Below are 101,156 nucleotides of genomic sequence, written 5' to 3' on the forward strand. Positions count from 1 at the left end.
TTCAGCTCTTTTTGTTTGTTTTTTAAATTGTAAGCCCTCCAGGGACAGAAAATTACCTATTGTACCTAAAAATATGACACTCCTGCAAGCCTGAAGCTATTACAGTAGTGTATATTCATGTATATTATTAGGTATTATCCTGCTCCTGGAGGATACTCAAATTACAAAAAAAAAATAAAAAAAATCACAAAACAGCTGAAGTGGGATTTGAACCTGGGTCCAAGTGAAAAACTACAATTCCACAAACTCAGGGGGACCAAATAATCAACTCTCCCACAAACCCCTGTATAATTTACAAACTTTTCTGTCCAAAGGATTGCTCTAGACACATTCAGCTCACAATTGACTGGGTTTGTTTTAAAGGAGGAAAAAGCCTGAGACTCTAGCTTGCTGCTAGCAAGTTAGCATGTGGACAAGCAATACACATAAAAAAAACCTCCTCCTAACCAAACACCTTAAATATGAGCAAATTTAATTGTGCTTTACCAAATGCAACTACTGTTATCTAAATTTTGTACATGCAAACACTGTGATTACACATACTGTGAACTATTCAAATATCCTTCAATTACAGAGCTCTAATGAAAACTCATTCAAATGTTCCAATAGTGTGCTTCTGTGAACATTCAATCCTTCGAAAATGCAAGCTCAATGTTCATTTGCTTACAGCATTATTCACATCAAAAGCTTTTGTACTTATCTTGCAGCTCTATAATAAGGTAGACGACATTCTGAAGGGTATGGAGAGAACATGAGGCAGGATCTAGTGAAGCTTGAAGGATGATCTGGCATTTGGCAACTAAGATTTAATGCTAAAAAAATGCAGGGTTATGCACTTGGGCTACAAAAATCCAGGAAAACAATAGGAGGTGAAGTACTTGTATGTGCGGAAGAAGAGCAGGACTTTTGGAGTGATTATGTTTGATGATCGCAGATTGGCAAAACAGGTAGAAAAGGCCATAGTCAAAGCCAGGAGGATGCTTGGGTGGATAAGGAGAGGAATGGCCAGTAGGAAAAGGGAGGTGATAATGCCGTTGTATAAGTGTCTAGTGAAGCCCCATTTGGAATAATAGTGTGCGCAATTTTGGAGACCCCACCTTCAAAAAGATATAAATAGGATGGAGTCAATCCAGAGGGCTGCTACAAAATTGGTTAGTGGTCTCTATCATAAATCGTATGGGGACAGACAGAGCCCTTAATATGCCATGAATGTCTGGAGGAAAGATGGGAGAGAGGGGATATGATAGAGATGTATAAATATCTCTGTGACGTTAATGTACAGGACGCAAGTCTTTTTCAAATGAATGAAAACTCCAGAAGGAGAGGGCATAGGATGAAGCTAAGAGGTAATAGGCTCAGGAGTAATGTAAGAAAATATTTACAGAAAGGGTGGTATGGAATAGTCTCCCGATGGAGGTGATGGAAATGAAGACTGTATCTGAATTCAAGATAGCATGGGACAGGCATGTGGGATCTCTTAGGGAGAGGAGGAGATAGCGGATGTTGTGGATGGACAGACTAGATGGGCCATTCAGCCTTTATCTACCATCATGTTTCTATGTTTATAACATGGAACAATCAATTACATCCTGCAGTTGGGTTTTCAGATTCTCCTAATGAATATGTGTGCACTGCCTCCATTGTATTCAAATACATCATATGCATATTCATTTGGAAATCCTGAAAGCCCAACTAGTTTGCAAATCTTGAAGACCAATATTGAGCATCCCTGCCAAAGCTACCAGGGTTAATAGCAAAACCTTAATGTGGTTTATTAAACAACAGTCTAAGGTCTACGGATGTCATCAATAAACTCTATAGTAACTGCCAAAAAGTCTTCATTGGCTTCTTGTATTTCTCTGCCCAAAAGCAAATGAAAGTAAGGAAACATATAGTGTCTACTGGTAGTAGTAAATTGTATTCCAAAATATGCTTATAAATATTTCCACTTCTGAAATTCATGGGGCAAAATCAAAAATACCATGGTCGACCTTTTTCCAATATTCTAGAGTGGTCTAGTAACCCTATGCAAAAGGCTAGATGGAAAACCATAACTTCCAAGTAAAATGCTATGTTCAAATCAGAGGGAAATAAATCATTTGAAATAAACACATTGTGCACAGATCTACAATTAAAACTTTTATTTAATTTTTTTTGCCATAGAAAGCTAAGAACTACTACCTCAAGTATCAGTTAATGAAAAGTAGAACTTAAAAAAGGTATACTAGAGAAAAGACTGTACAAATATATACATTACAGTATTGTAAAAATGAACAAAGTCCAACATGATATTGATAGAACAGTTTAGAGAGTGCAGAGCTGAAATTTTCATTCATGAATACAGCTTGTCCACTTTTTGTGCCTTGCCATAACCTCTTAACACAGTGGCAAAAATAAATAAGAAGCCAGTAAGTGCAGTTAGCACTGATCTAGTGATGTACACTAGAAAACTGTGCTAGGAATTCCCATCGTTTCAATGCTATGGGAAAAAATGGAACCCACCATTACATTTTGACAAATGACCTTTACTAAAGACACTTCCCAATACAAATGTTCTTCATGCTTCAAATAAAGTTGTGTGACCCTGGTTGGCTATAGAAAGTTCCATTATTTTAAAACTGCATCTTTATTTGCATAATTTCACTTGAGTTTAAATAATTCATAAAAACTGACCTGTCATATCAAAGATATGATAATGGAAAAATCAACTATAAACATACCCTCTCCAGCTTGGTGCACCAGCAAAAGAATATAAAAGCATAAAAGACTCAGAACTATCGAACAATTAGAAGCATTGTTTCCCACCCAATTACCTCACCATACAGTAAATACAGGATGTTGGGGGTCTGCCTGCCACAGTTTCTAATCCTTGAGAATTAACACTTAAGAAAAAAATTCCAAAGACCCCCATAAGCACCAATTTACCTCTTTAGTACACATATAGTAAATCTGAAGGCTCTACACTTTCTCTAGGCTGCACCATAAAATCAAACATCAAACACTATTATAGATATTTATCTATAATTTTCTTTTTATTTTAAAAGATAGCTGGTGAAACAACACTTCTCTGTACTCTTCCGAGCATGACTGCTTGAAATTTAACCATAAAATATACAAAAAGAAAAATTAACAGTGCACCCTGCTTTGAAACAGCAATTTTAATACTAGTGCTTTTGAATGAAAAAACTAAAAATAGCTCATTGGTTTCCAAAAAAAATCCAAGTTTCTGTTTCTTGGACAGGCAAGGACTGGCAATGTTGCCCCAAAGACTGAATACTGCTTATGGTTAAGTACCATATGTCGCACAATTGCAATACCTAGTGACCATTTTCAGGGTGCACGTATACCAGCTTCTAGAAAGAGCCAAGTTGTGTGGCTCCTGGCCCAAGGACTATTGTAGCAATGTTGCACAGGGTTTCTAAAATGAGGGGGAAGTTCAATGTAAATTTCAGTGGAGACCCACAGCACTGTTACCCATTACAGGCAAGATTCAACTGAGCTACAGCCCCCCAAAAGCCAAAGAAAACAATATACTATAATTCTAAGGTGATACTATACACCAAAATGCCTAACCACTTAAAGGAGGCACATTTTAAATATTTACTGATTTGCCAACCCATTTCTCTATAAAGAGTGCTTTGCTTAGAAAGCCAAATACAGTACTCCACAATTCCTTTCCTCAACAGTAAGTAACTTCAAAAGCAAACTGACCAGATTTTAGAGAAGAGAGAACCGCAAAACTGTAAAGCAATTAGTCTCTTGGGGGGGGGGGGGGGGAAACACTTATTACCATAGAAAGTCATTGTACAGACAAGCAAGGGAGGGAAGAGAATAGGGCTTGCCTATGTCTGGATTAGACAGTAAAGATGGGCATGAGGCAGTGAGAAGCTGGATTCCATGGACCGATTGTTTCATTTTGGCCCAATAAACTATACCAATGTAGGTAAGCAAGCCAATGCCACAAAAAAGCACTACAGTAGCTATCTACTAATTTCTGATAAGTTCTGTGTGCACTACCAGCTCAGTTTTTCTGGGAATCATGAATATATGGTAATATTTTAGGCTGAAGCTTCTCCAATCCAAAACCAGATAAATGCTCATCCTTTATTTTACAACAGAAAAGTTTTAAACATTCCAGGTAACTAGCACTATGCAATATAATCCCCTTTCCATCTAAAGAAAAAAAAAAAAAAAAGCATTTACACTTTGTCCTATACTGTTTACAAACTGCAACAAGTTCACTGTATTAGGAATGCTAAGACTATGTAAATTTGACATGCTTAAATTAAAAATCAACATTGTTTTTTCCAAGTTGGGAATTTTTCTTGTCATCACTACATTACTTTTTCTGACTTTTTATCTTTTTGCAATTTTTTTCACAAGTGCCTAATGTACCAATTACAAAGGAAAGAGACAATATTCCTTGCCATAAAACTGAAAACATTCTGCCCGTATGTTATAAAATGCCAACATCTATAATATTTCATTAAAAAAAAGTTTAATCCTCCCAGCTATATCCTTTACCACTGAAACAATTCATCAATACTGATATATGTCAAGTCCTCTTACCAGCTGTTCAAAAATGCAGTAGTCTCACATATGGAAACATGGATTTACAGTACTTAGACAGAACATAATTTAAAAAGCACCATCTGCAGCCTTTACCCATTTTATGTGCCTAATTAATATGTATTACAATTGTAAGCAAATTAGGTCACATCACTCTTTACTCCAGTACATTGATATAGCCTGACATTATTCTTTATGGTTTTAAATAAAACACTGCATAACCCTATTTCATTCGTTTCCCATGCAGTTACTGATCATACATTTCTTTACTTATTTGCATACTGCAAAAGACTACAACCCAATGGTCCAGCCACTTAATAGTTTCATCTTATCAAGCTGCCAAACAAAACTAGCTTCCCACTGGTTCAGTAACAGTTCATTTCCTCCTATGACAGATTTGTCACTAGAGAGGAGCAGTCTTCCAGAAGCTAGCCCAAAAGTAATTCTGTCAGACACAATGAACTTTTTATTTTGGACCCTTACAGTAACCTTCTTCCAACTACTCTAATCGCTCTTAAGATGTAGTCAGATATACAGCATCATTTTTGTGGCCAACTTTAAACCATGCAATGTTCAAAAAGACTGCACTTCAAAGGCTGTAATCTCATTGCTAAACAATGTCTTAGAAATTCAGCAGTAAAGTGCTAACATATAAAAGGAAAACAAAAGTTTACATGATAGCAGACCTTTTCATGTATATAGGAAATACCTGATTATTTGTTGTGAAAGATATTGTCTTTCCAATTTACTTTTTTAAATAATTTTAAAATGGATGAACTGGAGGCTAACTACGTTGCCAGTTCTTTAGACATTTGCTTTCATCACACATTCAAGTAAATGTTTAGATGAGTTTAATCTACCTGTCAGCTGCAACTACATATAATCTACCCAAATCCTAGCCTTGGTAGACATTAACATGTTTTCAGTTTAAGGATTTTATTTATAAAATTCATTAGTTCCGTCTTTACTATGCTGGAGCTAACACAGCTCAGTAAGACTCTGGTATTACAAACTCAAATTCATTACTGCCTTCTGAAACATTTGGCTTAAATAATGTTTGATTTCCCTGCTGAATGAAGATGTCATCCCAAGTCATTTGCTTAGGTTGAGGTACAGGGCCTGTTCCTTCAACAGGTGTCTCATTCTTGTTGTTGTCAACATGATAGACAATTCCGTCCTCATTTATAATTGGGATACTGGTAGAAGGATCTGTGATATATGCATACTGCCTGATCTGCAAAGACCTGCATGGATGCAAGCGGTAAAGCTTAGAGTCTCCAGAAGGATCCTGACTATGGACAGACCTAATATGTGAAGCCATAACTTGATAGTTGATGAACGTTTTGCCACATGTCAAGCACTGATAGCGTCGCTCCCCTGTATGGTGAATTTCATGCTTTGTGCGGTACTCAGCAAGAGGAAAAACTTTGTCACAATAATGACAAGGATATTTCTTCTCCCAGGAATGAACATTAAAATGTCTCCGTAAACTTGTCAGACACACGTAAGATCGCTTACATACAATGCAAATATAATAGACTTTCCCATCCACTATGAGTTCATAGTGGTCATCATGTTTTAGTTTCATCCTTTTGTTTAGGGAACCTTCACCAGATGTTTGTGGGAAACCACTATTCAGCCTTGATTCCCCTTCTTCAGGATCATCTTTGACAGGAATTACGATATCATATGTGTCTTCACCAATGTTGGCATACACTTTGCAACCAGTCGATAACCCTTCTATCTCCGAAGCTGTATCCAATGTTATAATTTTCTTCCCATCCATAATGTGCTGAGACCCCAAACCTGTCATGGAATCTCTATTACCTCCAGGAACCACATCACAGACTTTCAGTTTGAATGCTCCAGGTTTGGAAGACGATTGCTGTCTAAAGGTAACCACATGTTTTTTCTGAAATCCTGATCCACTGAAAGCTGCTACTGCCCCTGTAGCAGGCTGGTCTGTTATTGAGCCCATCACTAAATTTGCACTAGAAGCACAACTACGATCACTGTTAATCTCAGATTTGGGTAAAATCATAGAATTAGATGGCAGCTGCTTTTGTACCAGTAGATTAACTGTAGGTTGCTTCTGGTGTGAAGAATTGATGATAGGGGAAGTAAGATGAGAAGAAGGGTTGAGATGATGTGGATTTAACACAATCGTATTGAGAGCCAGCAGCTTTTGTGTTGGGCCAAGTGATTCACCACTGGGTTGCAACTGATTTGGACCTGACAAGTTATTGATTGATGCAGTAACCTTTTGAGATGACATAACAGGTTTGAGTGGTAGATGACTTGGAGGATTTGCATTTGGAACAAACTGAGTTGGAGCAGGAGACCTACTGTTGTTGCTATTTGTCTTTTGGTCCAACACACTTGGAGCACCTGGAATAGGCTGGTGCTGTGTCGTTTCAGCACTACGTGATGGACGTTCTTTTGGAGGCACCAGCTCAGAGCAAAAAATTACATCATCATCATCATCATCATCTGAGACATCCTCCCTTGAGTCAGCAGCTTTTTTAGATGTAGAAAGTTTGTCAGCATATAAAGAAAAGGCTTCACTTACGACAGGCATCGCACCAGGTGCATCTTCTTGATTCTGCCCAGTTTTTGCAGATTGATTTGTGGGAGACTGTATTTCAGAATCTTTTTGATCAGAGCTAGGTGGCGATTCTTCTGGACTGCCATCTTTGCCTCCATCTGAAATGGTTTTCACCTGCGACAGAGGGATGCCCAGATCTGCTATAAACTTAACTCCCAATGATTGCCCAGATTTGATCAACTCTTCTAGCGAATCAGATCTAATTCGTACTATTTTAGAACTGTAAATGTAATTGAGTATTTCTGCAAAGATTTCTGCTCGTACAAAATTCAGTTCAAACACTTGCCCAGCCACAGAGAACAGCTGATGAAAGTATGTGCTGGAAGCAGATAGAATATTTCTGTGGGCTCGAAACTTTCTGTCCTCCACAATAATGGTTACATCGCAGAAAAGGCCATGGATACGCTGTTCATTCAAAGATTTTAAGAGAGTCCCAGAATACTGAGTATCTGTTGCCGAAATCAACTTTTTGCTCTCCATACCTAAAAGAGGGGAAAAAAGGATAAATCATTACATATATACTATATGCCAATCACATTAAACATTACCATAAATCTTCCTACAAAATAAGCCTGTCATCTTGGGTATTTTTTATGAATTTCTGGATGAGATTTTCAAACTATTTATTTGGATTTAATTCACAGCTTCAGAAACAGAATTGTCAAAGTGGTCAGATGGCTCTTGCATCCAGCAACTACTTTTGCTACCTCAACTTAACAGCTTCTGCATTTGCTGTGAGAGGGGAGTTTAAATCTATGATTGACAGTCTACAGGATCTGTTAGTGGAAAGGAATTTGGATCCTCTGAATCACTATCTGTCCCCTCAGCAGAACTGAGATATCGAGGCTGATTGCTTAGACCTCTGGCCTGGTAGATTTTTACAGGACTCTCCAGATGAGATTCTGCTTTAGCCGACACTTTGTGACAATGGTTCTACAAAGAGGAAGCTATCCTTCATTAGAAATATAGCTCATCTCCCATTTGAAACCAGTTCTAACGATGCTGCTACTTCTTTGTTATGGGCCTACAGCTAGACTGCCAGTGTTGGGTAAAATGGTGGCGACAGTAGTGTCTTCTCAGCTATAGGACTATCTATGAGGTGGTAGATAGTCTCGGTTTTGTTCTGGGTATAGACTGAAAACTATAAAAATGCCTTAGTTTAATATATTAAATTTAGGGGTCCTTTTATCAAGCTGCGGTAGGGATTTAACGTGCGTTAAACCGCCTGCCGCGCTAGCCGCCAACGCCTGCATTGAGCAGGTGTTAGTTTTTTAGCCGGCAGTGGGAGTTAGCGGGTGATGAAATGTCCATCGCGCTAACCCCACTTGATAAAAGGACCCCTTAATTATGGGTAAGAAGAATCTGACTATACTTAAGCAACTTGATTTATTTGATTTGATCAACCACACTCTGCTATGGAAAGGTAATACTTTGGGAGTAACAGGGATGATGTTAAAATGGATCATAGAATTTCTGGTCAAATGGAGTACAAGGTGAACTGGTGGAGAGGAATTTTCTGAAGCATGAAAACCAGGTTGTGATGCCCCACAAGATTTACCCCTTTCCCTTATTTTGTCTAATGTTTTGTTTTTTTTCTAAATACTCTCAGTAGAAAGTTGAGAGCTTTGAATAGCTCATATTATATTTATGCTGATAATATTGTATTAGTGATTTAAAAAAAAAGATTTTATTGTAAATATCAGTGTACAGAATCCAACATAGGACATCAGAAAGACAACATAAGAAGTGAGAAGCAATAATATCAATATAGAATCAACAAAACAACCCATCTCCCCCCCCCCAAGATCCCAAAGTAACACCCAAATAGAAGTGAAGGCTCTCGGTACCCCAACTACAAAACAAACATTATTAACAGCACAAAAATATCAGACAGCCCGCTCCCATAGTCCTCCCCACGCCAGGCATCTATCCCACACCTTATGATAGGCTCCTAATGAGTGATACCTAATGGCAGTCAACTTGGACATAAGGTGTAAATAATCCAACTTGTATTGAACTCTGCATATCCGGTATAAGGTAGCATTTCCAGTTAGCTGCAAGTACCAGTTGCACAACCAAAAACAAATGCAGCACAAACTGATGATCTGCCTTCACAAACCCAGGGACTGGAGCATTAAGAAAACAATATTCAAATAGTGTTTATATAGAATATGAACCAGGAGTTTCCCCACTTCTTGCCAATACATTTGTATGACAGGACAAGACCACCATATGTGTCTAGTCTTTGGAATCAGCTTCCTAGTGAGATTCGGTTAGAGATGACTTTTAAAGCTTTTAAAACCCTTTTCGGGTTGAATCCAGGGAATTAATCTGCAAAAACAGCAATGTAAAATGATATTTCTATTTAAGACAGGTCTTTTCTCTTTTTAATGGCGTTCCTTTCTTTTAAATATATTATATTGTAAACCGTCATGAACAGTTTATATTTAACAAATATAAACATATGGTAGAAGTCACCCCGCTGTCCACAGTTACACCAAGAGGTCAGATCCCGTTCCATATATCCGATATAGTTTGGATGGGGTATAATACCAGCGATAATACATCTTACACCCGTTCTCAATGTAAGAAGAGGATATTGTAGTCTTAAATAAGAACTTATACAGCATCTCCCAATACGACTGGGGAAGGGTAACCCCTAAATCCCTCTCCAATTGCACCCTGTAGGGGTCAGAAGGGGCCGCTAGAACCAATAAGGCTTGATAGAGTTGAGAGATGCCCCCCTTTCCCGTGCCAGCATGTAAGACTCTTTCCAATTTCATTTCCCCCAAAGCTTAGGTCCCAGAAGGCCTTATATAAAAATGGAGTTGCATATAATAATAAGAATCACTGCTAAGTAAACCAAACTCCTCTGACAGCTGATCAAAAGGCTACATCCGGAAATCAGTCCACAATTGGCCCAAAGTATAGAGAGGCTGGCATAAACCCATTGATACCTAAAGGGCTACTAGCCCCCAGGAAGAAATTCCGGAGTCAGGCAAATGGGTGTTTGAGTGAAATACACACAGTCTGGAAGCATCTGCCTCGCACCTCATACCAAGAATGCATGGTAAGTTTTAGGAAAGGGTTGGTATGACGGAGATAACTTCTCAAAATATTTATTGGTGTGCAGGGAAGTTTCCATAAAGATATGCTAGGTAGAAACTTCTGAGCAATCTGTATCCACTGGTGGTCTAAATAGGTAAACCAGGCCACAATTTCTTGTGATCAAATGCTTGGTAATAAAGCTGAAAATTGGGAACCCCACCATACCCACCTGGAGCGCAGCTTGACATAAAACGGAATATTTAACTCTCGGAGACCATTTACACCAGATAAAGGCAAAGACCCTCCAGTTGAGTAGATGAAAAAAAACTCCCGCAAGAGAAATTGGCAGAGCCAGAAGAAGGTATATAGTAACTTGAGAAGGCACATCATTTTAATTGCAGCTATCCGGTCACTCCAGCTTAAGATGTATGATTTGGTGTATCAGCAAACTGCTCAATATAGACTCCAAGAGACCCCAGTTCATTGTATATAAGGAACTGAAAATAAGCAAATTCCTTATATGACTCTATCTTAACTGGAACTCCTGTGACCTTAAGATTTTGGATGTAACTTTTGTTTGGCATCAACTATCAAAATCACATAAGGACAGGCAGTGAAAAAGGTCCCTGCATCTTTGCATTATATCCATCAAATTAGGACCCGATAGACCCTTATGTCGTTGAAGATGTACAAGTGATTAATCTTGTTCAGTTTGAGTACGGTAACATAGCCTACTAGGGGCTCTCGTTTAAGATTGTCATCTCAATTGCAATCTTTCCAAAACAAAAACAAACTGGTTTTGCATTACATAGCTTATATTCCACATACACCTGTTTGACACAAACAACTAGAGGAATATGGGAACAGAATTCCCAATACATACTTCAAATCACAATAATAACTTGCTTACTTGTTGCCTAATTGAATCCAGAAATAAGTGTCTTCAATTTCTTTCTAAAATCCAAATAATCAGTCTCACATCTAATGGACAGTGAAAAGAGATTAGATTCTTAACTTGATAATATGAGGGGAAATCAAAAAGTAAAGGCAAAATACATTTAATGGCTTTAATAGAAGTAACTGTAATTGAACATATCACTTTTCTATACAGTCCTATGCAAGATGATGCATTTGTTGTATCGTTAACCTAGCTTCTGCATTACTGCAGAATAGTTTTTCAGCTACTCCCAAAGCCAGTTGAGCACCATTTCCTTTACTTCATAATGCTTTGTCTTTTGCTGTACAGGTCACAGTGATGCACCCATTTGTCGTCACCAGTGACAATTCTCTCCAGAATACTCGTGTCTTCATACTGTCTCAGGAACTGCTTGTGCAGATCAATAAGCTATTTGGGAACCCATCGTGACCAGACTTTCCTGTATCCCAAGTCATCATGCATTATGGCAAATACAGATCCATAGCTGATATCCAAATTTGCAGCCAACTGAGACACCATTACCAGTCAGTCTTCTCTAATCAAGGCATCCGCCCTGTCAATGTGTTCTTGTGATGCTATTGAGCGACTAGAACAACCTTCATCGATTACACCTGTTCTTCCTGCTTTAAACCTTTTGTTGATTCTTGGTGATATGTCCATACTGAGTCAATATCAGACAGTGAATTTCCACAGGTTTCACTCCCTCTTCCCAAAGAAAGCAATTGAGCAATCTTGCAATCGAGCATCCATATTTCTGACCTCGTGGCTGCCAAAAGACTAAAGGCTGGACACTGCACTGTGCTTGGACAAACTATCCAAAAGGCAATGTATGAGTACATATGTTGCATTTCGCTAGCTCTGTTAGAGTTATTGCGTAATTTAACAATTGCCTTTAATTCTGATTCGCCCTCGTATCTTTTCCAGTAGATATGGATGGTATATATCATTCCTTTCGCTGCTACCTGTTTTTGACTACTATTGGCATGCCGTTCACTTTTCATTAGCTCTGATTTTGTCTAGTAACTGTTTTGCCAACCTGGTTATCACTCATATACTGGTTCCATATTACTGTATGACATATCGCTCTGTTCTTTTTTCTGAATGCCTTTTCTTTTGTATTTTGTTCCAAAACTTAATAAAATGATTGAACTGGAAAAAAAAAAAAAAAGATATGGATGGTATGCTGAACCATAGGGTAATCCATCTGTGCTCGCGTGTATATTGCAAAAGATATTGATCACAGCTTTTCAACTTCTTCTCCAAGGTCTTTGCTGCCCCTTCAGTTCATACCAAAGAAGGTGAAAGCACTACAGAAGGAAGAGGGGTACGGGGAATTACCCAAAACCAGGTGCCTGATCTGCTCAGATGAATTTAAAACAATCATTGAAGAAACAGTAATGTAGTTAAAACATTAACAAACCTCTGAGAGGAACAATGAATCCAAGAAAATACAAGTTAACCAAGAAACAAAACAGCCTGAACATTTATGGAGCTTAACTATCCTTTCCTTGTAATACTATATACAGTCTCTTACTAATCTGATAGGTTGACTGACAGTACAATCTTAGCTATGGGGATGATCATTAAGCTTGAGTCAGAAAGCAGGCGCATCAGGTAAACTGCTGGTTGGGGGTTTCAGCGTTCCATTCCTGTCTACTGGAAAAGATATTATCAAGGTAAGAGTCTAATCTCTTTGTCCAGTGCAATAGGGATGGTATACTGAACCACAGAGAGGTATCTAAGCACCCAAAACTCTAGGGTGGGATAGTTGAGCCTGCTAATAGTACTGAGGACCTGTAATGCTATGACTTGTCCTTCGAGTCACTACTGAGGGACCGTCACAGTCCAGAATAGCCTCTGCTCATCCAGAGTCACCTGCGCACTGGTCCAACTCCCTAGCAGACCTAATGTACAGTTCTGCTTTTTGCATAAGCCTGCCAGTGGATATTAATGAACTCCGGGGTGAAGGTCTGATTGGACAACTATCCTCGCCCCTGGGCCAGGGAGCAACCTCCAGGAAGGCTGCCATAGAACCCAACACCTAAAGGTAATGCCAAGCAGTAGGAATTCTAAGGTGCTCAGTAAACATCTTATGTCACCTTAATAAATGTTTTCAATAATTTTATAGTCTGTTTAATAGACCTCAGAACCACCACTCCTCCGTCCCACCGAAGTGTAATCATGGGGAAATGCAAGTGGTGCACTCCTCACCGGTCTATTTAATTTAAATTTTATATCATTCCTCCAATTCTTATGCTTAAATTTACTTATCTTAGTAATGGCGAACTATCAGTTCTCACGGTAGACTGGTGGTAAGATCCGACATTTTTCACAATTGTTTCTTCAGGGGTCTGTCAAATGCTGCCGCCATCCAACTCTAATCAATCTTTGTTTGTAACGGTGGTATGCTTTAGCCTGCGCCACATGTCCTGGCACCATTAAAAATACTTTCCACATGAAATTCTAGGGAGAAGCCTTATGCAGGGAAGATAAACCCTGCAGAACCTCCAAAAGGGCTTTCATGTGTTCCACAGATTCCACGCAGCGGCACTTCATACCACTGCAAAATTCAGGCTCCTGACGGGACTTTCTACCTATTTCTCAGACCCACAGCAGTTCCTCAACCCTGCAGGGTATGGATGGGGATCAGCTCGAGTCTCCCACCCCTCCCTTGCGTCCTGTGGCACACAATACATGGACGACTCACATGAAATGGTGTCAACACAGTCTGAGGAGTCCATTCCTGTCACTTTTTGTAAAAATCGAGGGGTTGTGAGGCAGTTAGAGGCTTCAGAATAAAAAGATCATTTAAAATCCAAGATGGCTGCTAACAGAAAAATCACACCAAAAACGGCCCGTGGAGACTTTTCTGAAAATTATAAAACGCTGAAATAGGGTTTTTTTCCCCTGCAGCTGGAAAGGACTATCTGCCTCAGAAACTTCAAATAACAACTCCACATCAGGAAATTTTTGTGCTGCCAGTCAGACTAACCTCATACGAGACCTCCATTCCCAAGGATCCTTGAAGCACAATGGGGGGGGGGGGGATACACAGCTGGCTCCCTCATACCCCGAGGGTTCTTACCTCAGGACGCCAGAGTCTGCAATTAAACCTCTAAAAAATTCTGAAGGCAAGCTGGCTCCCAGGGGAATTGACCCCGAGCACTGAAACAGCACACAGCAGGCTGGCTCCACAAGTCCACCCTTGAAGATTTACCCTGCAAACTGCAGTCTGGCTCCACAGAACCTGCATCCTTTCCCAGGTAAAGAATCCTCAAATATGGGGTTTGTTATGAGGCACCAAAGCCTCATAACAAACTTAAAACAAGGAAAATTAAGCAGAGATGATCAGAAATACCTCTGCACAGTTCGTTAGCAGAAGGAAAAACTGAAGGGGGCACTCCACTCCACTGGCAATGTGAAAGGTGCTGAAAGTTGTAACACGCTTCTGCAAAAGCAGGTTCGCAGGAATGGATTGATCACTTACCATATGGATTCCTGAGTGGATGTAGCAGAAGTATGATTAATGTAATTCATTTTGGGCCTTCCTATGAAGGTCTTGAAACCATTTCAATCAGCTCAGAATTCCATGGCAAGGATAATTATAGGATGTAGTATGTTGAAGCATATCATGCCTAGCATCTGTAACTTACATTAGTTACCAATTAAGCATCAGAGTTATTTTAAAATGTTAGTGATGGTTTTTAGGGCTAAGCAGGGATGTACTACTGTACAGTCTGCACAACTGTTTGAACGTTATGGTCATTTGTTACAATCTTTTCAATAGAACCTAATGGATTGTCCAACAGTGAAGAAGATCTGATAGAAAAAATAATCAGATGAGTACATTCTTATGGCTGGCATTTAATTTAGAATGTGCTTCCCCTAGGGATAAAGATGACGTAAGAGTTTTTAACTTTTTGGAAAAGGTTGAAGATTTATCTGTTTTCAGGGTTTTTAGAGATCCAGATGGGTGAAGCATTTTATGTTTTCTCTTTTATTGTTTTATTTGTTGGGCCTTACTTAGCACGGAAAGATTAGGGAAATTATAAATGAAAACATGAAATTAAATGAAAAAGATGAAAAAAGTTTAGAGTCTACAGTATGTTGCTTTGTATTTCAATAAGTATCCAGAACAAATGAAAAAGGAAAAATGAGGGAATAAAAGTAACTATGAAAAATGGAACCAAAGGTGAAACAAAGGCCAAGCGTACAAAATTTACAACAGAATGATACATAGGGCTCCTTTTACTAAGGTGTGCTAGCGTTTTTAACTACACGGCTAGAACTAACGCCAGCTCAATGCTGGCGTTAGCGTCTAGTGCACACGGCATTGTAGTGCGCGCTATTCCGCGCGTTAAAGCCCTAATGCAGCTTAGTAAAAGGAGCCCATAATGCACACAGAACCATTCAGAAAAAAAAGAGACAAGAAAGGATTAAAAGAGCCTTAAAAAAAGAAAAGCAAACAAGAAAAAACTTGTACTAACGACCCCCATTACAATTTCAGATTGTGAAGGGAAACCCCACTCATTTTCTGGGTATTCCAATCCAATCCAATGTTTAGTTTTATATACTGATTCATCCCTCGAAAAGGGCTTGACTTGGTTTACAAATTTTCATAGATCAAGTAAAGAATGAAAGATGATTTCTATTCGAAACCATTACCGTATTTTCACGTAGATAACGCGCACCCGTGTAAAACGCGCACACGGGTATAGCGCGCGGAAAACACAAAATTATGTACAGAAATTTTTGTATACCGCGCACACCCGTATACCGCGCATGCTGCCCGACTCTCCAGTCGCCCGCCCCAACTCTCCTCTCCCCCTTGAAGTCCTGAAAGCCTGATGCCCCCCCCCCGACGTCCGATTCATCCCCCCCCCCCGCAGGACCGCTCGCACGCACCCCCACCCTGAAGGACCGCTCGCACCCCCACAGCCTCCCGACCCCCCCCATCATGTAGAAGCTCCTACCGGTGTCCTGCTGCTTCCCCTCTTGCCCCGCCGACTCCCCGACACGATCGGGGCAAGAGGGAGCTCAAGCCCTCTTGCCCCCCCGACTCCCCGACACGATCGGGGCAAAAGGGCTTGAGCTCCCTCTTGCCCCGATCGTGTCGGGGAGTCGGGGAGTTGGCGGTCCTTCGGGGTGGGGGTGCGAGCGGTCCTGCGGGGGATGAATCGGACGTCGGGGGGGAACTATGTAAAAAAAAAATTTGTACAACGCGCTCACGCGTATACCGCGCAAGGGTATGCATGGTTTGTAAAAACACGTATAACGCGCGCGTTATATGCGTGAAAATACGGTAGTTTGAAACAGATGAATCTATTGAAGATTTCTGAAATTAGTGAGTTAACATTTTCTGAAAGATTGGTAATTGGGAAAGTAATCTAACCTCAGAAGGAAGCCCATTCCAAATTTTTGAAAATGAGAAGGAAAAAGATTGGCAAAAATTGGATATAGTTTTAATTATCTTCACAGTAGGAAAGCCAAGCTTGTATTTCTGGATACTTCTGGAGTTAGATGGTGTGCAGGAATTAATAGAAACAGGAACTAAAGGGGAAAAAAATCCCATACAAAATTTTAAACATCAAGCTAGCACATTTAAACTGAATTCTCCAGTAGACAGGAAGCCAATGAAGTGCTTTAAATAAAGGGATAACATTCCAAACAGGTGATCCTTGCCTGAAATTCCAAAAGTGACGATTAAGCTACTACTGCCTATCTGCATCCATTCTGTATGCACAGCTGCAAAGCAGGCAGGTAGTTTCCGACGCCCCACTAGGGGGTGGGATGAGCTGATAACTTCGCAACTGCTACCACAAAATGGATGCTCCAAGAGGCCACAGAAGTTTCATGTTCAAGACTATGATGCAGTTCACTGGACTCTCTAAAATGTACTAGCTGAACAGCAGCCTTTTTCTTTATTTTGCTAGAATAAGAGGACTCCAGTAAGACCTGGACATTGTAGTGGTTAATGTTCTACCTAATTATATAAGCTTGTTTGTGTAAAAATAAATATTTTGCACTTAAAATACATTCTTGAATACCCCATCTTAATGTCAAAAAGTATTAAAAACCCTGTGGGCAAAGATGGGCACATCACTTACCAACTTCAAAGGAAAGTTGTTCCCTCTCTGTATTCTGATTTAACATTTCAAAGAGATACACAGCAAAAAATAATGCTCATCCTGTATAAATTTAAAACAATATTACCATTAGATGATTAATAGCATCAGCAAATCTATTAAAATTAGCTTAAATATCTGGAAAAAGTAGAAATTTACTGCATACTAGCAATGAGCAGAAGAGTGCACACTATTTGTATATAGTGTGCACTTTTTTCCAATGGTTCATGCATATATACTGGTTTGTACTAATGCTGCCCGATTCAGGAAAAAAATTTCGATTCAATTCAGCCTATTGAAGGAAAAATTATGTTCTTACCTGTTAATTTTCTTTCCTTTAGACGCAGCAGATGAATCCAGAGATCAATGGGATAGCACACATCTACCAGCAGACAGAGATAGAGAAACTGATTAACAGGTGGTCCTATTGGCTGGCACTCCTGTATCTTCAGTATAGCTCCTTGCCCAAGCATCCATAACCATCAATAGGCAAAGCATGTAAAAAACTTATTTCCCATAACAAATCTCAAAAGGCAAAAATACAGAATACAACCATCAATAATAACAAACTTCGAAAGTTGCAAAAGAAAAAAACGACAGACAATATCCAGAAAGGGTGGGGCTCTGGATTCATCTGCTGCATTTAAAGGAAAGAAAATTAACAGATAAGAACATAATTTTTCCTTCCTTAGCAACAGCAGCAGATGAATCCAGAGACCAATGGGATGTAGCAAAGCAATCCTCAATCTGGGTGGGAAGCAAATGCCGCCTCCACAACAACCAAAGCACTAAACGAATCCACCGCATGTGCCCCCACATCCAACCAGTAATACCGAGATAAAGCATTCTCGGAAGACCAAGTAGTCGCGAGACAAAACTCTTCCAAGGAAAAAACCTCTGGACCGAGTGCAAGAAGTAGCCATCGCTCTGGTGGAATGGTCATGAAGTTCTTTCGCCAACCGCTTCCCTGCCATCAAGCAAGCGTAAATGATGTCCTCCTGGACCCATCGAGCGATGGAGGCTTTGGCGCCGCCATACGTTTGAGGCGTGCCTTGAAGAATACAAAAAGGTGATCTAAACAATTAAAAGTCGTTAGAAACCTAGCTTGCGGAGAACGCTACGCACTTTCAAAAACTGCAGTGAATAAAAAGGCACGTCTCCCCATTTCTCCTCCCAGGAAGAAGGAAGGAAAAGTGAGAGTGTCATAAAAGAAAGGATGACACCCCTTTAGAAAGAAATTGTGGTACCATCCGAACTGACACCCCAGATTTTGTAAATCAGAAATAGGAATCCCCGCCAAACAAGGCCTGCAACTCAGAAAAACGCTGAGCTGAAGCCATGGCCACAAAAAACCCCGTGTTCAACGGCACAGCCCTTTAGAGTCTCAAAAGACAAGGATGAAATCAAGCCTTCGGTAAACTGCGAAGAAGTACTTTAAGACTGTACTCTGGACAGGGCTTTCTAAGAGGTGTACGAATATACCGTACTCCGTTTAGGAACTGAACTACATGAAGCTGAGAAGTAAGCGAAGAACAATATACCTAGCCCTTGTAACAAGCTAAGAATGGCACTTGAAGCTGAAGGGAATTGAACGCTAAGCCCTTGGCAATAAACTTGTACCACAAAAAGAACTCTGGAAGGGTGCAAATGTTGAGAAGTACCCAAGAAAGGAAAATCCTCCAAAAGGAAGCAGAAGCTACAGGTGAAGACGTCTGTATCACCGCAATAAGAGAAGAAACAACCTGCTTCGCATAACCCTTACATGTCAGCCATGACTTTTCAAAAGCTAGGTTGTAATATCAAAGTAGTACGAATATCCATGTTGATTGGACCCTAGGTGAGTAAATCCAGAGATACCAGGAAACTCAACAGCCCAGCTGTCGAAAGACTCATCAGATCCGCATAGCAAGGATGACGCAGCCAATCCAGAGATTCTACAAATACTGTGCCCTGAAAGCGAGCTTGAGATGGCAAATCCAAGCCATCATCAGTCAGGGGAAAACACTGAAAAAAGAGAAACCAGAGGCGAGAAAGAAGCCACACTGCTACCCCCTCTGACTCCCACTCCCTGTGCCTGCCGAAGAAGCTAGGAAGCTTAGAATTTCAAGACGAGGCCATGAGGTCTAGTTCCAAGAGATCTCACTGCCATAAAAAGAGCTGGAACGCCTGACCCAAAATTCTCAATATCCAGGATATAGAAGATTTCACTATTACTAATATTTACACTTTCTAGAGCATATACAGCGCTGTACACTGTAATATACAATAAATGGGCCATGCTCAGATTTCATGGAGAAAGTCTATCCAAACTCTTTTCCTGACCCATAAAATGATCTGCCAACAGAAGAGGAAGATGAGGGTCCACCCATTGAAGTAGAACCACAACTTTACCTGCCAACTGAGTACATCACCTACTGCCCAGGCTGTAGAGAAATACCCCCATCATAATACTGACTGAAAAGACCTTAAGCATCATTCCGGAAGAATGGTCTGAAGCTCCAGAAACGGTAGCCTGACCATGCTCCAGAGTAGAAGAATGAACAAATACTGAGTCGCCTCTTAAGACCAGATTCCTGGAGCTGAGGATGGAAGGCACCGAGCCCCACAACCTGACAGCCCAGGATGTTTGGTGACCATGAGCTAGTCCAGCAAAGACCGAGGCATGCCTTTGAAAAGAGAAATCTCGCTGAGCCACCAAATCATACAGAGCGATGCTTGAGGAGCCTACCAAATAATTGGAACCCTGAGATACCGGGAACCACCGGAATAAAAGCGACTGCTGTAGCGTTATAATGGGAAAGCAAGCCGAAGTTCCCAGTGGAGTCAGCAACATGGATCCTAGAACCTGTACAGAATCCCATACTCTGGGTCATGGTGACCAAAGAAGAATGCAAACCTGAGACTGTGACCCATTGCCCTAGTCTCTAGGAAGAAACACATTTCTCTCCTATATGAATAAAAACATCTCTCCGATATGCTTATAAATAGTACAGGAGAAAAGAGCGCTGTGCAAATTCGAAGATTCACGTCCAAAGAACTGAGGAAAAGAAACCACCCTTTTCGTGTCAGTTAAATGGCCCGACTGGAAGACGTCCGAATCAAGCAGTCAATCAAGAAGAAAGTAGGTGAATCGCCTGGTAGAGCCAAAACGGTACCACTGCCCACATTTTCTAAAATGTTCGTGAAGCCTTTGGTAGGCGAAATAAAAACCGAAAGTGCTGCTCCAAGAGAGGCAAGTAAACCTGGTGCTGATTCAGAGTCCATAGTGAAAATGTAAATATTCTCCCAGTTTTTCAGCAGAAATGTGTAATCCTGAGAAACTAATTCAGCAGAATTGGATCCAGCCTGCCCAATGCCCCCGTCTTGGGCACCATGTAGTAAGTGGAACAACGTCCCTTAGTTCCTGAAGAACTTCAAGAACTGTCCTGAGGACCAGTAACACTTAGGGAAACATAAAACATAGAGACTCCAAGAACAAACTGGAAACCTGAGGAGGATGCAAAGTTGCAAGCATCCTGAAAAATGTTCACAGCCCCCTGACTTGACATTATAGCGTGTTCCCCCCTCATGAGAAAGCCCGAAGAGTCATTGGAAGAAGTCAAGATCCCCTCAGAATGAAGTGCAGAAGGTCAGGGAACGGCAGGATGAGAACTATAGGATCTATAAGAAGAAAGACACTCTCCTAGGAAAAATCAAGTTTTGCAATGTAAGAGGAGTATACTGGAACCATGAAAACAGTACTAACTCCATGCAACGTGAGCGAAATATGTATGTCCTTTACAGTGAAAATGTACTAGACGCAATCAAGATGCTGCCATCTACCGCCCCGTGGAAAACAACAGCATCCTAACAGGTATCAGACAAAGCTCACATCGCTAATGAGAGCTTCAGGCATGAGGCTAACAGCCACATAGCACGTGCTCCTCCGTGGGTTTGACAGAATAGGTAACTGGCTCTTGGTTAGAAGGAGCTGTACAGCCCTTCCTATCTGGTTAGGGGATCCGTCTAGCATGTGTCATGATAAAATGGCAACAGGAGAAACCAGCGTGATAAGCATGGAAATCTGAAGTCCAGGCCCCCTCAGAAATAGAGAAAGAGAGCCCTGGCCGCAGTAAGATGCCCAAACTTGGAAACTGTTTGTACTAACTTTAGGCATATATATTCTATGCCACTACAAGATACATGCAGCGCAACACAGAGGCCCAAATAATAAGGACAGTTACCAACAGACAAAGGCTCAATCTGCAGGGACCCCAAAAGAGACAATGAGATACCCGTGTGAAATACTATCTTACTGCTTATCTTACTGTGCCGTGATTTGCCGTATGTCGACGCAGTCTGGAGACAAACCGAGACTGGGTGACCTAGCACAGGTCAGAGTCTCTCTGGTAATCCCCTTGAGTGCTAACCCCAGAGTCCGATTAAACTAGCAGCTTCCTTCAAGTGAATACAGCAGGAACACAGACATAGACATATAAATCTACCCAAGCTGGTCCCAGAGCTGGTGAAACACGAACAACTTGTCTGAACCAGAAAGGAGAGAAGCTGCAGCATACCCTGACCAAAGTCAGCTGGAAATAAACTACCGGAATGCTGCAGCTCTCCCGCCATTGCTGGAGACCCAAGTGCGCGCCTGATTCTCGCCGACATGTGGCTGCTGCATCAATGCTCCTAGAAACATAGTCGGATTCAAGCCCTGCGAAATTTACCCTGCATAGAAAGAAAATCAGACTCGGGGAATAACTAGAAGAATGGTGCGGTACTTCCCACAACGCCGGAAAAAACATGTCCCATCTCATACTCGCTGCTATAAACCGGCACCTGCACAATCAGCTGCATACCAACGAAAGAGAGCCTCGGAATACACAGGACTACTACTGCTGCACTGAAACCGAACGAGGAGAACAAGTGCGTGTATAAAATCTCACTGCTACTGCCGGGCTGTAACCAACAAGGAAACCAAGCGCATGCGTGCAAAGGGCGGGAAAGTCCCGGCTCCCTCAACGGATTTCTAGTCATAAAACTTAGCCTCAATAAAATATCCATTCCTTAAATGTACGTTGACCGAACCCACAGTACTAAGACTTCCAAACAGAGCCTAAAGTTCAAACAACAGTAAAAAAACACATACATACTCACAAGCTTGTTGTTAGGGCCGGTTGAAGCCAGTAAGAGCTGGTTGTGCAGCACTAATAGGGCAGAATGTAGCAACTGTGGTCTCTTTTTTTTTTTTTTTTTAAACAGAGAAGGGAAAGAAGAAAAAAAATTGAGACCCAGACAGACCCTCTAGCAATGGAGGGAGGGTGAGGCAGGGACCTGGGAGGGCCCAGGTGTAACCCCTAAAGCCGGCACTGTTCAGCCGGACACCCCTGTCTCACTGAAGAGAAACCTCAACAGGAGAAATAGAAGGCAGTCTCACTGAAGAGAAACCTCAACAGGAGAAAATAATTTTCCAGTCACAGCCAGAATTCAGGAGCTAGTTGAATAGCGACCATCACCTGCTGGGAGATAGAGCATATTGAAGATACAGGAGGAGTGCCAGCTAATAGGACCACCTGTTAATCAGTTTCTCTATCTCCGCCTGCTGGTAGATGTATGCTATCCCATTGGTCTCTGGATTCATCTGCTGCTGTTGCTAAGGAATTGGTTTTTCGATTCGATTTTTCTGCCCAATTGGGTGTTTTTTTCTTCAAACATCCTGGTGGGTTTATTTTATAGCCTCTTCACCCCCTTTGCCTTCTCTTAATCACACTGGTGCTGTGGTGTAAACAGAATAAACAAAAAGACTTTTCCTCTCTCTGTTAAATCCTAGCTCACGTTTGCGATCTAACACCAGCTCTGGCAGGATACACATTTCAAATATGACATATTGTAATCACAAAACAGAAAATAAAATTAGTTTTTCTACCTTTTGTTGTCTGGTCAATATTCAAATCTTGTTGGTCCCAGGCTCTGGTTGTCTTCTGATAACTTGCTTGCCAGAGTCTCCTTCTTTCTCCGTGCTAACCATCTATCTGCCATCTCTGTCCTCCCCTTCCTTCCCACAGAGGTCTAGCATCTTTCCTTTTTTTTCATCTCCCTCCAGATCCACCTTTTCTTAACTACCCTTTCATCCAGCATCTTTCCCTCCTTCCCCACCACCCCAGGGTCCACCATCTCTCCCTTCCTTTTCCCAACTACCCTCCTATCCAGTATCTCTATCCCCCCTCCACACCATCCCTTGTGTCCAACTTCTCTCCCTTTCTGTTCCTTCCCTCCCTAAATCCTATTGTCCATCATCCCTCTTCTTCTCCTCTATTTTCAGACCCATTATTTCTTTCCTCCCCCCAAAGTCCGGCATATGCACGCATCTTTGAACCCCCCCTTCCCTCCCTCCCTCCCTCCATGTACTTCTACACCAGGGCCCCCCTCTCCTGGTCTGTGCCCCCCCCTGAAGGCCTGCACCCCACCCCTAAGTGTCTTCTCTCTGCTGCGTTCCCGCCCCTCCTCTGACATCAGAGAAGGGGCGGGACCACAGCAGAGAGAAGAGAGCTCCGAAGCCGTACGGCAGCTTGCAAAGATTGCTAGCGCCAGCTGTCAGCCTAGCTATCGCTACCATTCAGCATTTTTAGTTGGCATTACTTATGCAGCGAAGCCTATGGGAAATTATATCAATCTGACTCTGGCATGGGAATGCAGATAGACCCTGAGGGCAGGAAGACGGTTTTAAGTATCCCTGATATGTTTTAAGTAGCCCTGATTGATATGTTTTAAGTATCCCTGATAGCCCTGATTGAATCATGACTAGCTAAAAGGTGTTAATGTCTGATTAAGAGGGTGCTTAGGATCTTATTGCAGGCTGCTGAAATTAGGAAAATTGATTCCGGGAGGCAAATGGGGAAGACGGACAGCACAGCAGCGGGAAGCCAGCGGGTAAGCCACTTTCCGACTGATCCTCCCCACTCGCCCTCTAAAGCAGGAGCGGCAGGCCAGCAAGAGGCAGCGCTGCCGCTTCAGGGGGCAGGGTCAGTCAACGAATTGGGAGGCAAATTTTTTTGTCCTGGTAAATCGATTCGATTCACCTGAAGTGAATCGGTGAATCGATTTGAGTCGTGAATCGGGCAGCACTAGTTTGTACATGCACATATTACTGAGAAAAAAAACACACTCTTTTAAAAAGTGTGCGGTGTGGGCTCCTTTTACTTAGGTGCACTAATGGATTTAGCATCTGCTAAATGCTAAGAAGCCCATAAGAATAAAATGGACTGCATGGCACTTCAGCATGCACTAAATCCAACAGCACACCTTAGTAAAAGGAACTCTATGTTTGCACAGTAGGGTTGTCAAGAAAAAAACTAAAGTTGGAAAAACAGTGCAAATTGAAGTTTTTCCCATGAATTTGATTGTGCTTGATCAGAAAATATTTTTTTTAAGCCCATCCTGGGGTCGCTCAAAGCCACTGACTACATAAAACTCAATTTTTGTTTAATGGAGCAAATTTTTTGGTTATTATAGCTATAACTTTTGTTTTCACACTCAGCAATGATACATTGATAAAAGACATTATGCAAAAAAAATCTAGCAGCATTTTATTAAATGGGCCTTCAATATTTGCATTTTATTATGGAAAACAGAAATTTAACATACTTCACTAACAACTAAACAAGTACACTTTGGCGTTGTCATCTACCAATGGCATTCCAAATACTCACAATTATTCAATGTCGTCTTGAGATAGTCAGGATAAAACTTACTTTGCTGTTCAACTCCGTGCAACAAGGTCTCGCACTGTACTCAGCAGCTGAATAGTTGGTTTAAAAGTGTTTTTCAGCTGTGCAGTGTTTTTTGTTTGTTTGTTTTAGAGACATTTTTTTGACTGTGCAGTGTACATTTTGCCTTTTCTATTTTAAAGTTTTCTTACTGTGCAGTAATCATTTAGCCTTTTCTGGTTTTAAAAGTAGTTAGCTGGGCATTGATCATTCTGCCTCTTGTTTTTAAGCAGTTTTTAGCTATGCAGTGATCCTTTTGTTTTCTCTGGCTTTTAAGTACATTTTTTAGCTGTGTAGTGACCCATGCACATTTTATTATCATAGTAATAGATTATTCTTCATTCTGATTGAGACAGTAGGCAAATGGAGAAATAACTGAGAGGGTGGGGTTCCAGAATGGCACACCCAATATCTACTAGAAAAGATATTAGCAAGGTAAGAACCTAATCTCTTTTTCTAGTGCAATAGGTGTGTCATTCTGGAGAGTAGGGATGTATAAAAGCGGTCCCAGAAATCTAGGGCAGGACCTCTGTGCCTGATCATAGCAATGAAGACCAAAGACAAGTGTCCTTCCGTGCTGCCACGTCTACTCTTTAGAACGTGAACTTGTGCAGAGTGGACCAGGTCACTGCCCTACAAATCTCTCTGGGTGCAATCGCCCCAGTTTCTGCCCACGAAGAGGCTACGTTCCTTATGGAATGTGCTTTCAAGGAGACTGGTGATTGCTTGCCACAAACAATATATGTTGATGAGATGGCCATCTGTATCCATCTTGAAATGGTAGCTTTAGATGTCAGCCTACTTCATCTAGCTTGACTGGTGAGCACAAATAGATGATCTGACAGTCAGAACTCATTAGTAACCTCTAGATAACATAGGAAGACTCACCTCATATATGGCTTTCTCAGAATCCGGTCCTTTTTCTTGGACCCTGTGGTCTGGAACGCTGGTAATCTTATCTCAACTGACAAGAAACACCAAAATGACAGAACTGTGTGGAAGGACACTCCCACCTCTGTGATCCTGAGGAAGGGCTCCCTGCATGACAAGGCCTGCAGCTCCAAGACTTATCTCACTGACATAATGGCCATGAGGAAATCAGCCTTGATGGTAAGATCCAACAAGGATGCTTCCTGAATAGGTTCATACAGAGCCTGAGGCCTTGCAATACCACATTAAGGTTCCACAACAGAAACGGTTGTTTTATTGGTAGTCTGAACCTCAGTGCCACCTTTATGAATCTGGATATGTCTGAATGCGAAACCAGAGAAGCGAATGACACAGGGATAAATCTGTTCCTGTCCCTGCACGATCTCAATATCCCTGTGAGTTCTGCCCTCTCCCATTTCTGCAAGCTCTGCCTTAACCTCACAAGCCTCGAACACTTATAATTTTAAAGTGTTCGAGGCTTGTGCAAAAGAGGACAAAGCTTGGGGGGCAGGGACAAAACTCTCAGGGGCAGGAACAAATCTGACCCTGTATCATTCTCTGAAGCATAAGAGGCCCACCACTTGGACCCTGAGAGATGCCATCGTTAGGCCTTTGTCGAGAGCTACTTGGAGGAAAGCTAGCACCACCAAGATCGGAGCATTAAATGGCTCCACCTGCTTCTTCATGTACCAGTGTTGAGATGTCTCCCATGCCTTAGCATAAGCGGAGACCATCATAGGCTTCTTGGCTCTGAAGCGAGTAGCAACGATTACCTCTGAGTATTCTTTGCACTCTAATGCTGCACGCTCAAGTTCCATGTCATAAGACCAAAGCAATTCAGATCTTCTATGACCACTGGGCTTTGAGAAAGAAGATCGGACTGCACCTTCAGTTGAGACACTTGTCCCTCTGAAGATGCATTAGGTCCACATACCATGGCCTGTGTGGCCAATCCGGTGCTACGAGGACCACTTTCCCTGGGAGATTTACTATTCTGAAAAGTATTTGCTCTATCATTGGCCATGGAGAAAACAAGTACAAGAGTTCACTCTTTGGCCATGGTTGGACTAAGGTGTCTAGGCCTTCGCTTCTGGGATCGATCTTCAATTGAAGAATCAGTCCACCTTCTTGTTCCTTGCCATAGCCATCAGTTCAAAAGATGGCCGACCCAATCGAAGAATGATGGACTGGAACAGTGCTGCAGATAACGTCCACTCTCCTGGGTCTAAGGTCTGCCTGCTGAGGTAATCGGCCTAGACATTGTTCACTCCAGCTATATATGCAGCAGAGTTCGCCTGTAGGTGCAGCTCTGCCCACCGGAACAATATGTGGGCTTCCTGGCTCAGCTGCGCTCTTGGTGTCTCCCTGGCAACCGCTGTAGCCACCGCTGTAGCATTGTCTGAGAAGGAATAAAACCGGGGAAACAAAACCACAAACTCAAATATGCAAGAAACACAGTGGAATTGTCCTAATCAGAATGATGTGCACAAATAAAGTGTCCTTCAACTCATCTGATAATTCAAATGTCTTTATTCATCCAATATCTTAATAATCATTGAGTCATTGGATGAATTATTGAGATATTGGACTTTATTTGTGCACATCATTCTGATTAGGACAATTCCACTGTGTTTCTTGCATTGTCTGAGAAAACTCGGACCATCTACTCTTACAGACTCCTCTCCAGCTTCTGTAACACCAGACGAATGGCTCAAAGTTCCAGTCTGTTGATGGACCACTTTCTCCGAGAAGACATCCACCGCCCCTGTACTGGGCGTCTGTTACAATGGCCTCCTCAGCTGAACAAGCTGGCATCTATTGTGAGAATCACCCACAGTTATCCTGAGAAGCATGCCCTGCAATAATGAATGTGGATGGAGCCAACAACCCATACTGCAGTGTGATTCTGATTCCACGGGCAAGTTGTGTGAAAGGAATCCATTTGTGGAGACCACCAAGATAGCAGCATGTTCTGGAGAGGGTGCATGTGAGCCTTTGCCCAAGGGACATCTAAAGTGACCGCCATAGAGCCCAGCCACACAGACAGAGCTGGCTTGGCCATCAGTCCAGTTATCTGCATGCAAAGCTTCTGGAAAATAAACCTGGCTTTCTGCTATGTTGAATAGTACTCCCAGGTATTGGGACAGAACCAGTTGGCTTTTTCAAAAATTCACTATCAGCCCAGGCACTGTAAGAGCTGGACCACTTGAGCCACTGCTTGTTCTCCTTCCGAGAATGACGTAGCCCTGATCAGCCAGTAGTCTAGGTATGGGTGCCCTGCAGAGATGCACTGCTATCAACATAAGAATTGTCATAATGGGACAGACCGAAGGTCCATCAAGCCCAGTATCCTGTTTCCAATAGTGGTCAACCCAGGTCACAAGTACCTGGCAAGATCCCAAGGAATAAAACAGATTTTATGATGCTTATACAGTGGTGCCTCGCATAACGGACGCCTCGCACAGCGAACGCTGCGCACAACGAACTTTATGTCTTGATTCGTACAACGAACTTCGTTTCACACAACGAAGTCGCCCGAGCTGCATCCTTCCGCGCAGGCACTGCGCTTAACTGCCCTCTCTCCGCCTGGCTCCCTCTTGCCCCCCCCCCGACTCCCCGACACGATCGGGGCAAGAGGGAGCCCAAGCCCTCTTGCCCCCCCGACTCCCCGACACGATCGGGGCAAGAGGGAGCTCAAGCCCTCTTGCCCCCCCGACTCCCCGACACGATCGGGGCAAGAGGGAGCTCAAGCCCTCTTGCCCCCCCCGACTCCCCGACACGATCGGGGCAAGAGGGAGCCCAAGCCCTCTTGCCCCCCCGACTCCCCGACCCGATCGGGCCAGGAGGGAGCCCAAGTCCTCCTGGCCACGGCGACCCCCTAACCCCACCCTGCACTACATTACGGGCAGGAGGGATCCCAGGAACCAATTAAGTTCGTTGTGTGAGGCACCACTGTACTAGGAATAAGCAATGGATTTCCCCAAGCCATCTCAATAGTGGCCTATGGACTTCTCTTTTAGGAAATTAGCTAAAACTTTTAAAAACCCTGCTAAGCTGATTCCACCACATTCTCCGGCAATGGATTCCAGAGTTTAATTACACGTTGAGTAAAGAAATTCCAACTCTGGTTTGTTTTAAATCTACTACTTAGTAGCTTCATCATATGTCCAAGTGAGGGACGCTGTTGCCAACCCAAAGGGGAACGTCAAGAACTGATGTCTCTCCAGCACAGGGATTATCAGGAAATCTCATGGAAATATGGGAATGTGTAGGTAGGCTTCCATCAAGCCTAGGGAAGCCAGAAATTTCCCCGGCAGTAGAAACATAGAATATGACGGCAGAAAAGGGACACCGGCCCAACATGTCTGCCCACTTTAAGGACCCTCCCCCCTAAGCACTTCCTCGAAGTGAATCCACATGCTTATCCCATTTTTTCTTAAAATCGAGCATGTTGCTTGCCTCGATTACCTGAAGTGGAAGATCATTCCAACAATCAACCACCCTTATATGCTAATAGATCTCAGGCATATTCATTGGGGAAAACCCAACTGGATTACGGCCCTCGAGGAGGGACTTGACACCCCTGGTCTAGGCCCTGTAAATCTCTGTCTTGAACCCTGATAGGATCTCTGAAATGAGGCTCCACTCAAGTACCAATGAAAGTGCCTAGAATTACAAAACTTACAGCACCCAGAATCTCTAGAGCAGGGGTGTCCAACCTTTTGGCTTTCCTGGGCCACATTGGCCAAAAAATTTTTCTGGGGCCACGCAAATGCTGCAGCAAGACAGAGGAGGGAGCCGGCAAGACAGTAAACACCCGGGGGCAGCAGAGGAAAACACTGCATCGCCCTCGACTGGGGCCGCACAAAATACTTCACGGGGCTGCATAGGGCCCTCAGGCCGCAGGTTGGACACCCCTGCTCTAGAGGTTCTCGGTCTACTGTCAGGCAGAGCCTTTGGCCAACGATCTGCCACACTAGTCATCAGATCATCCAGACCCTTTCCAAATAACATCTGTCCTTTGAAAGGGAGTCTGCTGAGAGTAGCATTGGAGGTGGAATTCCCCATCCATTACCAGATCCAGAGCATTCTGCAGGCTGAAATCAAATAAGCTGAGACTTTGCTTGTGACTCTGATGTCACAGAGAGCATAAAACACCCCTACCAGCAAAAGCTGGAGCAAAGGCTTGTTCTCTGCCAGGGTTAGCCCACGCATCTTGGTATGAGAAGAACATTGCTGCAGCTGCTTTGATCACTAAGGGCAAAACTTTGAACTGTCCTTTTAGGACCATCTACTCTGATCCTGCTTATCCTTCACGCCTCCCTCACTTGGTAAACATGTGTGTTTGGTTACCCGAGAAACTAAGGAATCCACCTTAGGCTGGATGAACATCCGTTTACACTCCTGTGCCATAGGATACTGCCTAGTCATTGTTTTGGCTACTTTTAGAGAACCCTCAGGAGCATACCAGTGCTCTGTGACTAAAACACTCATATCAGGATGCCAGGGAAAAGACGTGGTTAAGAGCTCGCACTCCACTCAGGATAGAACACTGAGTGGAAGGGGCCTCCTGGGAGTCTAGCTGTAACTCCTGAAGGGAGTCAGTAATAGTCTCTAAAAGCACTGAAAACTTGAACAGCCAGTGTACTGTAGGATCTTCTCCTTAGTCAAGGAGCCCCACTGCTTCCTGTATACTCATCCTTGCAGAGCAAGGACCTTGATGCGCCCTGGGAGCCCAAGTCACCTTGCACGACCCCTGGCTCGCCACTAGACCTCCTATAAGGATCCCTGCTATCTAAATAGGCTCTCCACATCAAATAAACAAATTCAGGAGAAAAAGTCTCTATAGGCAGCTCTGAGTCCTCTTTAGGTAACTCCACTTTACATCCTTGGGCTTCGTGGTTTCCCCGCTCTTATGCTTACGTACGTCACTGGTCGGGGTTCTGACAGGGATTTTCTCCCAGGAAACAGGTGCTCCCATAGATTCCTCAGCCCTACAGACTAAAGAGGAGGTTAAGCCCAATGCTCTCACCTCCCCTTCACATGCCATGTGGCACACATGGTACAAGGGCACTCCTCTGGCATCCATCTAGTGCAAATCTGGCATGAATTAGGGGTAAATGAGCCTGAGGTCTACATCCCTTCCAGTTTTGAGGCAAAACGAAGTGATATGAATGATCTGGAGAACTCTGGAAAAAAAACCTGGGAAATCTAGGACGGCTTCTACAGCAGCGTTTTAGCGCAAAAAAAGGCTCAAACACACTTTTTTTAAAAACCACCAACTCTGAAAACAGGATTTTAGAGATAGGGGACCCTATACTGTAGGATGTGGCAAAATCCTCCAAATATAGGTTTTTAAGAAACCCCCATCCTCTCCCCCCCAATTTTGCCCGTAGAATTAGTCACTGTGCCATGTGCTCTGAAGGTACTGCAGCCTGCCTCTTGGCTGAATCTGAGAGCGGAGACTTTGCATCAATCAGCTAGTCCTCCAGGCTGCCAGTCAGACCGATTTTCAACCCCGCAGAACTGCATGCCTAAAGGGGGAAGTCAAAATCACAGCCAGCACCCTGAAGAGCCCTCTGCAGATGCCTGCCTGCGTTCAAGCCCCTGCAAATCAGTAGATGAGCTAAGTAACTAGGGATACAGATCCCAAGCTCCACAAAGTTTTCAGCAGGCTAGCCAAACAGGTCCCCAAGGTATTAATTAACCTGCCGGCTGCAAGCAAAGAAACACTGAAAATAATAAAGAAATATACAGAGCAGATCAGAAAGACACCTTCCAGCTCGCTTGCAGAAAGTAAAAACTGAAGGGAGCAGCTGAGCCCTCTGGAGAAGGAAGTGGAGTTGAAAATCAGAAGTGGATTCTTTCTGCACAGCACGAAGAAATAAGAAGAATAGCCTACTGTCCAGAATGACACCTACTGCACTAGAAAGGGGATTCTATGAGTGCTGGAACATTTACTTCTACCACAGCTTTGTAAAAGCCAGCATTTGTGTTTATAGCAAAAATAAACAAATACAAATAATGCTGCTACATCTAGGTTCATGTGAGAAAACCCTGTCACACTTTTCTCAGAACAACTGCTGGACAACAGTTTAATTACAAAACAGAGATGACAAAAGAAAAAATAAAAAAAACCATCTAACCCTTCTGGTTCCATCCTGTACTCCTGGTAGAATTCTACACGACTGTGCAATGCAGAATTTCCGCAGAATTAAAGAGTCACGCAGAATCTCGTGTCAGTTTCTTTGGGTCAGGGTATCAGTCGCAATTCCCACACGCTGCTGCCACTAATCCAGAAGTCTCTTCACGACAGAGGGAAGGCTTCCAGGTAAGTGGTAGGCAGCGCTCAAGAATCGCTGCCAATAATGTAACCCGAAGAAGCAAGCCTTAGAATAAGTGGAGGGGAGGAAGAAAAGATGCAGGCACGGTGAGGGGAGGCATGAGAAGGAGGACAGATACTGGCACAGTTGGAGGAGAGAGACATATGCATGGTAAGGGGAGAGGATGAAATTGCACATGATAATGGAGGGGAGGAAAGGAGAGATGGTGCATGGAGGGGGATAGAGGTTTGACCCAAGGCACAAGGGAGGGAGAGAGAGGTGTTGGACATGGGGGGGGGGGGGGGTGAGAAGGAGAGAGATACACAGGAAGTGGAAGGGGAGAAGGAGGAAAATGCTGGATCCAGGAGCATAATGGAGTGATGGAGAGATGTCTGGCAATGGGAGTGAGGAAAGCGAGTGGGAGAAATGCAGGACCATGGGGGACGAGTACAGGAAAGAGAGATGTCAGGATACGAGGGTGGGAAGGGACGGAAGAGAGAGCAGATGTTGGACTATAAGGGTGGAGGAAGAAAGAAGCCTGAGGGGGAGGAGAGGCTGGCAAGAAAATGGATGAGAGGATAAAGATAACAGAGGCTAGAAATAGGGTAATGAGGGTACATTGAAGATGAAAGGGAATGAAGGGCTGAGAAAGAAATGAGATGGAGAATGGGAGAGAAGATGGAAATTTTATAAGTAGTTGAAAAGTGAAAAAGAGGAGAAGGGTAAGAGGTAGAAAGGAGCTAAAAAGGGATTATCAATGTGTCAAGAGTCAGGTGTAGTGAGGAGAAAAGAAATACATAGCAACTACTTGAAGAAGAATTAGCAGACGCCAGGAAAGCAGAAAAAATAAATTAGAACCAACATGATGGAAAAATAAAACATCCAGACAACAAAAGTAGAAGAAAAACATTTTATTTTAAATGTAATATGGATATTAGCAAAAATAGTTTAAATTTTGGCACAGAATTTTGAAATATTTTTGTGCAGAATTCCACCAGGAGTAACCCTGATATTCCTACCCAGACTGATATGGATATATTCCAGCACCAACTACAAATTACCACTCTACCAGATTTGTTTTTCTCCTCTGCTCCTCCACCTGAGTTCATTCATATCAGACACCCTTTCCCTCCCAATCACAAGGCCTCATGATAACGCAAAACAGACATCAGAATGGTTATCACCTTAACATCTAGTCTCCTAGGTCTTGTGGACAGTCCCTTGAAAAGATATTTACTGTACATATCCTGCCAGACTATAAAAGTGCCAGTATGATCTGTAGACATTACAGTATTTGCAGCCAACCAGATTAAGTTCTGTAGGCTACATGCACTTCTACTATAACTTCTAGTACTTCTAGTACCTTCTAGTACTTCTTTATCATTCATTCTGGAAGTACAAATCAATTGAGTACAACTTGTTTTGCATGTGCCTTTAGGATATGCTTCTACTATGTAATTTATTTTTTTTTTTAAACAAGGAGGGATTCCCAGTGATTATCCTGTGTCTCCTCTTGAAGTCTGTCACTCTTGTAAGTCCCAACAGTTCTGAGATGCTGTTAACAAATGTACCCTCCTCAAAAACTAATATCCTGAACCCTTTGTTCAAAAGTTAATTTCCACTGAAAACGTGTACATCTAGTGTGTACCAACGCTGTGCATCATTCTTCGAAAACACTGCCTAGGCCTTAGGATGTCAGATCCCTTCGGCATCATAAATGCAGGCTGTGCTGCTGGAGGGGGGAAAGAAGAGGAAACGGTTGCACAGGGCTCGAGAGTCCAACTGCCTAAGCTCATAACAAGGGAAACTGAAGCGCTCGCTTAAAAATAGACGGACGGGAGGGAGGGTCATTTCCACCCAGAGGCTAAAAATCGAATCGGATCGGATCGTTCCGCTGGGTGAACAGTGCAGATTAACAGAGGCCGCTTTACCCGCTCCCCCTCCCGAGACTGTAGGCTGGGAGGGGGAGGGGGGGGAAACCCAGCCGGTACCGATAGACCACCGGCCCCCCCGGGTGGGACTTCCAGCAGAGCTGATGGGGGAGGTTGTGGGATTCACGGGGCGCCTCCAGGGAACCGAAAGCGCAGCGCTCCGCAAACAATAACAACAGAAATGCCGCTCCACCCCGACCCCCCTCCGCCGCGCGCGACCCCCCTCCCCTCCCCCTGGGGCCTCCCTGCGACTGGGGCCTACACGCCACGGCGAAGCCTGCGCCGGCAGCTGTTAAACAATGCCCGACCGCCGCCTCCTCCTCCTCCCCCACCCCACGCCTCAGGCCCAAGCAGCAGCTCGCCGTTGACGGGACAGGGAGCTCGAGGTGGCAACGGTGGGGGAGGGGGGGAAGGAGGAGGCCCGGCACCCAGGAAGCACAAAGGAAAAGGCAGACGGGAGAAAAGGGGGAGGGAGCCGGCCCTCGCCGGCGCAACGCGCTTCCTGGTTCATTTCAGGCGACCGACTGGGCCCTACCGGGACTCAAGAGCGTAGAGCCCGCCGGCCCCTCGCAGTAAGGGGGGGGGGAGAGGCGCTTTACCTTCTTTTCCTGAGCTCCCCCCACTCTCCGCCTCGCCTTGGTTTCCGCAGACAACGAGAAGCTAAAGCCAGCGCCGCCTCCTCCTCCTCTGCCTGGCGTCGCGCAAGCTCCCGGCAGGGGGCGCAATGCCGGGTCCCTCCGGCGAGGCGAGGCGCTCTCCTGGCGCATGCGCGGCGAGCCCTTCACCCCCCCCTCCCCCCCAGTGTCCTACCGGGTTCACTTATCTTCGCCTTTGGGCGTGCTCTAAGCTGGATGCGCGCGTCGTTTCTGCATCAGCTTTATAGAACTAGCACCAAAAAACATAAGTGCCCTCTTTTCATTTTTGACTAGGTTTCAAGGGACAGAACCTTCTTCCTCAGCACTGCTTCTGTAAGACTCAGCAGCTTTGCATGCTCAACAACCCCATCTATGGGCTGATGCAGAGAATCATGTTTGTTTATGTATTTATTTTTTAAAGTACTACTTATATTCTGTAGTATCCAGGAACATAAGAGTTGCCGTACTGGAACAGATCGAAGGTCCATCAAACCCAGTATCCTGTTTCCAACAGCAGCCAACCCGTATTCAACTAGGGCTCCTTTTACAAAGGCGCGTTAGGGCCTTAACACGCGGAATAGCGCATGCTAGCCGCTACCACCTCCTCTTGAGCAGGCAGTAGTTTTTCAGGTAGCGTTAATCCGGTGCGTGCGCTAAAAATGCTAGCACACCTTTGTTAAAGGAGCCCTCAAAGGTACGTTAGGGCCTTAACGCACAGAATAGCGCGCGCTAAAATGCCGCTACCGCCTCCTCTTGAGCAGATGGTAGTTTTTCGGGTAGCACGCGCTAATCCGGTGCGTGCGCTAAAAACGCTAGCGCACCTTTGTAAAAGGAGCCCTAAATGTTTCAGGGACCTTTGTACAGGTAAAGGACAGACTTTTTCTTCAAAGAAAATGTAACAACTTGAAAATTATAACAGAAGGCTTAATTTGAGCATATTGAATTTTCCTAAATCTACATTGATGACTCCTATTGATATGTTTAAAAAATATTTGATTGAAAATTTGAAGTTTACTACAGTCTATTCTGACAATCAATAGGATACTAATAAAAAAAAAAATCTGAAATTTCACCTGAAGAAAATCAGTCTGATAGATCACAACAAATGGACTTAAATAACAACAGGTATCTTGGAAAATTCTCAAGAAGAAATTGAGTATCGTGCTATGATGTTAATTTCTTTTTTATATTTGAACAATATCTTAACACCGTAATGCAAACGTTTTTTCGTCATTCTCAAAATCCATTTTTTGGCCAGCGAATACGGATTTTCCCTGATGTGACTAAGTCTACCCAAGATCGTAGAAAGCTATTCCTGGCCATGAGGGAAGAAGTGAAAAATTTGGGAGCTTCATTCATACTAAAAGCTCCTTTTACTAAGATGTGCTAGCGTTTTTAGTGCGCTAAAGATTAGTGCGGACAAACCACGCGCTAAATGAAAAATACTAATGTAAGCTCTATGGAGGTGTTAGCGTTTAGTGCGTGCGGCATTGTAGCGCGCGCTAAAACCACTAGCGCACCTTAGTAAAAGGAGTCCTAAGTTATCCCTGTAAATGTCAGATGAGATACACTGGGATTAAATATGGCTTTTTTGCCCCAGAGCAACTCCGAAGTTTTCTGGACACTAAGAAAATAATTTAAGATTTAGGGCTGCCTTAAGAGGTTTTAGGTTGAGTATGTAACATATAAAGCCTTTACTACTCTACTATGGCCCTCTTCTATCAAACTGCGCTAGCAGTTTTTAGCACAGTGAGTCGCGCCGAATGGCCCGCGCTGCTCCTGACACTCGTAGAGTTCCTATGAATGTCAGAAGCAGCGCCGCTCACCGCGCTAAAAACTGCTAGCGCAGTTTGATAGAAAATGGGACCTCCTTGTCTCTTTCTATATTGTTTCTCAAGTTGATGTTGAGGACTAAGTAAGAGTTTAAAAAATGATGTTTAATTATAATTATAAAGTGAATAATTCCAAAGTATTAAGTACCAAACACTTTGTTACTTAAGTTATAATTTGTCTTCTGTAAATTTGATTTTTCCATATGCTCTGAATTACTGTTACAAGTGGATTTTTGTTTAAAAGCATAAATTAAAAATGTAAAAAAGCAGCCAACCCAGGTCACTTGTGTCCTAAGCGGAGAACAAAATCACACACATAATCATCACTCTAATATGGTTAAAAACACATTTTTAAGCTCTATATACCTATATCTTATAAAATTATTATTTTTAGATCCCTTAACCTTTTATGGATCTCTTAATTTCTGTAGCTCTCAAAGAAGTTTTGTTACATTGGAAAACTACTTAAAAACCTAAGCCGTCTCTCACTAAGCTGATTACTTTGGTGGCCCACCGTAATCACACCGAAAACCATTGAGAATGGGCTTCAGTGCCATTACTGTGCGGCTTTATAAAAAGGGGTGGGGGTGGGGGTTAATGTCCATTTTTGGTGGCATTCAGGTTTACAGATCCATAAAGTTGAACCGTCAATAGCAGCCAAAACAGAAACATTATTGCAGAAAGCTAAAATTTGGGCTAATTTGGAACAATAGAGCTACTTTATTATAACTATAGTCAAACTACAAAGAAGAAGTGGTCTGCAAGTTTGAAGTGAAGCTGAGTTGGAGGCAATTTGCTACTAGGGTTTTCCGAGGCAGTTCTTTTCTTGATGAATATGAATTGTGTATTGTAAACCGCTTAGATCCTTTTAGGCTGTTATGCGGTATATCCGGGCTTTGCCCCATTGTCTGGTCTGACATCAATAGTCTGAGCACTGTTTAAATGTTGTGATCACGCATAAAGTTTTCTGAGCGTGTGGCCACTTCTTTGTAGTTTGACTATAGCAGTATGTTTTGAAGTTGGCTTTTATCACTTTTGGTGATTTCCCTGTTTTTGTGGGTATACTTTATAACTATGCCTTACCCACTGTTTCATGACTTCTTTGACTGCACTGTGAAGCTTTTTCTAAACTGAAATTGGTAAATTTAATTAAGAGTATGTTAATTTATGCCTCTGTTTAGGTAGTGTGATTTGTTTTGCCTTGTATTATTTGCAGTGAAACATTTAGAGCTCCTTTTACAAAGGTGCATTAGGGCCTTAACGCGCGGAATAGCATTGAGCTGGCGTTACTCTAGAAGCATACCGCGCGGTTTGGCGCGTGGTAATTTTGTGTGTGCGCTAAAAACGCTAGCGCTGCTTAGTAAAAGGAGCCCTTAAATTCAATAAAATATTATGAATATGTCCAATATAGTTAAAAATTTATAACATGGCTTCTAACACAAGGGTCCCCATAAAAACTAGCCACAGGATGCTGTAATCAATGAACATAAAAATTCCTGTCACATTAAAATCACAAAATAGAAAAAAACCTCCCAAACCCCAAGACTCGAAAATGGTTAGGGGAAAGAGACAAAGGCCAACTAAAACTAAACAAAATAATAATAATAACCAAAGTTAATAAATATTAATGGAAGCAGTAGAGCCCTCAGTCACACAGCCACCGCTGGAAAATCCAGAGTGTAGCTGTCGCGGGGTTACACCCAGAAGAGTGTTAACTGCGGAACATCCCTGGGCCATTTTCTACCTCGCTTTTCAAGCTGTGTCGGACAAATTGAGAGACCCAGCGCAGTCAAGTTCCTGAAGAAGGGGGTGTGCACCCCCAAAACGGAGTCCCGTAGGACGAAGTCAACATTTGCGGACTGCTCACACACGGAGAAGCTAAGTTCTTCCAGTTTGTGTTTTTGCTTGGTGTGATTTGGACACTCTCTTTTTCCTTTTGGCCCCATGTTTGGGGGATAGAGACAAATTTCAACTTAACTTTAAGAAGGTGTGTGTTTTTTATTATTTTTCACACGCATTGCACTTTTGTGTTGCACTAGTTAATCACTTCTCACGCGGAGAGAGCCCAGGGATGTTCCGCAGTTAACACTCTTCTGGGTGTAACCCCGCGACAGCTACATTCTGGATTTTCCAGCGGTGGCTGTGTGACTGAGGGCTCTCCTGCTTCCATTAATATTTATTAACTTTGGTTATTATTATTATTTTGTTTAGTTTTAGTTGGCCTTTGTCTCTTTCCCCTAACCATTTTCGAGTCTTGGGGTTTGGGAGGTTTTTTTCTATTTTGTGATTTTTCAACCTCCATTGCTGTAGGGTTCATTTTTTGTTCTTTGAGACATTAAAATCACAGCATAATCCATAGCTCTTTGTGAACTGTTACCCTTCCTGTCAGAGCGTGCATGAACTAACTGGAAAGGTGATATTAAAAAAAAAAAAAAAAAGCCGTTGGCATCCTCTTCAATCCCCCTCCCTCCGTAAATCCTTCATTCCAGTGCAAAAGGAACATGAGTCTTGATAAGTGGATTACTTCCCTTCACCCGCAAGGATTGCAGCAGACATCATCCACATTTTTCAACTCTGTCTCCTTGTGCCACTGGGCAATGCCTCAGCTCCTCAGTTTTTCCTTTTGCAAGCCAGTTGAGAAAGTGTCTTCATCTGCTCTGCATCTGATTTATTATTTTCAGGTTTTTAGACCTTACTGTATTAGTGTTCTGAAGACAGTGTTACTAAAGAGTATTTTTTTTTTGTTATACATCCTCTGAGTCATCAATTTTAGTGGATACATGTAAGATTTTTATGGACTCCTGATGCACTCTTTATCCGAAACATGGTCTGTGTCAAGTTCATGTCTTTGTTCCACCACTGTTTATGCATTATATCTCATTAAAGTGTTTTTCATCAGCTTGCTGATTTGGTCGTCTCTGGGGTTTTGTTTTGTTTTTTGTTTCCTCGGTATTTGGCGCAAAGGTTGTTCTACGTTTTGCAATTTGAGCTGCTAACAGTATTCTACCCCCAAAGAACATGAAGATCAGTGGTGACTTAAATAGCAATTGGGAACATTTCAGAGTAGAGTTTGAAGACTGCTCTGTAGCAACAGGCTTACTTATGTGAGAAACTAGCTGAAGTGCAGGCTGCTATGCTGTGAATGGTGATGAATATCAAAGTTATCTTGGATGCATTAGAAGTCTATGTAAACCCACCAAAAATATTAAATATGAAGCATACATATGTGGCAGCTACTAACAAGAGAAAGAGAAATCCAATTACAAGGTATATCAAATGCTATAAATCCAATCCAATTTTGTCACATTTGAGAGAGAAAGCAATGACATGCGAGTATGGCTCACTGAAATATGAACTTATTTTCTAGAAAATAGTTTGTGGCATTGCCGAGTGTACGCATCACTGTTTCTTAAAAGAATGTGATGACTGAATAAAGTACTGCAGAACTCACTGGCATTGAATATTGGGAACTCGGTCCACATGAAACCATTGCATGGAGGTCGTACCATGTTCATGTCTAGCGCACATTGAAGGAACTTTTGCCACAATAAAGTGGACCTGCTAGCTTCACAAATATAGTACACACAGAGTTCAGCAGAAAGGTCAAGAATGCCTTCCTGCTCCAGTACACTTCCCAAGCATAGAGAGCTCAGCAGCTGCAAGAGCAGTGATGAAAATCCCAAGCCAGTGAGCACACCTGTCAGAAGTATAGTATCAAGTATGCTTGCCACGTTAGACAACAACCTACCGATGCCAGAGAAGGATCAGCAACTGCATGCACAGAAATGCTCTGTCTATACTCACAGTGGCTGGGATACTCAAAACCACCTCAGAGACTTGAGCTGAAGGACATTTAATATAGGAGGAAGTTGTGCATAGTTTAAAAAAGGGGACATTTTTGTTAACAAGTATTAGAAGTAAAAATATTTTTTCAAAAGAAAAACTAGGTAAGAATACAGAATGTACTTACAAATAGAATAAAAACTATAATAAATTATTTTCCTGAAAGAAAATTCCTTAAAAGTAGAATGAATATTTTCAGTTATGTATGCATCTTCCCACCTGAGCTGGCACACTCTTAGCAATAGCTAACAAGGATCCCAAGCCCTGTGAGCTGAGGATGATGCTGAAAATGCTGATCTTCAGCTCTGTGGTCTGCTGTGTCTCCCTGAGACTGCTGACGCCAGTAACCACACATGATCAGTTTTCAGCACATGCACAAAAACTAAGTAGGAACAGTGTCAGTGGAGGTCAGGGAGCCAGCACTGTGCGTTAAGTGATCACATGACAAGGATTTGAAAGGCTTATTCCCCCCTCCTAAACAGTCCAACTGAACTGAATTGCTCGATTCTCCTTCCTCCTTTCCTGGTTACTGTGCTTAAGTGATCACATGACAAGGTGATTTAAAAAGAAACACATCACTGTCCTAATTCATTCTCTTCCTGGTAGCTGGTCTTGGAGGTGGCATTGGGCTACTGCTCTCACCCTCTTGCAGATTTCAACCCTTCATTCCACGTCAGTCTCACCGCTTCTCTTCCTTTGAAGTCCACTCTGTCTTTTTGTACCTCTGCCCCTCCTTATATTTGTCATTTACCAACCCCCTGATAAGTCCCTCTCTTCATTCCTGACTTTGACTCCTGGCTTTCCCTTTTTCTTGAACATCCAACTCCCTCCCTCATCCTTGGTGATTTCACCATTCATGCTAACAACCACTCTGACTCTTATGTTTCTAGGCTTCTAGCCTTAACACCTTCATTTGATCTTCAGCTGTGCTCCACCACCAGAATGACCACTGCCTTGGTCTTTTCTTCTCCAACTGCTCTATCACAAATTTCTCCACAGCAGTTCTTCCCCTCTCTGACCTCTGATAACGTTCACAATCCAAGGACCAAACCCTGAGGAATTCCTCAGAGGAAAGAATAGCTACTGGAAGTCAAGGAGGTGGTAGAAACAATCAACGATCTGTCAGACAGTCAACGGCTGAATCAGTGATTTGGAGACTTGTTGACTTCAGTGATTTGGATGGGGTGCCCTCAGTGTTTCAGTCAAGTAGCAGAAGGAGTAGTTTTTCCTTGTTGAAGGAGAGGAAAACTTGATCTTTAGCAGTGCAGAAATTGATTTGTAGGCTATTTTTTACTTTTTAGCATTGGAAAGCTTCAGATGTTTAGGTGCATTTTGCTTAAGCGTAGCACCTATTGGGGGAGATCCATCCATCCGTCTTGTCTGTATAAACACAGATGTGTAGGGCAAGAATGTAAAACTTGTGGCCCAGTCAATGTAATCCAATAAGTCATAACTAGAGTTGCGCAATTTCTCCCGTAATCCATCGGTGCCGAGCAGTCGCCTATGTAAGCCAGTCGAAAACAACGATACAACGTACGAGTATAGACTGTTGCTTATTCTTATTAAGTACTATGATGCGGACGCCTTTGGTACCCGAGACAAGTTCGCGTCTCTAGTCATAACACACCATTTTAATACTAGCAGTGAATCAGACAATAATAATACCTACCACACCATTAGTCTTGTATTGACTTGCTTGGTCTGTCTAACAGGAAATATTTCACCTTTGGAGTACAATAAAAATATGAGTATAGGTTTATTTACGTTACACTTATTAATTTGTGCAAGTATTCTGTGTCTGGTAAGTTAATATTTCAGAAAAGATATTGATTTTTATTGAAATGTTTTATTTTTTTTATGTTAACGGTTACTCATTTATTTCAGTTCTTTGTATTCCGTATGTCTTTATCGAAACCAAATGGTAGTAAAACTAAACAAAAAATTGCTGATGAACATCGAAATTTTCAAGAAAAGTGGGAATTGGAGTATTTTTGCTGTGAAGTAAAAGATAAAATAATTTGCTTGATACGTAATAATGCTATTAGTGTGCCAAAGTTATATAACATTAAACGGCATTATGAACAGCATAAATCAAAATATGACCATTACGAAGGATTAATGAGACAAGAAAAGTTGAAAGAGTTCAAGTTGGGACTGAAAAAACAACAGTTCATGTTTACTAAAGTATCACATGAAAGTTAAACGGTGGTGCATGCAAGCTACGCCTTGTCAGAGTTGATAGCTAAACACTTGAAACCTTTTACCAAAGGTGATTTCATCAAGGAATGTCTAATTAAAGCTTCAGAAATTGTTTGTCCTGAAAGTGTGAAGGTTTTTCAAACAATCTCTTTGTCTCGAAATGCAGTTGCAGAATTACTGATTTGGCCGGATCAAAGCAAAATCATCTAGTTTTGAAGCTTTTTCCATTGCTTGTGACAAGAGTACAGACATTGGGGGCATAGCTTAATTAGCTGTGTTTCTTTGTGCTTGCGACACGAATTTCAACATTTTTGAGGAATTATTGGAACTACAGTAGTATCGATGTGTGGCACTATCACGGGAGAATTTATATTTAATTGTGTTTATGAACTTCTGCAAAAATACAATTTACCTCTGTCAAAACTAACTTCTGTAGCTAAAGATGGAGTTCCTTCAATGGCCAGAAAAAACAACAGTTTTGTGGCATTACTGCAAAAAAAACCAACAAACAACCCAAAGTGAAACTTGTGACAGATCCAAGATTCATCATACGCATTGCATTATACATCAAGAAGTATTATGCATAAAGGTAATAAACATGGGAAATGTGTTGACATTTGTCAAAACAATTATCAATTTCATAAGATCTCAAGGCTTAAATCAGTGACAATTCTCTGCTTTCTTAAGTGAATTAGAAAGCAAATATTCCAGTTTATCCTACTTTTCCGAGGTACATTGGCTATCCTGCACTAAGGTCCTTAAACAATTCTGGGACTTGAAAGAAGAAATATGTTTTTAATAGCTAAAAAGAAAGACATAAGGTTGTTTTCTGATCCAGTATGATTGCAAGATTTATGCTTCATAGTTAATAAAACAAAACACTTAGGGCTCCTTTTAATAAGGTGCGCTAGCGTTTTTAGCACACGCACAAAATTACCGCGCGGTATGCTTCTAGAATAACGCCAGCTCAATGCCAGCGTTAAGGTCTAGCGCACGAGGCAATTTAGCGTGCACTATTCCACGTGTTAAGGCCCTAACGCACCTTATTAAAAGGAGCCCTTAAATGATTTAAATTTAAAACTGCAAGGAAAAGATCAGATTATTACGACATGTGTGATCAAGTTAAAGTATTCCAATGTAAGCTAGTTCTTTGGGGAAAGAAGTTGAAAAATGAAGATTTAACTCACTTTCTGACATGCAACATAAACAAATCAAGTTTAGGTGAAATTGCATCGTATCAAAAATACGCATAAAAATTTTAAGCTTTAGAACTGAGTTTGAAACAAGATTTGCAGATTTTAAGTCTTTGGAAGACAAGTTTTCTTTGTTTTCTTCGATTTTCTCAATAAATATAGAATCAGTAACTAATCATATGCAAATGGAAGTAATTGAGACCCAGTGCAATTCAAATTTGAAGACTAAATGAAGTGAAGTTGGCCTGCTTGAATTTTACAAATATTTGCCCACCAGGTTTGAAAATACTCGAAAATTTGCATATGAAATTATTCCCATATTTGGAAGTACTTATTGGTGTGAACAGTTATTTACACTTATGAAAGGAAATAAACCTCCTATCAGATCCAGAATTACCGACATTCACCTTCAGTCAGTTTTAAAAGAAATCACTGCGGACAAGATTTCCTCCGAAATAGGAAAAACAGTAGCAGAGTAATAATAATAATAATAATTTTATTTCTTATATACCGCTTTACCATAAGTTCAAAGCGGTTTACAACAAGATACATACAATGAAAGTATGAGAAGTTTACAACAAGATACATACAAAGAGGGTATGAGATGCAAGGGGAAAGAAAAAGTACTTTCTGGGATACAAATTACAAATGGAATAGAACCAAGTTGGTTTGAATCAAAGGAAGTAACTAGTCAGAGATTGGGGTGCAGGGGGAACAATTTGGGTGGAATACAATTGCAAATGGGAAGAGCATGATTTAATCTAAAATCAAGAGAAATGGGGATTGGGATGGATAGCTGAGGGGGATTGGACAAGAATTGGGATTAGAATTTGTTAAAGAGACGGGTCTTCAGTGATTTTCTGAAGTCAGCATATGAAGTGGCCTCGTGTATGGGCTTTACGAGCCATGTGTTCAGTTTGGCTGCCTGGAATGATAACATTCTGTCAAGAAACTTCTTGTAATGACATGATTTCAGGGATGGGTAAGTAAAGAGATTTATTCTGCGAGAGCTCTTATTAGGAGCTGTTGAGGATGAATTGAGAGGCGAGGTAAGTTGGTAGCATCTCAAAGACAGCTTTGTAGCTGATGCAGGCAAACTTGAAGAGTATTCTGGATTCCACCGGCAACCAGTGGAGTATCTGGAAGTATGGGGTGACATGTTCCCATTTTTTTAAACCAAAGATGAGCCGGATCGCAGTGTTCTGAATTAATCTCAGCTTGTTAAGTGTCTTCATATAATGTTGCAGTAATCCAGCGTACTCAAGATGGATGATTGTACAAGTAATCGAAAGGATGATTCATCAAAGTATTTTTTAATGGTGCAGAGCTTCCATAGGACTGATATACTTTATTTGAACATTAGATCTGTATGCTTTTCCAGGGTTAGGTGTTTGTCAAGGGTAACTCCTAGTATTTTTATAGTTTGATCGATTTCGACTTCTAGGCCATTCACGTGGATCATGTTATCTTTTATCTTTTCATTTGGAGATGCCAGAAAAAATTTAGTTTTTTCTGTGTTCAGTTTTAGTTTGAAGGCCGTCATCCAAAACTCTATTTGCTTTAGGGTGTTGGTTAGGAGATTAATAAAGTCTGACGACAGACAGGTTAGTGGTAGTACTACAGTAATGTCGTCAGCGTAAGATGCCAAGTGTCAGGAAGAAAACATTAATTTTATTGTTGCTCTTGTTCTATTTTTACACTTTTCGAAATAAACCTGTTTCTATGAAAAATGACATTTTGCGGTCCACATAAACTTAAACCTTGTTTATTTGGCCTGTGTCAGCCTTTGAATTTGACATACTTGGTATAGGGCTTTACTCCACTCCCAAGAATAGGGCAGAGGTGCAGCTGAGAAGAGGTTCCACCAGCAAGGACTCTAGAAAAGAGGCTCCTGACCACTTAAATTGCACTCAGCTGGACAGTCTTCAATATTGAAGATGCTAAGAGGGCCAATTGTTGAGAGGAAGATTTTAATACACCTCTCCAGTCCTGCTGTATTCTACCCTGCCTAGTCCACCTCAGCCTTGCTTACTCTGCCTCCACCTCTTGACTCACCTGTCCCACAGTAACTTATCTTACATTAGTGACAACAGGGATGGATGAGAACTACTGAGAACCATTTTGCTTGGAAACTCCTCCCACAACCTAGCCTCTCTATCTGTCACATTCCTTGTCTTAGACTTTCCCCAATCCCTCAAAGTTTTGTTTCCCTGTGAACTCTTCTTCCTCAACCACACTGGTGCACCTTATCCAAATGTGGAGTTGCCAGGGTTTTGATTCAAACAAGACATTTGAGTTGGTACTATTGGATATGTCAACAACCTTTGATGCAGTAAATACATTATTTACAGCCGTTAGAAGGAATCAGCCGTTAGGAATCTTAGGTGCTGTATTTAGTTGGTTTGAGTATTTTTTTTTATTTTTTTTAGCAAGCACATTGAACAAGCTAAAGATATTAAGAAATGTTGTTCTTTATTTCTATAGCTTTAAAACTTATCATTAATGGAAAGATAATTCCCATTTATCATTACACATGTGGTGGAACTAGTGACCTGGATTGGCCACCATGAGAACTGGCTACTGGGTTTGATGGACCATTGGTCTGACCTAGCAAGGCTATTCTTATGTTCTTCTGATATTGATGTACAAAAAATAGGAACTTATAACTCTCAAAATTAGTCAAGAATCAGGAAATGGAAGTCTCTAGGCAGTTTCTTTCATAATTCAAAAACAATTTCCTTTATTCAATTTTTTTTGTGCCTTATTACATACAAGAATGTATACATAGTAACATACATAGTAAATGACAGCAGATAAATAGTGGTCCATCCAGTCTGCCCAACCATACAAGCTCCATAATAAATAATACATTTCTTGTTCTCCTTATGTTCATGTTTATGAATCTTTTGTATTGTAACAATTTAAAATTTCAATAAATATTTGAAAAATTTTAAAAAACATTGTTGGGGTTTTTTTTTTTTTGGGGGGGGGTTACATGCGATTCAACATTTACATGATATTTTATAGCATTAAATACTTACAGTTTCAAACTTTGTTTCTAAACTGCTAAAAAAACAAAACAAACAGATGACGGCCAAGCGATGCAGGACTTGTGAGCACCACTTATGAGAACAAAACAGCCTTCTTTTCCCTCCTTTATTTACCCTTAAAATAGCTTTTTTTTTTTCCAAAGTTGCTTTTCCTTTCCCAGATGTTCCATCCAACTAAGAACCCCTCGAGCTATTAATCGTGATGATAGTGAAATCGGGGGGGGGGGGGGGAAGGGGGAGTAGGTTTTTCACTATACCACGTTGAACATATTTCACGCACGCGGTTCCCAGAACTAAACTACTGTATTCGCTTTAAGGAGCAGCTTCCGGTTACGACCGGAAGCAGTTACACGCCCAACCCGGATGCCTTTCCGGAAGTTGTGCGATTTCCCGAAAGGAACGCAAAACAGAAGCGGCAGCTCCGAGACAGAGCGGCGCCCGCGCGAGCTGCGTTTGTTATTTTCACGGTAGGGCACATGCCCCCCATTCAGTGCTCCCAGAGCCAAAGCGTCGAGGCAGCGGGTGGCAGGAAGCGACGCCATGGGAGCGAGAGCAGCAGCAGCAGCAGCAGCTGTAGCGACGACGGTTCCCGCAGCCCCCTGCACCGGAGCAGCAAAGCAGCAGAGAAGCGGCTGAAGAGCAACCGAGACAGAGCACGCCACAGTCCCTGCAGGTTCCGGGAGCGCTCGCAGCCCCGGCCTCACCACGCTAAGCAATGGGCAGAGTACTACGAGAAGGAGCAGGAGGAGCTGTTGCGCCAGCGCCAGGAGGCCTTCATCGCACGGTGAGGCTCTTTACTTTATCTGCTGCTGACCGAGGCCTTACCTCGCTTAATTCGGGCCAAAACCGAAAAACTTGCCTTATATAGCTTTCTTTTTCGTGGGGAAATTAAAACCGCATCTCTCTGTCTTGCGGAGGGGCAAAGCATGGGTTGAATCAGCCTTTCTTAGGGGAGACGTGACTAACGTGACAACCCCCCCCCCCCCTTCACGAAAAAAAAAAAAAGGGATACACATGTGGTATCTCTAGGAGGGGTAAAATCAAGGGGGTGGGTCATTAGAGTGGGCAGACTTGATGGGCTATGGCCCTTTTCTGCCGTCATCTTCTATGTTTCTATGTCTTTCTTTTCAGGGTCAGGTTCTCACACACTCTCCCTGGGCAATGGCAATCTGGCCCATTTCCTGTCGCATCCTCCCTTTCTTGCAATTCTGATTCGCTCAAGATATACGTTCAGAAACCAGGACTGCCTAAAAATTGCCTCCCAGGACCCTGGAAGTCCCTTTGTATCTTTGCAGACACCAGAACACCTTTCAGAAAAGTCCGAGAGCTCTGTGGAAGGTGGTCCTCATTATGCATGTAATCTGAAAATAGTTTCAATAATGTTGGTTGTAGTAGATTGGGAAGCCAAACAAAAAAAAAAGAAAGAGGGAGAGAGGCTAACAGGTGGGTAAGAGGATAGTGACTTGATTCTATGCAGAGTTCAGGGCTAGCCTTTGAAAAAGGTACTGGGGGGAGGGGGAGGCTGTATTCTGTTGGTATGTTGGTTCAATTTTGGCTGTTTCTTGGGTTTTACTTTCTTTTTCTTCCCTTTCAGTGTTGTGTGCTTTAGACTTATCTTTGTTGATGTTTTAATATAGTCAGTATATCCTACAGTCAAATAGTAAGATACTGTGAAATGATACCTCGTATACAACATTCAGTATCCAAATGAAAACTTAAACTCTTTTTTCTTCTTTTTTTAGGGCTTCAGATATGCCAATGGTTAGCCAAATGTTTTTTTTTATGGCTACCAATATACTTGTGGCCATGGCTTCCTCACTAGCCCCATCTTTATTTTCCTTAAACTTTAAAGTGCTATGTGCTCTATTTATAACATCCTTTATAAAAGTTGTCAGCTTTAAACTTTTAGCCTTAAAAACTTATCTTTTGTTTCTTAATGTTATTCTCTTGTTCACATCGGAAAGGGACCTGTCATATTTCGACATGTTTTGCCCGTAGGCTGTTTCAAGAAAAGTCCCCCCTTCTGTACTTTTATCTGCACCATCCCGACCTGTGTAATGTTTTTAGCATCAAGATCTAATATAGTCAGGACACAGCAGACTTATCAAGTAGGTTCCCAGCATTCAGAGAATAGAAAAAACAAGTTTTTGTGTGTCTTCACAATGACTCGCTTCCAAGTTTTTGCAACAGTACACTTGAATACTGTTTGTTTTGGTAAAATCGTCACAGTGATTGTGTTTCATAACTGCAGGATAGCACTTACCTTTTGAGGACCATAGTGTTCAACCTCTGACAGAGGCATGCATGCCAAAACAAAGCCCAGGTCTTGTAATAAACATTTACTTATTATCTCTACCCTTGAGGCCCTTGGCGTTTTTTATTTTACTCTCTTAACAATATGAAATATGAAACATTAATCATTAGACATAGACAAACTGAAAGGGGGCATCAGATTGATAGAATAAACAGAATGTTTTTATAAGAGCATAACATGTACCATGCAGGAATAAACCAAAAGGCCATTAAGCTCAGCATCCTGTTATCCAGTGGCTGATCCTGGATAACAGGATCCTGGCAGGATCCCAGAAAGATTCATTCCTTGTTACTCATAACTAGGGATAAGTGGAGGATGTGATCAAAGCATGTTTTATAGACTATATCCCCTCTATCATCTCTTCTACCTATTTTAGCCTTTCTTTATAGGGAAACTGTTCCAGTTCCTTTATTATTTTTGTTGACCCTCTCTGTCTTTTCAAGTTCTATAATGGGGGCAATTGTATAACTCTTTGCCAAGATTTAGGCATCACAGTTGGGTGTACTTAGTACCATTGGTGTTCTATAATGGCACTAAGCATCACAAAGCTGCTGTAGAATATTAGCACAAAACCACATTATTGTGCCAAAATTTAGGACACATACACTTACAGCATTTTGATCACTGTTGTAAGTTGGCATCTTGAAATAAAATATTTTGTAAGTTGTGTGTGTTCGACTTATGCCCCCACCCATACGTATGCGTACATCTGGTAGCGCTATAGAAATAATTCATAGTAGTACCTTGAATTGTTTAGCAAGGAAGAAGAAGGAGCAGCTCCTGAGGCAAAAACTCTTCAGGATCTGTAACTAGAAAGTTAAGGTGATGCTGGGAAAAAATTGTTCCCCTCTCCCTGATGTTGGTGACTGAGTTTTTCTTCCTTGTCCTCAAGTTCTGAAAAGTGAACAAAGTTGAGTGACTACAACAAAGGATTAGAGTTGGCAGTGGAAAATCCATGGGGCAGGTGTAGCAGCTGGAGGAATGTTGGGGTAATTCCATGTTGAAACAGGCCTTAGGGCTCCCTGACAGAAATCTCAGGAATAGCTCCATCACCATTGTTCAATTCAGATTTAATTCTGGCAGTGCAAAAAACACTTGTCTCATTATTGCAGCAGTGATGTGTATCAGGCACTGGTGGCAGGAGGTTTTGACTGGTTCATGAAGTCAGTAGCCCAGCTTTAAATCTACTACAGATCATCAGTACTAGAAAGGAATCCTGAAAGAAGGAAAAGGTGGTGACCATAGAAAGAGTAGGAAAACTAGTAGGAAGATGAATCCCCTGTCCTTGGGTCCTTCAGGAAAGATGGAGCAATCCATCCTCATTTCCCAAGTATCCAAAACAGAGCCTAGCTTGGCAGAGGACCCTGTTTTTGCTGGGGGTGCTCCGACACCCTAGGGCACAGAACCATACTTTGCTCTTTAATATAGACTTGCCTGTAATCTTCTGGATATGACTAGAATCTGATCCTTTTGTAATCCGCCTAGAACCGCAAGGTATTGGTGGAATAAAAGAAACTAATGTAATATGGTATTATCCTTCCTTCAAAGACAGTTTCCAGTTTTCATATGAAATTTGAAGATCTCACTAGCAGCATTTAGAAATTTGCAAACTTTCATAGACAAAACAGAAAGGTGCAGAGCAGCCACTTATACATCACTGCATTTTTTTCATGGATTACAGTATTATAGGTTGAGTTACAGAGAAGACAGCATTCAGTGTAGAAGTCCTAAGAGCCACACCAATCTCTTCCCACCCTACCTGAAGGAAACTTAAGTATGCCCTACTTATCTGGACTAGTTTGACAAGGATGGAGAATAAGGTGAAGTTATACATACCTGATGATTTTCTTCCCTTTAGTCTTGCCAGACCAGTCCAGAGCCCATCTAGGGAGATGGGACAGGGTGGAAGAGAACAGGTGAGAGAGACAAGAATCCAAAGAGGAAGTTGATACCTCTTCCCTGGAGGTTATCTGTTAAGTGGAGGAAGTATGGGCCTAAGAGAGTAACCAGAGCAAAAAAAAAGAGGCAAGGAGGGTTGTGGGCACAACACTCTTCTATAGCTTTAGTATAAATATTCTTCTGGTTTTCCTGCTGCACCAGCCCTAATCTAGATGCCAGGCAGATTCACTTTGTCCATCTGTTGACAGAAGGCATATGACCTCCTTCCTTGTCTGGACTAGATTAACAAGACCTTCTTTGTGCATTGCTTGCACTTGTCCACATTAAATTTACTTAGACTGTGGGATATTCATGTTAATTTTGGAGGGCTTTCTGCCCTGACCTCATGTGCTTGGTTGTGTGAATGCTATTACAGGGTGCTTTTGAGGGGCTATTATACTCAACATCAATTGTATCGGAGTGGGGGGATAGATACAGATACTTGTGTAAAATGTGAGCAAACTAGTGGTATGTTAGAGCACACTTTTTGGCAATGCCCTGGCATTAGGCAATACTGGAACCTTATTGTGGGTTTTCTGCGTAGAATCACACATGTGCCTATTGAGAGCACGGTCTCCCAGCTGGTCTTGAATGTCCCATGAGCCTTTGGGACTTTGCCCGCAGCAAAAACTCTGCTCTGTCATAAGCTGTGCTTGGTAGCAAGAAAGTGTATTCTGCAGTATTGGACATCCTATTGGCATTGGAGCAACCTGATATATTGACTGGCCAGCTGGGAGGCCAAGAATGCTTGTGGGAAATATAAGCGGAGGAAACTTTATTTAAAAATCTGGGGGCCCTATTTGGCGCAATTGCATCATAGTAATTTGCTCAATGAGTTATAATGGGATTTGTGGGTATTCTAGGGATCCTTACTTTTTAGCTTGCCACCTTTGGGGGTTAGTTGGAGCTGTATAGAGGGGTTGAATCTGGAGAAGGAGGAAACTGAGAGGTGGAAGATGGGGCAGGAAGGACTTTTTGTGGCACTGTTCTGGTTACTAGATGTTGTTCTTCCATATAGTTGTGTACCCCAGAACTAATATGGTGCACAGGAGGGGAGTAGGGTTATGCTTTTGTAAAACATTTTGAATGACAAAGGTTGATTTGTTTGTAATGTTATTGTGGTTCTGTGAGTTGTCAATAAAAACCATTTAAACATAAATTTATTTGGGCTGTTTAGACACTCAGTCCCCCAATCTCGAAAGATCCTCCTGCACAATCCATTCATGTTTCAATAACTAAATAATTTTTGTGTCATCTTTACGTTTGATAACCTCATTCATCTTTTCCAGATCACTTATGAATATTAGAAGGGTAGACAGATATTTTAAAGACTTTGGTGTAAGCCAAAAAACATTTAGAGGCAGGGTATCGATTTATTTTTTTTTTTCTTTGAACTACCTTGCAATTTATTACAATTAAAATTTATTAGACTTGATATACCGCCTATCAAATAAAGGTCCAGGTAGTTTACAATAAAAAAAAATGAATCGGAAGAGATCTTAATTCCAAATAGGAAAGCTCACATATACAAATTAACATGTCCAGAAATCTCAGCAGGAGTCCATTTGACACTTCAGAAGCTGTTTGGAACATTAAATTACTTTTAGTTGTTTGTTTTTTTATATATATATTTTTGTCTTCCATAATCTCCCCTCCAAATTCTCAACTTCTGTGCAGTTCTGGAGCAGGCCTGGGTCACGGGAGCATTAGCTCCTCTGGACCAAGGCCACAGCAGTAACAGTGGCCCTTTCCTAACCTGCGTTGTTGACAGGTACCAGTCTTTATACTATCAGAATATTTTAACCTGATAAAGTAATACTTGACTTCCTTTGTTAATAGAGTTGTGTTGGAAGAACAAGGAATGCTAGAACAAAATTAGAGTTGGCCATAATGAAAGTGGAATGTGATAGCTGGAGAGTAAGAAATTGAGCAGTCATAAAGGTGTGCTTTGCTTTACAGGAGACTGCATGAGAGGGAAAGGATTGGCGAACTTGGAGCTCCAGAAGTGTGGGGTCTTTCACCAAAGGTTCCTGATCCTGAGTAAGTAAGAGCTGTAAATGGGAAATACTTATGACTTTTTCAAACATGAATCCAATCTATAATTGGCGAACAATCTAGATCCCTCGGGGGGAATGTCTGAACTAAGGAAAAGTGCAAAATAATTACAAAAGTTTTTGAATAATAAAGGACATCAATATGAGCCCTTAGCGTGCAAGCGAGGGATTATGGGCTCGGGCAGTAACTCGTAGATGACCAGCACCAGACATAAGTCTAAATGAGAACTGCCCCATACATCATTTAGTCCTATTTAATATAATCAATCTAATCAAAATCCCATATAAATCCATTAATTTTATTTTTTCTCCCAGTGCAAATGTTTGACTTGGATTTATATGGGATTTTGATTAGATTGATTATATTAAATAGGACTAAATGATGTATAGGGCAGTTCTCATTTAGACTTATGTCTGGTGCTGGTCATCTGTGAGTCCTGAGCCCATAATCCCTATCTTGCACGCTAAGGGCTCATATTGATGTCCTTCATTATTCAAAGAACTTTTGTAATTATTTTGCACTTTTCCTTAGTTCAAACATTCCCCCCAAGGGATCTAGATTGTTCGCCAATTATAGATTGGATTCTAGATTGGACATTATTGGCTACAACATTGTCCAAAGGGTTGTATATTTTTTTGCTTTTTTCAAACATGGTCATATTGTGCCAGGTTTGGTAAATAGCATTCAGAATTAGGTACTGGGAAAAATCCATGCCAAGCGCTATTTTATAAAGGGTGCTCTGGGCTGAGTGCCCCTATAGAAAAGCACTTAGTGTGGCATCCCATGCCTAACTTTCAGCATAAGGATTTATGCCTCTTGAAATTTGGTGTAAATCCTGCTTTGCAAGTTTGCCACATAGCCAGGGTATTCTATAACATTGTGCTGAAATTTGTGGACAACCTATATAGAATCTGGGAGATTATGTCTTGTAGTTCTGTGTTTCTCCTTGTATAATCCTTGTAATTTGTGTCATGCAGTTCAGATGAACATACTCCAGCAGAGGACGACAAGTCAAGGAAAAGCAGTGACTCGGACTCTAGTTCAGAAGGTATTTGTTTGCTTTTTGGTCTGGCGGTTTTCTCTTCCCAAAGTTGTCTTCCAGCTTAATTAGATGTGATATTTCTCTGAGAGTGTGGTATCATGAGCCTTCATTTGTGACTACCCTAGGATTTTCCTCTGATTTATTTCACCCTCCCAGCTCTGCCCAGGCATTGTAACAATAGTCCCCAGTTAATGGTCATAAACTGAAGCTTCTTTGGAAACCTGCCTATTGTGCACCCTGGCTTGTTGCTATTGCCATTGCACAATGCATGACAGTTCCTTCCTTCCAGGGGCTTTGCAGTCCCTGCAGCATCTATGGCCAGCCTGGCAAGTATAAGACCTGAGCCAAGCACCGAGTCCAGATCCTATACATTCAGTCACTGAACCAGTATTTACTTTCTTTAACACAAATAACATAACATAAATCTTTATTTATGTACTGCAAAAGCCATTCGGTTTGAGGCGGTTTACAGGAAAAATGGCTGAGGAGAATCAGCGAGCTACAGCAATGGAGAGAGGACTGAAAATTGTATAGATTGCATAGAGGGAGATTAATATAAGGAGGGAGATAGATAAATAGGTGGGAATGCTCATAGTCTTAGAGTGACAACGTGGAATAGAGAGTCAGTGGGTCAGGAGTCTTTTCATGGAAAATTTAAGGTGGGTTGTCCTGTTTGGGGAAGAGCATTTTTAGGAACTTTTCTGAAGTGATGTTCTGACCAATTGGCTTATATTAAAAGGCGTTTACATCATTTCTAAAGGCTAACAGAGGTAACCCACAGAGATAGAAGTGTGCATAGCAAGGAGGTAATGATGAACAGAGAGCAGCCATAAAGTGCATTCTCACTGTTCACTGGGGTTAGGTTCCTAGAAAGCCTAAAATATGGAGCCATTGATCCTATAAGTAAAAAGGGCTTAGGTTCCTGTGCCACCCAGTTTCTTGTACATTTTTGCCACCTAACACAATAAAGTTATTATTTTGTGTACCCGTCTTGTAAAGAGCAGCTTGCTTCTTATATTCTGCATTTTAAAAAAAAGTATGTGTAAAATGCATTTATAATTTGTAAGAACAATCTTGTGGTTCAACAATGCTCACACACAGCTCTATGAATATCGTCATCCTCATGGAAACACACTCCACACGACTGTGAATAAGTGAAAATGCCCTTGAATAGCAAAAATGGGTTACTTTGTTTTGCGTGAATAGCGAAATTGAGATGCACTTTATTTTGTATGAATAAGCAAATTTGTGAATACGGAACATGCAGATAACGAGAACGCACTGTATGTCTTTCAAGATCTTTATTTCTGATGAGCAATAGATATAACTTGGCCTAGTTTGATGAATTGCCTGTATCAGGAGCAGCAATTCATAAAACATCTGGGTACCTGTAAATGAAAAATCATAATCTATGATGCAAGTGATGTCACCCTGAGGAGATGGCCACACTACGGGAGTAATTCTGTATAGATTGCCTAATGTTAGGTGCCAGGATAATCTGTACGAACATCAAATTCTAAAATAGCACTTGCACACACAGTTGCTGCCAGAGAATAGTAGAGGAAGTCCACAGTTACTTAGCTAAATTTAGGTGCAAGCACCTACGCCAGCTCAGTGGCTGGTGTGAATGCTTGTGTGTATCTATAGGCAATTAGGGGCTAGTTGACACTTGTGCTCGATAAAACTGCTGCCGTGATGCTGAATAAGGCTCTGACCACCGACGGTGAATGTTGATCCGGTTGGGGGGGGGGGTGGCTTGAGCATCTGCGCATGCCCAAGACCTGCCAGTTCCCTCCTCCTCCAAGAATCTCAGAGAAAGACATCCTGGAGAAGGGTTGACAGAAGGATTTGTTTATAATATCTTTATTCATTTTTAAATCAAATAACAAGTGCACAAAAATGTATCGTACATTAATTCCAATATAGCACTGTAATATCTAACACATAAAATCTAATAGTATAAAAATCCCCACCCACCCACTCTTCATCAAATTCTCAACCAGAAAACATTATATTATATTATGCAATATATTATAAACATAGCTTTTTAAATTTCACCCCAAATCCACCCTCCCCCTTGAGTGTGCTAGATAAAACTAAAAAGGAAAAGAAAAGAGTTGATGCCTATTCATCACAATACTTTTCCAATAGCCCCCAAATCTTTGCAAAGTTATTATAGTTCCCTTTTTGTAACGCTATTGCTCTTTCCATCTTAAAAAATATGGCATAACGAATTCCACCAGAATGTGTAATTAAGATTTTTGTAATTTTTCCAATTTGTTTAAAAAATAAATCTCTCTTCTTTAGCCCACTGCTCAGTTTCACCCTTGTCTGCTTATCAAATAGGCTTACAATGGCTGCTTTTACCAGGCTGCAAACAGGTTGGTTCTGCAGGGCATGCACCTGCAGTGAAATAAAAGTACAGCAAGTCTCACACTGGCACTCTAGGCTATGAAACTGTCAGGGGAAAGTGCCAGCTTTCATCAGACGATGCACTGTCGGCATCCCTTCCCAGGTGCAAACCTCTGTGATCCTGCCCTCATGATTGAGATTTGTATGGGGAGCCTCTGGAAACCAACAGTAGGATTGTCTGTGGGACTTTTTATTTCATGACTTGCAAAGTGCCTCTTTCTCTTTTTTATTTTTTTTTCTTCCTGGTTTTCTGAAACTAGTAGCATGTTTGCCTTATCTTCTCTCAATATTTTCTCTACCTAAATTTCTAATCTTGGTTTGTATTCGAGTCAACCTTTTTCCTCCTTTTGGTGGGGGAGGACAGCAAGGTCACCTCGATTTATATTTGGATCAGTTTATATTTGAGTATATATGGTAAATTTTGCCGTTTAATGCTATAGATGTATGCATTTTCAAATAACCAATAAAGACAAAAAGTTTTTAAAAAGTATTGACCACGAACACCATTACAAATCTATAGTTGGTACATTCCAGAAGCGGGTGTCAAGGCAGAGTCTAGAGGATACTCCCCATCGATTGCTAAGGAAAAGTAGGGAATTAATAACGTTAATAATAAATGCAACATAAAAAATATAAATACACTAAAAAAAAAAAATAGAAAACGTTATAAAATCTTGCAAAAACAAAATACACCTAAACCCAACTTGAGTATAAAAACCAAAACCTGAAAAAAATAATGAATAAAATCAAAGTACTTACCCTCACCCTGAGCAACTCCTTAAGTCCTACTTGTCCTGTTTTAGATTGTAAGCTCTACTGAGCAGGGATTGTTTCTTAAATATGTTGTACAGCACTGCATATGCCTATCAGCGCTTTAGAAATATTAAATAGTAGTAGCCACCCTTAAAGTAAGAATACTATGAGAGGTAGATGCATGGTGACAGGGCCAAGCCTGTTTTTTAGTTTCCTATTGCACACAAGAAAATATTAGCTAAAGGGTGAAATGATAAAAATTTGCTTTATAATTGTTTAATATGTTATATCTCTGGTCAGAAATAGAAAAAAAGTCAAGTTTGGCTGATACTTTAAAGAGTGGTAAAGTAGTTTTAAAAGTGGAAGACCACTGAGGCAGGGAGATAAAGAGGTTAGGGAATGCTTGTTGAAGTATGTATATGCTCAGATTATTTTTACAGTAGAGATACTCGAGGATCAAAGACTGCAACGGAGCAACAGAAAGGTGACAAGGCAGTGAAGATGAGCAGGTTAGATGAGGCATTTTATAGTCAGAGTATGATGTGATTAGAAACAAGTTGAACTGTTGTATGTCTTGGTTTTTTTATTTATTTATTGCCAACAGCTTTGGCAATCATAAGCTTGGGAGAATGTTATATGCAAGTTTGAAAGTAAGATGCTAGCAATATAAAAGCAGATGGGGAGCCCCCAGAGGGTGATAGACATGGCATGACGAGGGATGAACCTAGGGAAGTGAAACATGAAGAAGGGTATACTCTGTTTGTGTATAATCTATTCTGTTTGGGTGTTCTTCTAGAAGATAAGAAAAAGAAGAAAAAAAAGAAGAAAAAGAGAAAAGCCACGAAAAAGAAACATAAAAAGCACTCAGAAGACAGTGACAACAACAGTGACTCGGAATCTGAAGTTAATTCCAGTGGTAAGTGTGTGAGTGCTCAAAATCCTGCATGTGGGATGAGTCCTACGTCAACATTTGCTTCTCTTTAAGTACATTGTGACTGCTGTAAAATTTAAAATAGAAGCTAAAACATTTTAGCATGCTGATTAGCTTTAAATTGTTAAATGTTATGTTTCCATATGTTAAGTCAGTGGAAGAGTGCTAGTCTCACACAGGAGGACTCCTTGCAGTTTAGGGACCCGTTATGCAGGTTTCTTGCCTCAGATTATATTTGTGCCCTGCCTGCATTATGGTTTAAACTTGTTGTATTTCATTCACAGATGAGGATGATAAAAAGAAAATCAAGAAGAAGAAGAAGAAGAAGAAACATAGAAAGTAAGACTCATTTTGCAAATCTTTTACATTTGTTGCTGTCCATGGCAGAAGCTGTCATCCTTTCACCATATCCATATAGCATTTTGGAAAACAAATCACTTAATTTTTTTGTACTATAAAAGTATAGATTGCCTTGAGAAAGCAGAGGCATTTTGGTCCAAAGATGCTTACAGTGTGGGAGATTCTTCAGGCTGATTTTCAGAAAATTGGCTTAAGATTAACATTTCTGCATTTTATTCAAATTCCTGAATAAATTAAGTCTATAAATATCAGTGTTTTTCACATAAATAATTTTCCTAGCAATTTTAGTGTTGAACTATCATTTTTAGTTACAGGTCAGATATATTTTATTAATCGTAGTGTCATCATAGTAAGTTAAGCTACTTTAGGTGTTGAATATATTATCCGCTATAATAGAAACCCTTAGCGCGCATGCACACTTCAATCTCCCTGCGTTCGTGATCCGTACTTCCGTGCCGCGCATGTGCAGTGCCTGCCACAGCTGATTTCCTGCCCAGATCTCCGACACCGGCTGACTTTCTGCTTTCTGACTACGCTGCCGGGATGCCTCTTATTTTCACCCCCGGACCGGCAGCAGCTGCGGTTTCATCAAGCAGCCGCAGGGCATTTGCTAGGCCAGCCCACTTCGATAATGCAAGGCAGGCCAGCCTAACAAAAGCCCCAAGGCTGCCCGGCCTAGCTGATGCTGGACAGGGATCAGGGAAGGGAGAAGGGGTACTACTGGACAGGGGGGAGGTAAAAGTAAGGGGGAAGGAGTGCTGCTGGACAGGGGGGAGAGACAGAAAGAAAGAAAGAAATGCCTAACTCTACACATCTATTCTAGCACCTGTTAATGTAACGGGCTAAAAAACTAGTATTTATTATATTTGAAGAGGACAGAATTATCTTTATACTGGTTTTCTCTCAGAAAAAAGTCAAAGAAAAAGAAAAGTAAGAAGACACGAAAAGAATCTAGCGACTCCTGCAGCGATGACTCTGATGAGGAAGAATTGGCAGGTGGAGACATCTGGATTGAGAAATCAAGTGGGTTCTTATATTTCAGGATAAAAATTTCAGTTTGGCCTTAAAGTTAATTTAATGCAGTAGAAACTAGAATTGATACTGTATCGTGAATGTCAATGGTTAACCTACGCTACATGGCACTACATTGAACCAGAGCTCTTTTAAAGAATTATTCAAATGAGAATAATGATTTTTCTGGAGATAGTTTTGTTTTAAGAGATAAAGGAGTTGCTATTGAGAGAGTCCCAGTTGTTTTAATCAACTGTGACTTAGCTGATTGGTGTGAGGATGACTTTGCTGAAGTGCTCCCCTGCAGGTGTTTTGTGCTGATTATGCTACTCTACACCCTTTATTTAGCAAGAAAGAATAAAACTTATTTTTTTTGTCTGGAATTACAGGGGGCCACACCAAACAGGAAGCAAAAATATCCTTCTAAGTTTGTTCCTTGCAAGCCCTTAGCCTTGGGGTCTGCGCCTTGTTAATAGATCATTGGTATAGTGTGGTAGAGAATCAGAGGGAAGGCAGCACCTAACAAATGCTTGAAAATAGAGGAGGGGGTGGGAAACTGGTCAATATTCAGCTTGCAGAGTCAGCATTTTTTTTAAACACTGACTGCTGCAGACAAAATTAGCTCTGGATATTCAGTGTTGGGCCATGTCCAGTCACTGGCATTAAATATCCAGGGCTAGTTTGTTATGTGCTAGCCACCGGGTCTTAGATCCCAGTTGAATATTGGCTGGGACCCCCATAAGGATATCTGGTCTGACAACCCCCTCCTCCTGCCAGCCTAACCCCTGGTAGTGTATCAAGAAACAGGCAGGAGTGATGCCCACTTGTTCCTGCCCATCATGGCTGAACCTTCAAAATGACTGCCACTGGAGTACTTTGGTAGTACCGCAAACCTACCACTAGAGGTTACAGCAGCCATTTTAAACATGCAGCTGCAATGGGCAAAAGAGACTGGGCATTGCTTCTGCCCATTTCCTGTTGTTCCACCAGGGACAGGGCAGGTAGGACTGCAGGGATCTTGAGAGGGATCTGGATATTCTAGAGGGGGTACCTGGAATTTATGTGGGTGTCTGCACCTATATAGCCTAACGACCAAAGATAGAACTGCTATTTATTCAGTCCTGTTTGGTCACTTTGCTTGCAAGCACCGATACTACCTATGGCCAGCACCCGCATAACTTCCAACTCCTCCCTGATTCTGCCCTTGGATTGCCTCTTTCCAACCCACTCCAAAATTGGCTGGTCGGAACCAATATTCAGTGACACTGACCAGTTAAGTGTCACTGTCTATCAGTGGTTAGCCAGTGTCGAGCAATTTAAGTGGAAAGGAGCCTCGCTTGCCTGCTTCAATCACTTTGAATATGAGGCGGAAAATTTTTAGTTGGATTAAGTTTTCCTTAAAGGCTTGAAGCACTATAAAATGGTGCAGATGGAGAACATTCCACTTGAAGGGCTACTTTGAAGTAAATGTTTCAGCCAGATAAAAATTTTGTCTTATTTACTTGTATATCATTGCAGGAAATACAGAAGAGACAGATTTTGTAGGACCAGAAACACCAATCATGCATGCATCTCAAGATGATAAGCCTTTGAAGTAAGCAAAAAGACTTTGTATTCTTGGTTGGGAATTAGATGCTCCTCATGAAAAATTAGGTGAATTACAGTAAAAAAATTGTCCTGATAAATTTCAAAATAAGTAATATGGAATATTGTCTGTAAGTTGCATAGTGTATTCTTACTTATTACAAGTATATGGATTTGGAGTTCTTTTGAGGTGGTACTGCCAATTGTACAAGATTTAGAGAATGTAAATGCATGTTCTGTTGAGGATGGAGTGCTTACTAGCAATAAGGAAGTCTGACACACAATAAGGAATTCTGGGCAGTTCAGCCTACATGTCTATTGACATTAACCCAAGATGTCAGAGTGAATTGTTAAATGAGATAAGGCTTTAAAGTGGAAGGTTAGAGGGACAGGAGGAAGGGGGGGGAGAGGAAAAGGTTAATAATTATTTGTCAAACTGAATTGTTTTCTGGTTGCTGGAATTCATGATTTTATTGACTGAACAACAATTTAAGTGAAAAATACATTCAAGAGTATCCACAGGCACACAAAATGGAACCAGAACTTGGATCCAGAAGATAAATAATATAATACTTTATTAACAAATATACACTGGGACTTTGGGCTTGCTGCTGGTGCTGTGTGCCCTCTCTGTGGCATTTGTGGATTGAAATACATGCAAGAACCACTTGCAGCCATGGAATGTGCCCATATGCTTTCTGCCCCTTCCCTAGTATGCTGTGTACTCCCTGAGTTGGCTAGTAGTTGTCCAGCCTGTCCCAACATGGGGGCCCATGCTACCTACTGAGAAATGAGAATCCAGCAACAGGTCAACTTGTACGGTTGGCGTAACTCATTCTGGCAGAGATTTAATATTTGAATGAATAAACCATAAGACTTTTGTTTGCCATTTTAAATAGTCCTGAACATGCTAAAAACTAACATTGTGTAGTTTTACAGATATTCTATTAACACAATGATCTATGCTGTAAAGTAACAAAATGCAAAATTAAAATAAGCATATTATTACAGTCGAATAATATGTGCAACTTTACATTAGTAAATTGACTAAATGAATTAGAGTGGTCGATGGACCAAATTGTAAACATTTTCACTGCAAGTTTGTTCTTCTGCAGATTTTGTCCTCTTTGTGCTGAATAATCTCTTTTTGTATTACTGTGCTTGATGAAGTTACAGGGAAATACTTTTAAAACCAATAGGAGGAAATATTTTTTCACTCAGAGAATAGAATTTTTTCACTCAGAGAATTTTTTCACTCAGTTCCAGTTAAACTCTGGAACACGTTGCCAGAAGATGTGGTAAGAGCAGATAGCGTAGCTGGTTTTAAGAAAGGTTTTAACAAGTTCCTGGAGGAAAAGTCCATAGTCTGCTATTGAGACAAACTTGTGGGAAGCCACTGCTTGCTCTGGATGGGTAACATGGAATGTTGCTACTGTTTGGGTTTTTGCTAGGCACTTGTGGCCTGGATTGGGATACTGGGCTAGATGGACCATTGGTCTGATGAACACAGAGAATCTAGAATCAGAAAATAATAGTAAATATTGAACTAAGGCCAGTACTGGGCAGACTTGCATGGGAGGGTGTAAATGGGCTGGAGTGAGTTTTGATGGAGATTACCGCGGTTGGAACCCAAGCACAGTACCAGATAGAGCTTTGGATTCTTGCCCAGAAATAGCTAAGAAGAAAAAAATTTAAATTGAATCAGGAAGGGCAGACCGGATGGGCCATTCAGGTTTTTATCTGCCATCATCTACTATGTTACTATGTTCTTAAATGTATTTTTTTTGTATTAGTGCACGAAACAGCCTTTTTCTCTTCCTTCACTGCTAATTGATAAGCAACTTCCAAACACACAATCCGGGGGATATGTTCAATAAGTTCACTGAAAATGTTCACCCATAGTGGGCGCTACTAAAATAAATTCAGTCATTTAGGCCCTCTTTTACTAAGCCATGGTAGGGGTTTCTACCACAGCCCGGGGCACTAAATGCTCTGACGCTGCTCCGACGTTCGTAGGAATTCTATGAGCATCAGAACAGTTTTGGAGCATTTAGTGCTTCAGGCCATGGTAGAAACCTCTATCGCGGCTTTGTGAAAGATGGAGATTAGCCTTTTGAGCAAGGAATAAGAGATGCTGCTTTACTCACTGCTGGAACACTTAATAATAATAATCAGTTTATATACCGCAAGGCCATAAAGTTCTATGCAGTTTACAATAGTTTTAAAAAAAAACCCACATTAAAAGAAGTTGAATAGAACTAAAAAAAAGTTAAAAGCCAATAATTAGAGACACTAAAATGATCAAAACAGTGCATAATAAAATTTTTACGAATTAGCTGCCTAAATACTTCGAAAACTTAATCTGTGCTTACTGTATTAATGAATGTTATCTTTCCACAGGCTCTAGTTTATGCAGTACAACCTTACTAATAACATGCATTAACATGCATTTTAGCATGCATTATTAACTCTATCTGCCAGAGCTTATAGCTTGAGGTTCCTCTATAAATTAGACAAGCCGAGCAATGCTCCTTTCTCTGTCCAGGCTGGCAGCATCCTCCGTGAACTATTTCTCTCTGCTGTTTTACAGCTATGGACATGCTCTACTACCAGGTGAAGGTGCAGCCATGGCAGAGTACGTAAAGGCTGGCAAGCGTATCCCACGGAGAGGTGAAATTGGTCTGACCAGTGAAGAGATTGCTTCATTCGAGAGTTCGGGTTACGTTATGAGTGGCAGCAGGTAGGACGATGATCCTCTTGACGTATTTGCTTTTCATCACCGAGCAAGAGAGTCTTGTCATAAATATGTTGTGAATTAGAGAGCATTTCTATATTTTTTGATCGTTTTTTCATTTCAATAACAACCAAAATACCAATAACAATCCAATCCAATCAACATGACAATCAAAAGACCACCCGTGTTGTTTCTTTACGGTGATCAAGATATTCATGACAAACGTTAGAAAAAAATCACAAACTATACTCTTCTTTTCTCCCACCCGACCCACAAGGAGCTCCATTATCAGGAATTCAATATAAGACTATGAACCCGAGGTGACATATTATCCCACAAAGATGACTATGTGTCTTGATATAGGGCTCCTTTTACTAAGGTGCGTTAGGGCATTAACGCGCGGAATAACACACGCTAGACCAGTGCTTCCCAACCCTGTCCTGGGGTACTAGCAGGCCAGTCGGGTTTTCAGGATAGCCCTAATTGATATGCTTGAGAGCGATCTGCATATAATGGAGGTGCCAGGCATGCAAATCTGCTCCATGCATATTCATTAGGGCTATCCTGAAAACCCGACTGGCCTGGTGGTCCCCCAGGACAGGGTTGCTGGCGTTAGTTCTAGCCACATAGCACGTGGTAATATCCTGCATGCACTAAAAACGCTAGCGCACCTTAGTAAAAGGAGCCCATAGTCTCCATTTTTAAAATATTTATACATAGTTTATTAACTTATTATTGTTTCAACATAGTCTACAAGATGATTTCTTGAAAATGCCAGGGTAGCTGTTCTGGATGATCTGATTTTTCTAGTGCATGCCGGATCCATGCATTTTAAGGTTTTTCATGCTTAGTAGTTTGTTGCATTGTCTCTTTGGTTCTATCCTATATGCAAGATAAACATTTAAGTCGCATTTTAGAAAGCAGAGATATAACCAGTTATGTGGTGGCATATAATCAGTTATTTTTGTGATCTTAGAAGCATAACCAGTTATGTGCTGGCTTGAAACCTGTCTATATTGTATACATCTATGTGTTGCATGCATCTGGCACATAAGGGTATATTTCTCGCCTGTATTTTAAAACGGACTCTATGTTGGCTGATTCTGTTCTAAAATACTGATGAAACCTGAGATGCACAGTCTTGGTCCTATGTGCAGAAACATGAGTAGTGGCCAAAGAAAATAGGCCGATGTCTATGTTGAGAGGTATTGGATTAAGGCAATCAAGGAGAATATTCCCCACCTTTTGAGAAATTAGATGTATGAAGACTTGCATTGACATCGCTCTATTGAAATGATCAGAAAATGCCATTAAAATAGATTTTAAGTTGATGAACATTCCAGAACTGCTGAAGCAAACAATGTTGTTGACCGTGGGCAAATCAGGAGGAGGGATTCCATTGCCAGCATTCTGTAATTGGACAGGACTGCATGACAGTATTGTGAACCATGCTCTGTTCTGTTTAGACATCGCCGCATGGAGGCTGTGCGTCTGCGTAAAGAGAACCAGATTTATAGTGCCGATGAGAAGCGAGCCTTGGCATCCTTCAACCAGGAGGAGAGGAGAAAGAGGGAGAACAAGATCCTGGCCAGCTTCAGAGAGATGGTATACCGGAAGACCAAGGGCAAAGAAGAGAAATAAGGACTGGCCTTACTGCACAGCCTCTCTTCTGATGGAATTCCCTATAGACAGGTTGTCCTTTGCTCTAAAGGTCTCTTGAGGCTGTCTGTTTTTTAAAGATTCTTGTAAGAATGTAGGTTGTTTGTACTCTTCTTGTTTATTTCTCAAATCTAGATGGGAGTAAAGAACTAGCTAAACATTCTTTTCTTTATTTTTCCTTTATTTAACCCTGTAGTTCAAGTTTGCCATACCTAAAGGTTTTTCAGGAAAAAGACCCCAGGCAGACACAGTGTGCATCAGTGCAGAGCAGGGTGGCATGTGGGGAGAGCAGGCAGGACAGATTGCAGGGCAGAGAGCAGGTCTTCCAGTGGGAAAGATGTTTTTGACTGGTCTCTAGCAGTCGCTTCTTCAGTTGATTGGCCAGCCCAGTCGTTTCGGATTGATTGTGTTGTGAATCACGTCCCTGCCTACTTTGCATGCATTTCACCTCATTTGCATGCACTGATTCGAAGCGGATCGCAGGAGAGGTAAGTGAATCAGGCCGGAGGGAAATTTGCTTGTAAAGGGTTCACAAACCAATCGGTGCACGATCGGCTTGCTTTGTGAATCTAGACTATAGTGAGCTCTGGAAAAGCAATTTAGGCCTAGATTCACTATATTTACCATAGTGATCCGATCCGTGGCCAAGTCTTCCCGGGCGACTGATTCACCAACCCTCCTCATGCAAATGGGGGCGATCGGAGGCACACCCCACAGTGACTGCATGGATCACTGCAGAGCGATCCAGACACATGTGCAGACCATCTTCTTTGCCTGTAGATGGTTTGTGCATGCGCTTGTTGCTAAATTGATCAGAATGTCTGCGATGCCAACCAAAAAAAGGCTGGATGTTTAATCAATTTTCTTCTGCAACGTACTTTAACACTGTCAAGTGCCAAAACGGGAAAATTTACTGTAAGAAGGCAGAAAACTTTAATTGAGAGAGGCAGTGAGTTATCGAATACCAGTTATATCTTGGGGTACGGAGAGAGGGGACACAGCGAAAAGAGCTTGAGAATGGAACTATTGAATTATAGAGACAGATGGAGATGGGAGGGAGGGAATGAAAAGTAAAATTCTGGTGTCAGAGGGATCAGCTTGACTGGCTCACAGAGCCCAGAAATACAAAGACCCAGGATCAAATCCCACCACTTTACAGCGATTGATCTCGGTGGCCCTTGCTTCTGAAGCATGTTGATAATCTGGGGAAGATACCCTCATGGGCAGTGTAGTTTATTTGGCAGCATGGACAGAGAGGGCCATGAAAATTCATATGTTCCTCTGTCAGTGGAAGATGGGATCCCTGATCTCGCATCCTGGTATCTGTTAGAAGAAATCCAGGCACAGAGGCAGATAACTACTCTCGAGCCCGTGGTTTTAACCCGTGGGTTTAAAGTGGGGCTGCACTGCGGCGTGTTCTGAAACAGAACACGCCATAGTGCAGTCCCGCTTTATGTGTGAACAATTTTTATTGATGATAAATCCAACAGACAATAGAACAAACCAGCAGCACAAAAGGCAACTCAACAAACTTCAGCAGACAATGAGAACAGCATTATATCATTAAGTTTTACAATATCAAGCCGAACCATCAGCCCTCCTACCTCCGCACAAACTGCAAAGAAACCCCTGAAGACCCACAGCCCTTCTCCCCAACCGCCCTCCTCCCAGAACAAGACCCAAACCTCCCACCTCCCTTTTCAGAACCCAACACTACCCTCATAGCAGCCCCATGGGTTTAAACCACAGGCTCGCAGAGAGCAGGAAAAGTCGTGAGCGACTGGTCCTCAGCAGTTGCTTCTGTTTGGGTCGGCCAGCCCAATCGGTGTTCCTTCTTTGGTTTAGTGAATCACTGCCTTCCTACTTATGCGTGCATTTCCCCTCATTTGCTTGTGTGGATCGGATCGGGTGCGGACAGGATCGGCTAGAAGGTTAGTGAATTGGGTCAGGGTCGCAAACTGGTCGGGACACGATTTGTGGGCTTTAAATCTAGCCCTTAAACAGCCAGGAGCCTCTTTTAGGTAGTAGTATCTCTTTAAGAAGATAGGTGAACCTTCATCCTGAAATGCCCTTTCAACAAATACAGTGGTGCTTTTTCTGCCACGCTTGTGAATCCTGTATAAAAATTATTTATCAATTTTAATGTATTTTAAAGTGGGAGGCATGCCACAGATTATTGTATGTTGTTACTGTGCAGTATCCAACCACACTGTAATAACTTTAAAAATCAATACAGCTGCATTTAAAGAAGAGGCATTTGTATTCTTCTCAGCAGTATGAATTCTTTAATTATGTTGTCATTCATTGGAATGTGTAGGGGGGACCCGTATCCACAATTTCTATATCTTTGGTTTCAATTATCCGTGGATTACCGCCCAAGTGCTGAACATTCCCACCCACCCGCACTCCACCCCACTGCACCTGCGCCCACCCCAACATACTGGCAGCGAGCAGCATCTCATGCCTGCTGCTCTCAATGGCCAGACGTCATCCTTCTGAGGTCACATCCAGGTCATGAGACCAGGAAGTGACATCTGAGGGAGGGAGCTCAGGCTGGCACAAGCAGCAGGCAGGAGATTTTGCTCACTGCTGGTGAAAATTAGAGGAGGTACACTGGGTGGAGGGGGGCTGTGGGCACGGTGGGGTAGAGTGTGGATGGGAGTGCTTTGTGCTCGAGAGGTGTTAAAACCATGGTATAATACTGTTCGCTATTGTCCACTTTAGGTCATGGAACCTATTACCCATAGAAACGGGGGCCCCCTGTATTAAACTTGACTGCTGCACGTCATAATCTATGATGTTATATAACTCAAGATGTGCAACAGACGAGTTTAATACTCATCCCAAAATGCAGTCCTCTAGATCAGTGTTTTTCAACCTTTTTACACCCGTGGACCAGCAGAAATAAAAGAATTATTTTGTGCAACCTACATTACATTAGTGACTTCTATTCCGCCAGCACCTTGCAGTTCTAGGCAGCTTACAAAAGAAGATAACTGGACATTTCCAGAAAAATTACAATTTAGGGCGCTGTTTACATAATTTAGTTTTTGAATAGAAAATTACAAGAGTGGTGGGGCTTTGAGGGGGAATTTATAAGGGGGGAAGAATAAGGGGAGGTGAATTTGGTATCTAGATAAATTTTTTGAATAGCAGGGTTTTGATTTCTTTTCGAAATGATTTGAAGTCGGTCGTTGTCAGCAAGATGGAGATGTGGTCAAGTTTCGCTGCTTGCGTCGCTAGTAGGTTGTCATATCTTCTTGTGCTGAGTACCTTTGAATGGAGGGTAGGTAAATGGGGTCTGTGTTCTCCTTTGTCTAGTTATACTAAGACTGAAATTTAAAAAACACATTTCCACGAGCTCGGTCCCCGCAAACAATCTGATTCCCTCTGCACAAGCCTCAGTTATGATTTTGTATTAAACGTATTTTATTAAAGTATAAAAAGAAACAATATTCTGTACAATTGTCATTTTATAAATACAAATATACAGATCAAGGACCAACAAAACCCCTGTCTCCCCTCCCCTGCACATATATCCCCTCTACTATCAAGAAAACTGAACATGCCAAATTATTACAGAATGCTACACAGAAATATCATGCTAACAGAATACTGCAGTCACACATGACAGGAATAGTGTTAGGAGAGTGCCCCCTGGTCAGAGAGAGTCCTAAGCCAGCTGGAAGCTAAAGAAGCACTGCCTGGGCTTTGCAGTCCCGTTATGTCTCTAGCAGGATATATATTTCAAATCTGATATATTCTAATGACAAAATAGAAATAAAATGATTTTTTTTCTACCTTTTGTTGTCTCTGGTTTCTGCTTTTATCTTCTTTTCACTCTTTTCCTTCCAGCGTCTGCCCCGTCTCTTCAATCCAGCATCTGCCTGTTCCATCCACTGTCTGCCCCTTCCAGAAACTGTCTGTCTCCCCCTGTCATCTCTCCTGTAAACCCCCACCCTTTGGTCTGGCATCCATCATCTTCCCTCTGTTCCCTCATGGTCTGGCATCTTTCTCCTTTCATCTCTCTTTCCCTCCCCCTATGGTTTTTAGCATCTCTCTCTTCTCATTTTCTCCACTCCGATCTGATATCTTTGTCTCCTTCCCCATTCTCTGGCATCTCTCTCTCTTCCCTTTCCTTCTCTGGTCTTCCTTCTTTATTTTCTGCCTCTGTCTAAATTAAATTCTTTCTTACTATGCAGTCCTCAGTTTCCCTCTTTTCACTGTGTCTACCCCACAGCATGCCACCCCTTTCCTTAACCCTTCCACTATCTCACTAACTCTATCTTCTTCCCCCATCCAGCATATGTCCTTTTTCTTTATCCCTCCTTCCATCCAGTATGTGTTCTCTTTCTCCACTTCTATTCAGTATTTGCTCTCCCTTCTCCCCACTTCCATCATCTGCCCTCTTCTCTCTCTTTCCCCCCACTTCCATCATCTGTCCCCTTCTCTCACCATCCACCACAGGCCCATCTCTCTCCCTTCCTCTCATCTTTCTTTGCGATTTTGGCAACAAGATCGGCAACGCCCCTCCCCCCTGCGATGACACTCAAGATCGGCAACAGGCCTCCTTCTCCCCCCCCCCCCCCCCGGCATCAACAGCACTTCAAATCGGCAACGCGGCTCAGTCCATAGCTTCCCTCTGACTCAAAGTGCCTGGGCAGAAACAGGAAGCTTTGGGCTGAGCACCACGTTGCTGATCTGAAGTGCTGTTGATGCCGGAGGAAGGAGGCCCGTTGCCGAACTTGAATTGCATCTTGGGGGGGGGGGCACCGATGCTGCTCATCGCCATTGCAGCCCAGACGCTGCCAATGGCTCCAATCAGATCTTGCCGGCCCTGTGCGGACCGGCAGGAATTTTCTGCGGACCGGCAGCAGTCCGTGGACCGGCGGTTGAAGAACAGTGCTCTAGATCCACAACTCAGTTTGGACTTCCACAATGAATATGTATGAAATCTATTTGCATTCACTGCTTCCACTGCTGGCATATAGATCTTATACATAGTCATTTCTTTTAAAAATTTCAATACCGTTTTAAACCAAAACTGTTTACAAAACAATTACATACATAAAATTTTATAACAAATTAAGACAAATAAAACCAGAAAGATTCAATTCTTGCAGCAAATCATCAAACAAGGGAAGTCAATACTGAAAGGAATGCATTTACAAATAATTATAGTGTTTTGAGTAACTTTCTGAATAAACTCCTATCGCTGCACTTCCGAATTTGCCCAACAGGGGAATTCCACAATTTTACTCCTGCACATGAAAAGGTCATTGCATTAGTTTCCACGTATTTTGTGGAAATTCTGAAAACCAAGCTGGGTTGTGGACCTCAAGGACTTGATTTGAGGACCCCCTTTCCTAGAGTGTGGAAATCCTTGCCCTTCTGTGTTTGAGTGAAGTATTTGTTTAGGTTATACCTATATCCTGGCACACTGTCAGTTTTATAAAAGAGTGTAATGCAGGGGTGTCCAAACTGCAGCCCCGTAAAGTATTTTGTGTGGCCCCGGTTGAGGGTGATGCAGTGTGTTTCTCTGCTGCCCCTGGGTGTTTACTGTCTTGCCGGCTCCCTCCTCTGTCTTGTGGCAGCGTTTGCAAGGCCCCAGAAACATTTTTTTCAGCCAATGCAACCCAGGGAAGCCCAACGGTTGGACACCCCTGGTGTAATGGAAACTATTCATTTTATTATCTGTTTGTAGCAGAACATAATTATCTGCTCCATAATTCTGTCTTTTCAACTATATTTCTGTCACTGAGACAGTTAAGGGACTGAAAATGGTGTTAAGTTTCTTGCGGAAAAGCTTCAAAGCGTTGATGTTGGAGGATTGTACCAAAATATACTCATGCAGCAATCGGCATTAGGGAAAATGGGTTGCAGTTAACCACTAGAAATAAAAGCAGATTTTTTTTTTGATTAATCTAGAAAATGTGCTCGAGAGAGTTCAGAGGAGAGCGACACGACTGATTAAGGGGATGGTAAACCTTTCATACGCTGAGAGATTGGAGAAACTGGGTCTCTTTTCCCTGGAGAAGAGGAGACTTAGAGGGGATATGATAGAAACTTACAAGATCATGAAGGGCATAGAGAGAGTAGAGAGGGACAGAAAGAGAGAGAGACAGAAATAGAGAGAGGGAGAGAGAGAAAGAGAGAGAGAAAGATTGGAGAAACTGGCACTTTTCCCTGGAGAAGAGGAGACTTAGAGGGGATATGATAGAGACTTACAAGATCATGAAGGGCATAGAGAGAGTAGTAGAGAGGGACAGATTCTTCAAACTTTCAAATAATAAAAGAACAAGAGGGCATTCGGAAAAGTTGAGAGGGGGCAAATTCAAAACAAATGCTAGGAAGTTCTTCTTTACCCAACGTGTAGTGGACACCTGGAATGCGCTTCCAGAGGACGTTATAGGGCTGAGTACGGTACTGGGGTTTAAGAAAGGATTGGACAATTTCCTGCTGGAAAAGGGGATAGAGGGGTATAGATAGAGGATAACTGCACAGGTCCTGGACCTGGTGGGCCGCCACGTGAGCGGACTGCTGGGCGCAATGGACCTCAGGTCTGACCCAGCAGAGGCATTGCTTATGTTCTTATGTGCATCACTGTGTAAGAAATCTGAAAAGTTGTAAGATGAGAGAGCTCCTGCTTGGGTTTTTTTAGTGTCCTCAGTGCATTATTCCCTATCACCTGGTGAGTGCCTCCCTTTCCTGCAGTCACAGTGATAACAAGAGACAGTTCTTTGTACAATGACAGAAACTGGGGTTTTTTTTTTTTGTTTTTTTTAGTTCAGATCATCTTTATTTAAATTTTTACATATCAAAGACAATATGAACAGTCGGTGAAGAACAGAACATCATGCATACAGTTTGTAACATATAAATTTGACATTTACTGTATAATTATGCTCCTATTAATATTACATATGGCACAGTATATGTTATAAAGAAGTATAACACCTTGGCCATATACATTGATCAATATGAACTAATTACTTTGTCAGAACAAAATAATTCCAGAGGCTCCCAAACTTTGTGAAATTGATTAAGCTATCTAGATTGAGCTATTTTGACTCGTATTTGTAAATAAGGCATGCCCCAACCTGCAGAATTTTGGGGTTATGACAAAAAGGGCATTTCTTCTGTTTTTCTAGTTCAGGCACTCTCAATCCAGGCAAGATTTCTGGATACCCATTGTGAATATGCATGAGAGAAATTTACATGTACTATCTTTATTGTATGCAAATCTATCTCATGAATACTCATCATGGGAGTCCTAAAAACCGGACTCGCTGGGAGCGTTCCAAGGACTGGGATAAGAACCACTGCTCTAGTTGTGTAGAAGTTGGGGGGGGGTCTTTTTGTACTGGATGAAAGCAAATGTATATGTTCAACCACTGCAGTGAAAACAGGCTCTGTTGACTTTGGGCAGCAATCGATACAAATTTATTTTTTTAAACCAGCAACATGCAAGGCTCTGAGGTTAAAGTCACAGCCCAGATCTATACAAGGTCCCTGAAGGTCTTGTTCTTGCATGCTGAGATTTTGTCGTTAGGAAACTACTGAGTGACTTGGTTAGCAGTATCTCATTTGTTTTGAGTGTGTAAGGAACATCTGGGCACTCCTAATGTTTAATGTAATTGTTGCACTCCAGGGACCTGCTGCTGAGTGATAGTGCATTAAGCATAGTCCCTTGAATGGCCTGGCTTCTCATGGACATTGCTTTGTTTTGGAGGTTTCATGGCCAACTTGGTTTGGTTTCAGAATTGTACTGAAAGGCTACAATAAAACCATAATCTGATAAATTAAGTCAGTAATATACCAAACATAAAAAAAGGCTTTCAGTTCCAGAGCGACTTCAAGTAACATTTAAAATAAGAACAACAACCTAGTTTTCCCAGAAGGACCAAAAACCCAGAGGTTGGAATATAAGCCCATGTCCTCTTCCTGGATCAGGCTAACTTTTCACAAGTCCAATACAGTTCTTCAGGCGCATAGTTTGAGAGGCTTTAATTTACGCCAGAGAGGGTGCAGAGATGAGCAACTAAACTAGTGAAGGGTATGGAGAAACTGGAATATGAGGATCGACTTAAAACACTGGTATTGTTCTCCCTTGAGAAAAGGAGACTGCGTGGGGATATGATCGAGACCTTCAAAATACTGAAAGGAATCGACAAAATAGAGCAGAGAAGATTATTTACATTGTCCAATTTGACACGGACAAGAGGACATAAAATGAAGCTAAGGGGGGGCAAGTTCAGGACTAATATCAGGAAGTTCTGCTTCACACAGAGAGTGGTTGACATCTGGAATACTCTCCCAGGGGAGATTATTGCGGAATCGACCGTCCTAGGCTTCAAAAGCAAACTAGATGCATATCTCCTTGAGAGAGGCATATAAAGATATGGTTGGCTATAAAATAAGCCAGGTGTATACCTAGCAGGGCCTCCGCGTGTGCGGATCGCCGGACTTGATGGACCGAAGGTCTGATCCGGAGATGGCGCTTCTTATGTTCTTATGACTCCAAAAGTTCTCCTGGGATTCAGTTTACGCTAGGTTTTTTTTCTGAACAGCCAGTGAGGGTAAGGTGGCCAGGGTAGATTTGAGAAGTTCTGCTTTCAACTTTAGCCATCTCTAATGTAAATCCTGCAGCAGCTAGACCTAACAATGGCTACCTCATCCCGGGCAGCAAAAGAAAGCTTAACTGGGAGCAAGCAGGGTTGTGTACTCCAGGAGGTCCTTCTTTCCAAGACTTCATGGGTTAAATGGTACCATGGCTGAAAGTGGTGCATGGAGTGCATTTCTGCTGCTGTACTGACAAAAGTGGCATTAAAAAAGGGGGAGTGTTGAAGGTTTTGTGTACTGACTCCACAGCCCTACAAGAACATAAGCATATCCTTACTGAGTAAGACTAATGGTCCATCAAGCCCAGTAGCCCGTTCTCACGGTGGCCAATCCAAGTCCCTAGTACCTGGCCAACCACAGAGAGTAGCAACATTTCATTTTGATGCCTCTATTTTTTTACTTTCTGACTCTAATTATATATAGTAAAGCTAAGAGAAATTTGATTAATTACAGAAACACTTCATGTATACAATTAGAATTAATAGATCACAAAATATTTATTTGAAGTATATGTTGGTTTTATTTTGAATCTGGAGTCAGTATATTTTTGCAAACTTCAGCTCCACCCAAAATTGCTTCTGACCTAGGGTTACCTTATGTCTCCAGAAAAAAAGAAAACGGATTGAGACATCCGGGTTTTACTTCTGCTGCTTTCATTGGCAGTAAAACCCAGGTGTCTCCATCAGTCCTCCTTTTTCTGGAGCTAAATGGTAACCCTATTCTGACCTTACTCTGTGGCTGCTGGCAAAATCAATGGAACACCTTTCTGACTGAAGGGGCCAAAAACCCAATCTCTGCTCCTGGGCCCATGCTTTCCACTTACTGATCCAGTGTTGGGCTCTGGCTTGTTGCCCCATCTGTGGCCTACTACAGTATTTTTGTCTCACATTTGGGCTGCTCTTCTCTACCAGTCTAGAGTTGCCAGTTCATCCCAGGTCAGTCGTACCAGGCTGTACCAGTCTTCATTCTCTCCCATTGATTTATTAACAGGCTTTGTGAAGAGCAGCATAAAACAATTTTGATACCAGCATAATAGTAAAATGACCAAATCTAATCATAGCTACAATGAATGAGGTAAACAAAATCAGCAAATTGAAATGTAATAATAGCACTACTATGAAACGGTATTAAAAATATACTTAATAGCACTGAAATTAAAATAAGAGAGATATAATACTTAAGAAACCTAATTGGCACATATTAGAACATTCAAATAACATAGATATGACACTGATGCTTTTCTACAATACAGCTTATCATATAGCTGAGGGACCAAGTGCAGATAATAGATGAGGACAAGATGAGCGATACAGAGTCCATTGGGATAAATAGATGAGTGGCTAAAATGCAAGGAAAATGTTTGTACAGTTAAACAAGAAATAAAGATCTGATCTAAGCTATTCCAGATACAGAATGAGTGTATAATCAGTCACCCGCCATCCTATATATTAAAGTTTGGGAGTTTGATGTTGCCCCTCTGGGAGTAAATTCCAAAGCTACTCCTGAGAAGGCTCACTGGCGGGTATCACATCAAACAATTTCTTTTGATGAGGGTACAGAAAGTGATGCTCTTTGAGAAGACCTCAGATGTTTCAAAGGTGTGTAAAAGGTTAATTCTTTAGCACTCTCCAGACCAGTAGAGGTTAACTTTACGAATGGGTATATATCTAATCATGACCAGCAGGTGGAGACTGAAAACAAAACTTTGGGACAGTATATCCTAGCCCCTCCTCTCTATTTCCCTCAGTCTTCTTTCAGTCTCCAGCAGGTGTTGAGTGATCTGTACCCATCTCCCTTGGTAGGGCTGTTGGAATTTGTTTAGGGGGTTTATTGTCCCTGTTTTTAGCCGGACGGAGCTTGGGCGGACTCTGTTTGGGGGTTCGTCCGACCTCGGGGGTGTTAAACCCGGCGGGTCACGAGCGGGGTCCCTCCCCCCACTTCCTCCACCTCCCCACATTTTTTTAGAGGAGCCTCAGCAGTAAGCCTTGCCCCCTAAGTCAAGCAAGGCATATTGCTTCGAGAGCCTGTGGAGTCTGTTCTGTAAAAAAAAAAAAAAAAAATCCTGAGGTAGTGCTGGTCTGAAGGGTTGTTTCCCTTTAAGAAAACTGTATTTTACTGTATTTTTTCATGTAACCAGCACTTTTTTATAGCTAGGTCGCGTATGGAGCAATTGTGCCCTTCTCCGGGGAGTAGGACACAATTTTAGTCCAGCCGCGAGGCACTCGCGACCGGCCTGAACTCGGCGGTTTGGGTCGGTGAGGTGGTGGAGCTCCGTCGGCAGCGGCTGCAGGCGCCCAGAGCTCCCCGCCGATGGTGCCTCGCGAGTCGGCTTGGAGCAGTGGGGAAGCCCGGTCTTCCACAACCGCCCACGGAGGGATTCCCCAAAGGATTCCCTCTCAGCTGATTTTTTGACAGCTGATGCCGGCTTGCCTGCTTTAGCGGCTGAGACTATTCAGGTTTCTCAGCCGCTTCAGGCTATGGAGGGAGCTTTTTTGGCGGGAAAACCGCCATCTTCTCTGTCTGGCCCCTCCATTTTGTCTTCCACCTCAGGTGACCTTCCCCCTGTTTTGACTATGCAGGGGCAAGGTTCTGCTGGGTCCCCTGCTGTGGCAGGGAGTCCCTTGGGACCCTCGGGGGGTTTTTCTCCTGAATTTTTCTTTTCTTTATGCAGAGCCTATTTTCAGACGGCTGGGGGTCCCGGTTGCGCCCAGGGGGTTTCGGGGGGTGGGTTTTCCTCCGCGCTCCCTGCGGCTTTGCCTCTTTCGTCTGGCGTGACGTCCCCTCCGCCGCCTCCCTTGTCCAAGCGTCCGCGGGTGTCGTGGGACGAGAATTTGTGGTCGGAGGAACGGGTCGGTCTGGAGGAGGACCTGGACCCTTCTGAGGAGTTCCAGGACTCTCTGGAGGGGACGGAAGCTGGCGGCGGGTTGTCGGATTTCCCGTTCTCCAGTGACGAGGCGTCCGTGGTGCGCCTTTTTCAGAAAGATGAGCTGCCTGACCTTATTCAGCAGGTTTCTTCGGTTTTGCGTTTTGAGGACGCGCCGCCGGAGACTCCGCGTGTGGGGGACCCCCTGTTACGGGGGATCCGTTCCGTTTCCCGCTCTTTTCCTATGCATCAGGATATTCGGGATATTATTCTGGAGCAGTGGAAAACGCCGGAGACGCCGTTTCGGCTGGCGCGCAGCATGGCTCGCCTGTATCCCATTCCGGAAGGGGATCGGGCTACGTTAGCTTCGCCAGTCGTGGATGCGGTGGTCTCGGCAATTTCCAAGCGGCATACCGTGCCTGTTGAGGGCGGTTCTGCCTTGCGGGACTCTGAGGAGCGCAAATTGGAGAGCATCCTTAAGCAAAATTTTCAGGTCTCTGCCTTTGGGGTCCAGGCGGCTATTTGTGGGGGACTGGTCGCTCGCGCCGTGTTTCGGTGGGCGGAGCGGGTCTTGGATCGAGAGTCTGACGACTGGTCTCTGGTGGATCAGGAGGTAGCGAAGATTGAGATGGCGGCCTCATTCCTCTCAGATGCTCTATATGACTTGGTGCGGATCTCGGCTAAGTCTATGGCTTTTGGCGTGGCCGCAAGGCGTGTGTTGTGGCTGCGCGCTTGGGCGGCGGATGCTGCGTCCAAAGCTAAGCTTACTAAATTTCCCTTTCGGGGGTCGTTTTTGTTTGGAGAGGACTTGGATAAGTTGATTCAGACTTTGTCGGACTCGAAAGTTCCCCGTCTGCCGGAGGACCGTGCCCGTCCGGCGTCTCGGGGGGGTGCGGCCCGGGGGCGTTTGCGGGATTTTCGCAAGTATCGCCCTGGGCGTGGGGCTGCTTCTTTCCAGTCTCCGGGATTTTCCCGGGGTCGGTTCTTCCAGCGCATGCAGCCCTTTCGGGGGGCCCGTCGGGGGCAGGGAATCCCTCCGCCGGTTCCCCCGCTTCCCGTCCTGCACAATGACGCCTTGCCGGCGCCCCCTTTGGTTCCGGTGGGGGCCCGGCTGCGCGAATTTTTCCCCAAATGGGCCGAGATCACGTCCGATCAGTGGGTCCTGGAGGTGGTGCGGGACGGTTATGCCCTGGAGTTCGCCCGCTCTCTGCCGGATTTTTTCCTCGCTTCTCCATGTCAGACTCCGGGGAAGACGCAGGCTTTTCGCCAGACCCTTCAGCGCTTGCTAGATCTCAGGGCAGTTGTTCCGGTGCCCCCTCCGGAGTGGGGCACGGGCAGGTACTCCATTTACTTTGTGGTGCCCAAGAAGGAGGGGACCTTTCGGCCCATCCTCGATTTGAAAGGGGTCAACAGGGCTCTCAAGATTCCCTCTTTCCGTATGGAAACTCTGCGGTCGGTCATTCTGGCGGTTCAGCCGGGGGAGTTTCTCACTTCTCTCGATCTGACGGAGGCCTACTTGCATGTTCCCATTCGGGCCTCTCATCAGCGTTTCCTGCGCTTTGCGATCTTGGGTCGGCACTTTCAGTTCTGTGCGCTTCCCTTTGGGCTGGCCACGGCTCCTCGGACGTTCACCAAGGTGATGGTGGTCGTCGCGGCAGCCTTGCGGTCGGAGGGCATCCTGGTACACCCCTACCTGGACGACTGGTTAATTCGGGCAAAGTCGTTGCAGGAAAGCTCCCGGTTTACTGCTCGGGTGGTGGAGTTTCTCCGGTCGCTGGGCTGGGTGGTCAACCTTTCCAAGAGTCGGTTGGTCCCGGCTCAGCGTCTGGAGTACCTAGGGGTGCTGTTCGACACCTCTTTGGGGAGGGTCTTCCTCCCAGAGGGCCGGGTGAGCAAATTGCAATCTCAGATTCGCCTGCTTTTGGCGTCCCGGTGTCCTCGGGCGCGAGATTTCCTCCAGGTCTTGGGGTCGATGGCGGCGTCCCTGGACGTGGTGAGGTGGGCGCGGGCCCACATGCGTCCTCTCCAGTATGCTCTGCTCCGGAGGTGGTCTCCCCAGAGGCACGGGATGGATGTTCCGGTCCCCCTGCGAGGCTTGGCGCGCTGCAGTCTGCGTTGGTGGCTCCAGACCCCTCACCTAGTTCAGGGGGTGGGTCTGGATCTCCCGCAGTGGACGGTGCTCCTGACGGATGCGAGTCTCCTGGGTTGGGGGGCTCAGTGTTTGGGTCACTCAGCTCAGGGCACCTGGTCCGCGGAGGAGGCCGCCTGGTCGATCAACGTGTTGGAGACCAGAGCGGTCCGTCTGGCGCTTTTGGTTTTCCACTCCCTGTTGCTGGGCAAGTCGGTCAGAGTGCTGTCGGACAATGCCACGGCGGTGGCTTAGGTCAATCGTCAGGGGGGCACCAAGAGCACTCAGGTGGCGCAGGAGGCGGCTCTGCTCATGGTTTGGGCGGAATCCCATCTGCTGGACCTCTCGGCCTCTCATATAGCCGGAGTAGAAAATGTTCAGGCAGACTTCCTCAGTCGTCACTTTCTAGATCCAGGAGAGTGGTGTCTCGGCGCCGAGGCGTTTCAGTTGATAGTGCAGGCTTGGGGGCAGCCCCTGATGGACCTGATGGCCACGGGTGGCAACGCCAAAGTGCCCCGCTTCTTCAGTCGTCGCAGGGACGGTCTGGCCGAGGGTCTGGATGCTCTGGTCCAGCAGTGGCCAACGGAGGGGCTGTTGTATGTGTTCCCTCCTTGGCCGCTGGTGGGCAGAGTGCTTCTTCGCATTGTTCACCATCCGGGTTTGGTGGTGCTGGTGGCGCCGGATTGGCCTCGCCGTCCGTGGTATGCGGATCTGGTGAGGCACCTGGTAGCGGATCCTCTTCCTCTGCCTCTCTCGGACGACCTTCTGATGCAGGGTCCCATTCCCATGTTCGACCCGTCTCCCTTCTGTCTTACGGCGTGGCTCTTGAAAGGGGTCGCCTTAGCAAGAAGGGATATTCAGACAAGGTGATCTCTACACTGTTGGGGTCCCGGAGGCTTTCTATCTCTCGGGCTTATGTGCGGGTTTGACGTCTCTTTGAGGAATGGTGTCGGGCGCGGGGAGTGACCTCTTTTCGCGCTTATCTGCCTAACATTCTGGAGTTCTTGCAGGATGGCCTGGATAGAGGCCTGGCTTGGTCTTCTCTCCGGGTTCATATTGCGGCCCTGTCGGCCTTTCGAGGGTTGGTGTCAGGTCAGCGTTTATCGGCTCTTCCTGATGTGATTCGGTTTTTGCGGGCGGCCAAGTTGCTTAGGCCTCCCCTACGGCCCTCGGTTCCCTCTTGGGATCTTAATCTGGTTCTCTCTGTTTTGGTGCGTCCGCCTTTCGAGCCCTTGGACGACTGTTCTTTGAAGGACCTTACTTTGAAGGCGGTCTTTTTGGTGGCCATTACTTCTGCTAGGCGTGTTTCTGAGCTGCAGGCTTTCTCTTGTAGGGCTCCCTTCTTGGAGTTTTCTAGGGAGCGGGTCGTCTTGCGGCCTGTTCCTTCCTTTCTGCCGAAGGTTGTTTCTCCTTTTCATGTCAATCAATCGGTGGTTCTCCCGGTCTTGGGTGGTCGGGAGGGCTCTTCTGAGCAACGGCAGCTGCGCAAGTTGGATGTCGGTCGGGTCCTTCGCTCTTATGTGCAGCGGACCCAGGAATTCCGGAAGTCCGATCATCTCTTTGTCCTCCTGGCGGGTCCTCGTCGGGGAGCGGGCGCTTCTAAGGCTACTATTGCGCGCTGGATCAAGGAGACGATTGCTTCCGCTTATCTTCTGAAACAGCAGCCTGTTCCGGAGTTTCTCAAGGCTCATTCCACTCGGGGTCAGGCGGCTTCTTGGGCTGAGTCGTCGCTCGTGCCTCCAGTGGATATTTGTAAGGCTGCGGTTTGGTCCTCCTTGCATTCCTTTGTTCGTCATTATCGGGTTGATGTGCAGGCGCGTCGGGACGCGGTGTTCGGTGAGCGTGTACTGGTATCGGCCCTTCGGGGGTCCCGCCCGTGAGAGGGACTGCTTTGGTACGTCCCATTCGTAAAGTTAACCTCTACTGGTCTGGAGAGTGCTAAAGAAGGAGAAATTAGGTTCTTACCTGCTAATTTACTTTCTTTTAGCTTCTCCAGACCAGTAGAGGTCCCCACCCTGTCTGTTGTTGTTGTTGTTGGGGCTGTTGCGCGGGCAGTTTTTGGTTTTTGCTGCGGGTTCTAGTATTTTTCTAGGGCCGGGGAGAATTGAAGAACAGCGGCTGTGGCTCGGCTGGCTTAGCTGGCGAGCTGTGGGGACATTCTTCCTTCGGGAATTTCTCCTCTGCATTTTCCAACAGCATTTTGGGTATGTTATTTGTTACTCCTTTTGGAGTATTGTTTTTTCTCTCTGTTGTTTTCCAGTTCTTGGTTCTGCTTGGCTATTCGGCAGACTGAGGGAAATAGAGAGGAGGGGCTAGGATATACTGTCCCAAAGTTTTGTTTTCAGTCTCCACCTGCTGGTCATGATTAGATATATACCCATTCGTAAAGTTAACCTCTACTGGTCTGGAGAAGCTAAAAGAAAGTAAATTAGCAGGTAAGAACCTAATTTCTCCTTCTTTAGATATTCTGGCCCATTTTGGGCACGATGGACCACTGGTCTGACCCAACAGCGGCAATTCTTGTTATGTTTGCATTTCTTTTCTGCTGTATCTGAAGTTCTAAGCTGATTATAAAGGACTCTCAATAACAATTTGGCAATAGTGATGAGAGAACACAAAAGGTGGTAGTTTGACAATGAACAATCTATAATGTTTTCAGGGTTCTATTGATTTCCTTTAGAAATATGTCATACATTCAGTGGCTCAGTTTGTTTGATTGCTTTTAAGGCTGTCATTCTTAACAATTTTTTTGAGCCAATTCTACTTTTTCCAGTCCCAAGTGCATCCCTAGAAGAAGCAGATTTATGTTTGGCGAAATGGGCACCGTCAGGATTGGACTGGTGCAGTCATATATTTGAGATAAGTTTTTATGCGGTTTTTGTCTGTCAGCTGTTACTACTTGAAATAATTTTTTGTGCAGTTGAAACATAAATAGTAAAATTATATTAAAATTAATTCTTAAATACAAAAAAAATCACTTGATACAGGTGTTAATAAAATGAGTTTTTACAGGATCATTTTCGGAATATTCCCAATATGCATAAGGTACGGAAGCAATACACAAAAATTTTATGAATATTTATTGTAGATATCCTGATTGGCAGAGTGTATCCTAAGGTCTGGTGTGAGAATTCATGATTGTTAGGATGGGTTGGTAATTGTATACCATATTTCCCACAGTATATTTGGTTGCAGTTAGCAACACACAGCAAATAAAAGGTTGTTTGGGTGTTTAAAAGCAGAGGTTTAGGATTTTTCCTTTTGTGTATATAAGCTTGAGACCCTGGAACTCCTATATGTTAATAGAAGGGAGATGGGCTCCTTTTGGATCGTCAGTGATAGCTAAGTAGTATGAGTAGGGACAGGACTTTTGTCGTTAGTGGTTTCTTTTGGGAGCCATTATCACATTTTGCTGTTCCTGTTCTAGACTTGGTGGGTTGTCTCTCTGATTCTGTATGGATTTTGGGAGGGTGGAGGGGTTTGGTTTCAGTATAAGAAATGGATGACTGTTGGTGCTGCTCGATTCAGGAAAAAAATTTCGATTCGATTCGATTTTCCTGCCCAATTGGGTGTTTTTTTCAAATATCCTGGTGGGTTTATTTTATAGCCTCTTCACCCCCTTTGCCTTCTCCTAACCACTCTGGCGCTGTGGTGTAAACAAAATAAACAAACAAAAAAGACGTTTCTTCTCTCAGTTAAATCCTAGCTCACGTTAGTGGTCTAACAAAAGCTCTGGCAGGATATATGTTTCAAATCTGACATATTGTAATCACAAAACAGAAAATAAAATTATTTTTTTCTACCTTTTGTTGTCTGGTCATTGTTCAAATCTTGTTGGTCCCAGGTTCTGGTTGTCTTCTGATAGCTTGCTTGCCAGGGTCTCCTTTCTCCATGCTAACCATCCATCATCCATCTCTGTCCTCCCCTTCCGTTTCCCTTCCCTCTCCCTCCCCTAGAGGTCTGGCATCTTTCCTTTTTTTTCATCTCCATCTACAGATCCACTGTTTCTCAACTACCCTTTCATCCAGCATATTCTCCCTTTCTGTAACTTTCATCCCTAAATCCCATTGTCCACCATCTCTCTCCCTCTCCTCTGTTTTTAGACCCCTTATTTCTTCCCCCAGAAGTCCGGCATTCGCACGTCTCTTTGCCCCCCCCCCTTCCCTCCCTCCGTGTACTTCTACACCAGGGCCCCCTCCCCTGAACGTCTGCACCCCCTGAAGGCCTGCGTATTCAATCTACCTAATTTCAGCACCTGCCCTGCAGAAGATCACTGGCTCTAGCGATCTTTGCAAGCTGCCATACGTCGTCCGAGTTGTCTTCTCTCTGCTGCATCCTGCCCCTCCTCTGACGTCAGAGAAGGGGCATGACCGCGGCAGAGAGAAGGCAACTTGGACAATGTATGGCAGCTTGCAAAGATCACTAGAGCCAGCGATCTTCTGCAGGGCAGGTGCTGAAATTAGGTAAATTGATGTGGGGAAGCCGGATACCAGCGGGGAAGCCACTTCCTGACTGACCCTCCCCACTCGCCCTCTAAAGCAGGAGCGGCAGGCCAGCAAGAGGCAGCGCTGCCGCTCCTGCTTTAGGGGCGAGGGGGGAGGGTCAGTCAATGAATCGAGAGACCGATTTTTTGTTGTAGTAAATCGATTTGAATCATGAATCGGGCAGCCCGATTCTCAGCTTCCTCAGCCTGATTCTAATTTTCCCCTGCCCCCCTGCCTGATTCTCAGCTTCCCCAGCCCCCCTGCCCGATTCTCAGCTTCCATCCCTAGCCTCCAAGATTCACCAGCCCCCCTGCCGATTTCAGCTTCCATCCCCAGCCCCCAGACTCACCTGCCCCCCTGCCGATTTCAGCTTCCATCCCCAGCCCCCAAGACTCACCTGCCCCCCTGCCGATTTCAGCTTCCATCCCCAGCCCCCAAGACTCACCAGACCCCCTGCCGATTTCAGCTTCCATCCTCAGCCCCCAAGACTCACCAGCCCCCCTGCCGATTTCAGCTTCCAACCCCAGCCCCCTGCCGATTTCAGCTTCCATCCCCAGCCCCCAAGATTCACCAGCCCCCCCTGCCAATTTCAGCTTCCAGCCCCAGCCCCCAAGACTCACCAGCCCCCCTGCCAATTTCAGCTTCCAGATCCCAAGACTCACCAGCCCCCCTGCCAATTCTCAGCCCCGCCACCGATGCCGATTCTCAGCCCCCCCCCCACCGCCAATTCTCAGCCCTCCTGCCAGTTACCCTTTGCTTCTGAGGTCTGCTCGCTCCCCCCTCGACACTCCCACGTCCTTTTTTCTGATGTAACTTCCAGTTTCGCAAAACTGGAAGTTATATTAGATGGGAACGAGTCTGGCGGCCGGTGGTGAAAAAAAGAATTAAATGGAATCGGGGCTGAATCGGTGAGTCTGTTTTTTTACCAAAACGAACCAATTCGAATCGGGCAGCACTAATGACTGTAATTATACCCATCAGTTTTGACTGTTTTGTTCAGTCGTTGGCAAAAATTGTTGTAACATAAAAAGCAGAGGTGTTGCATTTTGCTAGATCCCATCTTCCTCAATGGTGATAGCAGCCCATGAGCTGATGCAGCTTTTGCAAAAAGGAAGTGTATAGAAAAAAAAGCTTAACTTCAATCCCTATCTCTGGGAAACTGGAACAGTACAAAGCTGTAAGTTTCTATGCCGGCCAAATGCCTTACATGGCAAAGAAACAATTTTACAAAAGTACTGCTATTTTTCACATACGATAGACAGATGCGAAGCTATTTTGAAGTGCTGATTTCTGTGGTTGTCAGGACCTGACCTGTTCTGTTTTGGGTGCACAGGGCACGTTTTAGTTTGGTTAAATAGTTGCACCTTTGCTACTGGAGCAGAAGCAGGAGTTAGTGGTGAATGCACCAACTGAAAGATGCAGTTTGCAGTAGAGAATGACACGGTGACAAAATTCATTCCCGTCCCCACGGATAACCGCGGGAAACCATCTCCATGTCATTCTTTAAGGAGAGAGGGAAGAATCAGAGTATGAATGGGCACAACCACTTAACAAAGAGCAGCAACATTCCAGAGCTGAGATTGTGATGTCATAATGCCTCATTCCACCAATGCTTAAGAGCCAACCTCATCAGTGATGTCACAATGGCTTCATTATCCTATACTTGGCTCACATAAGACTCAGAGTATGAATAGGCACAACAACTGACCTTCAAGCCTTGGATTGAAGAATACTGGTGTAGAAGGACTGAGGTTAAGATAGACCAGGGGTAGGCAATTCCGGTCCTCGAGAGCCACTGGCAGGTCAGGTTTTCAGGATATCCACACTAAATATGTAGGAGATACATTTGCATGCAACAAGTATGCATCTCATACATTTTTAATGTGGATATCCTGAAAACCTGACCTGCCTGTGGCTCTCTGAGACTGGAATTGCCTACCCCTGAGATAGACACTAAAGAACGACACGGGATTGTTTCCTACGGTTATCTGCGGAGATGGGAACGATGATGAATTTTGTCACCTAGTCATTCTCTAGTTTGCACTCTTTTTCTGTTCCAGTCATTACCTTTAAACTGAAATGTGTCACTGGACATCAATGCTGAGAGCCACAGGGGTGATGTGACTTAAAACTACAGATTAAGAGAACTCTTCCACCTGCATCTTTAGATATATTGGATGTTCCGAGAAGAGGGTGTGCTTGTTATCCCAGGACAAGCAGGCATGATATTCTCACATGTGGGTGACGTCATCTACGGAGCCCCGATGCGGAAGCATTTTCAAGCAAACTTGATTGAAGATTTAAGTTTGCTCTGCTGCTCCACGCATGCGTGCCTTCCTGCTCCACTAGGGGGTGCATCCCCTCGTGGTCTCCAGTTCAAAATTTTCCGCGAGCCTAGAAGCCGTGTTTTTCAGGCTCTGCCCCAACTGCCTTCTAGCACCGCGATTTTTTCTTGTTTTTTCACGATTAAGTCGCTGTGCGCGAATTCTTTACCTTTTTATTTGATTCCTGCTTCGTTTTCGACGACCCGGAGGCTTCCGGGTCCCCGTGGCCGCGTGGCTAATCGAGCCGCGGCTACTTTCGATTTAATGTCCCGGCCTTTGACCGGCTTTAAAAGTGCACCCGGTGCGAGCAGCTTCTTTCTCTCACAGATCCGCATCGCCGGTGCATCCTCTGTCTGGGGGCGGCTCATCCAACCGACTCCTGCCCCCAGTGCGCTACTTTCCAAAACAGGGCCCTCCGCCGAAGAAAAGCCCGCATGGCGGACCTCTTCACCCCGGACCAACCCTCCACCTCGGCCTCGAGGTCGGCCCCGGCCTCGGCCCCGGCCTTGACCTCGGCCCCGGATACCTCGGCATCGCCTCGAGACTCGACCCCGAAGTCCTCGGGACAACAGAAAGCCTCGGCTCCGGGTAAGTCCCCTCTTCCCTCTTCAGGTTCTGTAACAGCGAAGAAGCCAGCCTCGGGGACAATGGCGACGCATGGCGGAAGCCCCATGCTTACAGCCCCGTCTAAGCCCTCCAAGCCTTCGGGCCGTGCCTCCACCACACGGGAATACTCTGATACGAGGTCGCCCCCGGTGGAGCGCACAGAGGCAGGGGACATGCCTTCGATGCTGTCCGTGCCCGTCTTCCAGGACCTACTCCGAGCGATGATCACGTCGGAGCTGTCCGCTGCAATGGCCCAGTTTCAATCGGCCCTCGACCTCGAATGTGCCAGACCAACCTGAGCCTCACACCGAACAACCTCGAGGAAAGGTGCGCAATCCTCGCCGCATCCATCCTCCTCGGACTCCTCGCCGAGACGCCCGAGACGTTCCCCCCTCTGCGGACCGCCGAGGGGCAAAACGTCGGGCTAGAACGACAGAAACCTCGAACCGCCGTACCTCCAAGAAGGCCCGAGGTTCACCAACCCTACGAGGCCGTTCTCCCACACCTCGTACAGGACCACTAAGGGTGGCTGAGTTATCACTCTCCAACCCGCGTATCCTCCGAACTCCCCCTCGGACGCATTCTCCGAGGGAGGTCCGGATCGAGGTCACCAATCCGACATCGATCGGTACCCCTAACCCCGGCATCGTCTCCGAGGGGCTCCTCGAGACGCCGAAGATCGACAACCCCGGAACACTCTCACAGTGCTTCCCCAACCTCGGAGCATGGATCAGAGCATGAACCTCGATACTCGAGGGAAGCCTCCTTATCCTTCTCCACCCGGCGAAGGTCTCGTTCCCTGACCCCGCACGGGGCTCCGGGGACATCCTCGCCCATCCTTCACTCGCTTTGTCCAAGACATGGGCCACGCATTGGACTTAGATCTCCAGTCCGACTCCAGATACTCTAAGGAGTACCTGGCGGAGCTGGATATGCCATCACTGCCCAGAGAGTCCCTTCGCTTACCACCTAACCCGGTACTCCAACAGGCCTTCTTCAGGAACCTGGAGACCCCTACATGGTCACGGCCGTACCCTCCAAAATGGAGGCCAAGTACCGCACAGTACCTTATCCGGGATTCGAGCAACCACAGCTCTCCCACCAATCGCTGCTAGTGGAAATCCTCCTTGAAAAAGGCTCACCCGTCCCGGGTCTCAGCAGCGGTACCCCAGGGCCGGGAAGGCCGAAACCCTGGACAAGTTCGGCAGGAGTCTATACCAAAACGCAATGATGGCCTCTAGGGTGCAAAGCTACACTTTCACCTTCACATCATACACCTCAAACACCTCATTGGACTATTGAGAGCCTTTGAGACTGACCTAGCCGGCCTCCCGGCAGGAACGTTCGGCCTGCTTTTAGAGTCCCTCTCCAACCTGCGCCTTCATCTATTCCACGCGGCCCTACGATGGCTTCGAACTCTCCTCCAGAGAAGCAGCCTTCGCTATCGCCATGCGCCGACTAGCTTGGCTGCGCCTGGTCGACATGGACCCCAACTTACAGGACCGGTTAGCAAACCTCCCCTGCGTGGGAAAGGAATTGTTCGATGACACTATCGAGGCGGCGACAAAACGCCTCTCCGAACATGAACGCTCATTTGCCTCCCTTGTCCGGCAAAAGCCCCAAACCGCCCAGCGCCCAGGCCATACAGGGCCCCTCCGCGCCGCTACCCACAAAAGTCCACCCCTGCTTTCTCGCGGCCCCCACCCAGACGTCCCGCAAGCCCATCACAGGGCCATGCCCAAGTCCCAACCGCCCGCGACCACCAAACCATCCCCGTCCTTTTGACGGGACACGCGGAAGGGGGCGGGCCCCCTCCGCCATAGTCCCAGGCCGCCTTCCCAACGGAGGTCGACTCAAAGCCTTTTACCCTCGCTGGGAACAACTCACGACGGACGCATGGGTCCTTGGCGTGATCTCATCAGGGTACTCTCTCAACTTTCGGGCCATTCCCCCGGACAACCCCCCAAGGAATTGCCCTCCCAACAGGACTCAGCTACCTCTACTCCTCTCCGTAAGCTCGAGACCTGCTTCGCCTGAGAGCAGTGGAGAAGGTCCCCCCCGACCAACGGGGGAAGGGCTTCTACTCCCGTTACTTTCTGGTACCGAAAAAAACGGGTAGACCTACGCCCAATACTAGACTTGAGACGCCTCAACAAATTCCTGGTACGGGAAAAGTTTCGGATGCTGTCACTACCAACACTCTACCCCCCTGATCGACGAGGGCGACTGGCTCTGCTCCCTCGATCTCAAGGAGGCGTACACACATGTCCCAGTGCACCCCGCTCACCGCAAGTTTTTGCGTTTCCAAGTAGGGGACTGGCACCTACAATACCGAGTCCTCCCCTTCGGACTAGCATCATCACCTCGGGTCTTCACCAAGTGCCTCGTGGTGGTAGCAGCAACCTTACGCTCCCAGGGCCTCCAGGTATTCCCCTACCTGGACGACTGGCTAATCAAAGCCCCGTCCAAAGAAGGGGCTATCTCAGCGACCCAACAGACTATTACCTATCTACAAAGTCTGGGGTTCAAAATAAACTTCTCAAAATCTCAACTACGCCCCTCACAATCCCTACAGTTCATCGGGGCCACGCTGGACACGGTTCGCCTCCGTTCCTTCCTCCCCCCTCCGCGCCTGGAGGCGTTAGTAAGTCTGAGCCGAAGGATCTCTCGGCTGACCTCAGTATCAGCCCGACAGATGATGATCCTCCTGGGCCACATGGCCTCCACCGTCCATGTCACACCCTTCGCCCGCCTCCATCTGAGAATCCCTCAATGGACCCTGGCGTCTCAATGGCGTCAAGACCGGGACCCGATCGACCACTCCGTGACAGTGACTCCTTCATTGCAACGATCGCTCCGCTGGGGGGCCGACTCTTCAAATCTTTCCAAAGGTTTGCTCTTCCTCACCCCACCCCACAGCAAGGTACTCACCACGGACTCGTCGGAGTACGCTTGGGGAGCCCATCTGGACGGCCTACGCACCCAAGGAATGTGGTCAGCACAAGACCGCCGCTGCCACATCAACGTGCTAGAACTTCGGGCCATCTACCTCGCAGCAGTAGCCTTCCAACATCTGCTCCGCGACCGAGTGGTTCTCATCCGAACCGACAATCAAGTAGCGATGTACTACGTAAACAAACAAGGGGCACAGGGTCTTGGCCCCTTTGCCGGGAAGCCCTGCGCCTCTGGAAATGGGCAATCTCCAACAACACCTTCCTTCGGGCGGTGTACATACAAGGAGAACAAAACTGCCTGGCGGACAGACTCAGCCGCCTCCTCCAGCCACACGAGTGGTCACTACACTCTCAGGCCCTACGAGGAGTGTTCGAACGGTGGGGGACGCCTCAAATAGACCTGTTCGCGTCCCCTCACAATCACAAGCTGCCTCTCTTCTGCTCCCGGATATACTCCCCGGACCAGCTCGAGGCCGACGCCTTCCTCCTCGATTGGGAGGGAAGGTTCCTGTACGCGTTCCCGCCGTTCCCTCTGATACTGCGGACGCTTGTCCACCTGAAAACAGTACAAGCCACCCTGATCCTGATTGCCCCTCGCTGGCCACGCCAGCCGTGGTTTTCCCTTCTACTTCAACTCAGTGTCAGAGATCCACTGCCTCTGCCTCTGTTTCCCTCTCTACTGTCACAGGGTCAGGGTTCACTGTTACATCCCAATCTTCAATTTCTTCATCTGAATGCTTGGTTTCTCTCCCCCTGACTGCTCTCCCCGTGTCTCAATCAGTCAAGGAGATATTGGAGGCCTCTAGAAAAACCTCGACGAGAACCTGCTACTCCCAAAAGTGGACCAGATTCTCAACCTGGTGCTCCTCCCACAGCCAGGACCCGGTGTCGGTCCCCGTCCCCCTGGTCCTTGACTATCTACTTCAACTATCTCATTCCGGCCTAAAGACCAACTCCATTCGAGTACACCTCAGTGCGATTGCGGCCTTTCATCAGCCCCTGGAAGGGAAAGCCCTCTCGCTCCATCCCTTAGTCACTCGCTTCATGAAGGGCATGCTGAACGTCCACCCCCCTCTCAAACCTCCCCCGGTGGTTTGGGACCTCAACGTGGTTCTGGCTCAACTGATGAAACCTCCATTTGAGCCGCTAGACAAATGCCATCCAAAATTCCTCACTTGGAAGGTAATTTTCCTACTCGCGCTCACGTCCGCACGGCGGGTTAGTGAGCTACAAGCTCTGGTAGCGGACCCACCCTTCACGGTATTCCATCACGACAAGGTGGTACTCCGCACCCATCCAAAGTTCCTACCTAAAGTAGTGTCTGATTTCCATCTCAATCAGTCCATTGTCTTACCTGTGTTTTTTCCCAAGCCCCACTCTCACCCCGGAGAAGTGGCGCTCCACACTCTTGACTGCAAAAGAGCGTTGGCCTTTTACCTCCAACGCACTCAGCCACACCGGAAAGTCCCACAACTGTTTTTGTCCTTCGACCCAAACCGGTTAGGTCACCCAGTTTCCAAACGCACCTTGTCCAACTGGTTGGCCGATTGCATCTCCTTTTGCTACGCTCAGGCTGGTCTCGCGCTGCATGGTCGAGTAACGGGACACAAAGTCCGAGCGATGGCAGCCTCCGTAGCCTTCCTCAGGTCAACACCTATTGAGGAAATCTGCAAGGCTGCCACATGGTCTTCGGTTCATACCTTCACCTCCCACTACTGTCTGGCCTCCCTGTCCAGAAGCGATGGCCGGTTCGGCCAATCGGTGTTGCGAAATCTATTTGCTTAAATTGCCAACTTCCCTCCATCCCTCTTCAGTAAGCTTGGAGGTCACCCACATGTGAGAATATCATGCCTGCTTGTCCTGGGATAAAAGCACAGTTACTTACCGTAACAGGTGTTATCCAGGGACAGCAGGCATATATTCTCACAACCCACCCACCTCCCCGAGGTTGGCTTCTTGGCTAGTTAAGTGAACTGGAGACCACGAGGGGATGCACCCCCTAATGGAGCAGGAAGGCACGCATGCGTGGAGCAGCAGAGCAAACTTAAATCTTCAATCAAGTTTGCTTGAAAATGCTTCCGCATCGGGGCTCCGTAGATGACGTCACCCACATGTGAGAATATATGCCTGCTGTCCCTGGATAACACCTGTTACGGTAAGTAACTGTGCTTTTTGGTTTGTGTAGGTTTGTTTTTTTTTCTTGGCATGCATATCTTTTATAGTTTCGGCAAATTATTTTGCATACACTACTAAACCAGAGAGATTGTTACTCCAAAAATTGTTTTCCAATTATGTTTGCCTATTTGCCTTGAATAAAAAAAGAACTAGTCTTAAAAGGTGATGTTCTTCATCAGGAAGATTTTGCTTTCAATTATGTCTTTTAACCATTTTTCTCGAAATCTTGTCTCTCGGGGTCTACAAATGAACAAAGAGAGAGCATATTTTGAAACTTAAACCAATACAAAGGCAGCCTTGCCTAACAAATAGCTCATATAGATAAGAAATCACATGTTGGTTACTTGAGTTACTGTACTAGCTCTAAAGGAAAATGAATCCATCAATCATTATTTACCAGGAAAGCCTTCCATGTGTCCACCTCCTGGAAGTGAGCAGCATAGGATGAGTTTTCCTATTGGAGGTTTAAGGGAACTCTGTAGAGCCTGGTCATGGTTAATGAACCAGGTTCTGTCCCAGCTTGCTGTATTTTTATGTTTCAGTATGTCTTACTATGTCTGTTTTCACAGTGAAGTTTCTGGGACATAGGTTGAGAGATTAGCAGAACAGAAGGCGACTGCAACACAGAAAAATTACCTGTATTCCATCCTGTTTGATTCCAGTATAAAGAATACCTCAATAGGTAATGTCTAGAAGAGATTGAGAAACAACCAATAGACAGCATGACAGATTTGGTATATAATACAAAAAATGCAAAGGTTCAAATCTGGCTTCCTGCTTAGTACATTTTTTTATGTTGAAGATTCAGCCTTCAGCATTGATCCTAATACCTATGCTCTCAAGAGCTAATTCTTATCTAGGTCCCATAAGTGAGAACACAGCTTACAATTAACTCAGAATAACCTCCTCCATCAAACTCTTTCAGGTGGAAAACACTTGTTTATGTCCCCATTTCTCCCTTATCTGTGCATCAAGATGTAAAAACCTTTGGGGAATGTCCCTGACTAGTCAGCTCTTACAAAGTGTGGAGCTATTTCTAATGTGTGCCTTATATAGGCTGTAACTCATGCATTCTCCAATTGCCCAGGCCAAATGCTAGCTAGCTATTTTCCAGGTTCCTTCTCCTAATTGTACCCTCATGCTTCATGGCAGCATGATTAGTCACACCTGCTGCAATTCTGTTCCTGACTGCTTCAAACTTTGTTTCAGACCGTGAAACAGGTCTCCCCCCCACCCACCAATGGTGCTGATGGGCCAAAACTGGCCCAAAGATGGTCCACGCAACCCAGACCCCAGCTAAAATAATTATCTCTCTTTAATTTCACAGGTTCCATTCGTGCCCTCTGCCTGCTGCCTCACAGTTTGTCAGTGCTCAGTTAAGTTCATCAGCCAGAACCCTTTACTGATTCATCATTAAAAACCCTGGTTTACTAGAAAAAAATTTAGATATGAAGTTGGGACCAGGTTCTTTGCCAATTTTCATAGTAAGGTGAAAGACTTGTAATCATGAAAAGAGAATTTGCTGCTATGGATGGTGCCTACATGAGATTTAGTCTTCCTAAAATGTTGATTATGATTTATTACTATATATACTCGAATATAAGCTGATCCGAATATAGGTCAAGACCCCCATTTTCCCCCCAAAAAGGAGGAAAAATGGTTGACTTGAATATAAGACAGGGGGCTTAATATTCAGGTGTCCTGCTTTGCCAGGATCTGCACCCAGCGCTCCTTCCCTCACTCACTCCCTCGCCAGGCACTGCATCCAGCCCCCTTCCCTCCCTGCCCAGCCAAGCTCTCCACCCTGTCCTGTACCTCCTGTCTGCCAATATCCTCAATGCTGCCACGCCTTCAGTATCACCTGTGTACCTGGAATCCCAGGTGGCCAAAGGTGTAGCGGACAGAAGCGAGCTTTCCTTGCTGCTGAGCCATTCACTGCTGCAAGTTCTGGCGGTTCAGCTGTACGCTGTTGCCCGGCACTGAGTGGCTTCCTGAACGGCTGCCCTGAGTTCTCACGAGTTCAATTCAGGGCAGCCATTCAGGAAGCCGCTCAGCACTGGGCAGCAGCATACAGCTGAACCACCAGAACTCACAGCAGCAACCGGCTCAGCAGGGCAGAAGCGCGGAAAGCTCGCTCCTGCCCACTACATCTCTGGATCACCAGGGATTCCAGATACGCGGGTCATACGGAAGGCACAGCGGCCTGCAGGCTATCAGCAGATAGGAGGTACAATGGACAGGGTAGGGAGGAGGGACAGGGTGAAGAGCCTTGTGGCCTGGTGGAGGCCTGCAACAAGTCTGGGAGGGGGGCAGGTGTGCGTTGACCCGAATATAAACCGAGACCCCCATTTTTGGGCCATATTTTTGGCCCCAAAATCTTGGCTTGTATTTGAGTATATACAGTAACTACGTTTATGAAGCAATTATCCCAAGTTAGTGTACAATTGGTGTTCCTTTACATAGATAGCATTATATTAAAAGTATAACAATATTAAAATAACCAAATGTCGTGTGTAAAACCTAATAAATATCTGCACTGCAAGTATATCCTCCTCAGATGGGGTGATATAGAAGTGAACACAATTTAAACAGGCAATATAGAGATAAAAGGTTATCTAATATATACTAAACTCTATTTTCTTTTTATATTCTTTCACTTAGTAACAATGCAGTCTGCTATGTAAGTAAAAGCATTATTTTAAATACATTCAAAGCCTGGATCTCCAATTTCCATTGATTCATGCTTTGAATGTATTTGTAATAATGCTTTTACTTTACTAAAAAAAAAGAAAATAGAGAGAGTATAGTATATAGGTGATATGGAAGTGCCACTGTGTCGTGGCTCGTGGCTAGCGCTGTTTATGGGACGATATTGGAATGGATGTCAGAAGCATGATAGTGCAGTATTTTTGTAGCACCAGTTTTTCGTATGATTCTGGGTAATTCTAGTTAGACAAACATCTGTGTTAGTTAAGGACCGCGCCCAAATAGAAGCGTACGGAAAAACAGGTGAATAAAAATTTAAATATAATGTAGCTAAGGCCAGAAGAAAAAACACACTAAAGATTAATATAAGGAAAAGAATGGTGTTTTCTTGTGTACTTTGCTGTTGAGCTAAATCATGGTGGAAATCATGATTACATGGAGTCCAGTTTAAGTTCTTTGTGTGTACTATAACTGTCCTGTCTTCGGCCACCAGCTTGTGCCAGTGAATAGTTTCTGTTCTTTGTTCAGCTTCCAGCCTTTAGCCTCGTGGTTCTAATTGATAACAGATGTGCTTAGGCCAGTTAGGAAGAGCATATTAGACTCCATATTCCAAACTGAGATATAAAATGTATGAAGTATGAATGGCCAAGATATGAATGAAATTATGAATGTTTGGGGCCCCTGAATGTGATATGTGGTGATATAAATGGTTTATAAGAAGAAACACTAAGGAAAATCCTAAAGTAACATCTGGAAGTAGTTAAGTTAGAATTTGAGATGCTGTATCAGTCTCCAGCAGAGGAGAGGGGGATTTAACCCCCCCCCCTTTTCCTCCAGAGTAAGGTTTCTGTGTAAGGCTGTGCAATTTGAATCTGTCAGCTTAGGAGTTTTTTTCCTTTAAGGCTCAGAACTTGTCAGCATGGAAGGGCTGAGAATTTCTCAGCACCATGATAATAATTGTGAATTCTTTTGAATGTTAATGTTAATTCAGAAATCAAAAGTAATTTTCTGAAACTTTGACTAACTTTAAATGAGGAGGAATGTTTCTTTGTCCAACTTTAAGACCACCCATAGGATTGTTATTGGTTGATTAGGATGATGTCAATAATATGAACCAATTAGACTGCAAATGGATTGTAACGAAGGAATGTCGTCATTTAGGATATATATGGACATGTAACTGGAAAAACGTTGGAATTTTTTATGAGCAAGGCCAGCTGTTGGCTTCTGTAATAATTCTCTGATGCAAAAGATACTCAATTGATTTGCTAATAAAATTAATTGCGTACTCTTATGATCTAATATTGATATCTAATAAAAAATAAGATTTTGGATTTTATTAAAATATTTTGCATCATTATTTTTTCCATTTTCATTTTACAACCCTAGAAAGCTATAAGTACGCATGTGTGCAATTATCCTGCTCAACTGTCACGCAGAAATTACTGAAAATTTAAATTTTTCTATAGATTTTATTTACACTAATTTTTAAGCCTGTTACATTAATGGGTGCTAGAATAGATGTGTATGTGTCTGTCTGTCTTTCTTTCTATCTCTCTCCTTGGCCACTTTCTGTGTCTTTCTTTCTTTCTGTCTCTCTCTTTCCTCAGCTGTCCACCACCACCCCTTGCCTGCTCCCCCTGTCCAGCAGTAGCCCTTCTCCCTTCTTTTTACCTCCCCCATGTCCAGCAGCACCCCTTCCCTGCTCCCCCTGTCCAGCAGAAGCCCTTCTCCCTTTTACCTCCCCCCTATCCAGCAGCACCCCTTTTTACCTCCCCCATGTCCAGCAGCACCCCTTCCCTGCTCCCCCTGTCCAGCAGAAGCCCTTCTCCCTTTTACCTCCCCCCTATCCAGCAGCACCCCTTCCCTGCTCCTCCTGTCCAGCAGTAGGCCTTCTCCCTTCCTTTTACCTCCCCCCTTATCCAGCAGTACCTCTTCCCTGCACCTGTCTCTCTCCCTGGCCCCTGTCTTTCTTTCTGTATGTCTCTGTCTTTCTCTCTTGCCCCCTGCCTGCCTGTATTTTTCTGTTGTGCTATGCCTGACTGTCTCTATGTGGCCCCCTTCTGTCTCCCCCCGCCCCCCCCCGAGCAAAGCATGATTGCTGTCTGCCCCCAGCACACCCCTGTCCCCAAAGTAGCCCCCTTTCCCTCTTCCCCTCCACTTCCCTGAGCATTTGAGAATGTTTACCAGCATGAGACACCTCGCAGCACCCACACGACACCCTCCAGCCATTCCTCTTGAAACCGCCACCGCCGCTCAAATGCCTGCATGTGCCGGCAGCCGTCACAAGCCGCCACGTGCACCTCAAGCCACCGTGTGCCGTAAATAGAATACGGCCACGGAAGGACACAGAACGCTGTCAGGGATCACAAAACCCTAAGTGCGCATGCGCGCTTAGGGTTTTATTATAGAGGATTCCTTGACTTTATACACTGAATTATGCCTTTGCATTTGCTATCCAAGTTTTCATAATGCAGAGTATATTTTGCCGAGCGCGTGGCTAACAATGCTAGCGTGTAAAGTTACAAAGAGTGTACTGAAGTAACCGACCCAATGTAACACTTTGACACTATCATTCGGGTACAGTGATCTTGCATCCTTCCCAACTGTACTGGCTGTTATGGTGAGGAAACAGGAAGGCCAGCTTAATGTTTCCGAATCTTAATGAATACTTACAGCAGGTCTGATTTTGGAGATTTGTATAATGAAATAAACAGATGCGGTTGCTCTTGGAATGGGTTTCCTGCGTGTCGGGATGCTCCACTTCATCTTATAATGATACCTCTTATAATACTTCTGGTCCTCTTCATGCAAAAAGTCAGTGCAATGAAGCCAGCTGTCATGCATTTCCCAGGTCTGTACAAAGAACAGGCACAGTAATCACGACAGCAAGTTTCAATGAATGGCTACCGGTATAACAAAATCCAGTATTTACATTTTCAAATTACACTCAACAAGAACACAATTGTTGATTAGAAAGATGTATGCTCTAAATCAGGAGTGTCAAAGTCCCTCATTGAGGGCCGCAATCAAGTCGTGTTTTCAGGATTTCCCCAATGAATATGCATGAGATCTATTTGCATGCACTATGCAAATAGATCTCATGCATATTCATTGGGGAAATCCTGAAAACACAACTTGATTGCGGCCCTCGAGGAGGGACTTTGACACCCCTGCTCTAAACATTTGGGAAAAAAAGAAAGATGTATGCTCAGAGACCCGAAGACCAGTTGATGATATACCCCACGCAATAGGTCTCGCCATCCAATCATTGCATACTGCTTTCAAAAACAGTATTTGTTTCCACCACGTCTACCAGAAGACTATTCCACGCATCTACCACCCTTTCTGTAAAAAAGTATTTCCTTAGATTACTCCTGAGTCTTATCACCTCTTAACTTCATTCTAGGCCCTCTCACTCTGGAGTTTCAACTGAAAGAGACTCACTTTATGTATATTTATGCCACATAGGTATTTAAATGTGTCTATCATATCTCCCTTCTCCTGTCTTTCCTGGCGGATATGGAAAAAAAATTGTGTGCCCACCCAAAATACAATGTCTGGCTACGCCACTGAAAAATGTTTTAGCTTCCAGATCTGATGAGAGCCTTGTTTTTCCTTCTCCTGATGGAAGCTGACTTGTTCTCCCTCTTTGTGTTGTGAGGACCTGCTTTGTTACATTTGTTTTACATTTCACATCAGTGCTGCCTTCATTGTCTGTTTGCTTTCCACTGCTTTCTATCTGTTATCTAAAAGTGACAACAATCTGGCTTAAGATAAAATCAAATTTTGCTCATTTCTGTCAATCTTCCTAGCAGCCAGTTGAGAACCAGATCCGAGAAGTAGAGGCTGCCAATTCAAGTCCCACTGGAGCTGTTTTATGGCAGGCCTTTGCTCAGTGTGCAATTGCAGCTAAGAGAGAACCTAGAATGGAGAACAAAAGTGAGGATATTATAACGCTTTTGTGTTGCTCCGTGGTGCAACTCCGCCTCAAATATTGTTTGCAGTTCTGGTCACTGCATCTCAAAAAAGATATAACGGCATTAGAAAAGGTACAAAGAAGGGTGACAAAAACGAAAAGTGGTTAGGATGACTTCACTATGAGGAAAGGCTAAAGAACCTAGAGCTCATGTAGAAGGCTGAGGGGAGATATGACAAGAGTTCTATAAAATACTGAATGGAGTAGAATGGGTACATATGAATCATTTGTTTATTCTTTCCAAAAAGGGGGGCATGTAATGAAACTACTAATTAGATTTAAAACAAATTGGAGAAACTATTTCTTTACTCAGTGTGTAATTCAACTCTGGAATTCGTTGCTAGAGGTTGTAGTAAAAGCAGTTAGCTTTGCAGGATTTAAAAAAAGGTTTGGCTAATAATCTAAAAGTCCATAAGTCATTATTGAGATGGACTTGGGAAAATCCACTGCTTATTCCAAGGATAAGCAGCATAAAATCTGTTTTATTTTTTTGGGATCTTGCCAGGTACCTTGGGACCTGTATTAGCCACATTGGGCTTGATGGACCTTTCATCTGGCCCAGTATGACAATGCTTATGTTCTTATATTCAAACATCTGTAAGTATTCTGAGTTTAAAAGCTATGCAAGGGCCAGGTGAAAGTTCAGACAGGAAGCCGAGTTATCTCCTTGATTACCCATGAGCAATACAAATGTTCAGGCTGTGGATATTTCATGGACTGATATGTCACACTCACAGAAACGTATTCTTCAAGCTGCTGTAATCCTCGTTCCACCGTAAAGTCTTCACATGCCATCCACTGAATATCCTTGATATAGTAACTCTGTTCTGAAAATAATACACTTATGAATCCACAGCACTTTGTGGGGCTTGAAAATGAGATGGTATCAGCGATATGCTTTCCTTACCTTTTAAAAAAGAGTCCTCTATGCTTTGAAAATAGTTGACGGAATAACTGACTGCAACTCCGACAATACCAGATGCGATTTTCTCAGCTGCTTCATCTTCAAACTGTATGCTCCGCTTTAAAAGAGAAAATAAAAGAGTTGATTCTCGCCATTCTTGCCCCCCCTTTTTACAAAACCATAGTGCGGTTTTTAGCACCGGCTGCAGCGGTAACAGCTCCGACGCTCATAGAAATTCTATGAGCGTCGGAGCTGTTACTGCTTTGGATGATGCTAAAAGCCACACTATGGTTTTGTAAAAAGTGTGGGGGGAGGGTAGAATTTTAAATGTAGTCTTAAACCTAGGGGGTCCTTTTATTAAGGTGCACTAACCAATTTAGCACACGCTAAATGCTAAGGCATCCATTATAGTCTATGGGCGCCGTAGCATTTAGCACGAGGGGGAAGAATTGGCTAGTCGATGCCCAGAAGAAGAGAGAGTGAAGCACGCTGAGGACATTGACCTGAGACCGAAACGAAAATTGAAGAAGGGAAAGTCAACGATTCTGGTGGGAGACTCGATACTGAGACATGTGGACAGCCACATATCAGGAGGGAGAGAGGATCGACTGGTGACCTGCCTCCCAGGAGCGAGAACCAAGGACATCGTGGACAAAATTGGGATGATCCTGGATGGAGCGGAGACGGAAGAGACCACAGTAATGATCCACATTGGGACGAATGATGTCAGCAGGAGAGACTACAGAAGAGGCACGCTGATAGAACAGTTCAAGATTCTGGAAAGGAAGCTGAAGATGAGGGCCCAGAAGATAGTATTCTCAGAGATCCTACCGGTACCGAGGGCAGATGTGAAAAGGCAGGAAGAACTACAATCAATAAATGCGTGGATGAGGAGATGGTGTGAGGAAGAAGGATTCCTCTTCGTGAGAAACTGGACAACGTTCTGGGGCAAGAGCAAGCTCTACAGGAGAGATGGACTGCACCTGAGCGCGGCGGGAACAAGACTTCTAGCAAACAACGTCAAGAGAGGAATAGAACAGGCTTTAAACTAAGAGAAAGGGGAAAGCCGACAGTCGACCTAGCGTCGATGATTCGGAAGAAGGTATCCCGTGAAGATACTGAGGGGAAAAAAGGCAGGGAAGAAACAAGAGACAAATTACAGGAGTCAACTAACCCAGAAGAGGAGGTTAGAAAGATTGTAGCAAAAGAGAAGACACCAAAGACTGAAGCACAGGGAAAAGAAATGAAGACAACAAAATGCCAGGATCTAAACTGCATATATACTAATGCAAGGAGTTTAAGAAACAAAATGGGGGAGCTAGAAGCCATGGCCAATGCAGAGGACATAGACATCATTGGAATCTCTGAAACGTGGTGGAATGAGGAAAACAAATGGGATACAGCACTGCCAGGGTACAAGCTCTATCGCCGGGATAGATCAGGTCAGAAAGGAGGAGGAATAGCCCTATACGTAAAAGAAAGCATACAATCGACAAGAATGGACACAGCGGAGATGATCAACAAACTGGAATCGCTATGGGTTAAAATACCGGGTAGGAAAGGGCATGAAATAAAGATGGGCCTATACTATCGTCCACCCGGGCAAACCGGAGATAGCGATAAAGAAATGGATGCCGAGATGAAGCGAGA

The 101,156-nt window shown here is 43.8% G+C and overlaps 3 protein-coding genes across 7 annotated transcripts in view; 1 reads left to right on the plus strand and 2 right to left on the minus strand.

Annotated features, from left to right (window-relative positions):
* Nucleotides 1-2,126: 2,126 nt before the first annotated feature.
* On the minus strand, nt 2,127-35,086 carry ZBTB33 (zinc finger and BTB domain containing 33). Of its 4 annotated transcripts, none has more exons than XM_033945775.1 (3): nt 35,027-35,086; nt 17,267-17,347; nt 2,127-7,656 (listed from the first exon to the last, which is right to left on the minus strand). In XM_033945775.1, the coding sequence occupies exons 2-3, from the start codon at nt 17,310-17,312 to the stop codon at nt 5,558-5,560; spliced, it is 2,145 nt and encodes a 714-aa protein (XP_033801666.1). In that variant the 5' UTR covers nt 17,313-17,347; nt 35,027-35,086; the 3' UTR covers nt 2,127-5,557. The 4 variants fall into 4 exon arrangements, with proteins under 4 accessions (XP_033801666.1, XP_033801665.1, XP_033801667.1 ...); XM_033945774.1 differs by lacking the exon at nt 35,027-35,086 and adding an exon at nt 34,816-34,993; XM_033945776.1 differs by lacking the exon at nt 35,027-35,086 and adding an exon at nt 33,649-34,281.
* Nucleotides 35,087-47,319: 12,233 nt separating this feature from the next.
* On the plus strand, nt 47,320-65,924 carry NKAP (NFKB activating protein). Of its 2 annotated transcripts, none has more exons than XM_033946085.1 (9): nt 47,320-47,752; nt 53,180-53,260; nt 54,253-54,323; nt 58,279-58,398; nt 58,698-58,752; nt 59,681-59,796; nt 61,303-61,378; nt 63,959-64,108; nt 65,569-65,924. In XM_033946085.1, exons 1-9 carry the CDS (start codon nt 47,445-47,447, stop codon nt 65,741-65,743), a joined length of 1,152 nt encoding a protein of 383 aa, XP_033801976.1. In that variant the 5' UTR covers nt 47,320-47,444; the 3' UTR covers nt 65,744-65,924. The 2 variants fall into 2 exon arrangements, with proteins under 2 accessions (XP_033801976.1, XP_033801977.1); XM_033946086.1 differs by having other exon boundaries at nt 58,282-58,398.
* A 26,096-nt stretch (nt 65,925-92,020) lies between these two features.
* The window catches only part of AKAP14 (A-kinase anchoring protein 14), a 15,608-nt gene continuing 6,472 nt past the window's right edge, over nt 92,021-101,156 (minus strand). The window contains exons 2-6 of the mRNA XM_033943928.1: nt 99,510-99,624; nt 99,338-99,429; nt 97,300-97,479; nt 92,554-92,606; nt 92,021-92,157 (exon numbers count right to left, since the gene is read on the minus strand). Coding sequence (XP_033799819.1) covers nt 92,073-92,157; nt 92,554-92,606; nt 97,300-97,479; nt 99,338-99,429; nt 99,510-99,624 — 525 coding nt within the window. The 3' untranslated portion in view covers nt 92,021-92,072. The remainder of the gene's footprint in view (nt 92,158-92,553; nt 92,607-97,299; nt 97,480-99,337; nt 99,430-99,509; nt 99,625-101,156) is intronic.

This window comes from Geotrypetes seraphini, chromosome 5 (assembly GCF_902459505.1).
Source record: "Geotrypetes seraphini chromosome 5, aGeoSer1.1, whole genome shotgun sequence".
NCBI classification, from domain to species: domain Eukaryota; kingdom Metazoa; phylum Chordata; class Amphibia; order Gymnophiona; family Dermophiidae; genus Geotrypetes; species Geotrypetes seraphini.

Coding starts and splice junctions, on each gene's coding strand:
- ZBTB33 (XM_033945775.1), bottom strand. CDS start 17,312: ATGTTAAATCAGAATACAGAGAGGGAACAACTTTCCTTTGAAGTTG. Junction 7,657..17,266: donor ACAACTTTCCTTTGAAGTTG/GTAAGTGATGTG, acceptor CCCCTCTTTTAG/GTATGGAGAGCAAAAAGTTG.
- NKAP (XM_033946085.1), top strand. CDS start 47,445: ATGCCCCCCATTCAGTGCTCCCAGAGCCAAAGCGTCGAGGCAGCGGGT. Junction 47,753..53,179: donor CAGGAGGCCTTCATCGCACG/GTGAGGCTCTTT, acceptor TTTGCTTTACAG/GAGACTGCATGAGAGGGAAA. Junction 59,797..61,302: donor CATCTGGATTGAGAAATCAA/GTGGGTTCTTAT, acceptor ATATCATTGCAG/GAAATACAGAAGAGACAGAT.